The sequence below is a fragment of the Lynx canadensis genome, chromosome D1, assembly GCF_007474595.2.
Source record: "Lynx canadensis isolate LIC74 chromosome D1, mLynCan4.pri.v2, whole genome shotgun sequence".
NCBI lineage: Eukaryota > Metazoa > Chordata > Mammalia > Carnivora > Felidae > Lynx > Lynx canadensis.
In genome coordinates, this window is record NC_044312.2 from 55,651,667 (window position 1) to 55,793,703 (window position 142,037).

The following is a 142,037-nucleotide window of genomic DNA, read 5'->3' on the forward strand; positions in this document are numbered from 1 at the left end:
GTGATGAGGCGGCTGTGACCCAGTGTGCAGTGACTTGTCCACGGATTCCCCTTGAGGAGGTGGCGTTCAGGCTCTGGTCTGCTCATTCCAGGCCTAGGGCTTCCCAGCCCGCTCAGGATGGCTGCTGAGACTCAGGAAGTCCCCTGGGGATCTTACAAAGTCATAAAAGTCATGTTCAGAAAAGCCTGCGGCTTCATAGAGGGGGCTGATGCCATAATGCTAGGTATCGTAAGGATAAATTGCATGTCTAGGAAAATTATAACTATGCATTAAAAACAACAACCACCACCCAGATCCTAATTTTGGAAAGTCTAGAAGAAAATCTATCCATACAACAGTAGTTTCTCTTTAGATGGTAGAACTGTTGAGTGACTTAAGCATGGCTTAATCTCCTTTTCTACCCCTATTTCCTCTCTTACGGTAAAAAATGCATGCAACGCACTGGCAAACATACTAACAAAGCCTCCTGAAAGAGTGCCCCGTGGCCATCTCTGCTTTCTCTGATCTTGTGTAGCTACTATCTCTGAGCCTCAGTCTCCTCATCTGTAAAATGGAGATATTAATAGCCACCTCCCGGGACTATCATGGGGACGAAATGAAACGATGGCAGGGTGGCACCTGGCAGCCTTCCTAGCACATGGGGAGAATGCAGTGTGGGCTCCCCCGCCTTCCTCCACAGACAGGGAGCAGGTGCGTGGGCACCAGCGGAGGGCGGGGGCTGCCCCATCTCTCTTCTTCCTTGCTTCGGCACACACGTATCAGACGTGTCCAAGCTCTTATCGGCACCCTCTGGAAGAGTGATTCTTTCCTGGGAGGCCTGAGTTTCTCAACAGCGCTGCTGGCTCTGGGAAGGGATGAGTAATGGGAGTTCCCCTTGACAAAAACCACCAGCCTCAGCGTCGTGGGCAGAGAAGGCCTTCACAGCCAGAAACCTTGGACACTAATTTGCAGGGTGAACCAGGCAAGTCATTTTACATCTTTGGACCAGTTCCTTAGACTATGAGTCTGGGATGGAAATGATGGTCCTTATCAGCCTCAGAGGGGACTGTGAAGGCGAAGTCGAACGTTCCTATAGAGAAATGGGGCCCCCGGGGGTGGAGGCCACATAATGGAAAGGTGGTGCCTTTTGATCTTACCTATAGCCCTATCCACTGCAGAGGTCACGAATCAATCACAGCACCGCTTCCTGGGGCCCTGCACAGGGCCTCCGAGCTATTCCTGACACGGTGCTCTAGGAGGCCTCTACCCACTGATCAGAGTTGGGGCTGAAGACAAAAACTGGCATTCTGGGATCAGTTCCCTGATTTGAAGGAGCTGCAACACTGGGAAGCAGTCACATGCCAAACTGGGCAACTCTGGGAAGCGACTCCCTCTCCCTGAGCCCGTTTTCTCACCGAAAATGGAGACAGCAAGCCCTTCCTCGAGGGGTTGCTGTGAGGATCAGAGACCACAGGGCCAGGACTTGACAGATGAACAGTGGATGCCTCTCCTAGGTTACACGGTAGAAGGGGCCCCCAGAGAGGGCCGCTGAGGCCCCTCCCCATCCCTCTCACCACTCTCTGGGGCTGAAGGGGAGGACAACTGTGCATGGTGACAAGACAGACCCTGGAGGACAGTCAGGGGCGCCCGCCTTAGTCCCTGCTCTGCCTGGCCTGTTCCCTCTGCGGACAGGTCCCGTCTCCTCTCTGGGCCTCAGCTTCTCTAGCTTCACAGTAAGAGGCTGAGTCTAGACAGTGCAGCTCTAGCATTTCAGGAGTCCAGAACTTATCAGGAGCATTTACTAAATCTCTACGAAGTGCAGGGTGTGCTGTGCAAGGCCATGTGAGGTATATGTTGGGTGGGGGTTGGGAGTACCAGGGCCCCTGTCCTCATGAGGCTTACAGACCAGCCGTGGGTACGGGAGACCAACTCAGAACAAGATCACTAACGCTTGTCTTGGACCCAGAAGACCAGGCCTCTAGTGCCAAGGTCTGCCACTCCCTGTGTGACCCTCATGGTTTTCATTATTTCTTTGAGCCTTGGTTTTCTCATCTGTGTAACAGTATGAACTCTGTCTCCCTCTTGGGACCTGTGATCTACCCTGGGGAGAAAGGGAGAGGCGGACAGGGGCCACCATTGAAGCTGAGGGAGGAAAGGGATCTTTGGCCCACGATGTATCACTTCTTTTCCAAACCCCGACCTGCGGATCAAAGACACTGGTCAGCCAGCTTACAGAACACGAGGGGTTAGAAACTACCCACTCTGGGGGCACCTGGGTGGCTCAGTCGGTTGAGCGGTTGAGCCGGCTCAGGTCATGATCTCCTGGCTTGTGAGTTTGAACCCCGCGTCGGGCTCTGTGCCGACGGCTCAGAGCCTGGAGCCTGCTCCTTGGTCTGGGTCTCCCTCTCTCTCTGCCCCTCCCCCGCTCATGCTGCCTCTCTCTGTCTCTCAAAAATAAATAAACATTAAAAAATTAAAAAAAAAAAAAAAAAGAAACTCCCCACTCTGGGTTCAGGGGACACAGCATAAGGTCCTCCGGGCAGGGGCCAGGAGTTACTCCTTGGTGCGCCCACTGTGACACTAGGAAAGTCTGCTGATGGCCCTGTGAGGTCAAAAGACTAAGCAGTGTGGCTATTTACTAACAGACACCAGGTAGGTCTCCCTGGTAGGAGACCCTCCAGAACAGCTTTGTCCACATCACTCCCCTTCCCAAAAACCTCCCAACTTCTACTTGTACCCGCAGAAATCCAGTTCTCCCTGGCACAGGGCATCTGTCAGCTGTCCCCACCGTCCTCCCTCCCCTAGCTGAGCCCCCATCTTGATCCGAACCCACGGTGGTGACCTCTGGACAACTCCCGGCCCTGTCACGCTTCCTCAAATTCAGAGAACTCAGGGCTGGGGAACTGGAGGGTCCCCCACGATAACGCACGGGTAACGGAGGCCCAGAGTGGGCAGTGACAACAAGGAAATGGCAGAGCAGGACCTGGGTCTCGATGCCTCACCGCTGCCAGCTGCACCCGCACCCACACCCACCTGGCCTGCCCTGGCCCCGCCAGTGGAACAAAGCCTGTTCTGTCCGCTGGGGCCCCCGGGCCACCTCTCCCTCCCCGGGCCTCTCACATCGTCCATCCGGCTGCACACTGACTATGTTCTCTACCGTTCTTCACCTGCCCATCTCCCGACTGGAAGTGCGGCCAGCTTGGGACCCTGACTCTGACATCGTCCCCTGTTTATCCCTTCCCCCCAGACCTCCGCCGGGGTCAGAGCCAGGCCTGGCAGGCATGGCAAATACTGTCGGGTGAGTGGACGGCCCAGCAATTCAGGATCAACTGCGGGATTCAGACCCAGGTGAAGGTCCAGCCCTGTACCTACTCGCCTGGTTGAGTCTCCGTGTCCCCAATAGGGAGAACAACACAGGGTTGGTAAAAGCATTAAGGGACGGCGTGTGAAACATTTGGCTCAATGTCTGCCTCATGCTAAGTGCCCCAGTGCATGGTAGACGGTGATGGTGATTATTTACTGAGATTCCAGAAGGCAATGACCATGTTATTCTCCTTTACGTTCCCCCCTACCCAAGTCCCCAGTGCAGCGCCAGGCACCTGGCACGTCTGTGACCGGTTGTACGAATGTTCTTGGGTCAGTGCGCTGGTATCGGCTGGCCAGGCCCCAAACCCTCTTCTCCTCCTCCCCTGAGACCTGTCTAGAGCTAGGGGTTCTAGCTTGGGCCGTCCTGGCCCCACGTGCCTGCCCCTGGTGCTGCACCACAGCTTTTCTGGCCCCAAGATTTGCCAGCTCCTCACCACACCTGCAAGAGGGAGCTCCTGGCACAGGGATGAGGTGGGGAGGAGGCTGAACCTTGGGTTGGACCAGGGCCCCAGCACCCACCTGAGGCAGACTTTTGCCTCCACCAGCTGCTCAATGTTGAGCTGCCTCCCACCGGGCTCCCTTTGCCATGAGCTCACTTGAGATGATGCCAACGAAATCCCCAGGTGGAAATTCCATTAGCATCCTGCCCACCCCTCCCCCACCCCCGCCACTTCGTCAGCTCTGGAAACGCAAGGCAAAAAGAATTTCAGGGCCAAACTCCCAGAGCCTTGAGGGCTGGCTCTCCCGACACGATCGCTAATGCCGCACATCTGTACAAACACGTCAGCTCACCACACACTTCTACGTCACCGTCTCACTTCTGCCTCATCACCGTCCTTGGCCGCAGGTAGGGATTACTGTCCCTATTTTGCAGACAAAGAGATGACACTGTTCCGCTGGGTAGTAGAAGAACCAGGTCTCGAATCCAGATGTCTGAGCTCTAAACCCTTCCTTAGGCCACAGTGACTCTACTTCCAAATGGGCCCGTGTGGCTGATGGCTAGAGCCGATCGTGCTGGACTCTAATTATGTTTACCTGTCTGTCTTCCTGGGAGTAGGGATGGGATCAGGTTGATTTTTATGTCCTTGGAGCTAAGGAAGCACTGGAGCTGGCACAGAGCCGGTATTATATGAAGATATACCAGGCACGTAGAATACTATTATTTCCCCAAACGGTACCTCTCAACCTTTCCAATGCCTCAACTATTAGCTGTTCAGGCACTCTGTAAGATCAGCAGGTTAGACAGCACTGTGTCTATCCTGCAGTTGCATAGAGACCCAGAGACGTTTGGTGATCTGTCCAGAGTCACACAGCCCGTGAAGACAGGGGCTGGACTCAGGATCCAGGAACTCTGACACCCAGTGCCTGGCCTCCTCGGTGAGATTATCCCTGGCGAAGGTAGGCCCTGGAGGCCCAGCAACCTTGCCTAAGGAGGATGATCTACAGAGAGATGGGCCAGGCTCCCCATACTATTTTCGCCAGGCAGCGTATCTTCTTCCTGAAGCTTGCCAAGTTCCCTTCGGTGTAACGCAGAATGTGGGGACACACGAGGAGGCAGTATGGGGCAGAGGAATGGGTTTTGCAGCCAGGTAGACTGGGCTCCAACCCCAGAGGGCCTCTCCTGCTAGGAGGCTTGCACGTGCCCTCACCTGAGTCTGAGCTTTCATCTGTAACATGCTTGAGAATTCTAGTATTGCTCCCAGCAGGTCACTGGGATGATTACACAAGGTAAAATGAAAACTCAGCCTCGGGCCTGGCACGCTTTGGTGCTCACTGTGTGTGGGTTCCTGCCCCCAGTGACACCTTGCAGGGGCCAGGAAAGAAAAAGGAGCTTCGACACCAGCTGATCTGAAAGCGAGGCAGTGGCAGGGTTTAGAGAAGAATCCAAAATGCATCCTCAAGCCTTGGATTCTCTTCTAGTGCACCATCCAGGGCCCTACCAGGGCCACTAGTGCTGAGCAGGATCTATCTGGGAATTGGGAAGGGGGTTTGGAAAGGTGGCAGGAGCCAAAGCAGGCTGAAACAGTTGTGGCGCACATGTGGCGGAATGAGGACAGAAGGAGAATCAGCGGCTATGCCTGGGTAGGTGGGTCACTATCTTCCCCTCTCTCATCCCCCCAAGCCAGGCAGTTACCTCCCCTTGCCCAGGTCGGGCTCAGCAGGCCTCATGACTTGGACTGCTACAGCAGCCTTGTTCCTGGCCCCCTGCCTCCAACTGTCAGCCCTGCTGGGCGTCGGAGTACAGTCCCAACAGAAGAATCGGCCCTCACCACCCCTCCCACTTAAAACCCCTCCCACTTATGGGGCACCTAGGTGGCTCAGTCGGTTAAGCATCTGACTTCAGCTCAGGTCACGGTCTCGCGGTCCCTGAGTTCAAGCCCCGCGTCGGGCTCTGGGCTGATGGCTCAGAGCCTGGAGCCTGCTTCGGATTCTGTGTCTCCCTCTCTCTCTGCCCCTCCCCCGTTCATGCTCTGTCTCTCTCTGTCTCAAAAATAAATAAAATGTTAAAAAAAAAAATTAAAAAAAAACCATAAAACCCCTCCCACTTAAAACCCCTCCCACAAAGAGAGCTTGCCACGCTAGAAGCCTATCTTGCTTCTAGGGCCCCACACCTTTGCACAGGTTGTCCTCTGTGATGAAGATGACAGAGATGTCCTTCTTTTCTTTGTCTACCACGCAAATGCACACATTCAAGTCAAAAGCCACCTTCTCTGTGAGGCCTAATCTGCCCCTCATCCAACAAAAGGTCGCGGTCCTCCTAAGCTCCTATGGCCCCTGGGCAGCTCCTGTCAAAGTATGACACACTTTGTGGTCTGTGGCCATCTTCGTATCTGTGTCCAGCTCGTCTCCCGTGTGCGGCCTGGCCAGGTGAAAGGGGATAGAGCAGACGAGAGAGAGCTTCCTCCTGCTTGGTGAGGGCAACAATTGGCTCAAGCTTCCAGGAGACTGAGGGCCCCGCCAAGTGGTGAAATCAGGTTTAGGACCACGGTCGATGCTGTCTCTGCCTTCTGTTGTCAGTGCAATCCAACAATGTAAGGCAGACTACAAACCTCGTGTCATTTTGTTAGCACACGTAATTCATTACGCCACTTGACACAACAGATCAGTGAGACGGGAATTACTACCATTCACATTTGAAGGATGAGGAGACTAAGAACCAGAGGTAAAGTCACCTGCCCGAGGCCACAGGGCTAGGAAGCAATGGAGTGGGGGTAAAATCTAGGTTCTTGACTAACTCTGCCTGCAGACTGGTCTCCCAGTCTCCAACACCACCCACAAACCAGAGGAAGTTTCCTTAGAATTACCAATCCCACTCTATTATGCCTGCTTAAACCCTCCGGCAGCTCTCTACCGCCTACAGGTTCAAATTCCAGCTCCTAAGCCTGGCATTCAAGGCCCTCATCTTTGGCCCCTGCCTTCCCTTCCTGCTGAAGTCCAATTCCCACCCCCCAAACACACACCTTGCATCTGATAGTCCACAATGCTGACCACCTCTGTCTGTGTTATCAGAAAACACAGAGCCATGCAGTGGTGTTCCTCAGTGGGAGACACTTCCTGCTTCCTGGACATATTCCCCGGCTTCCCCTGGCTGCCGAGTTCCAGCCTTCCCTTCCAGGGCTGCAGGGGCTCCAGGCCCCCCTCACTTCATCCCTCCCTAACTTCAAAGACACCTCTCCTCCCCCTCATTCAACACAGCAAATTAGTGCCTGGGAACTTCTCAAGTCAGAATGGAGGTGTGTGTTAAACATCAAAGTGTCCCCAGGTTCTGGGGTCTCAACCAGTCAGCAACAACAGCAAGGGAGGGGAGAAGTCAACACCTCCCTTTCCAGAAGGTAAACTGAAGCCCATTAGGGGAACGGATAGAGCCCATGGTAGCCTCCTTCCTATGTGAGTGGCTCGTGGACCTCCTTCACATCTGCAGCATCTGGTAAAATTCTAGGTTAAAGACTGGTGCAGGGTAGGGGGTGAGGGGGGCAGGGGAGTGAAAGTGTAAGGGCTACTATCTTCCCACTCAGGATCAAAGGCCCAGCAGAGTCCCACCCCTGAGCCCTCCCTCACTATCAGACCTAGGCTCCGCAAGTCTGGACTTCTCTGAAGGGTAGAGCAGGCAGGGAGGAAGGATGGGAGAAGAGTTCCTGAGTCACCTCCTCGCCCCGGCCAAGTGTGGGCGGCAGGCTCTCAGGCGGGTTCCCGCGGCACAGGTAATCCCCACCGCAAGCTCCTCGCCCCCACTCACAACAGGGTGACTGTGACTCCGAGAGGCTGAGCAACTCGCCCAGAGCCGGACTGTGGGCCCGTGGCCGTCCCATCGGAAACCAGTAGGTGCCCGGTTCCTGCTCTCTGCAGGCCAGCTGAGGGTACTGGAGCCGGCGCCGCGGACGCGCCCGGATCCCAGGAGCCCAGAAGCCGTCGCCTCCTCACCTACAGGATCGGAGGGCTGGTCCCCCCACCAGCCCCCGGGGGCGGGACGCCAGCGGAGAGCGGATCTCAAAGCGGAGCCGGGGGCTGGGGCCGGCCTCTCCGCCGAGCAGACACGTCTCCCTCGGTCACATACACTCGCACCGAGAAGATCAGGGCGGGCAAACCCAGCTGCCGGCTCCTTTCCTGTCTCCAGCCCCCCGCCGGGGCCCAGGACTGGCCGCTTCTCTCTCTCGTCCGAGCTGGTTCGGCTGGGGCGTCCGGCACGCTCCTCCCAGCCCCGGGCCAGTCCGCTAGCGCGGCTGACCAATCCCCCCCCCCCATCCTATCCCCTCGCGGCACTAAGGACCCCAGGAGGTGAAGGAGGGGAGGGCTGCCAGCGCCCCTGCCCGGGCTGCAGGGGGAGGAGGACCAGGGCTGTTGCCCGAGGAACCAGGAGAAAAGTTTGAAGTCAAGTCTGGGGCCCCGGTGGACAGCAGGGGAGCGAGGAGCTGGGGCGGTGTCTGGATCTAGGCGCGCATACACTCCACAGACACCCAACCCAGACACGTCGACAGGCACAGACCACGTACGCGGACACACAACGATGCGCCCACCCACACCCAAACGCTAGCCCACAGAACGTGGACACAGGCACCAAACAGCCACGCAAAGCCACAAATACACAAAGGCGCAAGCAGATGCACGTCCCCGGATCCAAATCCACAAAGACCCACAAACGCGTGATGCACGTGTCCGCACAAAGACCCCAGAGGCGCCGGCCCCCGGTCAGAGCCTTTGTCTCCTGGAAGCCCTCTCCCCTTAGTTCGGGCTCCCTACCCCGGCCGAGGCCGGGGCGTCCGGCAGCGGCTGCCGACGCCCTGGGTCCACGAAAAGTTGAGGGGCCCTGGGCCCGCCCCCAGAGTCCAGCGCCGCCCGCCTGCTCGCCGGATGGGGCGACGAGGTTGGGGTCGTGGGATCCGGACCTTCTCCCGCAGCGCAGACTCTCGCTCCACCCGGGACCCGCACCCACCTGGAAGCCTGCGCCGCAGCCGCCTCGGCGCGCTCACCCAGGCGGCCCGGCCGCGGGCCCTTCGGCCGGCGCTTTTCTCCGCGCGGCGCGGCCCGCCCCCCCGGCCCCCGCCAGCCGCTGGGAGCCCACTCCCCCCCACCCCCCCGCCCCGCGGCCCCGCCTGCCAGGCGCCCAGTGGCGGCTCGGGCCCGCAGCTTGGCGACCTAGGGAGTGTCGCCAAAGTGCCGGCTTTCCCGGCGCGCGCCCGCCCCGCCCCCCGCCCGCCTGCCGAGCCCGAGCCGAGCCCGGGTTCCACCCTAGGGAGCGTCTCAAAAGTGCGCACGCAGCTCCCGCCCACTCCAGTCGGCCTGGCTCCCAGCTTCCTGCAACCGGGATCCCTGCCCCCTCCCCCGGAGCGCCTGAGCAACCTCAGCAGATGGCCGCACGGTCGGGAACATCTGGAGGTCGCCAGAGAGAGAGAGAGAGAGAGAGAGAGAGAGAGAGTGTGTGTGTGTGTGTGTGTAAGACAGAGGGTGGGGGGGATGTTGGTAAGAAAGAGATTGGGTGGGTGAGGGTCCCCTCTTCTCGAGTTCAACCCCGTTTTGTTTTTTTTTAATGAGTGAAAAAGAGGTCCAGAGACTTTAGTGAGAAGTACATCAGGAATCTGAAACTGAAAGACTGGCTGAAAGACGAACCCACAGAGAGGAGACAGACAGGCTCAGGCAGAAAACCTGGGGAGAGAGAAGGAAAACAGCAGACTAATTTTTTCTGAAGGGGACCGTAGACTGCTGGTTGGATTTCTAAGAAGGGAAACTGTGTGTGTGAGTCGGCACCGGTTTATTCCTCCCTCTGCAGTCCATCCTCTCTTCACCCCTTTTTATGGTTGTAAGGGCAGGAAGACATAAAACAATCCCAAACTTTTAAAGGTGGGGGTCGGGGGAGAAATCCCTATGTGGGGTTGGCACACAGGGTGAGTTTGAGTCTCCCAGTCTACACGCTTAGACGGGGATGAGGGAGGTTGTTAGGCACCCCCCAGGTATCTGGCCCAGGGGTTGAGGGAGGTTTTGGTCTTGACCCTGGACCTCCCAGGAACTTTCTGTTGTGGAGAGGGCCCCTGGGTGCAGAGACTGGGCAATGTTCCCCCTGCAGTGGCCCAGACTCACACTCCCAGTCTTTTTGATCCTTATTTATTACTTTTTTTTTTTAATTACAAAAAGTTGCTGGGGCTTGTGTGTATATGTGTGCCTGTCTGCCTGGGGAAGGAGGGAGGCACGTAGAGAGATGGGGAAGGAGGAGAGGAGGCCTCAGGGCAGCAAAATTGAATCTGCTGCAAGGAGAACAAAGTACTCTTGCAAGTCCTCCCAGCACCCAGTCACTGTGTGGTCCTGAAGGCGCCACTCACCTGGGCTGAGACCCCCCAGAGTCCCTGCTGGTTAGGGAGGTGAAGGGAGAAGGCTGGGAGCCCCATCTTATCAGTGCAGCACAGGAAGAGCTCACCCCTCTCCTCTGCCCATTGTCCTCCCGGAGTTAGAAACCCAGCTGCCAGAGGTGAAGGCCAGAGGGACCAACCAGCCCTTCGCATCAGTCTTTGAAATTGTACCATAGGCTCCTTTGCATCCAGTCACCTCCTCACAGTGGAGCTTATAATAAATGGGCCACTAAGATTCAACTCTGCATCCCCTAATCATTCTCTGTGCATCCCGGAGCCCTCAGGAGGAGTCAGACCCTTCCCACAGCCCCCTCCCTGCCTGGGGGAGGAGACCCCCAAAAAGCATTTGGTGAGGGCCCTGAGGGTGGACTGGGTTTAGGCTCCAACCCAAGCTAGCCAGCAGGTAGCCTAATCTTAGGCAAGTTACCTAAACTCTCTGAGGTTCTGTAAAAGAGGCTGTTGTGAGAAGTAAACAAGGTAACTTAGTAAAACTTCAGTCTGCTTCACAGGAAGCGCCATCCTGTATTGTTAAATTGCCATTATTGTTATACCTAGAAGTCTCCCATCAGGGATGGTGTAGAGTCTGGAAAGCCCAGCAGGCTTGGGAGGAGAGGGGACAGGGGCATGGTCACCTGACTTTCTGGCCCCCCTCCCCGTGGGGGAGGGGGCTTTCTTTTGGTGAATCCCCCTTTGCCCTGGCCTGGAGACTCACATTCCTTGATGTGGAGTTACGGAGTGAGGCTCCTGCTGAGCATTTGAGCAATGGAGATTAATAATCAACTCCCAGGGAATGCAGGGGGTGGGGGAAGGGGGATGCTAACTCCCATTGCCCTTTGTATGCAGGGTCTACCCGCTGGGCTGGAGCCTCCAGGCTCCCCCAAAGGGCTTTTCACTTAACAGACACGTGATGAACAGCTCTTCACATCTTGGTTGGTGGCTGGAGGCAGCTTCCCCACGTTCATCATTTCCCTGATCTTTCCTAACTGGGGCTTTGGAGAGGGAATGTCCAGCAGCCTTGTCTGCTGTCTATACTGCAGCAGAAATAGCATTCCTAAACTGCAAATCCACAAAACTGATCATGACATTTTGTCTGCTTAGAACCTTTCCAAGGCAAAAGCCAAACTCCTTGGCTCGGCATTCAAGGCCCATGAGATATGCCCCCACCTTACCCCCACCTCTTCAGTCTCCTTTCTGACCACTCCCTCTTACACATTTAAAGCTCTAGTCCTCTAGTTACATGGAACTGGGGGAGGGAAGCCCCTGTACATTTTTCATCTCTGTTCAGATTCCCCTCCCCCAGAAGCCCTCTGCCAGGTAAAGTAGGTCCTTCATTATATTCTGTTGCCACTCTCTTTATACATATACACTCTCACTTCCGTTCTCTTCACCCTTCTGGGGTCATCCTGACCGTGATCACATACCAGGGACTGCGGCTAGATACTTTAAAGGTCATTGTATCATTCAATCCCTGTAACAACCACCCAGATTGATAGTGGTGGAGGGCCCGAGAAGGCAAGAGATCTGTCTGAGGTCACATAACCTGTTTTCTGCAGAAATGGAACAAACAGGGCTCTGGTGTTCCTTGTACTACCTTACAATCCACGCAAAAAGCAGAATGCGGTCTAGTAAGAGAGGCCTTGGAACTGAAGAGCCCCAGATTCTTATAGCAAACTGTTGCTATATTCGTGGCGACCTATGGACTTGGGGCTAGTCCCTTTCATCCCCTGAGCCCCAGTTTCTTACCTGTAAGATGGGAATAAACAAGAAGCCCTACCTCACAGGGATGTAGGGAGGATCAAATGAATCAACACAAAGGCGAAAATGTTGTAAGCTGTAGGGTGCTGTGTACCTGTAATTGACTAACTTGACTGGCCATACTATAACTGAGGGTGATTGGTTGAGGATTTCTTTTCTCTCAGAACTCTCCAGACTGGAGGTCAAAGGCACCAGTAGTCCCTTTGGTTGCCTTGCTCATATCCCATGTTTTGAGAAAGCTCTCTCTCTCATCATGGATATCAAGGCCTGACCAGAAAAAACCTCCAAATTCAATGCATTTCCATGAAACTCCCAGATCTCTAACTATTTTTCTTGCTGCATTTTCTTCTTTTCAGCTGTCGAAGCTGGCAGATGTAAAGTTAATAGAGCATCAGGACTATGCGAGGAAATAATAGAAAAGAGGAGCTGGAAGAAAAAGAATGCCTTTCCTAGCCCCCCCCCCCCTGATTTCGTAGAGCTGAGTTGGCTTGTGGTATGCTCTGTTTTTTAAATTTTTTTTTTTTTTTTTTTTTTTTCAACATTTATTTATTTTTGGGACAGAGAGAGAGACAGAGCATGAACGGGGGAGGGGCAGAGAGAGAGGGAGACACAGAATCAGAAACAGGCTCCAGGCTCTGAGCCATCAGCCCAGAGCCCGACGCGGGGCTCAAACTCACGGACCGCGAGATCGTGACCTGGCTGAAGTCGGACGCTTAACCGACTGCGCCACCCAGGCGCCCCTATGCTCTGTTTTTTAAAAGCTTGTGTGGTGGGGCGCCTGGGGGGGGGGCTCAGTCGGTTGGGCGTCCGACATCGGCTCAGGTCATGATCTCACAGTTTGTGGGCTCAAGCCCCGCGTCGGGCTCTGTGTTGACAGCTGGGAGCCTGGAGCCTGCTTCGGATTCTGTGTCTCCCTGTCTCTCTGATCCTCCCCCACTCATGCTGACTTTCTCTGTCTCTCAAAAAAAAAAAAAAAATTAAAAAAAATAAAAGCTTGTGTGGTGATTCTGATGTCCGTTCGGGGACTGGGGGTCATGGCAGAACTTCCTTAGAGTTTGCAGAGTCCTTCCACACACATTCTCATGTCTACACCTCTAAGCAAACTTCTTAGGTAGTCTCTCATCTCCATTTTACGGGTGTGGAAACGGAGACTCAGAAGTGACACGTCCAGGGGCACACAGAGTTTAAAACTGGCTCTGAAATGACTCCAGCCCTTCCTTTGCAGACTTCTGTGCACGGGCTTTGCTGGTGCCTCAGCAGTCACTGTGCGATGAACACCCTTCTCCTCCTGCTAAATCAAATGCTTCCCTAAATATTTCTCTCCCACTCTCCCACCTCCATGCTTTTTCCCCTGCCTGGAATGACTTTCTCGGCTCAGTCTGCCAGCTGCAGTCCTCGTGGTCTTCCAAGCCCTGCTGCCTCCTCCACAAAGACATTTTCATTCCCCACAGTTTCTCTTCCTTTGAGCCTGGAAGCACTTGGTTTGTGCTTCTTTGGGGGGGGGGGCTCTCCACCCTGCCCCCTGCTGCGACTTGATGCCCCGACCTCCCCCAGCTGTTGGGGATCCCTGCAGGTTCTGGCAGTGGCTCACTGCCTCCGTGTGTTTGTTCCTGCTGTCCCCCCCTACAGAAGTGGCCCTTAGCCCACCCCATCTCTTACTCAGAATTCAGCTGAAGTATCACCTCCAGGGAACCTCTCCTGACTTTCCCAATCCTTCACTTTATCCCTGGGGGTTCTTCCTCTGTCCTTCCATGACAGTGAAGATACCTCTGTCATGAACAAGGTGGTTCATTCATTCACTTACTCACTACAGCAAGGTGCAAACTTGGGGGCCAAACTGCTGAGGTGTGAATCTCAGCTCCACAGTAGGCAAGTTCTTAAACTTTTCTCTGTGCCTTACATTTCTTCTTCTTTTCTAAGAGTTTATTTTTAAGTAATCTCTATGCCCAAGATGGGGCTCAAATCTACAACCCCAAGACCAAGAGTAGCATGCTTCAGGGGCACCTGGGTTGCTCTGTCGGTTAAGCTTCTGACTTGGGCTCAGGTCACGATCTCGAGGTTCATGAGTTCGAGCTCCGCATCGGGCTCTGTGCTGACAGCTTGGAGCCTGGAGCCTGCTTTGGATTCCGTGTCTCACTCTCTCTCTCTCTCTCTGTCCCTCCACCACTGACGCCCTGTCTCTATCTCTCTCAAGAATAAATAAACATAAAAAAAAAAAAAGAGTAGCATGCTTCAGGGGCATCTGAGTGCTCAGTCAGTTAAGCAGTGGACTCTTGATTTCAGCTCAGGTCAGGTCATGATCTTGTGGTTCATGGGATCGAGCCCAACATCAGGATCTATGCTGACAGTGTGCAGGGTCTGCTTCTGATTCTCTCTCTCCCTCTTTCTCTCTGCCTCTCCTGCTCTCACGTTTGCTCTCTCTCAAAATAAATAAACTTAAAAAAAAAAAAAGTAGCATGCTTCACTGAATAGGCCAGCCAGGAGCCCCTGCCTTACATTTCTGATCTGTAAAGTGAGAAAAATAGTCCCTACCTCAAAGGTTATTGTAAGGATTAAAATGAATCCATGCAGAATGTGTAGAACAGTGTCTGGAATATAGTGAGCACTTGCTGAATGTTGGCTACTACTATTATGATTTATTTATTCATTCTATAGCATAGGACAAGAGTTTGTAAAAATCGACAGGGAAACTGAAGCAGGAGCCTGATTGGATGGCCCCGGAGAACACAGTGTGGGGTGTGGAAAGTTCGGTAGGCACGATATTTGTTTTCCAGATGCAGAGAAAAAAATGGAAGGAAGGTGGCTTTGGCCTAGGGAGTGGGGAGGGAGACACAGTAGAGAGGGAGGCTCCCTCTGTTGGCCCCCTGGATCTCTGGTTGGCCCTTTCAGCAGGAGACCCTGGCTTGCAAAGAGGCCCAAGATTGTATCCTACCACTACCCTCAGCAGGCAAAGAGCCCCTGTCTGGAGGTCAAGATGTGGGATTCCAGTCCTGGCTTTGTCACCAACTGACCTGGGCAAGAGCAGCTTATTAATAACAATATATTTGCAGGGCCATTACCAGCTGACAAAGTCAGTCCAGCCAGTGTCTCCTTGGCCCCGCACTACAGCGCCCTCTATAGAGAAGATGTCTCATTTACACCATCGTGCAGAAGACTTCCTGACTAGGTCCAGTCCTTGAGGACCAGTGAACTCGGGGGACCTTTGTTATCAGGCTTGGGTTACATGATTACATTATTGCGTGCAAAGGGCTGTGTGCTCAATTTATTACCTTCTGTCCCAGGACAAACAGACTACAGAATGCTACCCCCACACAAGTTGACTCTCAGAGAACATTGGAATCATTCCTATCCATAAGCAAACCAGTTCTATCAAGAGGTTTTCAGACTTAAAAAAATTTTTTTTCTAATGTTTATTTATTTTCGAGACAGAGACAGATCATGAGCAGGGGAGGGGCAGAGAGAGAGGAAGACACAGAATACAAAGCAGGTTCCAGGCTCTGAGCTGTCAGCACAGAGCCCGACGTGGGGCTGGAACTCACAGACCGCGAGATCGTGACCTGAGCCGAAGTCAGATGCTCAACCAACTGAGCCACTCAGGCACCCCTCAGACTTTTTTTTAAATGACAGCCTGTAGTAAGAAATGCATAGTATCACACAACCAGGGACACGGGTATAGAAACAAAAGTTTGACAGAACAATACTTACCCTTACCACAGGTAGTATGCTCTGATGTTTTCTATTCTATTCTATTCTATTCTATTCTATTCTATTCTATTCTATTTTTTTTTATTTGACATTTATTTATTTTTGAGACATAGAGAGACAGAGCATGAACGGGGGAGAGTCAGAGAGAGAGGGAGACACAGAATCTGAAACAGGCTCCAGGCTCTGAGCTCCGAGCTGTCAGCACAGAGCCCGATGCGGGGCTCGAACTCACGGAGTGTGAGATCATGACCTGAGCCGAAGTCGGTCGCCCAACCGACTGAGCCACCCAGGCGCCCCTATTCTATTCTATTCTATTCTATTCTATTCTATTCTATTCTATTCGCTATAGCAAAGGTGGACATAATCCTGTAAATTGATTTCTCATCCCACCAAGTTAAAATGGGAAGTTTGAGAACCTCTGTTTTAGTATCTCTGGTGTTTAAGTCAAACCAGCCAAGAAAACCAGAGAATGCCTCCCACAGCCATCTCTCTGACTGATGCATTCACTTAGAAATATTTGCTGAGCATTTACGGAAGATCCCAGCTTGCATCAGTTACGCTTCTTAAATGACAGTCTAGATTCATTGTTTCCACTTTCTCACTCCCATTCATCCCTGTAGAAAACCACAAACTGGTCCTTGCCACTGCTAAGCTGCTGACAGTGCCTCACCGACTCTCACCATGTGACATTTGTCATAGCGGACTCTGTCTTTCTCCTTGGTTTCCCCCCTCACGTTGTCTCCTACCACAGCTGCTCCTTCTTGCTCTCCTCTGCTGGCTCCCCCTTGGTTCCCAGCCCTATGGCTCCCCAGCTCTGCTCTGCATCCCCTATGCCTCTCACTCTGCAGGGTTTCCTGGGTGGCTCACCCCTTCCCTGCCCCATGCCTTCAGTTGCTACTGCCCGATGCTGAAGAATGTTCTGTCTCTGGTGGCGCTGCTCATGTCAGCCTCTGTCAGACCTCTCTGGCCAATCTGCCTGCTCACCCTCTTCACTAGTGAGTCCTATAGGCCTTACACTTCGTTTACTTCATTCAGAGCTTTGCTCCCACCCAAACCTGCCCCTCCTGAATCCTCATCTTACGGAAAGGTGCCCACCCAGCTGTATAAACCTGGAGCCTGGTACCCATCCCGGACTCCCTCCTCTTCCTTGTCCCCGGGGGTCGGGGCATCCCTAAGCTTCTCAATTCTGTCTGTCCCCTTCTCTCTGTTCACATCACCTGAGCCTAGCCAGTGTTCCAGTGAGAGAGGTGACAGCATTTCTTGCCTAGACCATGGAAATCACCTCCTTGAGGTGCCTGCATATCATCACCTTCAGACCAAGCTCTTTGGAACAGTGAGAGGGTTTCTTTTCAGATGCAATACTGATCTTGCCTCTACTTGGTTTGAAATCTACCCTGATGCTTTTAGGATGAAGCTTACCATGTTTACCATGACATAAAGAAGCCTGCGTTATCTGGCCCCAGCCTCTCTCTCTCCTGCCTCACCTTTCACCTGTACCTCTGAGTTCTGGATATGTGCAACCGTCTTCAGTTCCTTGGGTGAGGTCCCCCACCCCCACCCCCCGCCAGCCTTTGCCCCTGCTGTTCTCTCTCACTGGAACACTGGCTAAAGCCCACTGCTTCCTCCAGTTACAGCTTAGCTGACTGTTGTTCAGGAGGCTGTCTCTGGCCCACTACGTGTGGGTCCTGAGTTCGGCCCGGTGCTTTTGCAGCATCCTCGGCCTCTTCTGTCATGGCTTTTAACACACTTCGTCATAATGAGAGGGAGAGAGAGAATCCCAAGCAGCCTCTGTGCTGTCAGCATGGAGCCTGATGTGGGGCTCGAACCCGTGAACTGTGAGGTCACGATCTGAGCCAAAACCAAGAGTCAGCCAAGATGCTTAGCCCACTGAGCTACCCAGGCACCCCGAAAGAATGGGCGTTTAGACTTAATGAGTGTTGGAAGCAAAACAGAAACACCACGATTGCTCGGAAGGAACAGTAGCCGGATGTTTGGAACACAGGCTGCTAACGATCAGAGTCACAGGATGTTGGAATCATAGAGATGTAACGATTGGATGCACAGAAGGTAGATGCATGGGACCAGAGAATATTTCAGTCCTACCATGTGCCAGCTGTAATCTCAAGCAAGTTGATGAAGCCCTTGCTCTGACTTTCCATTTAATTTTTTATAAAGTGCTGATAAGAGGCCCTGCCTGCACAGTCTAGGGGTGCGAGCAGTGGGACCATGGAGTCCAACTGTGAGCATACACGTCCTCTTGCTCCTGCTGATACGTGGGTGAAGGTAGTGTTGTCTGACTTCAGTGAGTCTCTTTGTAACCAAACAACTATCCTGGGGTTCCGATGGGGAGACCTTGATCAGGTTATTTTACCCAACCTGACTGCTTTGGGCCTATTTTCCCGGGGGCCCAGAGGACAGAGCCTCTCTGTCCTAGCCTGGCATACATCAGTGCTCAGGATTAGGGCCTGGGGGAGAGGACAAGCACCCTTCAGGAGGAATTCTCTACAGTCAGGACAGGCTGAACTGCCTTAGAAGCCCGGATTTTACAGATGGGGAAACCAAGGCTCAGAGAAGGTAGGGGCTCGTCCAGGGTCACACAGCATGTTGGGGCAGAACCACAACTAGAATCCACTCCTTTGGGCTCTGATTCTTCAGGCTTCTTCTTAAATTCTCAACCTACCTAGGTCTAGACCATCTGAAGGCATTTGCTTTGGTCTAGAACAATAGGAACAATGCTTGTGGTTTCTGAAGGCAGCAATGTTCCAGGGCTTCAGATGGTGCCAGATGATTATATTCTGGGTTTACCAGATAAGCGGAAAGTTCTAGGTAATTCTTCCACACATGACCAGAGCAAGGTCACGTGCACAAAGTGGTTCTCATATCCCTGTGTGCGATGAAGAGAAGGAAAGAGGCATTTAGGTCAGAGCCTGAGCTGAGTGCACATATCCATGATTTCATATTATCTCTGTAATTTAGATGAAGAAACTGAGGCTCAGACAGTCAGAACAACTTGCCCCGAATCAGTCAGCTCACAAGTGGAAGAGCCTGGGTTTGAACCCGGGTCTCTGATTCTGAGGCTCATGCTGTTTCCGCTGCATGATATAGCCTGCCTTAGGCACTCACTGCCTCATGCCCTGGGAAATGGACAGAGCAGGGAGGCTGCTGGGAAAACGGACAGACCAAAAAATACTGTGGGAACAGCAAGAAAAAGTGAGGAAGGGCTCTGCTGTTAGGCCGCATGGACCTGGGGTTGAGTTTTGGCTCTGCTTCTCCTTTTAAGCCCCTTAAAGACTCCTTTTCTGTAAAACGAAGAAAATGACTACCTTGCAAGATGGTGGCAGGGATTCAATGGAATCGCTTATATAAAGTGGTTCACACAATTCTGACACATAGTAATTGCTCAGTAAGTGTTTATTACTATTAATAATAATCTCTCACAATAAAATTTTAATTTTTTTAATTGAAAATAATTTTTTTTAATTTTCAGTGGGCTCCACAACCAGTGTGGGGCCCAATGTGGGGCTTGAACTCACGACCCTGAAATCAAGACCCGAGCTGAGATAGAGTTGGACCCTCAACTGACTGAGCCAGCCAGGTGCCTCACAGTATATGTTTTAGAAGTAGGTGTTCAGTAAAGCCTTCTTGAATAATAGGGGTGACTCAGTTCAGACACCTGCCCTCAGAGCTGAGACCAGAGGGTAATGCAGTTGCGGGCAAGAAAAGGGGCTAATATTTACCGAGTTCTCTCCGGGCGCCAGGCACGGTGCTAAATGTCATAGATGCTGGTATCCCCTCTGTGAAAGCTCGCGACAAAGTGGATGCAATTATTAGTCTGATTTTATAGTTGGGGAAACTGAGGCTCAGAGAGGGGAAGTTGTTCTATGGCTTGGGAATGGCTAAATGGAGGTTGAAATCTTGGGCTGTAGGACCTGAGAAGCTGGGAGCACCTGACCATGCGCCTCTATGCTCACCCCTGCCAACAGCTTCTCACCTGGTTCAGCTTCAGCTCACCTGCTGAGCGGTCCCTCGTTCGTGCCCTGATCCATGTTCAGCGCCCCCAGACCCTCTGCGTGAGCTCCAATCCCAGGGCACATGACCATCGGGGCTTTGCCCCATTGCCTCTGCTACTCTGAACCTCTCCTTGTTCTGGAGGGATCATGAGGTGAGGTTCCACCTGCCCGTCCCGCTCAGATCCCACCACGCCTCTGCCAGTCCCATATATAGTTGCCAGTCACCTGCACTAGGCGACAAGCCCCCAGGCGCTTCAGTGCTTTCCATCATCTCCACTTTACTCTGGATGTTTCTGCTAGTCACAGTAACTGCTCCCCCATCACCAAAGAGTGACATCCAGAGCGTCTCTAATTAAAGGCCTAAGGAGGTGGAAGGTCAAGGTCTGTCCTCACAACCTGGGCCTGAGGAGGATGGTCTTAAGGATGCAGAAAGTAGAAAATAAGGGGTGAAGGAGAGGGGGCCAGGGGGAGGAGGGAGAGGAGAGGGTGAAAGACCAGGGCAGGACTAGTGTGCATGCACACATGGGTACAGGCTCAAGGCCAGTGCATGATGGAACTCAGGTGCCCTGCCAGGTAGGTGAGGAAAGTTCATCAGCCGTGGGCTTTGTGCTACCAGAACAGATACCCCGGGAATGTTGATACAAAGGAGGATTGCTTCAGCGCAGGGTGAGCTTGGTGAGTCAGTGTCAGTGACCTGCCTATGGCTGGGGCAGTGGTCTCCCTCACGCCCCAGCCAGATCGAAGTCCTACTATTTGGAGCTGCGGGGCAGGCCTTGACCCACGAAGGAAAAAAGGATACTTGTTTGTCAGCATGCTTTCATTTCAATTTTCTGGTGGTAGTCATAGGAATCAAACGTGTGTGTTTTTCAGGGTTCACGCTGTGGCCACCTTTGATGTTCACAATGACCCTGAGCGGGGCGGGGGGGGGGGGTGGCGCTGGCGCTCATGCCCTCATTTCACAGACTGAGGGTCAGAGACCAGAAGTGGTTGTCCAGGTTCACACAGTGAGAAAGTGGCAGAACTGGGACTTGAGGTTAGTTTTTGTGCTCTGGGCGCCTGTGAGAGTGGCTTCAGTTAACAACTTAGCCGAAGTTCGTAACGGGCAAGACACGGTTCTTGTTTTAACTCATCGAATCCTTGCATCTCCATGTGGAAGGCTCTGTTGCTGTCATCTCTATTTTATAGAAAGGGAAACAGGCATAGGGAAGTTAAAAAACTTGCTTCATGGAATTAGGACATGGAATAGACTGGACTCTAACCCTTCTGGTTTCAGAGTCTGTGCTTTTTTTTTTTTTTTAATGTTTATTTACTTTTGACAGAGAGAGGCAGAGTGGGAGTGGGGGAGGGCAGAGAGAGGGAGACACAGAATCCAAAGTAGGCTCTAGGCTCTGAGCTGTCAGCACAGAGCCTGATGGAGGGCTCGAACTCATGAACCATGAGATTATGACTGACCGAAGTTAGATGCTTAACAGACATAGCCAGCTAGGCGCCGCTGTGGTTTTTTTTCTTTTTTAAATATTTATTTATTTTTGAGAGAGAGAAGGAAAGAGAGAGCAGGGGAGGGGCAGAGGGAGAAGGAGACACAGAATCTGAAGCAGGCTCCAGGCTCTGAGCTGTCAGTACAGAGCCAGATGTGGGGCTCCAACGTAAGAACCGCAAGGTCATGACCTGAGCCGAAGTCGGAAGCTTAATTGACTGAGCCACCCAGATGCCCCCAGAGTCTGTACTCTTAACCTCTTCACTCACATGGGAGTTCAGGGTGGAGGGAGTTCCAATTATGCCACGAGGCCCCTTCCCCCCAGTTCATGGAAAGGGGCCCAACCAGACCCTGCAATGGACACCAAGGTCAGCTAGCCTGGCCCTGGACAGGCCAGTAGATGAGGCATCTTCAAGAGGGATGGCCCCCAGTCTCGTTCAGCCCAGCCCAGGCAGAGCAGGACAGGGAAGGGCAGGTTAGGCCCTCTAGGGACTTTGGTGCACTGTTCTGGGATTCTTATCTCTAGGGGCAACCAGCAGACCAAGCAGCCTTGAACTCACAGGAAGCCCTCCTGGGATGAGGCAACGGATGGATGGTCGTGGGGGGGCTGGTTCTGGTGAGGTCGGGGCATGGGCAGATGTAGTCTGGAGGCAGGATCCTGGAGTTCCAGGCCTGGCTCTGACCCAGCTTACTGCACAAACCTGGGTAAATCCTTGTCCCTGGGTATTGGTGTCTCTATCTGTATGGTAAGGGGCTTGGTGGGTATGATTTCTCAGGCCCCTTCCAGCCCTGCCCCCTCCGCTCTGAGTTACAACTCCTTAGACGTGGCTTGTCTTTTCAAAGGAAGGAAACTCCTTGTCCAGCACCTTCTAGGTCAGGAGGAGTTTTTCCACTTCCACCAGAAAATTCTGGTTTCTAGTGTTGACCTAACTCTCAAAGGAATGACTGATGGCGGAGAATAGGGCTGGTACGCGTCAGAAGTGCTTTACTGATTATAAAAGAATTTAATATTCTGCATTTCCCTTAACTTCCCTTGGTGTTCTCTATTCTGCCCAGGGTACCCTGACAGTTAAGTAGTTCATGCCTGACCAGCCCTCTGCCCCGGCCTGGAATGCCGTGCTCCATTTGGCCACACTGCCATACTGCTGTGTGGCCGAACCACCTTTGAGTAATGTGAATATTGCTTGGGAGGGAAAGCAGCATGGCAGGGTGGAGAGGGTCAAGCACGCGTGTTCTTGCCCTGCCTCGGCTACTCACTCCCCGTGTGCCATCAGAACACTTCTCTTGTCTCAGCCTCAGTTTCTTTAAGGTGCCCACCTCACAGGGTTGTTGTTTTCCATGAAGCAGTGGGGCAAAGCCCCTGATTTACAGTAGATGCCTACAGTATGTTAGTTCCCCTTTGTGGCTGGCCATTGGGAAATGTTTGGGTTCAGAGGAGAAGAAGAAGAAATGTTTGGGTATGATAGAAAGAGGGCAGATGTTTGAGGCAGGCAGACCCAAAGTCAAAGTCTGGCTTTGCCACTTAATCGTTGTTATAGGCTGAATTGACTGCCCTGCCAGCCACCCCCCCCCCCAGTTCTGTATGTTCAAGTCCTGTCCCCCAGTACCTCAGAATGTGCCTATATTTGAAGATATGGTCTTTACAGAAGTAATTAAATTAAAATGAGATCATTAGGGTGGACCCAATTCCAGTATGACCGTCGTCCTTATAAGAAGGGGACATTTGGACACGTATAGATGGAGAATGCCATGTGAATATAAAGATGGCCTCTTACAGGCCAAGGAGAGAGGTCTCAGAAGGAACCAACCCTGCTGACAGCTTGATCTCAGATTTCTAGCCTGAAGAACTGTGAGGAAAAAAAAAAAATTCTGTTTAAGGCATCCAGTCTGTAGTACTTGGTTATGGCAGCCTGAGCAAACTAATATACTCATTATGCGTTATCGAGCATAGACCTTAATCCTTCTGTGTCATTCGTAGACTAAATTAAGTAATGCCTGAAAAAGCACCAACACATAGTAGGTCCTTCGCGAATGCTGGTGTTGCCTCCCCTCTTAGCATGGGAACAGCAGCTGGCTCTCCCCTCCGGGGAGGGGAATAGGGATGTTACTGAGTCATCTTGCCTCAGCATGAACTTCCAGGACCCCTGACCCTTGACCTGGAACTCATCTTTCCCCAGATTGGCAATGCTGCTCTCAGCTCCACCCCTGGCCTTGACACTGGCTTTCTGTCTGCCGGGCTGTGAGGTCATCAGGGTTCACAGAGGCTTTTGCTTCTGCCTGAGCTCAGCAGTAAACCTGCTGTGAGTTGTTGGCCAGCTTGGTTTAGGCCCCAACAGCAGGGCAGGGTCAGAAGGATAAGGAGGGTGGACCGGGGGGGCCCTCGGGGTGGAGGAGCTGACTATTGTGTTGTGGTCGTATTTCCTAACATACTTGCACACTGAATCTCATCTCATGCTCATAGCAACACTGTCAGGTGAGCTGGGTTAATGGGCTCCTCTTGACACAAAGGGAAACTGAGGCCCAAAGGACTTCAGAGGCTCCTCTGAACTCAGCAACCCCATGCTGGGATGAGGACCTTGGAATCCAGACTTAGGTCCTGGCTCTTTCCATCAGTGGGACCACTTACTTGGGCGGCTGTGGGCTGTGGTGAGAAGTACATGGCCCCAGGAGTCACCAGACCTAGGTCCAAATCCAGCTAGGCCAGGGACTAGCTGCGTGACTCTGGACAAGTCCCCCACCTCACCAGGCTGTTGAGAGGCTCCATGAGAGAGGGAGGCCATCTCTGCCCCTGGAATCCTCCAGGCTCGCAATAAATGGCAGCTATTGTGACTGTTTCATAACTAACTGCTCAGTAACTGTTGCTGAATCGAATTCCTGGAGAGCCAGGAAGTGTGCCTGTGGGTGGGAGAGACGTCTGGCACTTCCAGGGGGCCCCCAAGGCTTCCTTCCCACATGCCTACTTCCCGCAGCGCCTGGCAGCTTGAGGGAATGCGACGAGAGGGCCCTACAGGTGAGTGGGTCTGGAATGTACCTCCCTCCAGCCTACTGTGCCTGTCTGAAACCCGCCTCCCTCTCTGCAGTTCCTGGTTCAAGAAACACTGTTTTACTTTCTTCATCGCGCCTGTCACCATCCAAGCGTATTTGGACTATTACATTTTCACTATCGTCTACCTCTCATTCCCTATCCCCCACAGAATGGTAATCATGCAGTGGGAATTTCGTCTGTTTTGTTCCTGCTCTGTCTCCTGCACATAGAACAGTTCCTGGCACATGGTCAATGTTTGGTCATTATTTGTGGAATGAATGAATGAATGAGTTAATCCTTTGTGGTCAACTCTTTGCCGCATCTGTGGATGTTGCCTAAATCACAGCCTAACCTTGTTTTCTAGAGGCTTCCATTCCAGTCTGTGGGGGAGGGCAGACGCAGACAGTTACCACGATGAGACCTGCCCTGTGACAGAGTGAAGGAGGCACCTGGGCTGGGGGAAGTTAGGACAGGTGGCATGTGACCTGCCTCAGGGAGCAGGGGAGGGCTGGATGGGAGCGCCTGGGTAGCCTCTCAGGAAAGCCTCAGCTGAAGGAGTAAAGGATGAGTAAAACTTAGGGGGACAAGGGAGGGAACAGCATTCCAGGCGAGGAACAGCATGTGGAAGACATGGAGGCATGAGAGGTCATGTCAAGTTAGGTTTTTTTTTTTTTTTTTTAATTATTATTTTATTTTTGACAGAGAGAGACACAGCATGAGTGGGGGAGGGGCAGAGAGAGGAGACACAGGATTGGAAGCAGACTCCAGGCTCCAAGCTGTCAGCACCAGAGCCTGACGCAGGGCTTGAACCCACGAACCGTGAGATCATGACCTGAGCCGAAGTTGGCGCTTAACCAACTGAGACACCCACGTACCTCAAGTTAAGGTTGTTTGGTGCTATAAAGACAGGGTAGGGCCAATGAGTGCGGCAACTTGGAGGATGAGTACTAGGGTAGGGAGGGGGTCCCTGGGAGGACAGCAGGGGGGCTGATGGGAGCACAGCTGAGGGATGTGTAAAACTGAGCTGTTTCTTCTCCCAGCTCTCGAAGGCCCCCCAACTAGTGAGAGGCAGGGCTGCCCAGAGTCTGTCACTTGCGCTGAGTGCTGGCACATGTTTCCTCCCTCCTGCCCCACTTTCCCAGGTTAGCAGAATCTCCCCTCTGCAATGGTGTCTGTCCCCGCCTTTCTCTTGAGAGAACGGGCTTGGGGTCGAGGCCCGCCTGGCCAGGCTGGGATGGCGGCAAGCTGCTGGAGCAGCCGCTCCCCTTTCCGAGCCCCTTTCCTCCTCAGACTCTCGGTAGCTGGGTAAGAAGTGCCTTGCAGGCCTCCCCTCCTGGAGTTTTGGTGTTTTGGCTGGTGGAGCTGGGTTGGGGCACACGTGGTGCCTTTTCCAGCCGAGAGGCACTGAAGGATGGCCCCAGGAAATGTGACTCGTTCCAGCCTCTCTAAGGGTGGGGATCAGTCCTCTGGCTCCTACTTCTCCAGCCAGAAACCTTTGAGCCTAGACAGCCATGGCGGAGCCCTGAAGCCGGGGAGATGGATGCCTGTCGATCGCCCACTCTATCGGTGACCTCAGCAAATTTCGGCCCCTTTCTGGGCCTCACTTTCTCCTTTTGTGAAATGGATGTTAATGGTACCTGCCCTCTCTCTGCAGAGCCAGGGGACCTGCTCCTCATCCTGGATCTGGCATTGGCTCACCCTAGGTACCCTGGGGCCTCGGTCTCCCCATTTGCATGTTAAGGAGGTTGAGCTCGAGGGCCTCTGGGTGGCTTTCCAACTCAGACATTCTTCCTAGGTGCATAGATTTTGCGATCCAGGTGTCCTTGGTGATTACGTGACTGCCAAATACCCACCCAGGTTCTGCTTGGAGGCATCCAAGAAACTCACCACATCTGCAGCTCCCTTCTGCCTTTGGAGAGTTCTAGCAGAAAGGCCGTCCTCACCCTGTATCTTTCTTCCTCCAACCCCCAACCACTGGGAGGCCTGCCTTCAGAAGCTAGAGAGCTCTGTGTAATTCAATAAACCCTCAGCATTGGGAACCCTGGCCAGGCCTTGTGCTGGATTCTGGGGACACAGGAGAGCCAGAAATGGTCGTGTTCCTTTAGGGGATCATTGCCAAGTTGGGGAGACAGACCAGAAGGCAAATTTTTGGTAAAAGCTTCTGTGACGACAGAGAGCCCTGGAACCGCTGGAAGAAGGCCTGAGTGAGAAGAGGTGAAAAGGCAGGGGAGTGTCCCAGGTGCCAGCCCAAGGAGTTTCTGTGTTGTCCAGCCAGGATAGGAGAGATGTGGACAAATCCACTGGCTCTGTGCAACCCCAGGTTCAGTTGCTTTTTTACATTTTTTTAATGTTTATTCATTTTTGAGAGAAAGAGAGACAGTGCAAGTGGGGGAGGGGCAGAGAGAGAGGGAGACACAGAAACTGACGCAGGTTCTAGGCTCCGAGCTGTCAGCACAGAGCCCGATGCAGGGCTTGAACTCACAAACCGTGAGATCATGACCTGAGCTGAAGTCGGACGCTTAACCGACTGAGTCACCCGGGTGCCCCTCCCCCCCCAACCCCAAATTCAGTTATATTCCAGCTGCCACCTACATCCCCTTCTGGGCACCGGGCCTGTTGCCTCATCAAACACCCTCAATGTCTATCTCGTCGAATCCTTACAACAACCTCGCCAGATAGCCACTCCATTTTGTAGTTGGCCAGTACACTTGGAGCCTGATTAAAACCAGTCTGGCTAAATCCTCTCACTGGGTTATGCTGCCTCTTGTTTGTTCATCTGGCCCTGTCATGACCACATTTGGGGTTTGCTCACTCCCAGAGCCTCCTCGGAGTCAGTCCCTGGCTGCTTGTGCATTTCCTGAGACGAGGGAGCTGGTCGGGTGGCTTCCAGCTGGGGTGGAGACTTTGGGCCTGAGTCAAAGGTCAGGAGGCTCATCACCCTGGAGGGACTCCTCACATCCCAGCAGCCTTGGGAGGTACACCTTTGGGCTGGTGAAGAGGGGCTTTTCCCTGAATCCCCAAATTTCCGTTAAAGGGGGCCTTTGTTGCTGCAGCCTGGCAGTGGGCAGGGCCCTGGTCTGGGAGCCCAGAGTCCAGGCTGTAACACAGTGTGACCCTGAATGGGGCTCCTTCCCTTCAGGGCTTCAGATTTCCTATTTTCAGACAAGCCTCTTCAAGCAGCACTCGTAGCTGTAGCTGAATCAAACGCCATCTTGGTCTGACCCGGAAGGGCAGATGCGATTCCGAATGTGCTCCCCCATCCTCTCCCAAGACCCCTTCCAGTTCTCTCGGGGCGGCAGCCGGGTCCACCCTACAACTTCTTGGCGGAATGTCCTTTCATTTACGAAAAAAGTTCCCACAGACGGTGATGGGACGGGAGGGGCAGGAAGGGATGAGGTCAGTGTGGCCCAGCTGCCTGCTGGTAAGTGAATAGTCCTTGGGCCAGACAGACCATTAACCAGCTGTTTGACCTTGGGCAGAGCTCTTAACCTTCCTGAACTTAATAATAACCCCTACTGTTGGGGGGCATTTATTAATAGTGAGGATAAAACAGGGTTAAATGGAGTGTCTGTAAAAACCTTGGCCCAGTGCCTGGTATATAGTAAGCACTCAACAGTGTGGCCTTGCTGACAGGATGATGATGGTGATGACGGCAGTGGGGGAGAAGGATGACAACGACAGTCACGTTGGGCAGCATGAGACACTGCGAGGCCCTCTCCCAGCGTGCCCGAACTTTCCAGCTTCCGGGCTCAGCATTTTACTGTTCCTTCTCCCTGGCTGCCATTCCCGACACTCTCCTACCACAGCTCCGCAATGCGTCCTGGGCTGCCGAGGGCCCTCGAGGCACCAGGCCCCAGGGATCGGAGCCTGGACGAAGATCTCATCGCCCTGGGTGTGGTGGGAGCAGCAGCACGTGCAGAGGAATCGGTGGAAGGTTTCCCCGGGGGAGGCAGAGCTTGGCCAGAATCTCGATGGAGGAGCAGGGGTGGGCTGCAAGGAGAGAGTAGGATTTCTTCTTCCATTTAAAGGCATCCCGGGCAGATGAAATAGCATGTGTGAAAGCAGGGAGGTGTGAAATGGCACGTGGGGCTTGGGAAACTGCGAGAAGCACAATATGGGAAGAGAGCGGAGAGCAAGTGGGGCGGGGTGAGAGATGAGAGCAGGATGGAGAGGACATTTGGGGGCAGATCACGCAGAACCTCATGTGCTGATTCAAAATGTATGTAGAAGGCAATGGAGGGTTCATCTGTTCATCACGCAACAAACATTCCTGAGGATCTACCCTACCCAAAGCACCTTTAGGGGGCACCGTATACACCACCCAGTTCCCCGTGCCTCCCCACTCAGACTGGGACATTCATCCCCCTGATGACTGACAGCTCACAAGCCGAGATGCTCTCCCTGCCGGTTGCCTTAGGCTGAAGAGACCCTTCTCACCTAATGTCAGTCCCCTTGCTGGGACCAGCCCACATCTAGTGACTGGTCCCTATGGGCGTATACTGCCTAGCCCCCATGCCTCAATTTGGTTCAACTTGTGAAAATTCATTCCAACTACAGAGCTCCCTGAGGGGTGGGCTGAACCCTTCGGGGGGTCTGCACCACAGCCCAACTTGTCCCTCTGCCCAGTCCTGCTTTGGTCCCCCCCCCCCCCCACCACCACCACACACAGGGATTGATCTCGAGATCAATCCTCAATAAGCCTCCTGTCAGCCAATATTCATCTCAGAATCTCCTTCCCCAGGAGCCCAGCCTGTTACAACCATCACCGAGGGATGTCAACGTGTGAGAATGGAATGGGGGGAGAGGCTGGAGTGCAGGGGCCAGTGAGGAGGTTGATCCGATCGACAGAGGAATGGTGAGGGCAGGAGATGAGTGGGGGCAGGAAGGAGGGACGGATCTAGAGGACTGAGGGGAACCAGAGTTGCCAGACAGGGACAGACGGTGCAGCCAGCTCCTGGGCTGGGTTTAACAGAACCCAGTTCAGCCTGGGAGCGGAGAGCATGCCGTGCCCATGAGGCATCCAGATAGGGTCCAGGAGACAGGGCAAAATATCCACAATCAGGAGACGGACCCGAGCTGGAGGTGTGGGTCTAGGGGTTAGCTAGCACCTGGCAGTTTCCAAAGCATTTACTCACACCCATTAATTTAATATGGGCACCAACACATCAGAAGGGTCAGCAGGGTCTTGGAGCTCCTCTACCGGGCAAGACGTTAACCCTTTCGTCGCCGAACCCTTTAGTTGGTGGCGGTGGTGACGTGTTGGATGGGAGGGCACTCAGGGGGCTCGGAGCAGCAGCCATTTTACCACGCAGTAAGTTAGAATCGTTGCATGCCAGCCGAATATCTGGTTCCCCATCTAATCCTCACAGGAATCTGCTGAGGCAGATACTATAATCCCTTCTTAAAAAGAGGAAACCGGAGCTCAGTGAGGTGAATGGCTTGCCAGAAAATCGGACCACGCCTGCCTCAGCGGTAGAGCTAGAGTTGAACCCAGTCCCGCGTCCTACGCGTGTAATTGCTGGAGGGGCCACCAGAACCTGGAGTCCTTGGCTCTTCGGGCAGGGTCCTCTCCCCATTGTTCAAATGGCCACTTCCTGTAGTGAATTCCAGCACTTCTGATCATAAGCCAGTATCTCCTTCCAAGAAATGGTGCTGAGAATATCCAGGCCTGTGGGGGAGGTGGGATGGAATAGGAAAGCCGAGTGCCAGGCTTGAGGGAATTTCCAGACCTGGGGATCCCCCAGCTCCTGGTTTGAAGCCCAGGCATGTGTGGGAAGGTTCGTGGTCTCTCCAGTGGGCAGAGCCAGCCCAGGGGCAGAAGGAGACCCGGGTGGCCAGCTGCACCTGCCTCGGCTTGGGCCCATCACTTCCAACCTGTTTCCTTCAGGGGCATGGGCTACCTGTGAAACAGTGAGCACCTTGTTCCTGAAAATGTTCCCATAGAGCCTGGCTGTTCATTCATTTAACACTGAACAACTGTTTACGGAGAACCTCCCACATGCCCTGTGCCAGCTGGGTCCTGCCTCACCTGGGTCCTGCCTCACCTGGGGTCTAGCCTTAACCTGTATCCAGACCGGTGGAGAAATTGGGGGCTCGACAAGTGACAGCAATCCAGTGAGACAGCCTGGGGAGTGGACAGGGACTGTTCTTGTTTGTCCCTGTGTCCCGCGTGCCAGCACAGAGATGCTGATAAGCCTCACTTATTGATTGATGGATAAAGGGGGGAAGGGCCGAGGCTGGACAAAAGGGAGGCTTCCTGACCGGCATGAGAGAAAACCCTGCAGGGGATTAAAGTCGGGGTGGCGTCTCCATCCTTGGAGGGTTCCAGCGTCTGCACTCAGGGTCCGACAGCCACGCATTCAGAGGCAGGAGGCTGGACTCAGAAAGGAGGGGCGTTCCCAGATCTGGAATCTTCAGTTCCGCTATGGCTCCAGGTGGCATCCAGCTGCCAAAAGGACATTCTGGCTGTTTGCTCAGTTATGACCCAGAATACACTGAACTGACTGTCTTGCTAAATCCCTCAGGAGGGAGGCGGTGAGGTGGGGGCGGGGGGGAGGAGTAGAAGAAGGAGTTTCTATCCACAGTGCTCTGGTCTCCTGTCCCTGAGACCTGAAGTCCCAGGCATGGCTTGACAGGGTTGCACCGTGTCAGGTTTTTGAAAACGTGACCTGGTATTTTTTTCCTGTTAGCCTTTTAAGTTGCCCTGAGACGATGACTTTCAGAGTCAGCTCCTTACTCTTCCCCCGTCTCTCGGTCACAATTTCATCCTCATCCTCTCAGGGCTGTGGTACTCGGAAAAGAGTGACCTCCCACAGTGACTGCATGAGGAGGGGGAGGAGCCGAGGAGACCAAGTTCTAGTGCGCGTCTACCATGTGCCGTGTCTTACGCAAGATGCTTTGCATGTACCATCTTCGTTTTGTTGGATGAGGAAACTGAGAGATAAAGTAACATGCACAAGAATGCACGGTTGATAATAATTACGCTAATACTGATAAAGATGATAATTAGGTGAAACCATTATTTGAAAAACTGACGATTGCTTTTTTTTTTAAAGGCTATTTATTTTGAGAGAGAGAGACAGAGAGAGCAAGGGAAGGGCAGAGAGAGAGGGAGAGAGAGAATCCCAAGCAGGCTCCAGGATGCCAGCGCGGAGCCTGATGCAGGGCTCGATCTCAAGAACCGTGAGATCATGACCTGAGCTGAAATCAAGAATCCGACGCTCAACTGACGGAGCCTCCCAGACACCCCCAAACTGACAATTTCTTAAGTTCCATCTAATACATGTTAGTCAGGCACAATGCAGGATGTTCTCTCTATATTCTTGCCGGGAATTCTCTGCAAAAAGGAGTTATTATTCTGATTTCAAAGCCAAGAAATTAAAGCCGAGAGAGCTCAGGTGACTTATTAACATCTCCCAGCAAGCCAGCAGTGGGGCCAGGCCTTGAGCTCAGGTCAGTTTCCAAGTCCCCTCAGTTCCATGGCCCCAAGCCATGACCCATTTTGTCTCCTTTCCTGAAACTCTTGCTGACTCAGGTGGCTGGAAAACCGGGTCCGGAACAGGCTCTTCCCCAAAGTGCTGGATGGCCTTGGGCGAGTCCCTCGGGTCCCTCCCCTCCTCGGGACTCACTGTCCACATCTGTAAAGTGGGTTTGGATTCATCCATTTCCCACCGTGACCACCTATGGATGTGTGCTGTGTGTGTGGAAGGCTTCCCAGTGCCTGGGGTGGCCCTTCACTCAGAGGGGACCTCAGTGAACTTTCGCCAACCATGGGGGCCAGGGAGAGAGCCTGTGTGGCTACCCTGGGGGTGGGAGGCTTGCGGGCACCATGTGAGGGGCAGGGAGTCCAGGGCTGTTCTTTGTGGGGTGGAAGGCTCCCTTCCTGGTGACAGGGCCGTGCCTCCCTAACAGGCCTCAGACAGGCCTCCGAAGAGGGAGATTCTGAGGATCCCTCTCAACCTCACCGCGGGGGGTGCTCATAGCCCGAGATGCCCCTCACCAGAAAGGCCTGCAGCTCTTGAACTTTATTGGCCTCCTGAAAGGTGGGGGTGGGAAGCTGGGGGAGGGGGGCAGGTGCCGTGTCCAGAGCTGAACTGCTACAGTCACTTATATCACCGAATATTCAGCCACGCTCCCTGCTCCCACCCTAGAGAAAGAGGAGCAAGACCATGGGAACACCTGGCAGGAGAGTTGTCTGTTTGCCCACCTCAGATAACCACCCACCCAGCTCAGGGGGAAGAGTGAGAACAACACCAGTGCTTTCCACAGCCAGGCTCGGGGGAGGGAGGGAAGTCTGGCAGCCCCCAGGGAAAGAATTCACAGATGTTTTACACCACAGCCCAAGTCGACCTCATTCCTGAGCTTCAGGTGGCTCAAGTTGACGGAGGCAGTGTGGGCCTCCATCTTACCATCCGACTGGCCAGCTGTAGTAGCCGTGGTGGCCATTTATTGAGCACTTACTGTGTGCCAAGCAAGATGCTTAACTCTTTGCATTTATTATCACATTCGACCCTCACAACTGCTCTATAAGTTGCTGTTTTTATTCCCATATTACAGCTGAGAAAACAAAATCTTGTAGACGTTATATAACTTGTTCAAGTTCAGACATCTAACACATAGAGCTAGTATACAAATGCAGGGTATAAGACTTGGGCCCTTAGCTATTACGTTATGCTAGTTCTATCCACCCACGGAGAGGGGGGCCTGAGGAATAAATACCCCAGCCTCTTCCTTTCCTCTCTCTTCCTTTCTGTATCTTGCTGGGATTCCCTTCAGCTGATCCAACCAGAAATCAAAGGTCACTGTGACTGGTTGATGCAGCCCCTTCAGGTCAGCCTCCAGGACACAGAGCAGCTGTGGAAAGGTGGAGAACAGAGGTGAAGGGGCCAAGGGAAGACATCCTGTACACCATCCATCCATCCACCCTACACATCTCTCCTGGCACCGGGCCATGTCACACGTGCTCTGTTATTGGTATGGGGATATTATTCCAGGCAACACGAACATGGTGCATTTGTCTGTTCATTCACTCATCCACTCATTCATCCACTCATTCATTCATTCGTTCATTCGTTGTCAAGTGCTCTTGAAGCCTCTATGAGATGTTCTCTTGTGGGTGCCGGGGGTCCAGGCAGGAGTGGGATCCAAATCCTGCCCCTTGAATTGCTCACAAACCACTGATAGATCATCCTGAGCTGTGCTCTGGGATGCCTGCTTCCATGTGTGGGTCTGAGGAGTTGGGGGGTGGGATGTAAGGTAACATGGAAGCAGTCCAACCATCAGAAAATCTGTTTGCTGAATTTGACCAATTATTCTTTTTTTTTCTTTTTAGAGAGAGAGAGAAGAGAGAGCATGAAGTGGGGAGAGGGGCAGAAGGAGAGAGAATCCCAAGCAGACTCCATGCTCAGCGTGGAGCTTGATGCAGGGCTCCATCCCATGACCCTGGGATCATGACCTGAGCTAAAATCAAAAGAGTCAGATGCTTAACTGACTGAGCCACGCAGGTTCCCCCAATTATTCTGAAGATTATGTTTGCCTTGGGGCCCCTGGGTGGCTCAGTCGGTTGAGCGTCCACCTCTTGATTTCGGCTCAGGTCATGATGTCATGGCTTGTGGAATTGAACCCTCCCCCCCCCCCCCCCCCGTCAGGCTCTGCACTGACAATGCGGAGGCTGCTTGGGATTCTCTCTCTCCCCATCTCTCTCTGCCCCTCCCCTACTCGTACTCTCTCTCTTTCTCAAAATAAACTTAAAAAAAAAAAAAGATTATGCTTGTCTTTTGGGGATAGGAACTGTAGACAAGGGATGAGAGCCCAGCCTAGGGACAAGGCTCAGTGCCTTGGTCTCATTAACATCATTATGTCACAATGATGACTCCACTCATGAGGGAGCAGGTCTGGAACATCCACAGCTCCTGCAGTGTTTGGGGAGGTAGGAAGAGCCCTTATATCAAAAGACCTGGCTTCTACTCCAGCACAGCGCTATGCCTTTGAAGGAGTCCCTGCTTCCCCCCGGGCCTGTCCCCTCCGCTGTACAGAGGCAGCCGGGACCTGTAGACCTGTAGCTCTGAGGTTCGGCAAGTCTGGGGGAGCCCATGGCTGTGGCTTCCCAAATGTCATCCCCAGAGTTTTGACCAGGTCCCAGGTGAGTGTCTCGGGGCTTCTGTTGCCCTTCAGGAACTTTCCGGTTGCTGCCTCACTTCCTTGCCTCACCCGTCCTCCTGGCCATGATTGAATTAGCATGCCAAAGCCCTTTGCAGGGGTGCTCAGACTAGCTGTGAGGTTAAGGTGTCAGCCGTGCTGATCCGTGCTTGGCTTGTCCGGTGAGGCTGGGGGTAGCCAAGAGCCCACCTGGGTATGTGAGGGGTGAGAGGTCTGCCTCTCCAATGCCCTTTTGCCTCCTAACACCTCAGTGTGTCTGACACAGAGATGCTTGGTGCTTACACAATGATGTATTCTCAGCCCTGGGGCCTCTGGCCTAGCAGGGATAAAGCACTTGGTCTCTGACTTCCATCTCTGGTCTTTTTTGCTCAATCGGTTAGTGGGTTTCTAAAATAACTTCTTACAAGATTATATATATACATATATATATATATATATGTGTGTATATATATATATACATATATATACATATATACACACATATATATATATATATATATATATATATATATATAACTGTATTTCAGTCTTTGTGATATGCATGACCCTCTAGAATGCAAGGACCAGGCAGGGGTCCTTTTGCCCAGATCTAAGATGGGTCTGATCAGATGGGAATGTGTGCCCTTCAACAGATGCCAGTGGGGACAGATGCTGGTGACCAGGGCCACCAGTGGAAATGAGGGGACACCAGGGGTTGCTGTCATGCATATGGGACAGGTGAACTTTGAATGAAGGTGACCAAGGACAGGTGGCCTTTGCCATTGCCTTGGCATTCTGAACTCCACCCACCTCCAGAACTCTAGCACCCCAGATCCCTGAATTGTCTGAGAGAACCTTCACCTGCTCAGAGTTACGACCAGCAGCAGCAGAAGTTAAGCATGGAGGTCACACTCCTGCACCCATGAGCGTAGCTAAGGCAGCCCATCCCTGTCTCCAACCTGGGCCTGTGTCACAGCTCTCTGAGGTGAGTGCTCCCATGTACTGTATTGGGGGGAGCTTCAAAGCCCCTCCCACCTGAAAGCATCATTCCCTTTCTGGAGTTTGAGGGCTGACATAGAACCCCATTTGTTCAGGACCATGACATCTCCCATGTCACAGAGTCCTGTATCTTGCTTGCTGGCTGCTGACAGCACTCCCACTCAATTGGCAGTCGGTGATTCCTTGGAGCATATACTCTTGGCTATGAGTGTGTGTGTGTGTGTGTGTGTGTGTGTGTGTGTGTGCACGTGTGTGTGCACGACTGCGGGCTTGACTGTGACCATAAGTGTGAGTGAAGCTTGCCTGTGAGATCATGCGCCCACACGAGGAACCTCATTGAACTTAAAAAATTCAGAGAACACTGAGCGAAGACCCATCGAGTGCTACTGGCCTTTGACTCAAGGTGTGCGTTTCAGATGAGGTCCCCAGCAGTTAGCCTGCTAGGTAGGCTCGTTCAGCAGCTCTGAGCCAAGACCCCAGCCCTACTTTTTTTTTTTTGTAAGATCTGTCAGTGTCTTGGGGCAAGGGGTCCCTCAGGCTGAAAGGTTGGAGGATGCTAATGTCAGGGTCCAAGGAGATATTCTGGGCTCCCAAGGCAAACACGAGCCCTTGTCTGGATCTCACATCAAAGAAAGAGCTTTAGAGCCATCCATGCAAAGGACCAGGCCTCTGACAGGAAAGGGAGAGGGGAGGTCCAAACATGGAAACCAGAGGAAGGCCCTCTTAGTGTCTTCAGTGCTCTAGACCTGTCCTCCTTCAGACACTCCCCCCTTGGTACCTGTGGTTCATTCCCCTCCCCTGACTGGTTCTTTCCTCTTCCTCAGGCTATGCCTTCTCAGTAGCCTCTGAAGGCTCCTCTGTCTCCATGGCTCCCTCACCATGGCTGTGGCCAGGGCCTGTCCCCACTCCCAGTCCTCCCCCATGCCACGTGCTCTCTGTCCTCCCTGCTCTGACCACTCCCTGATCTCCCTCTCCAGCCGAGGTGGCAACCTCCCCCCAGCTCCATACCGACCATCCACCAGCCTCAGGGCAGCTCCGCTGGGATGTCCCTGCACCCCTCATTACTCTGCCTTTTCAGAGAGGGGTTGCCTCCTCCTGCCTCTTTTTTGCTTAAGACTTTTCACCTACGAACACTCTGGAATACTATTCGGCACCACATATTAAAGCTGAACATGTGTGTACTCTCTATCCAGAAACTCCTCTTTTTGAAATAGTCCCCCAAGTGTGTAGATATGAGCACCAAAAGATATGCACAGCAACGTCCACAGCACTAGGCCAGAGAGCCCAGACGCGGGACTGCCCACAAGCCCATCAGCAGCGGAATGAACACACACAGTAGAGAGCTCCCTCCAGCTCCTGCTACTGCTCCCATATCAGTGGCCCTCACAGACATACTGCTGAATGAAAAAACACACCACAGAGTTTATACTGTATGATTCTACTTTCATAACATTCAAAATAGGTGAGATGAAACTATGGTGTCGGAAGACAGGACAGTGGCTAACCTGGGGGTGGGGAACGTGAAGACCGGAAGAGGCCTGAGGGGGGACCTCTGGGTACTGGGGATGTTCCATATTCTGATCAGGATGCTGCTTACATGGGTGTCCTTGTAAAAATCCATCATGTGTACTTATGTGAACTTTCCTGTGTGTCAATAAAAATTAAAAATAAATAAAATTGCAAGTGGGATAAAACCCACGAGCTCCTTTCTAGCCCGGTAAAGGCAAAGCCCTTCATGACCTGGCCCCTGTCTTCGTGCCTCCCCCACATCACCTTTGCACCCTGTCCTCCGGCCCTAACAGCACTGGGGGCTTTGCCATTCCCCAGAAGCAAGATGCTCTCCCTGGCCTCTGGGCTTTTGCCCAGCTGTTCTGTCTGCCTGAATGCCTTGGACAGTCTATTCCATGTGGCTACATCCAGAGGTCCTTCAGGGCCTTCCCGTCCTCATCGGGCAGTTAGTTACCCATTCTGGCTGGCTCCAAAGTGGTTGGGTCAAACCTCTGTTCCAGGATTTATCTTCTGCAGGATATAGTTGGTGCCCACCTGTCCTCCCCTGTGGCCGTGGGCTTCATCTTGTATCAATGTAAAGTGTCTTTGTCCTGTGGTCCCAGTACTAGCTCAGAGGCCGGGACAGGGGTTAAGTGTGAATAACTTACCAAAATTAAGCCATATGTGGTCACACACTTAATAGATCATTTTGTTGAAAAGAACAGAATGACATAAAGGGAGTACAGATTCTGGTTATACAGATATCAATTAATATAATATTTTAGTGTTTAGAATCAGGATGTTCCTGGAAAATCTGGGCTGTCTGGTTATTGTCTTGTCACAAGGGGATCCAATGACAATCTAATTCATACTAAAGCATTAAGAGCAGAACATGATTGCATTTAAAGAAAGCCCCCTAAAAAGGCATTTTACACCATGGAATGAAGTATACATATGGTGACATTTCAGGCACAGTGGTTGATGGGTGCTACTCTGAATGTCTCTAGGCACCTTAGTCGTCACCCTAGAGTTCAGATGAGCAGCGGGCTCAGAAGGACTGTCCTGTAAGGAACTAAGTTATATTGTCTTTTTTTTTTGGGGGGGGGGGAGAGTGCAAGTGGGAGAGGAGGGGCAGAGAGAGGAGGACAGAGGATCTGATGCAGAATCTGTGCTGACAGCAGACAGCCCTGATATGGGGTTTGAACTCATGAACCATGAGATCATGACTTGAGCCAAAATCAGACGCTCAACTGACTGAGCCACCCAGGTGATCCCTAAATGTGGCCTTTTTGAGAAAGTTGCTGCAGGGGAAGCCCTTGGGTGTCCTACGAGAATGAGGGGTCCTCACGGGGAGGGGACAGTGGATCAGCATTTTCGAGAAGGCAGATACTGGAAACAGCCTGGATCCCTGGCTCTGGGGTTGCCTGGGAATGAGAGGGGAGAACAGGGACTCTGAAAAGCTGCCACATCATGGGTTCAGGCTGTCAGGGTGTGAGGGGCTACGAGGGAGTGAGGCAGATGCTCGAACATGCACCTTCTGCCCAGCTCTGGGGAGCACAGCCATCCCTGGGTGGGGCCAACAGTGTGGTCAGGGAGGGGAAGTGTATGTAATTAGAGTGTAATTAGAGTGTTTTGTGGGCTTAAAAGTAAAAACTGCCAGATCCCAGAGGAGAAAAAGGGACTGAAGTCTTATCCACAGGAGGATGGAGGGTGAGCCCCGCCCCACCAGGACTGCCCATGGCCGTGGGCCAAATAGGAAGACCTTCCAGGCAAGGAGCCCAGGTGCTGAGCACCCTTATCTGAGCTTGGAGTGGAGAAGGTGGGGTGGCCCCTTGGAGGAACATGTGGCCTGGCAAAGGGCCCTGCTTCAACTGTCAGATCCGTGTGGGTCCAGATGATGCCGGGGGGGCAGACAGGAGTGATGGTGGCACAGGTGCTCTCTCACTGGCTGGGAAATTGGGACTAAATCCCTTGTGGTTCACTGAGTCCCTTGTGTAGGAGGCCATTCAGGAGACCTGAGCAAATTTTAACTTTAATTTAGAAAAAATGAAATAGAAAGTAAGACAATAGCTCTAACGGCTAAGTTTGCTACATTCAATGTCATAACAGTTAGGAACTTCTTTGTAAAAGGAGACAGCACAATGTCAAAACTCAAATGACAAATCAAGAGAAATATTTGCCACATACATAAGAAGAGATCAATACCTGGAAAATAGAACTTACATAAATCAACAAGAAAAGATAGGCAACCTGCTAGAAAACTGGGCAAAGTGTTTGAACAGGAAAGTCACAAGAGAAAATGGATCTACGCTTGCAAAGATGCCTGCCTTGCGGCTCCTCAGGGAAGTGGAAGTTTAAAGGGAACGTTGCGTGGGAAATTAGTTTGACAAAGAAGACATTTTGAAAAACTTCCAAAATTTGACAAATGGTGAAAAGTATCGATGATATCCAATGTTGTTGAGTAGTTGGCAATGTACGTGGGTGTAGCCTTTTGGGGACCAACTGACAGACTCAATTCAGAATTTAGAATACTCCTACCGTGGTGTATTTGACCCGTGATTCACCACCTCTTGGTATCTGCCTCAGAGAAGCATTTACATACGTGCACGAAGAGAAAGGTTCAAAGATGTGTATTACAGGATCATTCATACTAATGAAAATTGGAGGTAAATGTATAAGAAAAGAGGATGATGCATTCACTGTAGCAGGATCATGCAGCCTTACATTGTGGTCTAGGAGAGGGAGTCCTGAGCACCTGCGTTCCTGGGCTATCCTGCATTCCAAGTAACCTTGGAGGTTGAACTGAGAACAAGTGAGCGAATAGGCCCAGGACGGTAAAGGACCTGGGCAGCGGAGGTTGAGGGGAGACTACTGGGCAGAGAGTCAGCTGGGGAACAAACAAGAGACTGTGGGTTTGTAAGCACCACCAGTCAAGGTGTAGCCAAAACAGCCAGGGCCACCACGGGGTCTGGCCTGGAGACCTCCTACGAGGACTCTATCATCACCCTGGAGAGGCAGATGGCAGGGACTGCACCTGCTCTTTAGGGCAACCCTGTATCTGCCCGGTTACTCACATTAGGGCCCCCTCCACACCAGACACACACACACACACACACACACACACACACACACACACCTGGGGAGGCAGGTGGAGGTGGAAGCCATCTGAGGGAGGGAACAGTTGTAAATAAGACAGACTGAAAATTACATAAAGAAATCATTGAAATCAGATCAGACCCAGCTTTAAACCGTATTAGATGACATTATGTAATATTTTCCTGCTACCCAAGGCAGGAGTGGTTTGGGAGGAGCGTCGGATTAATAACAACCAAAATAACTGAGTTTCCTTGTGCACTGGGATGCACCGGGAGCTGAATGTTGTGGCCCTGACGCAATGCACTCTGTTCATTCTGTCTCCTCCGCCGGGCTCACCCCCACCCCGCCTTCCTGGTTGGCTCCTCACCACCTCTCAATTTAGCCCTGTTATTCCTCCTCGGGGATGTACCCTCAAATCCCCATACTGGCTTCCACACCCCTTCATCACAACATTTAGCATACTGTGTCATCATGCTTGCCTCCCCCTTCTGACTGTGAACTCTGGGGAGGGGAGGACCATCTACTCCTCACCAATGTCCTCTTAGTACCGAGCACAGCACTTAGCACGGGGCAGTTGCTCAGCCAGTGCTCGTGGAGTAACTGGGTGAATAAATGAATGGATGAATGTCAGGGGCTGCATTTATAGAAAACCTGAAACCCGTGTGACCTTGGGCCAGACGTTTTCCCTCCTTGGGCCTCTGTTTTCATTCCGCAAAGACGCGGTGGTGAGAGAGGCAGGCTTCTCTCTGACAACCCCGCCCACCCAGTCCTTCTGCTATGGAGCCCAAGACCGCCGGGCGCTCTGTCCCCTCTGCCCTTGGAGCGACATCGGGCCAGGGAAGCCAGTCTGTGTAACATCCCCGCCCTGTGCCAGTTCAGGCCTTTGCAAGATTCTGCTGCCTTCTCTTTTCAGATGTGGCTCATGTCTGGCTTCCTCCCCACACCCTCCTCTTTGAGGGACCCTGACTGCTTCCAGATGGGTGCGGTCCCTGCCTCTTGCCTGGAGTCCAGCAGGCTGTGGCCGAACCCAGCTGAGGCCTCACCCTGTCCGGGAGGTTGGGGGGGGGCGGGTAGTCCCGCCGCTCTTCTCTCAGACTCTCCCTCTCCTTCTGTCTGTCTGTCTGTCTCCTGGCCTCTGTGCTCTGGCTTTGTCTTTTTCCTCTCTCTGCTTTTTTTCTCTCGATTTCTTCTTTGCATCTGTGTTGCCTTCTCCATTCCTTTCTCCTTGCCTTGGTTTTTCTGGATTCTTCTCTCCAGATCCCTTTCCCACCCTAGTGGCCCCCATAGGTCCCCCAGCCCAGCGGAGGGGTGGTTTTAGTTTCTCCCAAAGCCCCTTCCTGGCTCTTGACTCAGGCCAGCCTGGGCCTGGCAAGCCTGAATGCCCACCCCACCCCTCTGCCAGGCAGATGCTGCAGGACAGCGAAGGGCACCAGCACAGCCAGGGGGAGCCTGCTGGACGCACCACATCCTAGCACTGCCTCCCTGGGGGGAAGGAGGGAGTGGCTGTGACCCCCCGGCCCCCAGGTGGTCTGGAGACACACTGTCCCCACCCTGTGCAGAGCAGCCTGGCCCGGATAGCTCCCGTGTCCTGGCCAGGGAGCGGTTCCCCAAACAATGGCTGCACTCATGGGCCCCCTAAGAGGGCTGCTTCCCTCTTCCCCCCTCCTCCCCCACAGCCTGCTGGCAGCTGGGCTATTAGATATCGGGGCTGCTTCCGTTGAGAGGAATAAGACCCCCAGGACCCAGCCGGAGTGGCATAAGGCAACCCAAGAGCATATGTGAAACTGGAATCTGAAACCCGAGGTGGGGATTAAACACAAGAGGTCTGTTGGGTCCCAGGCTCTGTCCCCTACAAGCAGGATAGTCATAGGCCAGCCACTTCTTAGCCTCTGTTTTCCTTCCTGTAAAATGAGACAGCAGATTCCCTCCCGGTGCACTGTTGCACCCTGAAGGCTCCCAATAAATGACGCCTGAGATGGAGTCCGAATGCCTGACAGAGGAATGAGCGCAGAGTCAGGGGATCTGCGTTCAGATCCCATGTGTCTCCTCTCAGGCCTGCACGGGGCTGGGCAGGGGAGGATGCTCAGAAAACGGCAACGTATAAATAAAGGAAGGCAGGAGAGGATGGGCGCCCGAATCTCAGTCACTGACCAGGGGTGGCCTCGTGTGAACCACAGGTCCTCAGTAAAACGGAGAGGTTGTCTTGACCTTGCAAGGTTGTTATAAGAATGAAACTCAGTAAGGAATGTACAAGTACATAGCGTTCAATTGAACGTTCAATTGAAGATTAATTAATCTTAATACTGAAAAGTCATAACAATCATGACATAAGACTTACAAGAAAGAATTTAGTGTATAAGGATGAATCTTTACTCTTCTATATGGGACCACTTGCCCTATTTAAGCCCACACTGCTAAGGAGTATGGGTAAAGGGTCTGGCTTGCTTTTTAGTGTCCTTCGAGCTCACAGCAGACTGCGTGAAGGTGCCTGGGAGTTGTGTTACTAGACTGTTGACCAAGTGGCCAGGATGACTGCTGAGGAGCTAGAGCTCTAAACCCAAGGAAGCTGCAGCCTGGAACAGACCCAAGTAGGCCAGGGTCAGGGGGCCGGTCCTGCCAGTGAACGTGGCGGCCAGGGGTGAGGCCGTTTCTCTGACTGTAAGCTTCACCCCATCTTGGTAGTGACCTGGGCACATCCTATCCCCAGGCTGCCACAGCTGGCGGGGGCCACAGATCTGCCCTTACCTGATTCTGGCTGCCCTTGAACGCATCCCCGCGTAACCACCCCTGTGCCTTGGCTCTCCTTGTCCCTGCCACCCGGGATGCGTGGTCCAGCCTCCGCTACTGCGTCTTCTCCGCTGCCAGCCCTACCGCAATCATGCCGAGATCTCCCTGAGTGAGAACCATTCACTCTCTGACTTGACCTTGGGCACTTTACCTGACTCCGCGAGCTCCAGTTTACTTGCTTGTAAGATGGGACTGTTCACGCCTACCTGTGGGTCTCCTGAGCATTTAGTGACAACACACATATGAGAGTGGGAAATCCTTGCGGACAGGATTTTCCCATCCCTGGTGCCTGACCCAGGACCTGACCCAATACAGCACAAGCAGAGGGAAGTGCCCCTGACCCTGACAGCCTCCGACTCGGACGGAGTACTAACTCTGAGCCAGGCAAGGTGGGGAGCGTCCTCTGAGCATCATTCAACCACCTCACAAATACTTGGTGAACTCCTACTATATGTCAGGTCCCGTCAGTGGCACTCAGGTAACGTGGGTGGGGCCCTCGGGGCACAAATCCTGTCCTCAGGGAACTTGCCTTTTAGAAGAGGGAGCAGATGCCAGAAGGCAAACATGAGTGTTAGAAAGTGACAAGTGCTGTGAATAAAAATAGAGCAGTGCAGGGGGGTGAGGGGGGTAAAGGGACTGGGTTACAATCTTAAATGGGGCGGTTGGTATATGGCTCCTTAGAAGAGGAACTTTGAACTGAAGCTTGCAGGAGGTAGGGACTTGGCCGTATAGTTATATCGGTGGGGGGTAGGGGTGGGGAGCGGTTCTTGGCCAAGGAACAGCCAGGGCAAAGGCCCCAAGGTGGAGTTGATATGGTTTGTTGGGGTGGAGAAGGGGGACGGGAGAACATTAGGGAATGAGGCCAGGGTGGTTACTGGGCTAGTTCACCAGGCCTAACAGGCCACCGGAAGGACTTTGATTTTTTTCCCTGAACGAATTAAGGAGCCGTGGGAGGTTGTGAGCATGGGAATGACATGAGTTGATTTATTTAATACTTATTTATTTTTATGGAGATATAATCAGCACATAACATTGTATTCGTGTTAGGTATTCAACCTAATAATTTGATAGATGCCAAATGATTATCGCAATAAATTTAATGAGCATCAACACCACACATAGTTACTAAAAAATTGTTTTTCCTTGTGATGAGACCTTTTAAGATCTATTCTCTTAGTGACTTTCAAATATACAACACAGTATTTTTAACCATAGTTAGTCACCATGCTGCGCGTTACATCCCCAGAATTCGTTGATCTTATAACTAGAAGCTCGTGCCTTTGGACCACCTTTACCCCTGACTTATGTTTCAAAAGGATCACTCTGCACGGCTGTTCTGCAGGTTCAAATCTCAGCTCTGCCTCTTCGTAGCTGCGACACTGGGCAAGACATTTTGCCACTCAGCTTCATTTTTCTCCTCTCTGTAAAAAAGCAGATTAAGAATATGTGTCTAACAGATCCTTGGCAGAAATTCCTGTCTGCTTTCAGGCCTAAGAATAGCAGTCCTTCTGAGCAGTTGGTCCGTTTCAATCTCCTGAACTGTGGCTGTGTTTCTCACGCTTACTGGCTGCTGAGAAGCAGAAGACAAAGCACGTGCCCTTTCGGAGCAAATGCATTGATCTTTAGGTCATTACAGATTTATTTTTGTGCTTGTTGCTTTCTTACTTACTGTACAGTTGTTTTTGGACGTTATGCCTCTTAAATAATTTCTTTGTGATAACAATTTTTTCCTCAATTACAAAAATAATGCATGTTCATGTTAGATATTTTGGGAAACGGACATGTAGAATACCACGGGGAAAATATGTGTGACTCAAAGATAACCACTTCTCGTCTTTTGTTGGGTAGAATTTCCATTTGTTTATATATACAGACATATACACCCCAATTGTACATATATAACATGTATATTACATATATATGTATTACACATGCATGTGTATATGCGTATTACATATATAAACATGCACACATAACACATACATGCAATATATAACATGCATATTACACATACATAACATACATGTGTAATACATATGTAACATTGAGCTACTACATGTTGATTTTCCTTCTCCCACAGTTCCTTCAACCCCTTGCCCTTCTCCTCACGTGGGCTCCTGGGGATGGCACCTTCATGCCACGGTGGGCTACAGATAATAAAGGAAGCCAACATTTGGCTGTTGAGGTTTGAGGATAAGCAACACATTTGGAAGAACTGAAGAAGAGTCCAGCAAGCCAGATTCCAGACCAGACAGGAATGCTCTAGTGGAGCCGAGGGACATGGGTTGGAGGGAAGGTGAGGAAATGTGGGTGCTGAAAAGAGGCCCTGTCTGTCCCCCACCGGCAGTGGGGGCACGGGGACCAGCCCCAGCATGGCAGAAGGGTGCTGTAGAACACCATGAGCAGATGATGGACCTGAGCCCTCCCTCTCAGCACATCCGAGGAGGCCAGGACACTTGACTTTCTGCCAGCCCGCTGAGGTGCTGGGCTGCAGAGCAGAGATGACTGGGAAGTCCAAGCGGGTGAGCCAAGTAAGCCCCACAGAATGCCCCTCTGCCCTGGAGAGGCCAGGGGAGAGAGAGGGAGATCCTGGGTCCCGGGGGAGGGGGCACCCCCCGGTGCTCTCCTTGGCCCACACCCAAGTGGGACCATCACAGTGCCCTGATGTGGGGCTGTACCATTTTCTGGGGCTGCTTGCTGTAACAGATTACCACACACTCGCTGGCTTGAAACAATAGAAATTTATTCGCTCACAGTTCTGGAGGCCAGAAGTCCAAAATCAGATTCACGGGACTGAAATCAAAGTGCTGGCAGGACCACTCTCTCTCGGGAGGCTCTAGGGGAGAATCTTCTTGACTCTTCCAGCCTCTGGTAGCTGTTGGCATTCGTTAGCTTGTGGCTACACATCTGTCCTGTCTTCATGTCTGTCTAATCTCCCTCTGCCTCTCACTTACAAGGATACACGTGATTGCTGTTAAAATCCATCTGGATAATCCAAGATAAGCTCCTTCTTTTAAGATCCTTATCTTAAACTGAAGAAAAAATAAACAAGTGGGACTACTTCAAGCTAAAAACCTTCCACACAGCAAAAGAAACCATCAACAACATGAGAAGGCAGCCTACTGAATGGGAGAAAATATTTGAAAATCATATACGATAAGGGGTTAATATCCAAAATAGGTTACGCATACACCAACAAAACACATTTAACTCCTACAACTCAGTAACAAAATGAAATAAAACAAAAAACAATCTGATGAAACAATGTGCAGAGGGTCTGGACCCACATCTTTCCAAAGAAAATATGCAGGTGGGGCCAACAGACATTGAAAAGATATTCTAGGGGTGCCTGGGTGGCTCAGTGGTTAAGAGTCCAACCTTGATGTCAGCTCAGGTCTTGATCTCCGGGTCGTGAGCTCAAGCCCTGCACTGGGCTCTGTGCTGGGCATGACGCCTACTTAAAATGAAGAAATAGGGGCACCTGGGTGGCGCAGTCGGTTAAGCGTCCGACTTCAGCCAGGTCACGATCTCGCGGTCCGTGAGTTCGAGCCCCGCGTCAGGCTCTGGGCTGATGGCTCAGAGCCTGGAGCCTGTTTCCGATTCTGTGTCTCCCTCTCTCTCTGCCCCTCCCCCGTTCATGCTCTGTCTCTCTCTGTCCCAAGAATAAATAAACGTTGAAAAAAAAATTGAAAAAAGAAATAAAATGAAGAAATAATAAAAGACGTTCTACATCACCGATCGTCAAGGACACGAAAATCAAAACCACAATGAAATGTTGCCTCACACCTGTTAGAATGGCTATTACCAAAACGACAAAAAATAACAAGTGTTGGTGAGGATGTGGGGAAAGGGGAGGCTTTGTATCCTGTTGGTAGGAATGCAAACTGGTGCAGCCGCTACGGAAAACTGTATGGAGGCTCCTCAAAAAATTAAAAATAGAACCACCCATGAGCCAGCAATTCCACTTCCGAGTAGTTATCAGATGAAGACGAAAACACTGACTCAGAAAGCTGTCTCCAACCCCATGTTCATTGCAGCAGTATTTACAGTAACCAAGATATGGAAGCAACCTGAGTGCGTTGACGGTTGGATGGATAAAGAAGATGTGGCGGATATATAAAAAAGGGCATATAATTTGGCCATAAAAAAGAAGGAAATCTTGCCATTTGTGACAACATGGATAGACTCTGAGGGCATTATGCTAAGTAAAGTAAGTCAGACAAAGAAAGACAAGTACTGCGTGATCTCATTTATATGTGGGATCTAAAAAAACAACCTCCCAAATTGAACTAGTACAGACAACAGACTGATGGCTGCCAGTGGTGGGGTGGAGGTGGGGGTAGGAGGTGGGTGAAATAGGTGAAGGTGATCAAAAGGTACAAGATTCCAGTTATAAAATAAGTAAGTCCTGGAAAAGTAACGTACAGCATAGTGACTATAGTAAATAACCCTGTATTACAAGTTGCAATACGACACTATTTGAAAGTTGCTAGGAGAGTAGATCTTAATTGTCCTCATCATAAGAAAAAAAATTTTGCAGCTATGTATAGGGAAGGATGTTAACTAGACTTATGATCATTGTACAATATATACAAACAACATTATGTTGTACATCTGAAACTAATATGTTAAGTGCCAATCCGAGCTCAATAAAAAACTTGCCTTATAAATAAGAAAATCATTAAACAAAATTTAATTTTTTAATTTATTTTTATTTTTAAAATGTGTACTTTTATTGGTCCCCCCCCCCTTTTAAAATTTAAATTTCAGTTAGTTAATATACAGTGCAATATTGGTTTCAGGAGTAGAACTCAGTGATTCATCACTTACATACAACACCCAGGGCTCATCACAAGTGTCCTCCTTAATCCCCATCACCATCTAGCCCATCTCCCTCCCACCTTCCTCCATCAACCCATAGTTTGTTATCTATCATTCAGAGTCTCTTGTGGTTTGTTCTCTCTCTTCTCTTCCCTGGTCTTCCCATATGTTCATCTGTTTTGTTTCTTCAATTCCACATATGAGTGAAATCGTGTTGTATTTGTCTTTCTCTGATCAACTTATTTCACTTAGCATAATACGTTCTAGCTCCATCCACATCATTACAAATGGCAAGATTTCATTCTTTTTGATGGCTGAGTAATATTCCATTGTAAAAAATATATATATATATATAGATAGATATATATATATACACACCATATATTCTTTATCCCTTCATCATGATGATGGGATGCCCAATGATGGGCATTTGGGCTCTCTCCATAGTTTTGCTATCGTTGATAATGTTGCTATAAACATTGAAGCGCATGTACCCTTTCAAATCTGTGTTTTTGTATCCTTTGGGTAAATACCTAATACTGAAATTGCTGGATCATAGGGTAGCTCTATTTTTGGTTTCTTGAAGAATCTCCACACTGTTCTGCAGAGTGGCTGTACCAGTGTGCATTCCCACCAAAAGTGCAAGAGGGTTCTTTTTTCTCCACACCCTTGCCAACACCTGTTGTTTCTTGTGTTGTTAATTTTATCCATTTTAATAGGGGTGAGGTGGTATCTCATCTTGGTTTTGATTTGTATTTCCCTGATGATGAGTGATGTTGAGAACCTTTTCGTTTGTCTGTTAGCCATATTTTTTTAAGTTTATTTATTTATTTTGAGAGAGACAGAGACGGCGGGGAAAGGGGCAGATGGAGACCAAGAAAATCCCAAGCAGGCTCCATGCTGCCAGCACAGAGCTTGATGGGGGGCTCCAACTCACAACCCATGAGATCACGACCTGAGTCGAAACTAAGTGTCCAACGCTCAGCTGACTGAGCCACCCAGGTGCCCCATGTCTGTTAGCCATCTTGATGTCTTCTTTGGAAAAGTGCCTATTCATATCTTTTGCCCATTTCTTTACTGGGTTATTGTTTTTTGGATGTTGAGTTTGATAAGTTCTTTTACAGATTTTGGATACTAACCCTTATCAGATATGTCATTTGCAAATATCTTCTCCCATTCTGTAGGCTGCCTTTTGGTTTTGTTGATTGTTTCCCTCGCTGTGCAGAAGCTTTTTATTTCGATAAAGTCCAATAGCTCACGTTTGCTTTTGTTGCCCTTGCCTTTGGCGACATGTCTAGTAGGAAGTTGCTGCGGCCGAGGTCAGAGAGGTTGCTGCCTGTGTTCTCTTCTAGGATTTTGATGGTGTCCTGTCTCACATTTAGGTGTTTCATCCATTTTGCATTTATTTTTGTTACTACAATTTTAAAAATAAGTAAAATTAAAACTATAAACCAATAGAAAATAATAATTCAAAATAGGCAAATCATTAAAAATTGTGAATAAGTAATGATTTAAATACACCCATAATTTTATTTCCTAGGTGAAAATAGAATAAAGATATCAGTCTTGGGTCCCTCATTTGTCTCTATCCATGTGCGCATACATGTGCATTATCCTTACATGTCTGCCTCTCGTACAGGAACCAAAGCAGAGCTGAATGAGGTGGACTCAAGTCCCTGCTGTTCTTTCGGTTTGTCTCTGCCTGAGTTAAGGCACCCAACTGAATGTATGAACTATGCCCAGGTAAGGCACCCAACTGAATGTATGAACTATGTCCGGAATAAAGGACTGAGAACGTTTTATTCGCCTCCGATGGGTTGCAGGTGCATATGTAGAGTTTTGAGAGAAAAGAGACTGACTCGACAAAGGTGAGGAAGATTCCTTCTGGTCACTGGAAACTAAGCTCAGCGATGGTCGGGGTCCAGGAGCCCCAGCACTTAGCGGAACATGTAGTAGATAGGTTCTTAGTAAATGCTGAAGTTATGAATGAATTCAGTTTGCTTACTGATAGCACATTATCAGGCCCCATTATGTTTTATTCTTTTTTCTTTTCCGTTGTGTTTTATTCTGATGTGAAAAAGAGAAGGGGGAAAGTCAAGAGCCTCTAGGGGTGATTTGGGTAGGGGAAATCATTTCTTTGGACTTCAGTTTCCTCTTTGAAATCATGGGATGGGAGTTTTTAAACTTTAAAAAAAGATATTTATCTTAATCACATATTTTCCCATATAAGGCAATGTTCCTCTTTTGCAAACATAAACTAATATTCACAGGTTCTGGGATTAGGAAGTGACTATCTCTTGGAGGGTGGGGGGAGTTTTTCTCCGCCTACCACAGGGGCCCAGAAACCTGCCTCGACTGAAGGGTCTGGTGGATGGGAACAGGCTTTGACCCGGCAGCGCCCCGTGAGGGCTGACAACCGGGACTCAGCCAGGCTGATGGGGTTCTCAGGGGACGCCACTGTGGGTAGATGGCACTTGAGGACCTACCTGTAGGAACAGGGAAAAGGAGGTGGAGTTGGTTGTGTACGTGGGAACCCAGAAGGGACTGAGGGTAAGTTTCCAGCTCACAGAATGGGGGTTTGTAAAACATTGGAAATTTGGTTAGAAAAAAAGCATTTACTGCTTTTTTGTGTACATCTGAGTCATTTGCATTTAGAACCCATTGCATGTACTCATGTATATACATACCTCCGCAATTGGGGCTCATCTGTTTTCTTGTAGGCTAATTTTCTTAACTTTATAAAACGCCCTAAACCGTTCTCCATGTCATTAAATATTCTTCTACATCATCATTTTCACAACTGCCTTTAACACTCCATTGACTGATACACAACCCTATATATACACCATCTCGTACTTTTATAAAATCTTATAAAGCCACTTTAAATCCCTTTTTTCTTTTCGACATTATGGGAAATCAATATACTCATGAATATCTTACAAGATTGTTATGAGGGATTAACTCTACTGTATGTAAAATTTGAAATTGTGATCCATTCAAAGCTGGTCATAGTTTTTTGTTTTGTTTTGTTTTGTTTTTGCCAAATTTACTTTACCGTTTCTTATGGCAGTAAAGGTGTCACTCGAATTAGAAACCTGAGTGTCACTCGTGCCTCCCACTTTCTGACCGTGCCCGCATATCCAGCCAGCTGTTCTGCCTTTGAAACTCCTCTGGGATCTGCGGGCTCTCTGGCTCCTCACCACCCTCCTCGGGGTCAGGCCCTATCACCTGTCCCTGCACTGTTACATCAATCTCCTTGGCAGTCTTTGCTTGGGTTCCCCCCAAAGCAGCCTCTGAGACAAGGACTTGGGTGCACATAGTTTATTTTGGGGGTGACCCTAGAAGTAAATCAAGCAGCACAGAAAGCGAGGAGAACAAACACAGAGAGTAGAGGGAGGAAGGTGCTTGGGGCCAGAAGCTATCAGCATGGCTGGAACTGTTTCCTGAGGCTGCCTGCGAACTCCAGGTGGTTTAAGGTGACCCAGGGCAGGACATCCTAGCATCTGTGACTCTGGTCTCCACTCTGCATCCACGGTGGGGGGGTCTTTCAGAGACGTGGTGCTCCAGGCTGAACTGTATGAAAATGAGGAAGCAGGTGGAGGGGCGATAGGGCAGATTGGCAACCAGAGTGGGGCTCCCTGAGGGACCGCCCTTTGTGCGAGTTCAGGCCAAGCTGAGCTAGGCTGGGCTGTTCTAGACAGGAGGAGGCCATGGTGTGCGAGCAAGCCTCAAGACACCCGATTTTATTTGGTTCAGGTCAAATTGGAAAGGTCGAGTCTTCAGCATCAGGTGAGAGGAAGAGGTGACCCAGGAGGAGGCCCAGGGAAGCCACCAGGGTGTCCGCATTGGCCACGGACGGTCCACATGCAGATAATGGAGAGCTTACCCTGTGCCTTTTGACTACGGCATGAAAGGTATAAAAATGTATTTAAATCAGCACTAATGACACTATATATTATTTAATTATTTAATTATTAATTATTTAATTATTTAATCAGCACTAATGACTATATATAATGACAGCAATAATGACTATATATATATGTGTATATTACATATATATACACACATATATATACTGGTATATATTATATACATATACACACACACACATATATATTATATATTATATCTGTAGATCTTACCAGAAAAAAAGTATGCCATTCTTGGAATATTGCCACTATTGGAAAATAAATGAATAAATGAGAGACTCATGTGTGTCATGAGATCAGCTGAGAAAGCCGCTGTCTGGAAGCCGGTGACTTTCCCCAACAGCCCCGTGACTGGCCTCGCTGATGGGAATGCTCAAAGAAGCCTGGGGACTCGTTCCCCCGTCTGGCTATTGTGTGGCCTTCAGCCAGAGTGGCCATCAGCCAAAGCAGACCCTTCTGGGTCCTCTTAAAGGAACAGGTTTCTTTATGTGCTAATTAAATAGTTAGCAGCCATTTCCTGGGCCGGGTCCTGGGACACAGAGGGGGTTCAGATAGGATTTCTGCTCTCAGAGGGCTCCAGTTAGGAGTGGCTAAGATGGGAGACAGAGCTGAGTACTGTGATGGGGGAAGCATGGAGACCCCCCAGGTGGCTTGCTGGATCAAGGGGAACTTACGGCAGGGTATGATATACGAGAGGGCCTTGACGAATGAGTAGAAGTTTACTGGGTAGGAATGATGTGGGGGCAGGGCAAGAGAGTATTCCTTCAACTCCATTCATGGAGCTCCTGCTCCATATTATCAGACCCCCTGCTAGGTATTAAATGGATGAAAATGATGAACACAAGAACCCCGGTGTTAAGGAAGCCGAGACTCAGAGAGGCAAAGTGACATCCCGCGAGTTACACAGCATATGAGGGGCAAAGCAAGGACTCGGAATTCTCCAAGTCCCAACCTTTTCCCACCCTTACTGGGCACGACTCTGGTGGACAGCAATAGGCAGCTGGTGGGGACATAGGTCCCCATTCTAAGTGTACCCCAGCATGCTCACTCCAGGTCACTCCTCTCTCCCCAACACCTCACACAAATGGATGTTGGATATGCCTTTGATTTCCATGCCTTTCTCCACCTCTCAGGTTGGAGACTGCGAAAATATTTGTCCCAAGTAAGGCCGAGGCAGGTCCCCAGGCCAGATGGTCCTGTGGGAGGGTCTTGCAGAGATAGCTGGAGAGGCCAAACCCAAGCAAACATTAGCATTAACAGCTGTGATGAAGTCAGGGTCTGAGCCAGAAAACAGCTCTGTGTCACCTACAAAGTGTAAGGGGAAGGGAGAGAAGGCCAGAAGCGGGAGATAGAGGTTAATGTGTATGGCAATTTTTTGTTTAATGTTTAGTTATTTTTGAGAGCACACAAGCAGGGGAGGGGCAGAGAGAGGGGGACAGAGGATCTGAAGTGGGCTCTTCGCTGATAGCAGCAAGCCTGGTGTGGGGCTTGAACTCACGAACCTCGAGATCATGGCCTGAGCCGGAGTTGGATGCTCAACCGACTGAGCCACCCAGGTGCCCCACGAGTCTGGCATTTTCACGACCTAACCCCAGAAGTCACATGGCATCACTCTGGCTGTACCTTTTTAGTCAAGGCAGTTATGAGCACCCGTCTGGTCCAAAGGGAGAGGGTCTAAACTCTACTTTTTTTTTTTTTTCAACGTTTTTTATTTATTTTGGGACAGAGAGAGACAGAGCATGAACGGGCGAGGGGCAGAGAGAGAGGGAGACACAGAATCGGAAACAGGCTCCAGGCTCCGAGCCATCAGCCCAGAGCCTGACGCGGGGCTCGAACTCACGGACCGCGAGATCGTGACCTGGCTGAAGTCGCACGCTTAACCGACTGCGCCACCCAGGCGCCCCTACTTTTTTTTTTTTTTAATGTTTATTTATTTACAGAAAGAGAGAATGAGCAGGGGAGGGGCAGACAGAGGGGGAGAGAGAGAATGAAAGAATCCCAAGCAGGCTTTGCAATGTCAGTGCAGAGTGCGACGCAGGGCTCAATCTCAAGATTGGTGAGATCATGACCTGAGCTGAAACCTAGAGCCGGCTGCTTAACCGACTGAGGTGTAGGCACGCCTAAACTCTACTTCCTGAGGGGGAGTGGCGAGATTCCGCAAGAGCAGGTGAGATGGGAGATACTGTAGCTGCAATCTTTGGAAAATAAAACGTGCCACACCCACTTTTGCAGCTCGTGTTGTGACCTCAGGGTATCTTTCGGCGAACAGAAGTTCTGAGGTCCAGAGCGGTCCAACTTACTGCCCCTTTCCCTTTCGGTTGGCGTTTTTGCATTTTTAAGTATCTTATTCCATAAAGCAAGTTCGTAAGGGAGCGTTCCTACGCGTTCTCCAAAAATTAACAACAGAAAAGTTGGCTCTTGCATTTGAACTCTTAACCCATCTGGAATCGATTTTTGTGTTTGGTGTGAGGTGCAGGTCGCATTTCGTGTTTTGCTGAAGGATAACCAGAAGCGTCAACGCCAATCGGTCAATAGTCCTTTGTTCATCTGCAATGCTGCTGTCAGCTGTCATATCTCCACACGCGCACGGGCCCATTTCTAGGGTCTTTGCTGTGTCCCATTGCTTTAGTTGTTTATTGCTTGTGCCAACACCCACACTTTCTTAATTTCTGGGGTTTAATAAGCCTCAACAGCTGGTCAGGCAGGCCGCTCACCTTATTTTCTTTTTCGGGAGTATCTTGGCCTTTTTGCTTGTCAATTAAAAAAAAAGAAAGTTAAGGGCACCTGGGTGGCTCAGTTGGTTGAGCGTCCAACATCGACTCAGGTCATGATCTCACGGTTCGTGAGTTCGAGCCCCGCGTCGGGCTCTGTGCTGACAGCTCAGAGCCTAGAGCCCGTTTCAGATTCTGTGTCTCCCTCTCTCTGCCCCTTCCCTGCTCATGCTCTGTCTTCTCTCTGTCTCAAAAATGAATAAACGTTAAAAAAATTTTTTTTTTAAGAAGTTAAAATCAATTTGCAAAATTCTCCAAAAGTTGTTGGAATTTTTATTGGGATGATATGGAATCTACAAATTGATTTGGAGAACATCGACATGGATAATTGATCTTTTTTTTTTTTTTTCATGCATCTTAAATATTTGAGGTATAGACCCCTCTTGTGCTGTCTTTTTAAGTTGATTTCAAGGTACAGTTTAATTTTTGTTGCTATTATAAGGGCATCTTTTTAAAAATTACATTTTTGAACTTTATGTTGCCAGTATAAAAAAATGCAGCTTTTTATGTATTTATCATATACTACTCATCTTGCTAAACTCTACTATTTAAATTATTTGTTGAGGGCTGTTTGTGGATTCTTTGTAGACAATAGTATCTGCAAACAATGAGAGTTTTGTTTGGCTTTTTCCTTTCCTAGCTTTATACTTCCCATTTCTTCTTGTTTTATTGTGCTGGCTAAGGACGCCAGAACAGAGTTTCACAGAAGCTATGCAGCAGGAACACTTATCTTGTTCCTGATTTTAAAGAGGATTTTTAAAAAACACTCACTATTGAATCTATTTGCTGGTGGAGGTTTTATAGGTATTCTTTGTGAGGTTTAGGAAGCTTCTCTCTCTTCCGAGTCTAGGAGATTTTGTTTGTTTCATCATGAATGAACATTGAATTGTGTTGAATCCTTTCTTTCCCCATCTATGAGATGAAAATGCGGCTTTTCTCCTTTAAACTGTTAGTGCTGACTATTAGGTAAGATAAAATTTGGCCAAGATAATACTAGCTTAAACATAAGAGGGGTCTATGCCTTTCGCAGACAAGTCTGGAGTAGGCATTCAGGGGTAGGCATTCAGAGGTCAACCAGGCTGGACCTCATGACCCAAGGCGGCGCCCCAGCCACACAGGCTCCTGCGCGGGAGCAAGGGGCCGGCCCCCGGTTCTCGGGAAAGGCTCCTGGAGTGTGATGCCCTAGACTTTGCTTGTGTTTTCTTTGGGGTTTTCACAAACGCGTTCACAGGTCCTGTAGGCCTCCAACTTTCCCTTACCACACTGACTTTGATTTTGCTATGGAGATGTTTTATGAATCCAGGTTCTTAGTTCCTTGAAGGTTTGGTGTTGTACATGTGAAAAATTCTTCATCTTGAGAGTCTTAATGAAAAATTTTAAAACGATTTCACATTTATAGCAAAGTTGCAACTAGAGTACACATAATTTATTTTTTCCCGAATGAGTATTTTAGTGTTTCCTACAAACAAGGGCATCTTCCTACGTAACCACAATAGGACCATCAAAATCAGGAAATGAACATGTGTACATTACCATAATCTAGCCCTCAGGCCCCATTCAACTTTCTCCAGTTGTCCCAATAACGGCCTTTGTGGCCGAACGATCCAGTTCAAAATCTCCTGTTATGTTGTGTTTCTTAGTGTCCTTCACACTGAAACAGTTTCTCAGTCCTTCCTTGACTTTCAGGATCTTGGTATTTTGAAGATTATAGGCCAGTTATTCTTGCCTTGCCCTCGTAGAATGCCCTTCAGTTTTGGTTGTCTGATGTTCTCTCACGATTAGATTCAGGTTTGAATCTTCAGCAGGAATATCACAGAAGTGACGCTGTGTTCTCAGTGCATCTATCAGGCTGCACGTGATTTCAATTTGTCTCATTACTGGTGCTGTTTGATCACCTTCATTGTGTTTGCCAAGCTTCTGCACAGGCAGATTACCGCAGAAAATTATTCCTTTTCCATTTGTAATGAAAACGTATTTTTGGGTATTTTGAAATGATATAAATATCCTGTTCCCCATCAAATTCTCCCTCCCTCCTCCTCTCCTTCCTTCCTCCCTGACAATTTGGACGCACGGTTTCTTATTTTATTCAGTGAATTATAACGTTACTATCATTATTTATTTTCATGTACAAAGTGTTCCAGATTAGACAGTGACTTCTGTCTCTTTGATAATCCCCATCCTTAAGTACTTCCTCACTTTCCAGAACAGAAGGCTCATCTTGTTCTTTCCTGCCCCAGGAATAAGCCATTTCTAAAAGGAGCCCTGGATCTTTTTAGAAGCCAAGATCTAGATACTAGGGGTGCTCATCGCTATTGGGGTTTAATTCTCCCAGGTCTTCTCAGTGGAGAGAGCTAAAAGCATATCCATCTGGGGGTGCCTGGATGGCTCAGTCAGTTAAGCATCCGACTTGATTTTTGCTCGGGTCATGATCTTACTAACCATGAGACTGAGCCCCGCATCAGACTCGGAGTTAACAGCGGAGCCTGTTAGCTTGGGATTCTCTCCTGTCTCTCTGCCCCTCCCCCACTTGCATCCACACATGCACTCTCTCTCTCAAAATAAACATTTTTTAAAAAGCCTATCTATCTGGAAAACTGTGAGTTCACTCCACTCCCTCCAGTTCCACTCCAACACCACACTAATTCTATATTTTTCTTTCCATATTATGACCCTCTCCTCCAACAGCGAGAAACATGGCTTCCATGATACTGAGTATGTTTATTATTTGAGATATAGAACCGATCTCTATAGCCACTGCGCCTTCCTTTGTGTGGACACCCTTCTCACCCTTTCTGTGTTCTGCTACCCCATCCAGGGCTAGTCCCTCATATGGGTCCAGGGGCCTGGCAATGGGAAGTAAAGGTTAACATTTGTTGAATTGATTCACGCAATGCTCGGTCTTTCTTTAGTAACCCTCACCAAGAAATTCAAGGTTTATTCTACCAAAATCTCCTTTAATTTGAATTGTCAATGAAAAAGAGACCATTTGTTTTCATACCTGGGAAGATAATTTTTCTTTTTGCTTTTTCTTTTATTCCAGTATAGTTAATGTGCAGTGTTATATTAGTTCAGGTATACAATTTAGTGATTCAACAGTGCTATATATTACGCGTGCTCATCACAATAAGTGTATTCTTTTTTAAAAAACATTTCTTTTTAATGTTTATTTATTTTGAGAGAGAGAGAGAGAGCGAGCGCATGAGTGGGGGAGGGGCAAAGCGAGAAAGGGAGAGAGACACAGAAACTGAAGCAGCCTCCAGGCTCTGAACCGTCAGCACAGAACCTGATGCGGGCGCAAATGCACAAACCATGAGGTCATGACCTGAACCGAAGTCAGACGCTCCACCGCTGAGCCACCAGGCGCCCCGATAAGTGTATTCTTGATCAACCGGGAGGAGAATTTAAAAATAATATCAAACGGGGAAAACACACAGTTAAAACTCCCCTTAGAAATCTCATACCCTCAGAAACATTGCTGGACTCCTGATTTGAGACCCTTTTCCTCAGCTGCATGCTATTCTTCCACATCTTTGTGAGCAGCGTGCACTACGGTGGGTTACCCGTTCTTGATAACTACGAATTGTGGCGAAGCACACTCACCGTTACAATTCTTTTTTTTTTTTTTTTAGAGGGAGAGCATGTGAACAGGGTAGAGGGGCAGAGGGAGAGAGAGAGAGAATCATAAGCAGGCTCCACATTCAGCACAGAGCCCGATGTGGGGCTCAATCCCACAACCCTGGGATTATGACCGGAGCTGACATCAAGAGTCAGATGCTCAACTGTCTGAGCCACCCAGGCACCCCCCACTCTCCAGTTCTGATGCTCCTACTCCATATGGTCCCCGATCTAGATACGTTGACCTCTGGTATCTCTTGTTCACAATTAGACCATGTCCTACTTTGCTGTCAGCTGATATTTCTTACACCTGCTAGTGTCCTCCCTTCTGATTTCAGGTCCTTCCCTTCATGTCCTCCCTTCTGATTTACTCTTTGTTAATCTGAAGAGGTCTGAGGAACCAAATCACTGAACCCAGCAAGAATGCGAAAATAGATATCATTGCATTCAGACTTATTCAGCCCAAACCACGGCCCCGGTTTCTCTGGCTGGACCTGGGACCTAGGACCTGGGACCTGAGTCAGGCGGGAGGCCCTTGGCTCTGTGGGCCACTGTTAGACCCCCAAATGAGGAAGAGGCCAGGAGTCCAATGCTCTGAGTGCCCGGGTCTCCCTGCCACAGAGGCCTGGTCTGCGGCCAGACCCAGGCCTACCACCCCCTCTCTTCTTGCCCTCCTCCCTTTGGGGTTTCTGTTAGCCTCTCATCTTTCTGCAGGTTTCTTTCTCTTTTCACCATCTTTGTCCCCTGTATATTAAGCTTGATTCTGCCACTGGCTTGCTGGGCCTCGATTTCCTCCTCAGGAAAATAGAGGGAGGGTCGAATGTAGATTTTAAGGCCCTCCTGGCTTTGCCTTCTCCTACCTCCCATCTCTGCCGTCTCTATTTCCCTGTCTACCTAGCATATACTCTTTCCCTTCTGCCTCTGATTCTCTTAGAATTTCTCCTTTCTCTTTCTGTGACTTTAGTCTTGCTGTGACTCTGAATATCTACCTCCTATCTTAATTTTTCTTCCTTGAATCTATTCTTTTTTTTAATGTTTTAAAATTTATTTATTTTTGAGAGAGACAGAGACAGCATGAGTGGGGAGGGGCAGAGAGAGGGAGGGAGAGGGAGCTCCCAGCAGGCTCCACACTGTCAGCACAGAGCCCAACGTGGGACTCGAATCCGTGAAACTGTGAGATCACAACCTGAGCTGAAACCGAGTCAGATGCTCAACTGACTCAGCCACCCAGGCACCCCTCTTGAACCCATTTCTTTCTCCTTCTTCCTTTCTTTGTTTCTAGTGCTTCCAACTCTACAGTTAGAAGTATAGACTCTGTCCCTCTCTGCCCTGCTCTCTGGCTTTCTACCTCTTCCTTGTCTGTGACAACTTTGTTCTGAATTCTGTTTCTCTTTCTGATCACTGATCCCAGTTCCCTGCCCCGCTTTGTTTTCTCAGCCTATTTCTGAACCAGTGTTTCTGGGTTCCCCCCCCTTCCTTGTCCCTGCCCAGAGTCCCTTTCCCATCCATGCCCTGGCCTGGGGCTGGGAGCTAGGTGCCACTGCCACGCGGTCCCTACCAGAGCCAGGCTCCTCCCTGTAATGGAAACAGCAGCTGTGAGGCTGGCCCCAGCGGGCATGTTGGGCCCTGTTGGCTGCCTTTGTCTCAAAGAAGGCTCATAAAGTCTCACACAGCACTCAGAGAGGACGTCCAATCCTGTCACAGCCCAGACCCAGATAGTGGGCATCGACTGCACAAGCAATCCCAAACTATATGCATGCACGCACACACACACATACACACACACACACAAGCACGGCTGGGGCATGAGCACTGGCAGTCATTTCTCATCAGGAACTGCTGCTGGCACTCAGGTTCTTGTAAACAGTGTTTCCTCTCTTTGAAGTCTACTCTGGCCTTAATTGCAAGTTTCCAGTCCTTGGAATGTTCTCCTTGTAGACATGGATCAAGACTCAGTAGGGAGAGAGGATTCTGACTTACCCGAGGGTTAGGATCTGGCTTGATTACCATCAAACCCGCAGGGATTTCACCTTGCAGTCCGGACCTATGCTTTCCAGAATCCAGACCTCACAGACATTTACTGAGCATCTCCTACCCGTGCCAGGGGCACCTGTCACCCCACACAAGCCTCGAGGCAGTCTTGAGAGGCAGGTGCAAATGTCCTCCGTTTCACAGGTGAGGAGGCTTAGGCTCCCAAGGTCACAGGCCCATCAGGAAGAGTTTTCAACCCCGTACAAGTCTAGCCTGCTCACTCTGTCCTCCACCCACTGTGACAACCCGAGGATGAGAATGTGGCAATGGGAAGAGAAGCCAAGAGACCCTTTGAAGCAGACCTGGATGGATGGTTCTAGTCCTGGAGAAGACACAACAGAAATAAAGTGAGATCTGCTATCCAGAAGCTGCCATAGTATTATTGGATTTCTGACCCCAAAGGTTGGAGATCTGCATTTTAGGGGGGAAGGAGTGTGACCGTCAGGATTGGGGACAGGCCACATCACATGTAGTGTGTCCTTAAAGGAAGAAAAAGTGCCCAAGAGGTGGGTGGGCTGAGATGTCAAGGTGGGAAGCAGCAGGCTGCCTGCTTGGAGGCAGCTGCTGGTGGTCTTCTAGCACAGGGAAGAGTGGCCTCCTTCCCGACTCGCTGCCCAGGACCCCTTGATATGTAGCCACAGGGGGCTCCTTAGGCCTCCATGGCCTAGTGTCTGCTTTGTGCATTCAGTTCTGTTCCCAGCTCATGGTTAATTCTACAGACACCGTGCCAGACCTGCCCTGTCTAGGGTCCTGAGCCCATGGAGAATAATTTGATAGCAATTCGGGCTGCAAAATCTCAGCCTCACGCCCTCCAGGGCACTGGCAGGGATCCATGTGACAAGCGTGGCTCACTTTCATCACATTGTGGGTTTTGGTCTTCGGTTCTCCCGTCTACTCCTCACCATTCGCTGCTGGCTCTTTGTCCACAGGCGGGTCTCCACCAAGCTGCCCTCTGTTGCTTCGGCGCCGCTCAGTTTGCTGGAGATCGGGGTGAAACGGTGGCCCGCGGGCTCGATGTCCGGCACGCGCGTGAGGAGGGAGGGGCCGAGGTTGCCCAGGCCACAGGGTCCACTCCAAAGCGTTGTTCCCACCTCCTCAGGGGCTTCCGCCCTCCACTAGGCTGCAATCCTCCACCTTCCCCACGAGCTTAGAACAGGGGCCCTGGCTTAGTGGTCCCGTCTCCTAGTATCAAAGATGGGGCTGGCGCCGAGTGGGACATCAGAAAGTGTTGATGTCACAGGCGAATGAAGACGCGAGTCTCAACAAGCTGGATTCGCGAATAGGATGTGCCCAGAGGAGCTTTATCAGAAATGAATGCAAAGATCCCGCTCGCCCGGGACGGGGTTCTGCCACCCGGGAAGACGCAGACCCTCCAGGTGGCGGAGGCTGGCGGCTCCCCTGACGAGCAGCACTGGGGGCTACTGAAACCCGAGTCGGTCCTGGGCCGGGTGTGGTCCCACCCAGCTCTACCCTGGCCCGCAGCACCTTGGCGGCTTCTAGATGCTGCCTTACGAGAAGAAGAAGGGCAAAACAAAGCATCCCTGCTCTGCCTTGGGGTCCTGTCCCCAAAAGGGAGGCCTGTCCTGCGCAAGCCGCTTTCAGAAATAGCAGCACCGCAAGTGTGGAGCACCTTCTTGCTCAAGACCAAGGCCACGGCCCAGGCTAGGGCACCGGCTTACCACTGGGAGCCCCCTTGCTGTTGTGGTCTGGCTGGACACTTCCTCAGCCTGGCCAGGCCGCTGGCTCCAGGGAAACATGGCATTGGTTTGCTGTTTATGTCTTTGAAGCCGTATGGAACCGGGCTTGGCTTTCTGCAGGGGACGGCCTGTTGACACAAGCCCAGTCTGAGGCAGGGTGAGCCAGGCCTGGTCCCTGCGATAAATCCCTGGCAGGGAGCAGGAGTGACCACAATACATAAAATAAATGCCAGAGGAAAAACTCTGAAGTACCCGCCGAGATGGCAAATGCACACCAGCTGTCAGAAGACGGGCAAGTCAAGTTCCACATGAAAGTCTTAATTTCCCAGGGCACCTGGGTGGCTCAGTCAGTTGAGCCTCTGACTTTGGCGCAGGTCATTATCTTGTGTCTCGTGGGTTCGAGACCCACGTCCGGCTGGGCTTGCCGCCGTCCGCATGGAGCCCACTTCAGATCCCTTGTCCTCCTCTCTCTGCTCCTCCCCCACTTGCACTCTCCCCCCAAAAACATTTAAAACAAAATCTCAATTTCCCACATTAATGAGGTGCACCTGGAGCTCCTAGCCTGGCTGTGAGGGGGGATCAGGTATCTACTCATCATGACAGGGTGGGCTTCCTTACCTCAGTGTCTCCAAGAATCTCCCTAGCCTCAGAGCAGCTTCCCGCCCCCAAGTCTTCCACACTCACCTAGAACTGTCTCTATTCCCCAGAACGGCTTTCATCCTAATACAACTCTCTATTTTCATAGAAATCTCCTTAGGATCCTTAGAGACAACCTCGTACTTGCTGGGTGGCCTCAGGGAGGGCAGACAAATCTCTCTGAGGTTTGCGCACCCCCTAGAGTGCATCTCATTTAATCCTCAGGGCCAGCCTAGAAGGTACACGTATTTTGGGTATCATGTTACAAAAGGGAACCGCTCCGGGGTGTGAGGTACCCCCCAAGGTCCCCCTTACGGGAGGTGGACTCCTGAGTCTGACTCTAGCCTGTGCTCTTTGCTCCTCGCCCTGCACCCCTATGGACTCTGATGTCTTTCCCTCCATCGCCACCCTGCCAGGGCTGCGGACAATATGCGGGCCAGGCCCTCTGTGGGCTACAGTGCCCTCCTGCAGGGCCAAGAAAGGCTCCTCTGCCAATTGTTGGAGCCTTGGTGCCCTCTGCTGGATAAAGACTGAAATACCAGCCTGAGTCCACACCGGTACATGGTCTTTCGAAAGAACCCTTATTTCTTCATCCATCCATCTGCGTCCATCCTTCCATTCACCCGCCCACCCCAGTTTTTCTGACGTCCTGCAGCATCACCCTCACTCCCAGGGGCCCCCCTGAAGCACCCCCAGCTCGGGCTTTACACCTGGCTTTGCGTGGGCCTCAGTGACGGAAGAGCAGGAGACGAGGAAGCCCCACACCGTGTGCCTCTTTCTTGCTTGTCACATCCACTGTATACTTCGTCCTCATGACAACCCTAAGGATTCTGAGGATACAATACAATACAACCTACAACAATACGACACACACATATTATCTAGCTGATAAGTGCCAGGCAGGGTCTTGGGGACCCAGGAATGAACAAGACAGGGGAGGTCTGTCCTATCTCACAGGAGTGTAATGGCTAAATAGGTTATCACACGCCAAGCACCTAGAGCAGTTCTAAACATAACGTGCACTGGGTGTTGGCTATTGTCATTATCCTGACTGTTGGCTATTTATTGGTACTTTCCGTTTGGTGATGCTTCCTGACTCTCCGGGGCTGATGAAGACGATGGGGGGCAGGATTGTTCTGTGGGCAGAGTGGAGAACAGGGACGCAGGTGTTGAGGCCGGAGGGAGGCTGGACAGAAGCCTTAACAGCCAAGCAGCCCCACATCAGGGCAGCTGGCCCAGTGAGTGGTTCACCAGTGGACATGTGCAAGCAGGGGTAGATACTACAGGGCGTTCCTTCCCTGTGTGAGAGGCACAGAGACCACTTCCAGCTTCTTCCTCAGCTGAAGGCTTCCATTCTCCAGGGGGAAAGATGGAGTGGATCCTAACGCTCCTGTAGAGAGCACCCCTTCCCGATGAAGAAGCACCAGGCCACCTCCTGGTATCAACCCTGATGCCAGGCGACAAGCCCTCTGCTTGTGACTCAGTCTCCACCAGACCCTGGGAGACCAGTGGAGACCTTGCCAGCCTTCCCGGGAACTGCCTCCTGGTCCTAGACATGCCGCCACCCTTATAACTTGCTTCAGGCAAGCTGCCTGGCCGATGCTGCGTGCCACAGACACAAACCCTCCCTGCCGGCCTCTGCCCGAATTGCAGATTCACGAGCAACATAAGTGGCTGTTGTCATGCTAAGACTTTAAGTGTGAGGGTGTTTCCCAGCAGTAGATAATTAGAGCGTCACACGGCACTGTGCTGGTCTCCCCAAGAATTCAGAGATCAAATGCTTATAGCATGTATGGATGCGTCTTGCATAAGCCAGGTCACTTTGTACAAGTTACATACCTTTCCCGAATCCTGTAAAATGGGCACAACGATAGTAACATCTTGAAAGTGCAAACGTACTTTCAACGGTAAGGTCTTGAAAATGTATTCCGTGTGCCTCCCCCACCCCCATACCAGCCCCTTGTCTTCAGGGCAAAATTTAAACTACTGAACCTGGTATTTGAGACCCTTTTTCATTCTGTCCCTCCAGCCTCATCCCCTGCCGTGTCCCCAGCCACAGAAAGTCTGCTGCTCTCACGCTCCCACATCTCCAGACACTTGTTTATGCTGGTCCACTGTTTCCAATGCCTTCCTCTCCTACCCCCTGGAGGACTGCTATGGACACCCAAGACCTGGCCGGTGACACCTCCTCCTGGAGCCCTCCTTGCCTCTGCCCAGGCAGTTGGTCCCCTCTTCTAAGCTCCGTGTGCACCTTGCACTTTCTTCTATCAGGGCTGTTATTGCCACGGGACTTTCTCTCTGGAAGCGGACAGCAGACCACGGCCCCATCAGGCACGGAGGCCATTTCTGATCGCAGGGCTGGGCACTAAGGACAAACTAGTTAAAGACAGAGTTGGTCAGATGAGCCCTGGTGACGGCAGGGCCGGAAGGCTGTGGATCCTGGCAGACAGCGGGGTAGAATGTGTGGGGCCCTCACTGTGTGGGCCACAGTGAGCAGTGTTTCCTGAGGTCTCTGGATGCCCAGTGCGCGAGGTCCCAAGCCAGAAAGATGGACAGACTCCAGAAATAGCGTCTTCCAGATGGAGATTTGGGCCCAGGCCAGCTCATGAGCGGTGTGTGTTGACCCTGACCTCCTTTCTAGGCACGCAGCCAACATCTGGATGTACCTGCCGCACTCTGGTCTCTGCACATCTGCTTGTGTCGCTCCTTTCTCCCGAGGTGCCCCCTGTGATCTGCTCCTGGGCAAACCTCTCCTTCTTCAAGGCCTGGAAGGACTAAAGCTGTCTGCTCCTGACTCCCGTTGGGGAAAAGTGGCTGCACCGGTGTCTTTCATCTGCCCACCCAGGTCAAGTCTTTACCCCCATCCACCTCTTTGGGCTGCAGGGGGCTGGCCTGTATGCACAACGTCAGCAGGGTCTCTTACCCTCTAGATTCCTCCCTGTAGGATGCTGCAGTCTGGCCGTGCCCTTTCACCTTTCGAGGCAGCTAGCTGTCTTCTGGGCTCCAGAAAACTCTCTCCTCCCACTTCTTTGGGCCTGGGGAGGCAACAGTTCTACCATTAGCCTCGAGTTACTGCAACACTCTTTATGGCACCCCTGTCATCAGCTTTACAGTAGGGATAATCTCCTTGCTGAGGCAAATGGGATGAGTTCACGGCCTCTGGTAGTGTCACTGTGGCTCAGATGAACATTAGTGGTAGCACGGGTTGCAGTGCAGGTTGGAAGACCAGTCGGCACGTCAAGTGTCCTTGGCACTTGGCCCATGGCAACAATACTAGTCATAAAGACGGGGGAGACACCCGGTTTCTTCCTACAGCCCAAGAGAAATACATGGGAAATAAATGAAAACTTACAATCACTAATTGAGAAAGATGCAGCCACGGGAGGCTTCCATGAGAGCTTGAAGGAACGAGCCTCTTAGGTCCTGTGACTACCAGAGAGATAGAGCAGGACCAAACCCAAGTTCTGGTGGTAAAGGCTGCAGAGTGACAGCATCCCCAGCCCAGGGTCTTACATTGCACGTGGGGCACTAACAAGGAAGGAATGGCCACTGGGGAGACATGGTTGGGGCTGAGAACTTTTGACCTGCAAATTTCCCCAAACCTCCTTTGCCAGCCCCTCCCTCCATGTCAGAATGCACCCACTTCTCTGCACAAAAGCCTTTCGGAGGTCGAACCAGGAGGAGTCCTTCTGGAAGCTGATCCTTACGCTCCTGAGAACACACCCTCATTGTTCTCATGGCCCATAACTGGGGCTTAATCCCAGCATGGCATGGAGGAGAAACAAAGCCTGTACCACAAGAAGATTGTCTATACAGTGAAATTCTTAGAAGACTTTGTCAAGGAGTGCCTGGGTGGCTCAGTCGGTTAAGCGTCCAACTTTGCTCAGGTCATGATCTCATGGTTCGTCAGTTTGAGCTCCACATTGGGCTCTGCACTGACAGCTCAGAGCCTAGAGCCTGCTTCAGATTCTCTGTCTCTCTCTCTCTGCCCTCCCCTGCTGTCTCTGTCTCTCTCTCTCTCTCTCTCAAAAATAGATAAATAAACATATAAAAAGAAGACTTTGTCAATCTATATTGGCAGGAACCTGTGGGAGTGGATTACAAGGACGTTAGACCCAGGGGAAGAATTATAAGGCCTGACGGGACCAAATTCACTGACAATGCCCTAGTCTGGGATTTGGGGGTTCATTTTTTCATTTGATCACCTAGGAGTGGTTTAATTGTCTCTAGTTTTGCCTAACTGAATTTGAACACGATGATGATCTCACTGGATGGAGGTGGAAATGCCAGAACTTCCTTAGAATTCTGTGTAGGAAAGAGTCTAAAGTCTCATGAAAGTAAACATGTTGAAACAGATCTATTATACACAAGCTGCTCACACCCCTAGGAGAAGCTGGAGCACGTTCCCTTCACTAAAGAAAGTATGAGGAACTCACTCATGGCAGCAGGTGGTGGTGGCAGAGTGAACTCATATTCTTTTCTGTGAACAACTTCTATCCATTTAAGAAGCAGTTAATGACTTGCTCCTGGCCCTGGTAGAGATGGAAACAGACACATTACAGACACTCAGTGACTGTGCTACCAGAATTGACAAGTGAACTGGGTGTTATCTGACGCACTGAACCGTAATATTGACATGCACAGAACCATTCCTTAATAAAATGGAGGTGGCAGATATGACCAAGCAGGTGGCTGAGGCTCCCATGGTACCTGCTCCTGTTTCTGCCACTTCTCCCTCAACCCACACCCATGACCTTATTGGGAATTCCTTATTACCAGTTAGTGGAGGAGGAAATATCCATCCATCGTTCAAGGATGGATATCATGATACTCTGGCATTGGCCAGGAGTGGATGGAAGCTACATTACAATCCCCAACCGAAGCTGGCTTTGAAATACAAGTGGTGAAGGGAAATCTCCCCAGTGGGCAGAACTTCAAAGGATCCCTCCGGTTGTCCATTTTGTGCAGAAGGAGAGATGGCCTGAGGTCTTAGTTCACTTTGACTCATGGGTAGTTGATAATGGGTCATCTGGATGGCCAAGGTCTTAGGCCATCCTAAGGATAGGAAAATTGGTGTCAATGAGGTATGTGGCTGCATCTCTCTGAATAGGCACGGGGTGTGAATGCCCCACCAGAGGGGTATCTATGACAGAGGAAGTCTTCAATACTTAGGTGAACAAGATGAGCTGTGGCTATCAGTCAGCTGCTTTCCAGCCACCCCAAATGCTTGTTCAATGGGCCCACATCCAGAATGGCCACAAGAACCAGAATGGAGGCTGCGTGTGGGTTCCATAACATGGACTTCCATGGTTCATCTGACTATTGCCACAGCTCAGTGCCCAGCCTGCCAACAGCAGAGGCCACACCAAATGCACAGACTGGCACCATTTCCTTGGGGGGAGGGATCAGCCAGCTACCTGTTATATCAGATCTCTCCCCTCACAGAGGAGGCAACCCTTTTTTCTACTCGCAGAGATAGGAATAGAACTATGCGTAGATTCGCTTTCCTTGCCCAGTGCTTTTGCCAGAACTGTTATTCCTGGGTTTGCAGGAGTGCCCTATATTACCATAGGTGTTCTACAACAATGATCTGACTAGGGGCGCATCTGACTGCAGAGGAGCTGCAGCAGGTGGCTCACTGGTTTGGCTTCATCTCCCATCATCCAGAAGCATTTGGCTTGATGGACCTGTGGACTGGTCTGCTGAAGGTTCAGTTATAGAATGAGCTGGGAGACACTAGCTTGTACTCACAGGATGCAATATACGCTTTATACTAATGGCCAAGTGTGTGGTCTTCCTGTAGACAGAATGAGCAGGTTGGGAACCAAAAAAATGAAGAGGAGTGGCCTCTCGCTGGAAGAGTGTTTGCTGCCACCTGTGCCCGATCTTGAACTTGGCAGTTTGGAGCTCCCTGTGTCTAGGAGAGGAACAGCTCCACCAGAGAATGCAGTAATTCATCTTAGGAATTGGAAGTTGAAACTGCCCCTTGACCATTTCGAGATCTTCATGACCCTGAATCAATAGGCAGAGAAGGAAGTCACACTATAGAAGCCAAAGCGATGGGTCCCCATTGCTATGAGGAAATGTCATTGTTGCCTCACAATGGAGAAGGGAGGACTGTGACTGGCACCCAGGACATTAAAGGAGGAGCCTGTCAGTCCTCCCTTGCCCAGAAGTCCCGGTCAATAATCAACGGAGCAACCCAGTAAAGAGCAGACCACTGAGGACTCAAGATTTTTTAGGAATGAGGGTTTGGATCCCTATACCAGGTGGAGAAGCCCCACGTGAGGTGCTGCAAGAGGATGAGGGGGACATAGTATAATGGCAAATGGAGGCAGCTCTGATTAGCACTGTATTTTTGTGTTTTATTTTATTATTTTTTTAGAGAGAAGGAGAGAGAGCATGCGTGCTCCTACATGTGAGTGGGAGAGGGGCAGAGAGAAAGAGAAAGAGAGAATCTCAAGCAGGCTGCGCACCCAGCACGAGCCTGACGTGGGGCTCAATTTCACAACACTGAGATCGTGACCTGAGCTGAAATCAAGAGTCAGACGCTAAACAGATTGAGCCACCCAGGTGCCCCTGATTAAGCACTTTAGATGACCAATCAGCTATGGAGATGGGGACTGTAGCAGCCACGCGTTATGTAAATTGCTTCTTTTGTACCCACTTTCTTATATAAAGAACACTAGTAGTGACTAATGTTGTTTTTAAATGTTTATTTATTTATTTTTAAGAGAGGAGAGAGAGAGCGAGCGAGCATGAGCAGGGGAGGGGCAGAGAGAGAGGGGAAGACAGAGAATCCCAAGCGGGCCCTGCACAATCATCACGGAGCCTAATGTGGGGCTCAAACTCATGCACCGTGAGATCATGACCTGAGCTGAAGTCAAGTGTTGGATGCTCAAAAACTGAGCCCCCCAGGAGCCCCATGACTAATGTGTTAGTCTCAAGTGGTTGCAAGGTGAATTGACAGTACCTTGTTAATATGGTAGCCAATGAGACTTTGCATGTCTATCTTAGGGACAAGACTTCACTGGATGAAAGACAGGAATGAATGCTGAGAGGCAAAGGGGTGGACTGTGCCACATACCTTCTCCTTGCCTGCCAGGTGATCTCTTCCCCTCGCCTACTCTGACCTGGAGGCTGGCTTGCGCGGGAAACACCATCAAACCTCTATGCCTGCCGGCTTCTGCTTGGGTTTGACCAAGGAGAGACCTGGAGGATCAAGAAGAGTGAGATCAAGGTATTTGTTTCCATTTCGCTTCCATGCAGGATTGTCTTGGGTTGGCTGTATCCCTCAACCAAAAGTCATTGCCCCCATCAAGGCAGCCTTCTCTCATAACTTTACCCTTCCCAGGTCTGGTAACTGTGCCCTCCCTTCCCTTTGGGGCCAAGAACGGTAGCAGCTCTGCTGCTGCTAACCCCAGTTTATAGCACAAGCTCTACATCCTTCTGTTAATAATTCTTTGGTAAATAAATCCTCCCGGGATTATCCTAATTTGCATGTGCCTCTGCTTCTAGCTGAGATCCTGACTGCCATAATCTTCTTTCTTTAAACATCCCCCTTTCCTGTTTCAAGGGCACTGAACACTTTCTGTTTTGAATCATGTGATCTGTATCTGCATCTAGTCAGTGCTCGGTAATGGTGATGATAGTGATTATTATTAGTAATGTTCATCATTTACCGAATGCTTTAACACTCACTCATAGCTTCCTAGTGAGGTAGATATTATAATAGTATCACTGTTTATTGATAAGGAAATTGAAGCTCAGAGAAGCTAAGTGACTTGCTTAGGGTCACTCAGAGAGTATTATGGTTGAGGATTTTAACTGAAGTCTGTGGAGCTCAGAGTTCCCTCCTGGTTACTGTTGCCAGGACGGGTTTATCCACTCTGAGATAGGAACTGTTTGTTCCTTCCATCCAAATACTGTCCCCAGTGATTGTTTATGTCCCCACGTGTCTAAAAGTAAACCTTCGTTCTCTTGGAGCAAATCATCTTGTTGTCTTTGTTACATAGCAGATACCCCGCGTTGGAAAATCCTAGCAAGTCTGTATCTACCATCAGTCCTTTAGTATGAGAATGACCTTCATGTGACCTTCCTAAGAGATTTTAGACTACAGAACAAGGTCCTGCCTGGAGTATGGCAGGGAGTAAGAGGGAGATGATAGAAATTAGGGATGGAGTGTGGAGGGAAGGAAAGAAGATGGTTCTGGCTCTCCCCTTAGCAAAGTCATAAAGCAGATGATTACAATTTTCATAGGGAAGCTTGGGTTCTGGTTCTAGCCCTGACCCAGCTTGCTGCAGAATGAACTCTCCAAGGCTGTCAGTTTCTTTCACTATTATATGCCTAAGATATAGTTCTAAGGTAGCCTTCACAGCTCCTACCTCCCAGTATTTGTGCCCTTGTATAACGTCTCCCTGTGAATGTGACTGGACCCGCGACTTCCTTTGAACCAATAGAATATAGTAAAGAATACGGTATGGTGTTACTCTGCTGATTAGGTTGTATTAGATTATGTTATGTTTTCTAAGACTCTTGCTAGCAGACTCGTTACTGGCTTTGAAGCGGCAAGCTCTCATGAATCCGACAGCCAACGATCTGAATGATTTTGGAAGCAGATCCTTCCCTAGTTGAGCCTCTAGATGAAAACTCAGCCTTGACCAATGTCCTGATTGTGGCCTGTGAGACCCTAACCTGGAGTCCTGCTAAGCTGCACCCACACCTATGACCCTCAGAAACTGAGATAATACACATGTGTTGTTTTAAGTCACTAAGTTTGTGGTAATTTATCATACAACATAGAAAACTAACACAATGCATGATTTTTCAAAACGCTGGTTATATTTTTAAAAATTATTATACTGAATGCTAAAAATGATTTGGTGAAAGTTGTATACCTACATTGTTAATTGGTATGAACACTATTTTCTCTTTTATGAAAGTTCTTAAACACAAGCAAAAGTAGGAAGAAAAGTTACAATGAACCCAAATACAACCATAGCCTAGATTCAAAAATTAAGATCTTTTCATATTTCATTCATCACTCACCTTTTGTATAATAATTTCAAAATAGATCCCAGACATCATGTCATTTCCCTCTACATAATTCAAGTATGCAGAGTTGAAAACAAATGACAAATTTCTTTACATAACCACCTTGCCATTATTTCACCTAAAAATCTTAAGAATAACCATGTATCAGCTAATGCTCAGGCAATATGCAAATGTCTCCAATTATCTAAAGAATATCTTGGCATTAATACATTACAATATGAAGCAATATGTAACGTACCTTAAAGGTGTTGTTATTCTTTGATCTAGTATGGCTATTCCTGAGAGTTTATCATAAAGAAAAAATTTTAAAGATGATAAAAGCGTGATATCTATTAAAGAATTATTCATAATGGTGGGAAATTGCAAGCAACTCAGATATATAGTATATAGATCAGGATACACCCTGGAAAACAGAGTCCTCATCAGTACTTTCAGTAGTGGGAAGTTGGAGTGGGAGAGTGATTACAAAGGTGTTGGGATATGAAGCAGTTCAGAGATTGGCAACAGCAGGAAGTCTCTTCCACCCCTGGTCGGGGAGGGACAAAAAGAAGGAGGTGGTAGTACTTAAGCCCAGACATTGGAGCCACATCAGGAGGGGTGTTTGACGACGCTAGGACCAGAGAGGAGACACAGCTATCATTGGGACACCTTCCACATGTGGGCGGTGGAGGGGGGGAGTTGTCTCCTGGCTTCTATTTTTCTCCTTGCCTCCAGTCTCCTGTCAGGGTCTCCTATTGGCTAAATCCATCCATAAAACAGTGGCAAGCGATGCTGGGAATGAAGTTTTCAGGATCAGCCCTCCTTGGGACAGAGGTCCCTCCCTAGTCTCCCAATTAGGAGCCCAGTCAGGTTTGGGAAGGTCAGGGAATGGAGCTGAGGGAGCAAACAGGCATAAGTCTGGCACAAAAACAAAGGCCCTAAAATCTGTCCAGGACAAGATTAAGGCTAAAAGTATCCCAAAAAAAGGGGCACCTGGGTAGCTCAATCGGTTAAACGTCTGACTTCAGCTCAGGTCATGATCTGGCAGTTCATGAGCTTGAGCCCTGCGTCGGGCTCTGTCCTGACAGTTCAGAGCCTGGAGCCTGTTTCAGATTCTGTGTCCCCCTCTCTCTCTCTGCCCCTCCCTTGCCCATGCTCTGCCTCTCTCTCTCAAAAATAAATAAACATAAAACAAAACAAAACAAAATAAAAATATCCAAAAAAAGATAATTACTAACTTGTGACACATCCACCCGGTGTGTTCCTTGACCATTGAAATTATAAACATGAAGATTGTGCAGCAGTATAGAAAATACTTATACTGAATTATAATACATTATTACCCCCCTTTACCTTTCTTTTTTTATATCACCTATCACTTTCTAAAATAAAAAATAAACCTAATTATTTATTATGTTTCTTTTTGGTTGAATCTCTACCCATGCTAGAAAGTTCGCTCTTGAAGGGGAAAGCAATTTTGCTTTTTTGGTTTGTTGATGTGTCTTAAGTGGGCAGTGCCTTTATTCATGTTAGCATGAATAAAGTGATGTGAAGAAAGCAAAATACAACACGCACTTTGCAAGGTTGTTGCAAGGGTTAAATTAGTTGAGATATATAGTTACTAGCACATAGTAAATACTTACTGTACTTAGTAACGGTTAATTTCACCCAGGTTGGAGAAAGCAGACGGAGAAGGAAGAGCTGAATATCCAGGGGACTGTGGTATCTATCTCCACAAAAGGCTTCATCCCAAAAAGGAAGATAGAAAAACCACCATTAGAATCCCAAAGAATCAATGTGGCGCGATGAGCAGAAATAGTTGGCCCTGCCACTTACTAGCTCTGTGCCCTTGGTCAGATTACCCAACCTCTCTGGGTAGTGTACTTTCCTTATCGATAAAATTGGAATAACATTAATACTGGATTTTCAGCAATGCTGGTTTCTTTAGTGTTTGCCCATCCTTCCTTCCTCCAGGGAGAACAAGCCTGGCCTGGAGCTGTCCGGAGTGCTGAAGACATCCTCCCTCCCTCAGCTCCTTTCTCCTTCCTTCTCTCCTTCCTTTCCCTGCTTGGCTCCCCAGAGCCCTACCATCTGAACAGATCGAATTTTCCAAGTGAACAGATCGAATTTTCCAAGTGGCTTCTTCACGCCCCTGTTGGGGACAGGAAGGGAATGAGCCATATATGAAGCACTCCCTGGGCAGGAGTCCCAGGAAGCTGACAGGCAGCAGGAGTGTTAACTGTAGGGGCTGTGGTGGGAATGAGGAATCTCCAGGCTAGAGTCTTCTTGGAGGGCTTGGCATCTGAGGACACTGGTGCAGCAACCTTAGGACCTGCAAAGAGGCAGTGAGTCAGCCCCAATGAGACAGCATGGCAGGTGGGTCATCGGGGAGCTTGTCCTGAACGAAGGCAAGAAATCGGGTTGGGAGGTCAGCAGGATGACCTTTGGCTACAGGAGCTGAAGAGGTCCCAGCTCTAACAGAAATCCTCCACTCTCCTTCCTTGGGTTCCTATTACCATTTTTATTTTGCTCGTTTGTCTGTTAACATAACCACAGGCATCTTCATCTTTTTGGGTTAGGATACTATGAGTTGACTAATTCCATGAGCCTGGCTCTATGAGCCAAGCCACCCTATGCCTAATCATCGCATCCATCTCTAGAGCCTAAAAATACAAACGGTTTCCCCCAGGATGGGGTTGAATTAACCCACAGTGCCGGCACTGTTCACACGCTCCTGGGGGAAGGGCTGGGAGAGGGGACGTGGCCAGCTTCAGAGACAAACACCACCCATTTCCTGATTTTTACTGACAGAACATCAGAGCTGACGGATCTTTGGAGACCTGAACAGCTAAATTAAGCCTTCCCTGTACAGATGGGAAAAGAAGAGCAGAGAAAGGGGTGTGGACCCTGTTCCACAAGTCAGCAGGAGAGCTGGAGCTAAAAGCAGCTCTGCCTGAGTCTTCCTTAAGTCCCTGTATGCCATCAGGGACACTGAGTGTGGCCAGCAGGACTGCAGGGTCTGGGGACCCTGCTGCTGCTTTGTGGGACTGAAGGAAGTCCATATGCCTTTCTGTACCTCAGTTTCCCCATCTGTACACAGGGGAGTTGGTTTAGATGTTCCATCTTCAAGGATCCTTCAGCTGTGGTGGTCTAGGTGTTTGATAAAGGGTGATTTTTGTCTTGGCTGGGATGTAGGAAGCCAAGCTCCAGTCCCAACTCAGCCTGAACTTTTGGTGAGAACTCAGACACGTGCTGTTTCCTCCCGGAGTCCAGTGTGCTTCTCTGAAAAAGAGGGTAAAAGTTCTCTTCTTGGGGCCTCTGGGAAGACAAGGCAAAGCAGTGGATCACAGGTGATTTGGAAAGCACAAATGAGGGGGAGAGGTGCACGTACGCTTATGTTTCCAACCAGAAATGATCAGCTCTCTGTGAGCCCAGAACAAGCCCAGCTGTTCAGAGGGGTTCATCCTGAACCCCGAGGAAGCAAAGAGACCACTTGGCGCATCATGGCAGAAGCGGAGGGAGGGCACAGAGCGCTCCTCAGAGGCTGGCAGGAGAGGGCCCTCCCCGAGTCGCCGAGCCCTGAGCTGGGAGAACCGTAGCATCACAGGCCTGAAGGGCTCAGCTTGGCCCGCCCTGCAAAAACTGGCTACTGTTACAGATAGGGAGACTGAGGCCTCAAGGGCAGCGGGGGCTGAAACTCAGGCCTCCACCTCCCTGTCTAGCGCTTTCTACACCACAGTACACCTGCCGCTCTTCCAAGATCCCAAGATGGTGATGATGGTGACTGCGATGGCGCTGGGGATGATAACTATTCCACATAGTAAGTACTGTACCTACCTACTTCCGCTTGGCCAGTACCGCTTACTACTTCCTTACCTGCTTGCCACAGTGATATCCTCACCGTAGAGACTTTATGCATTTAGCCCTTGCCACAACTCTGCCAGATAGCTATCATCATCTCCATTTTACAGACAAGAAAACAGAGGCTCAGAGAAGTAAACGTCTCACCCAGAGTCAGGGACAATGAGGGATAAAAATCAGGGTTTATTCTTCTGTGTAATTCCAAGGACCTTATTATTCCTCTGAACTGAAACATAATTTCTAATGTGCTTCCCTGCACAGACCACGGCTGTTGGCATTGAGAGGGCACCCCCTTACTCTCCTGACATAGACTTCCTTTTTGAAAAAAATTTTTAAGTGTTTTCTTCATTTTTGAGAGAGAGAGAGAGAGAGAGTGAGAGAGAGAGAGTGAGAGAGAGAGAGAGATAAAGTGAGAGCAGGGGAGGGCAGAGAAAGAGAGACAAAGAATCCAAAGCAGGTCCCTGGCTCCAGGCTTTGAGCAGTCAGCACAGATCTGGACGTAGGGCTCAAACTCACGAACAGTGAGATCATGACCTGAGCCGAAGGTCAGGACACTTAACTGACTGAGCCACCCAGGCAAGAACTCTCCTGACAAGCACTTCCAAGTGTAGGCTGCTTCCAGCCTGCCTCCTCTGGGAAGCCCTCCATGAGCTCACAGTACCTCCCTATTGGTTCTGCCTACTGCCTGCACTTGTGGTCAACTCTTCTCTTGGCTGGAACCTACCTTCTTACCAGCCTGCATTTCTTATTTTTCTTCTTTCTTTTTTAATTTTTTTTTTTTGAGAGAGAGAGAGAGGCAGAAAGAGAGAGAGAGAGAGAGAGAAACAGAGGATCCAAAGTGGGCTCCACACTAATAGGGTGATAGCAGAGAGCCCGATGCCGGGCTTGAACCCACAAACCATGAGATCATAACATGAGCCTAAGTTGGATGCTCAACCGACTGAGCCACCCAGGCACCGCCCAGCCTGGCATTTTCTTAAGGGTAAGATGAGATCTTATGCCTTCCTGTGGCCCCCAGAGTGCAAGGCTGCCGGCTGCATGAAGGAGGTGGGAGGACTTGGCTGGGTGCCCCGGATGGGGAACGGACCATGTCAAGGCTGTGGGCAGAGACTGAGCCGGGGTGGCAGGACTGCAGGGTGGACGTCAAAGTCCTGGGACAGAAGGGCGGAGTGGGGGGTCCTCTAGTCCAAATGTCCTGGTCAAGGAGGTCCTGTGTGGGGTGGAGGATGAGTTGGAGAGACTTGTCCTCATCCTGTCTCTCTGCCAACCCCATTCGCAGTCTCCCTTAGTTTCCTCATCTGAACAGTGGAGAGAGAACAGGCCTGAGGGGATCCGAGATGGGACTGTGCCTGCACTCACCGTACCAGGCCTTGCTTGCGCCATAGGGCCCTGGAGTCCAGTGGAGTCAAGTGCCAGGGGATGGGGCTGGGCTTGAGGATAAGGGTCAGGGGAGGCTCACAATGGCCCTGAGCACCGGTCCACCTAGGATGATGAGTGCAGGAAACAACAGTAATAGTAGGTTGAAAGAAGCAGGATTTATTGAACACCTAAGGAAGGACCAGGGACTGCGCTGAGTGCTGCACGTTATGGCACACAACCATCATGGCCACTCCATAAGTAGGCTTTGTTTTCCGCATCCTCACAGAAGAGGGAAATGGGGCTCAGAAGCCTCAGAGACTGGGCTAGGCCCACGAGGATGGAAAGCAGGGGGCCAGGTCTCGCCAGCTCGGACTCTGGAGCCCACGCCGAATGACTGGGCTTCTGCCCAGGCTGTGAGTCAGTCTTGGGGAGGATGTTAGACCCCAAAGCTGGGAGTCTTCGGACATGATGGGTCCCAATCCCTCGTTTTATCAATGAGGAGGCTGAGGTTCTGGGGGAAGGTACTGTGTGCCTCAAAGTCATACAGAAAGTAGTGGTAGAAAATGCTAGAAAGCAAACTTTGTTTTTGTCCCCTTTTCCCAGGACTATGGGAGGGATTGTCCCCTGAAGGTTGGTATCGGATGCTGCCACATGGGAAGACGTGCCTGTCCTGCCAGGGCCCGTGGGGGGTCCACTCTCAGTCATCCAAGGACAGCCTTTTTCCCACCTCTTCTGTCTGTGGTGCTTTGGGGTGCCATCGGGGCTGGCTTCCTCCCCGATCCGGCCCTCGGGTCAGGGACCTTCACCTTGGGGGTGCTGGGTCCTTGGGACTGTGACCCCATCTTTGCCAGGGCCCTCCCCAGTGTAGCAGCCCAGCTGGCTGTGGACCGAGCCAACCAGGACTCCTCACTGGTGCTGGGCTCGAGGCTGGCTTCCGTGGTCCTTGCCACGGGCTGTGACACCCCTCATGCTCTGGCCACGTTCCTGGCCCACAAGAATACCGTGGCTGCCTTTGTGGGCCCTGTCAATCCCGGTTACTGTCAAGCGGCAGCCCTGCTGGCCCAAGGCTGGGGCAAGACCCTCTTCTCCTGGGCTTGCGGAGCTCCAGAAGGAGGAGGTGAGCCGGTGGCCACCTTGCCTTCGGCTGCCCACGTGCTGCTGTCCATCATGAGACACTTCGGCTGGGCTCGCGTGGCCATCGTGTCCTCCCACCAGGACATCTGGGTGGCCACAGCCCGGCAGGTGGCCGTGACCCTGAGGACGCATGGGCTGCCTGTGGGGCTGGTGACCTCTCTAGGACCTGGGGAGCAGGGGGCCACGGAGGTCCTGGAGCAGCTCTGCCGCGTGGACGGCCTGAAAAGTAAGTGTCCACGGGTGCCTTCCTCGTGTGGGCAGCATGGGCTTCGTATGGCTGCTGGTGGGGAGTTTCCTCAGCATCAGACAGTGGGCTGAGCTCTGGACAACGGCCCTGCATTTCATCTCACAGCAGCCCCCCGAGCCAGTCCCATTGAGGTCTGTGCTTCACAGCTCAGTGAAGGTAGGTAACTTGCCCAAGTCACACAGCTGGCAGGCAGGGCAGTCGGGTTTTGAGCTCTGATTCAAGTGATGGTTGCGGAGTGGGAATCAAAGGGCTTTCTTGCCTCATGTCTGGTGTATTGAAGGAAACGAGAGCGTAGGGGTACTTGAGCCCAGGAAGGGAGTTAGAGTCAGAATCACTTTTTTTTTTTTCCCAATTAATCGCTTCTTGCATTTATGGAGCCCTACTGTGCTGAGTGCTGGGACACACAGGTGAACCGGACAGATCAGGTGGTGGGTCTCCAGGGGCTGACTAGGTACGGAGAGACAGCTATATAAGTAATAAGAGACAGGTGGTTACGACAGAGAGCTCAAGGCCATCAGAGGGAACAGAGGCCTGGAGAATGAGAGGAAGTACAAGGCTGGGGCCCTGGGGATCAGAGGAGGCTTCTTGGAGGAGGTGACATTTGCCTGTCTTGAAGGAAGTAGTTAGCTAAGGTGAGGCATGGTGGGTAGACTGTAGAGGAGAGGTAGCACCTGGAAAACAGAAGGGATTTTTTTTCTTTTTAAGAGAGCACAAGCTTGGGAGAAGAGCAGAGAGAGAGAGAGAGAGAGAGAGAGAGAGAATCTTAAGCAGGCTCCACACTCAGCACGGGCTCGATCCCACAACCCTGGGATCATGACCTGAGCTGAAATCAAGAGTTGGACACTCAACCCACAGAGCCGCTCAGGCGTCCCCGGAGGGACCTTAAAGTTAATCTAGACTGGGATGATTTCAAACTATGGGTTGTGATCAACAAACCAGTTTAGTGAATCAAGACTAACATTACAAAAGAAGGAAAGAAAGAAAGAAAGAAAGAAAGAAAGAAAGAAAGAAAGAAAGAAAACAGGAGAGAAAGAGAAGAATGAAACAGAATAGATAAAATAGAATGGAATAAAAGTGGTGAATGTGAGAATGCATTGCAGGTAGCAGGGAAAAGTGTTGTTCTGTGAAACTCGCAACCACCATGTTTCTCATTTGAGGGAACCGAAGCCAGTGCCCCCCTGGGGGAGGGCGGGGTGGGCGGACCCCCAAGCTGATGTGGCTGCTGGTTAGTGAGTCAGCCCCAAGTAGGGAGTGAGACCCGGCCCAGGTTAACCTGCTGCCCATTAGGACCAGTAGCCTACTTCCTGAGCCCCAGTTCTCCAGCAGGTGAAATGGGGATAGTTGAAACCCACCTCACAGGGTCACAAGGAGCAGATATTTGTGGCTGAGTGCTTTGTAAACACTTCCTTCAGCCAAGAGTCACTGGGCACTGCTCTGTGCCTGACCCTGGCTGGGCTCTGGGGAGGGGGTGGGGAGGAAGCACCCAGGTCCCGGCAGTGAGGAGCTCCGGTCTGGTAGGAGCTGCTTTGCTTAGGGGTGGGGAGGGCTTCATGGAGGAGGTGATACCAGGGCAGGGCCTGAGCTTGAGAAGGTGATTGCAGGCGGCGATGAGGAGGAAGGGGTTCCAGGCAGAGGAACCAGCTAGGGCAGAGGAATGGAGGTAACATGTTAATGGGATTAGAAGGATCGGCTCAGTTCTACATGACTGGAGCATGGTGGCAGTGGGTGGGGGACACGTCATCAGACTCCTCCAACCCTTTTGCTGGATACTGAGTTCCAACCACATTGGTGGCTTTCAGGAGCCAGGGGGGCAGAGCGGTTCAGGGCATATTCTCTGGAGTCAGATTGCCAGAGTCTCACTCCTGACCCCACCTCCTGCCAGCTGTGTGCCCTCAGGCAATTCACTAAACCTCTCTGTGCTAGAGTTTCCTCATCGGTGACATGAGGCTAATGACCCCCCCTCCATCACAGGGTTGTGAGGACGAGGACTACTGCAGATAAGGGTCGTAGAACAGTGCCCAGCACACAGCGAGCACGGCTTGCCGTCAGTGTGGGTTTTTCCCAGTCCACGGCTTCCTCCCAGGCTGTGGGGATCGGCTTTCCCTTGTGCAGGGAAAGCAGGGAAAATGCAGAATGGCACCCCCCACTTACAAAACAAATGGGTCTTTTGGTTAGCGTCCAGAATAACCCCCGGGTGGAAGAGATGGGAAAAAGGAAGCTCGGGTCCTATTTACCCCCAGTTGTAGTGAGTGAGTCTCCGAGCCACCCCCCCCCCCCAATTATACTGGGGCAGGGAGCAGCTGGCTTATGGCCCGTGGCCCATACGGCATGGCCCTCCAGGCTCAGCAGAGATCAGGGCTCCAGGCTCTGACTTCCACATGACCGGGGTCCTCGGGCCCCAGCAAGGGGACTCTCAGCTTTCCCTGGTGGCTCTGTTTTCCCTCATTTCCTAGAGAAAGGGATTGCAGTAGGGAACCTAGACCACAGCCAGAGTAAGTGGTAGCCCTTTGTTGACTGAGGCGGTCCCCCTGGTCAGGGACCCAAGTGGAGAAGAGAGGAAGGACCCTTATCTTGGGCAAGGGCTCTCTTCCGTCCTGGGTGCCTGGGGATGGAATTGGCTGCTTATCGCCAGGGGCCTATTTCTTTCGTTAAGGCAAAGAGGAATCTATTCATGGTAGGGGCGTGGACCTGAGAGTTGCGAGCAGCTCTCCAGGGCCACAGACTCTGGGCTTCAGGGGAGGCCTGCAAAGGTAAGCACGCCTCTCGTACCCCCAGTGGTGGTGCTCTGCATGCATTCGGCGCTCCTGGGGGGCCTGGAGCAGACGGCCCTGCTGAGCCGAGCGTGGGCCCAGGGCCTGGCAGATGGGAGGCTGGTCTTCCTGCCCTACGATACCCTGCTCTTTGCCTTGCCCTACCGCAACCGCTCCTACGCGGCCCTTGGCGACCGCGGGCCCCTGCAGGAGGTCTATGACGCAGTGCTCACCGTCAGCCTGGAGTCCGGCCCTGTGGACGAGGCCTTGGAAGCTGCCAGGGCCATTGGAGAGGTGGCCGCCCACCTGGAGCCAGAGCAGGTAGGTCGATACAGGCCCGCGCAGGGCCCGGAGCCCTGGGTCGTGGGCAGGTGTGCGTGCATTCTAGGCCTTCCCGGCCCCGGGCCCGCTACCCACCTGGCCGACCAGTCCCGCCTCCTGGTGGGCACGTGACCTGTCCCTTATTTGACAGTGTCTCTGCCTCTCCCTCGGTACACTGTCTCCATCTCTCTCTCTCTCTCTCTCTCTCTCTCTCTCTCTCTCGTGTGTGTTACTCTTGGCCTGCTTTGTCAATTCACCTTCTCCTGTGACTTTTTGCCTCCTATTTTTCTATCTCCAGCTTAGTGCCTGTGATTCTCATCTCTGGCCCAGCTCTTCTTCCTCGGGCAGACTGTCTCCCTCCCCTTCCTCTGCGTCTGTCTAACAAAGTGTGCAGATCAGTAGAAGAGATGCCGGGGCGTGGGGGAATGGGAAGGTTTTCTGGAGTCACTGCTGTGAATCTGAGGAGTGTTAGTGGTGGGGGTGTGGCTGCCAGCTCAGTTTGGGTGGAGAGGACTCGGCTGCTCGGGTCCCTGTTGGGACGTCTGTTTCTTGGTGACAAGAAGACAACAGTGTCTGCATGCGATGACAGGAATGCAGATGCGGATGAAGGGCCTTGCAACCGGTCATTCGTCTGACAAATGTGACTTGAGTCCCTCTCACGTGCCATGGGGCCAGGCGTCAGGGACACAGTGATGGGTAAGACAGACCTGGCCTTCAGGGAGCTTCCATTATGTTAGGGCAAGACAGGTAACACCCAAGCAACCATATGGCCAAATCCAAATCGTGGCGATGTCGCCAAGAAAACTAAACAGGATAAAGTGACAGAGAGCAGCTGGGATACAGTAGTGGGTGACAGGAGCTAAGATAGGCAGGGAAGCCCACTGTGGGGAGATGGCACATGAGCTGCATCCGGAACAGGAAGGAGGCAGCCAGGTGCAGGTCTGGGTGAAGAGTGACCAGGTAGAGGAAAGGTCAGGGGCAAGGGGCGAGAGGCAGAGTGAACTTCGGAGGCTAGAGGAACAGGCAGAGGGCGTGGAGAGGCTGGACTGTCATGACAGGTGGGGACACGGGTCCAAGATAAGCTTGGGGCCAGACCATGTGAGGCATTTTATGCCAGGACGAAAGGAGTCTCAGCTCATGATCATAAGTGAAATGGGAAACTATCAGCAGGTTTTAAGTAAGAAATAATTTGATTCATCTTCTTACAAAACATCGTTTGGGCTACCTGAAGGGCCTGAAGAGACCCGGGTGAAGCAAGGAGACCTTTAGGGGGCTCCTCTGCAGGCCAGGTGAGCAGTGAGGGGCTCAGATCCAGATGGCAGGAGTAGAGGGGTGAGGGGTCAATTGAGTTGGGAATAGATTCTGAAACAAAACCAAAAAGATTCAACGACGAACTGGAAGACAGAAAGAGAGGCGTCAGGAATCAAACCTAGATTCGAGAAGCCGGGCAGGTGGTAGCTCCATTTCCTAAGGTTCAGGAGGAGTGGAGTTAATGTAGGAGAACCAGACGGAACCTTGAAGAACCAGGAGTTCTGTTTTGGACACGTCAGGCAGGTTTGACATGCCTGTGAGACGTCAGAGTTGGCGGTGGCCACGGAGACTGATTCCACTGAGTGGGGACTGAGGTCATGGTGGGACCACAGAGAGGGCTGTGTTGGGGGCGGGGTGGGGGTGATAATCCATACAACTGCTACTGGCAGGGCTCAGAGATGTCTGGGAGCCTGTGCCACGGGGTTATGGGGTTGAGGGACCTTCTCTTCCACAGGTGTCCCCGCTCTTTGGGACCATCTATGATGCTGTTGTCCTGCTGGCCCATGCCCTGAACCGCTCTGAGAGCCATGGGGCAGGACTCTCGGGGGCCCACTTGGGAGACCATACAGGGGCTCTGAATGTGGCTGGCTTTAGCCAGAGGATCCGGACGGATGAGAAGGGCAGGAGATTGGCTCAGTACGTCATCTTGGACACAGATGGTCAGGGAAGCCAGCTGGTCCCCACCCACATTCTGGACACAGGCACGTGGCAAGTGCAGCCCCTGGACAGGGCCATACACTTTCCAGGAGGGGCCCCTCCAGCACGTGACTCCAGCTGCTGGTTTGACCCCAATATGCTATGCATGAGAGGTAATTCATCATCCCTCCATCCATTCATCTCTCCATCCATCCAATCACCCAATGCGTTTTCCTCTTCCTGGAGAGCTCCCCACCTTGCCTGGTTAAATCTTACCTGTCTTACCAATCAGGGCTGCCCCTCCACCCCGGCCACCATGATCCCCACAGCCCCCGAGTGAATTGCTTCATGTTCATAAGGGTGTGTGTCCCGTGCTGGGAAGAATCAGTGCCATCTGTTCCCCAGACTAGAAGGTAGCTCATGAGAAGAAGCCTTCACCCAATTGTTTCTCTGCCCCTTTTCCCACAAATATTGCTGGAGGACCTCCCACGTGTCAGGCACTACGCTCAGCCCCAGGGATATAGGAGTGAATGAAATGATGTCCCTGCCCTCATTGAGCTGATGTACTCGAAGACCAACCCCAGGGCCTGCTTTCCAGGGGCTTCTGCCTGGTGACAGAGACAGGGACAGCTGAAAACAATACAAGACAGTGTGTTCAGAGCCATGAAGGGGGCAGCCAGGGGCTGATGGAGCTCAGAGGAGATCCTTCTCCGTCAGCCCTGGCTCACAGATTTTACCATCTAACAGGTTTTTAATTAATTCATTCAACAAATCAATCAGCAAACATTTATTGAGCATCCACTGTGTCCCATGCTCAGTGCTGAGAGCTGGGGATACAATGGCAGATAAGACTCGTGGTCACTGCCGGCACGTGGGATGGAGCTCCCTGGGTAAAGGGGGACGGGGTAAGGGCTCTGAGAGGGGACACTAGGGGGTTGTGGGAGCCTGAGCAGCGGCCTCAGGATGTATCTTCTCTCGGGGATCTAAAAGTGACAGTTCACACTCTGGCCTGTGTTGTCATGATTATCACCGATACAACTGATCACCACCGTGGATTGAGAGACCAGACAGCGGGGGCTTTGGGGCAAATGTACTTAGGGCTGCAGTTCAGTGCTGCCCCTGACTAGGTGCGTGACCTTGGGCAAGTTGCATACCCTCTCTGGGTCTCCATTTCTCATGTAGAAATAGGAACAAAGACCTGACACCTTCAACTGCTTGTCCTTGCGTGAGGTGGGGGTGGGGCAGACCTCAGGAGCAGGGCTTGTACTTCCAAGGAGATGGGAAGGGGCTACGCGGTCACGTGCTCTCAGTGAGAAGCACCCCTCAAGTGGCACCTAGGAGCGCTGGGACCGGCTGGAGTTGTCCTGTCCAGGGCTGGCTTCTCTCCTCTGTGGGCCTCAGGGTCTTGTCAGCAAGAGAATGTGCCGTGTTCTTTGTTTCCTCTGATTGCTTTCGTCTTGGAATGTCAGCCTTAGAGAGCCATTCATTCACATCTCCTTTCAGCCTAAGCTTTATTCCTTGACTCCCTTTGGCAGCAAGATCCGTCGAAAGGGTGTGGGTGCTGACTGGATTAAATGTCCCTTCCCCTCTTCTCTGGAGTCCTCCTCGCTGACCCTCTCCACTACTCTCTTAACACGAGCAGTCCTATCAAGGCCCCCAGTAGCCTCCATGTGCTGAGGCCCAGAGCCAGCTGCTAGTCTTGGCCTTGCTCAGCCAAGGGAGCCGAACTCCCATCCTCCCTGCTGCTCCATCCCTCTCCAGGGCCCCCTCACTCGTCACCTTCTCAGTCACCTTTTCTGTTCTATAGAGTTCTAACCTATTAACACCGCTCCTGTGGGCTTGGTGCTTTGAGCCGTTTTCTCTCAGCACTTACTCCCACAGTGTCTTATCCATTCTCGTGGCCCCCAGATGGACACTGTTGTCTCCTAAACTCCATATCTGCCCAACCTCCTACTTGACACGTCCAATAAGATGCTACTGACACCTAGATATCTAGTCGGCATCTGAAACTTGATGTTGTCTGAAGCTCAACTCCTGATCTGTCCCCCAATCTGCCTCCCATGATGTTCTCCGTTGCAGGTCATGGAACCCCCAACCTCCCACAGGCACAGGAACGCTCTGTCTCCTCACACCCCCCATCCAGTTGGTCAGCACACCCTGGGGGCGCCATCTTTAGAATTTGCCCGGAAGCAGAGCTGTTCACCAGTCACTGCCTCCATCCTGGGCCAGGCCCTCGTCATCTCTCACTGGGTCACTGCCTTGCCTCCCCCTCGTCCTCATGCAACCTGGCCGGTTGGAGGATCCTTTGGAAACATAATCACTCCCCCACCAGGACCTGTAGAGGCTTGGCCTCACCCGGAGCCAAGCCAGAGTCCTGGCCTCTGACTTCACAGCACCCTGTCCCGCTCAACATCTTGGTCTGTCTTCCTCCTGCTCTGCTCTGTCCTTCCCTGGATCGCAGGCCGCTCCTGCTTCAGAACCTTGGCACTCGCTGCCCCCTAGGCCTGGGGCACACTGTGCTTTCTGTCGCACCCTGTGCGTTTGCACCCTTGTCTCCTCCAGATTAAGACTCAAAGGCCCTTTCGGAGCCTGGGCGAGAGGCAGGATGATGCAGTGGTTAGGAGCCCAGATGCCAGAGCGAAAGTGCCAGGGTTTGAACCCAGGCTCTGCCACTCACAGACAGTTACTTCTCTCTGTTTCCTCCTCTACAAAATTGTGACCATGACCATACCTACTTCCAGGGGTCATTGTGCAGAATAAGGTGAATTGAAATACAATAACATCGTCAGAATAGGTGCTTAATGCAATACAATGTGCAATAGTATAATAGGGATTGCAAGGTATTTGCTGCTATTATTATGACGGACTCAGACTGGAGGGCTTCAGCAGGGGGCAGACAGCAGAGCTCATCCTCCAGCGGAAGGAAGAAGGGAGAGGAGGCATGGAAGGCAGAAGGGATGGCCCCATTTCTGTGGCAGCAGAGGTCAATGTCCTCTCTCCAGATTGGGGCTGGGCATTCAGCATCCTTGCCAGCCTAAGCTGATGCTAGGGTTGCCCAAGCAAAGTAGGGGTGCCCTCCCAACCTTGCCAGTGAACTTTAATAGCCTCTTTACATCCAACTCCTGACATGAGGCCTGGAGGTTTGGATTTGGTGTCAGGAAGGCTCTCTTAATGGTCAGAGTGAAGGACAATGAAACTGGCTGTCCAAACAGATAGCGAGGGGCCCATCAGAGGGGATACGCAAGAAGCAGGACAATAATCGACAGGGATACAAAATTTTTATTCAGCACCTGCTGTGTCCAGGCTCTGTGTTAGGTGCCAGGGACAGTGAGATGAATAAGACACAGGCCCTGCTATCCAGCCACTCTGTCTATTGGGAAGGGACTTGATATGCCATCAGACAAAAGACCATAGTCTGACCAGGACGGTAATGAGATCTGAGCAGGGACCATGGGGATCCGGGGACAGGGAGCCCAAGAACCCAGGCTGAAACACTGGGACTCAATACCTGTGTGTGATGACCAGTCCACAGATAGGACTTTCCTATGTGAGTGTCATTCTGAGCCTCATCCCTGGGGTCGGTCTGGATTGGGGTTTGTGTTTCCATTTCCCAGAGGAAGGCCTAGGAGGGGGTGCAGGAGCTGGGTGAAGGGGGCTGCCCTCCTTGTGTGGTTGTTACTGTTAGGACTCACGTCCATCCTGCTCCGCCCGCAGATGCACAGCTCCCGGGGAGCTTCCTCGCTTTTGTCCTGGCATGTGTCCTGTTGCTGGCTGGCGGGACCCTCACTTGCCTCATCAGGTGAGACTCTGTCTGCACCCGAGCCTCCTTCTGCCCCTCTGTGCCCCCCACCCACAGGGCCTCTCTTGTGTGTGCACAGTCCTGGCAATCTGCAGGAGGCTTTCCCATCCCAGGACCTCAGGACAGTCCAGCACTCCTGTCCACCTTAGAGCCTCAGTCAGGGCCCTGCTGAGGCTGGGGGGCCTTGAGAAAAGGTCCACTTGAAAGTTGGGGAAGAAGCCTGGGACCTTACGTAAGACTGTCCATCCCTGAGCTTCAGGCTATGAACATGCACAATGATGGCTTGACCAGGACAACTCCCAGGGCCCTTCAGTTTTGAAAGCAATTCTTCCTGGGTCTGAAATCCTCTGTGTTCCCTGAGCCTGCCCCCGGCCCTCACCTCAGGAAGCCTCCGGGCAGTTTGGGAACTCCCAGGCTAGGGACCAGTAGGCTTATCAGGCCTGAGCCGGGCCAAGGGCCTGGGTAGGGGGCAGTGCTCAGCAGTGACCCCTCGGTGCTGGGACTGCTGGGGAGAAGGGAGAGAAAGAGGGAGAGGGCTCTGGGTCAGCGCAGGCCCAATAGGCCAGATCGAGGTGGGAGTGATACGTGTGCCCTCCCTCTGCCCTGCACTTTCTCTTGCCTCCAGATTGGGCATCCAACAGCTACAGCTGGTGCGGGGCCCCCACCGGATCCTGCTGACAGCCCAGGAGCTCACCTTCATCCATCGGCCGCCAAGCAGACGGGTAGGGGGACAGGCACTGGGCTGGGTGGGCAAGCCGCTGACTGAGGCCTGGTCCAGGCTCTTGACCGCACCTGCCCCCTCCAGAGGCTGCACGTGGACAACGTGAGTGAATCAAGAAGTGTGGCAGATGGCGGGAGCCTGAGGTCGGTGGCCCAGGGGTCAGCAAGGAGCCTGCAGGCCCCCCAGGAGCCCACCAATGTGGCCCTGTACCAGGTGAGGGCCTCTGCCACCACAGGTTTGGGCCTGAGAAGCTGCAGTGAGTTTGGGAGAAGCTGAGGGAGCCCACAGCCTCTTGGGCTTCTGTATGCCCTACTCCTGTTACAGAATGGGAAACCGAGGCTTGAAGAGGGCCAGTGACTTTCCTCGGTCCCACAGCAAATCAGTGGCATGGTAGGAGTGGAGAAGGACTCTCAATTCCCAGCTCAGCATGGTTTGTGATCTGACCTTGGGACAGCAAGTTGCTGGCTACTTGGGCCTGGGCTCTCCCAGCGTGGGTCCACCCAGGGTTTCTCTCAGCACGGGGGCCAGTCTAGGTCACCCTCCTGCCTGTTTCGGCAAGGGACAGTGAGATCCCAGGTCCCTGAGGCCCAGAGGTGAGGGAAGCACACAGCCCCAGACCGTCAGCCGATAGGGAGGCCACAAAGTCAGAGATTAGACCGGCAGGATTCTAAAGTTGTTGAGGACACTGTGGCTTTTCAGGTGCTGTGTTCTCCAACTCGACAATTCACTGAGGTTCCGATTCTCAAATTCTGTGACTCACAGCTGATGAGCCAGGCTAATTGTACAGGAAGCGACATGAGGCTTATGATCCTTCTTTTCCACTTCCTCCCCAGGGGAATCCCATCTTTTCTTCTTTTATGCTGAAAGGAGGCTTTAATGCTGTACAAAGCATGTTCTGTCTGCTTCTCTAAGTTTGCTGACAGGCTGTGGGTGAGGCTGACAAGGCAAAAATCCATCCGTGACAGGGGAGAGAGGGCTAAGATTGCAGCTAGCTCTGGGCCAGGCCGGGGCGAGGACCGAGCCCCAGCCCGAGGCTTCCTTCTCTCCCGCCGTCCCCTCTCCTACAGTCTCTGGGTCACAGAGCCCCCGTCACTTCACAGGCTTTGGGGTGTTGTGGGTGCCTGAGGCCTGCAGAGTAAAGTTGACCTTGACACTGGGAGCATGTTGACATGCTTTATATGCAACAAGTGTTAGCTCTTGCAGGGCGAGTGGGGGTATCATCTTCCCTTTACAGAACTGGAACAAGAGGCTGAGAGAACCAAAGTCACTTGTTCAAGCTCACAGACGGAGCTAGACAGTGGCGGGGTTAGGACTGAACTCGGGTCTGTCAGCCAAAGCCCCTGGCTTTGCCCCACCAAAGTGAAAGTCTAACTTCGGTTTCTGCCGGCCAGGCCCTGCCTGGCTTGCAGCACACAGAAAAGATACATTTATGGGGCCGGGGCTGAGAGGCACAGAGGGATTAACCCAAGGTCGCACAGCAGGAGACCAGCAGCGGCAAACTTTCTCGTTCTTCCTCCAACAGGGGGAGTGGGTGTGGCTGAAGAGGTTTGAAGCAGGCACAGCCCCTGAGCTTCGGCCCAGCTGCCTCAGCCTCCTGAGAAAGGTAGGGCCAAGGAGGGGAGGGGACCCCTACTGGTATGGAGTGGTCCCCGCTCAACGTGGAAGCTTCTAGCCTCAGAAGGACTCCTTTCTATCATCACAATTGCTGCCCCATGGCCGACACCTCAGCCACAGTTACACACTCATCTTCACTCACGAGCATTCCTCCAGTCACGTCACCACCTCAACGTGACCATCACCACGACCCCCAGGGGCACAGTCCCTTCCATCAGTATCAGCAACACCCTCGAAGGACCTCATCCTGTACCCACCATCCCTCCACCCATCCACCCATTTAGTCACTGTGTTTTGAGCACCACCTATGAGCCAGGCCATGTTCTGGGTTTGGGGGTACAGCTGTGGAGAAGAGGGACAGGGTTCCTTCCCTCAAGGAGCTTCCGGTCACTTGTCATCACTAACCACATAAGCTCCTTCACCCCCGAGGTTGTCAGTATCCTGAGAAGCACTGTGGCTGGAGCACGGAGCACAGGATTGGAATCAGGAAGGTCCCAGGTAGAATTCTGCCTCCATGAAACGCTTAGCTTTCCTGTAAAATGGAGCTAATGAAATCTATCCTCTGGGGAATTAGGAAGATTGGGGAGAACATATGAAATAACCTAGAATTGTCTCTGGCCAGAAGTGTGCCTTTGATAAATGCTAGCATCACTGCTTGGGTTCAAGCTCTCTGACCTGCTGGGCAGCCATGACAGAGGCTATTTTCTGGTTAAGCCTGGTCCCTTCTGCTCTTCTTCCTCTCCTTATCAGTCTCTGAGTCTTAGGGGAGAAACTTCACAGTTTTCAGGTCCATGGTTCCACTTAGGTTGGGAAACAGGCCTAGATCCCTACACTGTGGAGTTCGCTACAGCTTATTCATTTATTCTCCCATGACACTTCCATTCACTTGTTCACCCACTCATCCATCCATTCATCCATCCATCATCCATCCATCCACCCAACATTTCTGGTGCCTCTCTGTGCTCTTCCCTGTACTGGGTGCTAAATACTGGAGACCCAGATGTGGATTGTACCTGGTTCAGCCTTCGATGTGCCCCTGGGGGCTGCTAAGATGCCTATTGCCCCAACAGATGCGGGAGATGCGGCATGAGAACGTTGCTGCCTGCCTGGGCTTCTTTGTGGCCCCTGGGGTCAGTGCTCTAGTGCTGGAGCACTGTTCCCGGGGCAGCCTGGAGGATCTGCTGCGGAATGAAGCTCTGCGGCTGGACTGGACTTTCAAGGCCTCTCTGCTGCTGGATTTGATCCGTGTGAGAACCCTCCCTGGGCCTAGAGCTATGGGGGCCATGGGGAGGGCAGGGAGAAAAGAGACGCTCAGATTTCCAAGACCTGGTCTCCTACTTTGTCTAAGAAAAATCTGAACAGTATGGGAGAAGGTGAGAGGAGGCAGGAAGTGTTTCTGGGGTCTGTGAGATGCTGAGAGGACTAGGGGCCCCTTTGATTCATCACATAATGGGCTACCATTACGTCCTTTCCAGGGCATGCGGTATCTGCACCATCGACATTTCCCTCACGGACGCCTCAAGTCCCGAAACTGTGTGGTGGATGGGCGCTTTGTTCTCAAGGTCACTGACCATGGTTATGCAGAGCTCCTGGACGTTCAGCGGGCTCCCCGCCCCCGGCCAGCCCCAGAAGGTCAGCTCAGGGATGGGCAGGCGCTGCCAGTGGGTTTTGAGGCCTCTATTTAAATTGGATGCTTGTGAGGCAGGGGGACAGGGGAGATGTCCAATCTTTTAGCACTTCCTGTGGTATGACCTTGAGCTGCCTCAGGCCCCCTACCTATGAATGGGGGAGAACAGAAGCACCTATGTCCTCCTGGGGGCTGTAGGTAGAGGGCGATGACACCACATATGTGAAGTGCCTGCCCATCTTGGCCCAGTTTGGTGGTCAGTGGGTGAGGACAGTGTGGCCTTGCCTTGTGACTGCAGAGCTGTTGTGGACGGCTCCAGAGCTGTTGCGGGGGCCCGGGGCGCCGGGACGGGGCACCCTCAAAGCAGACATCTTCAGCATCGGCATTATCCTGCAGGAGGTGCTGACTCGAGGCCCACCCTACTGCTCCTCAGGGCTCTCCGCAGAAGGTACAGTGCCCTTGTCCTCCTTCCTTGGCCGTTCGCTGGCTGGAGTCCCCGTGTAGTTGGGGAGCTCTGTGGCCACCAGGAAATCCTGGCGGAAATAACCTTACAGACACACTTGCCTGGTTTGACCACGAGAATTAAGTTTCTTTGGCTCAAGCCAGGCGGCCTTCAGCAGCTCCACCAAAATGGCAGCTGATCAGCTCCAGGGCTAAAGATATTGATTTCTGGGTGAAAACCTCAACCCCCTCTGCCCCTTCTAAGGTCACTGCCATGTCTGTGGATGCTCACGCCCTAACCACCCCGCCTTGATCTGCATAGACTTCGTGTCCATATAGACCCCAGTTTTCCCCAGCGGTATCGCTTAACTTACTACATGACCTTACACAAATCGCTTACCCTCTCTGAGCCTTAGTTTTCTCATCTTTAGAATGGGGATGAAATAAAAATGGGCCAGACATCTGGCCCTCGTCTGATGTGGCCAGGCTGCTCAGTATTTAGGGGCTTGCTTCTCTGCCCAGACAGGATTCCTTCAAGAACATCTCTGTCCTTATACTTTAGGTGTGCGGGATGGTCACTCACACCTTCCCCATCATCACTCAGTCTTAGATGTTTTCTTTTCTGACCCCAGTGCGGAGGACCAACTTCAGAAACCTTTCCTCCCTTTCTGTGTTTCTCATCAGGGTTTCCCAGACCCTGGGCTGTTCTTCTAGCTGTCCCCCTCCTGTCTGTGTCCAGTCCCAGGGACCTGTCCTCACAGACACCCCGGCCTCTCAGCCCACAGTCCAGGGCAGTGATGGAGCTGAACCCACTGCTCCGTCCCACCCCCAAAGGAAAATCATTAACTCATGGGAGGCCTGGCTTGCTTCCTTTCTCCACTAAAGCACTGCTCAGTGAGTAACGGGCATTCCAAGCTCCAAATTTATGAGGTGGAGGAGTGGGAAGGAGGGGGATCTTTGTCAGGCCATTTGTTCAACATCCTCAGTGGCCCGACCCCCCACATCTGCCCGCTGGGTGAGGGAAGACCAGCCAGATGGGGTCCACAAGTGTATGGCCCTCAGGCCTGGGCTCCATCAGGCTTTAGGTGCAGGGATCAGGCCTGGAACCTGATGGCCGCCATTGGATCAGGCTGTCAGTCCAGGGCCTGCTCCGTCCCCGGGCACGCTGTCCCTGGTCTCGGGGAGTAAAACACTAAGAGCCCAGGTACTGGGAGACGCCAACCTAAGCCCAGCTCCAGGCCAATTCACTTCATAACTTTGAGGAAATCCCTTTCAGGCTCTGAGCCTCAGTTTCCTTGTCTGTAAAATGGGGACTATGTTGCCTGCCTCCTAGAGTGGTTGTGAGGAGTCAGTGAACTTCTTTAGACCAAGTGCCTGACACATGGTGGGCACCCAATAAATATTTGCCTGGGCGGTTTTAGGGAGGTGCTAATGGGGGAGCCCACATTCTCTCCTGAATTCCCAACTTGGACGCAAACGCTCCTTGATCTTAGAAGTAACATCTTTTCAAGATCCTGTGTGTGTGTGTGTGTGTGTGTGTGTGCAGTGGGGGTGGGGGGTGGAATTGCAGCTTCCAGAGCTCTCTCTGTCATATGCTTTATTCCACTGGACAACCCTGGGAGGTGGTAGGTGCACTCGTTAGAGATAGCTGAGTGAGGCCCGGAGAGGGGAAGGGGCTTCTCGGTGGGGAAGCAATGGGTCTGGGACTTGGACAAGCTCAGTGTCCTTGCCCTAAAATCTCCTGGAGTCATCCATGGAGCATACTCCCATAGAGCTGGGTGTGTGTGTGGCCTCCTCCCTCAACCGCTGACATGGCCGGTCCGTCACCGTGATGCGTTGGGTGTGGACAGCGGGCCGGGCAGGGGGAGGGAACGTGAGACCGTGGCTGGCCTGGCCTGGGACAGCCGTTTTCAGCACATTCACATACGAGGACTCCGTTTTAATGTCAAAAACGTTTGGAGCCTCACATGCTATGTGATTTTTAATATCCGCTGACTGAGAAAATCCCCAAAGACAGAATCGGCTCTGAAGTCAGCAGCGCTTTGAAATGGATTTGTATTTTATTCATCACAACCCCATCTGAATACTTTTGAAAAAGAGTCATACGTGTGTGTGTGTGTGTGTGTGTGTGATGTGTTATTGATTCCATCTGCACACCCTCCTTTGTAAGCACACACAGCTTTCCAGGCCCTTTACTCAGAGGCCCTCAGGGTCTGATGCCTGCAGGCTGGAAGCCTCTGGGCAGAGAAAATCATGTAGGCCTGGAGGAGATCGGGCTCAGTTCTACAGTTTGCTTTTTACCAACCCTGCAGCTGTGGGTGAACTCCTTCACTCCCAGGAGCCTCAGTTTCCCTATATATAAAATTAGACAGGGACTCATGCACTACCCCCCAACAAGGGGGCCAACAAAGAATGTGGAGGGAACTGAAATCCAGAAGGAAACTTCTCCTCGGTGGCACCAAGGGCCCCCGCCTCCTCGGTCAAGAGAGGAGGATCCCAGCCCTCCTGAGGGAGTAACCTGTAGCCCTAGGAGGTCTGTACTATTTATAACTGTACTTGTTATATGGGAGGAAACTGAGGCTCAGAGAGGTGATATGACTTAGAATGTAAGAGGGTGATATAGAAGTCCCCTCCTGATCCGCTGAAAATCTGAGCTTGGTACTCAGCCCCACTTCCTCCCAATGCCCTTGTGAGTCTCTCAGCTCCCCCAGTGCCCCCAACAGCTTCCTGAGGGGGAGCTTTTCCCGGCCAGTTGTCCGATGAGGAGGCTGAGGCACAGAGTGATGGCAAATAGCAAGAGCCAGAACTAGAACGCCGATCTATCGGACCTCGACTTAGTCGGATGGTCTTTATCACAGGGAGTGGGGACAGGAAGATCATGGCAGGGGCTGTCTTGGGAAAATAATGATAATGATGATGATAATGAAAGCATACAATCTTGTTTCACACATGGGGAGTTGGCACCAGAAAGTCTCCAGGTGGCAGGACTGGAGGCAAGAGCCACAGCGTCAAGGTTTCAAGCACATCGGTGGGGCATCGCTGGCAAGCGGCAGCGACTGGGTTTGTGGGTTGGCGGGGGGGCGGGGGTGCTAGTTAGGGGCCAGGTGCCTAACATCTATCATCTCTTCCCTCTGCACTCCTCTCAAGAAGGCAGTTTATTAAGTTCATTTCACAGGTGGGAAGACTGAGGCTCAGAAAGGTCACTGTCTTGCCACCATCTCCTAGAGAGGTTCGGGGTCGGGGGGCAGATCCAGAAGTCAAAACCCACTTTTCAGCTCCTAGCGTGAGACCCCTTCCCAAGCCACACCCTGGGCAATCCTGGGTCCACTGGCCACCATGCCCAGAAGAGGTGAGAAATACCCTCAGGACCTGATCCCTACACCCCCATGGGCCTACCCTGCCCTCCTTCTCAGGACCCCAGGCCAACCCCTTGCCACGAGTCCTCCTGGGCCCGTCCGACCTATCGTCCACATGGTGTTTATTGCAGAAATCATCAGGAAGGTGGCGTCGCCCCCTCCCCTGTGCCGGCCCCTGGTGTCCCCTGACCATGGGCCACCCGAGTGTATCCAGCTGATGGAGCAGTGCTGGGAGGAGGCTCCAGAGGACAGACCCAGTCTAGACCAGATCTACACCCAGGTCAGTGCACCCCAGGCCAGTGCTCCCAAGAACTAGCAGATCGGTTCACTTCACTTTGCCCAGTGACAGCCAGATACTACCTATGGGGCCTAGAAACCTTATGTAGCAAAGGGGCAACAGGCCAGCACCATCACTCCTGCGGGGGAGAAGGGGGGATGGCCGAGGTCCACCCTCTGAGGAAAACTTTCTCAGATCCCTGGGTTCCGGGGATGTGTGTTGAGTGCTTTCCTAAGTGCCGAGGCCCATGCTATGTTGTGCTTACTTCATTTAATCCTTAGGCTAGCCCTCCAAAAAAGCACTGTTATTATCTTGGCTTTACGGGAGAGAAACTGAGGCACAGATTGGTGAGGGACTCGCCCAAGGTAACTGAGGGAGTGAAAGGTGGGGCTGGAATCCAAACTCAGGTTTGTCTGTCTGCAGAGCTGGTGCTGGAAATCTCGGCCTCCTGGCCCCAGAGCAAAGAGGTCGTTTGTGGCTGTGGAGACAATCAATGCTGATTCCCCTTGTCCGTGAGTGGAATTAGTGAGGAGCTCGGGTGCACCCCCACCCCCAGGCCTGCCTTGGGATCTATAACAGGAGGGGTGAGGCAAGTCTGTACAAGTTTGCAGGGCGGTGGTGGAGAGTGTGGGCCTGACTGAGCTGGCTAATGGCTCCCACAAGACTAACCCATCAAGCCTGAGGTGACATCTTTGTGCCTCCCTTTCTGCCCTCTACTCCCCACCTGCAGCAAACGTTGCCAAGGAGAGGCTCAGCGAGCAAGAGGGGCGTCCAGACAGGTGATGAGGGAGCGGGAGCGAGGAAGACACACAAAAGGAGCACACAGGTGTCCCCTGAGAATCCTTCCCACATCCCCTGACTTCCCACCTCCTTTCCTCACCTCAGCTCAGGTATCAGGCGTGGCGTCGTCATTGCACAGATGAGAAATCTGGATCTCAGAGTAAATGAGCTCTCAGTGGCCACCGTGGGGGTGGGTTGCAGAGCTAGGACCAGCAATTCTTAAAACACGAGCCTGGAATCTATCCAGGGATCAGAGATTGCCGTGGCCAGCGATGGGTGACTGTGGAGAAAGATCCTGCCCAAGGCTCTGGGGTGGAGAAGGCAGAGATGGGCATGTGATGCATTCGGCGCAAAGGCAGGGACTGGACCACGCCGTGGGGAGGCTAAAGGCCAGAACGCCTTCGTTCACATGTACATTGCAGTTTACCTCCTTGACCTTGGGCACGTTGATTGCTCTGCTGAGCTTCAACCTCCTTAAAAGTTGCCTGGCAAGACTAACTGTGGTCTGACTCCCCACACTTGAGTGACCATCGGGTGAGATAACTAAGTTAAGAAAAAAGGTGGTTCTCTGAGAAAGAGAGAGTGAGTGAGGCATTAGAGAAAGAACATGGACCTGGAAATCAAAAGGCTTGGGTTTACGTTCATTTAACATTGTTCTGGGAGTATCGGCTAATGCAATTAGACAGGAAAATGAATACTGGAAAGGAAGAAGAAGTTAATTGCTATTTGCAGATCCTATGATTGCGTTCCTGGGCAACCGGGGGAAACAATGGAAAGCGCATTCCAGTTTTTAAACTAATTCAGTGGGTTGGCCAATGATAAAATTAATACGTGAAAGATCTCAGTTTGAAACTCAGTTCCACCATTATGAAGTCCTTGGCAAGGTATCTCACCTCTCAGATCCTTTGTTTTCTCATTTGTATAACGAGGGCCTTCCTTGCAGAGGTGAACTTCTGGTCAGTATCAGGTCCTTGGTGCCTCAGGGTCAGCAGCTGCCATGCCCACCCCGACTGCCCTTTAAGCTTGCGCCTCTGTTTTAATGGGCGGTATAAAATAGGTGCACGTGAGGGGCTGCAGCCACTCCCCACCTTACAGATGTTGGGTTGAGCTAAGTGGTATTCATGGAGGTTGGATATGTGCACCTACACACGCGCACCTGCCCACACACTAAGCTTCTGGGTTTAGACAGGGTTGGACTCCTTCACTTTGACCATCATTAATTTGCTTCTCCCACTGACTGCACTTTGGGAAGGTACAAACCAGACTGGGGAAGGTTCTGGTAAATCTCCTTAGGGAACGCACTGCCGTATTTCCTGTAAGTTTCTCATTGAAGATGTGATTTATGACCACATATGAATGTCCTCATACGAAGACCTAAGACAGGCATTTCTCTCTGCTCAGCAGCCAGCGGTAGTTTGTTTCTTTGGAGCAACCAATTTAATGCTCCGCTGTCTCATGGACTCTGTGGATCATATAATCTATATTTCCCTCTTTGCTTTGTTGCTAGGAAGCTTATATTCAAAATTGTGACCAAATTCTAACATACATTTTGCTAGACCAAAATAGCAGGCATTTTCCCTCCTTTGGTCCCAGTGGTCTTACGTATTTATTATCTTATTTTGTAAAACATTTTTTTGAACAAGGAGAGAAATAGAGGTAGAAATGATTATATACATAACTAATCTACATGTATCTTTTCTATCTACCTGTCTTTTCACCCACCCATTCATCCTTCTATCCATCATATCCACCCATCTGTCTGTCTGTCTATCATCCATCCATCCATCCATCCATCTATTGTCTATCATCTATGTATCCATCTATCCATTCATCCATCCATCTATCCATCCATCCATCTGTCCATCTGTCCATCCATCCATCCACCTTTGAGAAGAACAACAAATGTCCACTCCACAGTGTTGTTGTAAGAACCAGAGCAGTAGGGTTAGTGTTTGTTAATGGTAATGCTATGCTGGCCATGGGCTGGCTCTTTTGCAAAGTCCTCTCCCTGCCGGCCCGCCTCATATAGAACTAACTCACTTTTCCTTCCAGCTGTCTGTGCTTCCCCTGTGCTTCCCTCCAGCTGCCGTCCCTTGTCTATTACATATCTGCTCCTCACCAGTGGAGCTCCTCCAGGCAGGGACTATGTCTGCTTCATTCTCGTGGCCCAGATTGCCAACCCAAGAGCAAGTGTGCTGACCTTCATGGATGAATTGGGACTTTTGTTCCATTTTCAGTTCAAAAGCCTCAATCAAGGCAAGAAGACCAGTGTTGCTGACTCTATGCTGTGGATGCTGGAGAAGTATTCCCAGAACCTGGAGGACCTGATCCAGGAGCGGACTGAGGAACTGGAGCTGGAGAGGCAGAAGACAGAGAGGCTACTCTCTCAGATGCTCCCTCCGTGAGTGGCCCCTTAGGACTTGATTATGTCTCTAGCCTCAGTGGCTCTGAGCATGGGACCTGGGACATAGTAGGTGCTTAGTAAGCCTGGATTCCATGAATTCATTTAACTTAGTCATTGTTTATTTATCTAACATATTTTCACAGAACCCCTATCTGTGTTAGGCACTATGTTGGGCTTTTGAGTATTAACTCTGCTACCTCACTTCCTCGGGGGCAAGGAGAGGGCACAGTGTCCCCCATCTGACTTCAGAGGAAGTGATGTCCAGAGAGGGACAGGTATGTGCTAGAGGGCAGCCAGGATACAAGCAGGCCTGATCCAGATTCCCCAGTGCTTAACCCAAGAATTTCCCCCCCAAAATCCCTCCCTCCAAACTATGGGAAGGGGGTCCTCCTACCTTGTGACTCTGGTCCTTCCCATTCTTCAGGTCTGTGGCTGGAGCTCTGAAAATGGGGGCAACTGTGGAGCCAGAGTACTTTGACCAGGTTACCATATACTTCAGTGACATTGTGGGTTTCACCATCATCTCAGCCCTGAGCGAGCCCATTGAGGTGGTAGGCTTGCTCAACGACCTCTACACACTGTTTGATGCTGTTCTGGGCAGCCATGATGTGTATAAGGTGAGAACACCAGAAGGCTGGCATTCCAGCTCTCCTTCCTGCACTGCTGTGTTTGTGTCATACATTCACTTCTAGTCATTTACCTGTGTGGCTTTATCAGTTAGCTATTGCCGTGTAACAGATAACACCAAAACTCAGTAATGTAAAATGATAAACATTTATTATTGCTCACAAACCTATAGGGAAGTTGGAAAGTTCTCTGGACTCAGCTGGACCACTCATGCATCTGTGGTCAGTTGCAAGGGAGCTAGGAAGTTCTGCCGATCTTGGCTGGGCTGTCTCATGTGTCTGGAACCTTGACTGGGACAGCTCTGGCCCACATGGTCTGTTAACCCCAAGTAGGTTGGCTGGTATCATTCACATGGTATGGCAGGGTTCTGGGAAAGAAGACAGAAGCCTCTTGAGGTCTAAGCTGGGATTGGGCACATGGCTATTTCTGACATATTCTATTGGTCAAAGCAAGTCAAAAAGCCAACCCATGGGTGCCTGGCTGGCTCAGTCGGAAGAGCATGCAACTCTTGTTCTTGGGCTCTTGAGTTTGAGCCCCACGTTGGGCATTAAAGTTTACTTAGAAAGGGCCAACCCAGATTCAAGAGGTGGGGAAATTAACTCCACCCGTGCTGGGCAAGGGCCAACAGATGAGTCATCTCCTGTGCCTGTCCTCAGGGAGAGCTCACTGCTACAGATAAAAGATGAAGACAGCCCACAGTAAAAGCGATGGTCAGGGCAGGCAAAGGAGGCTGAGAGGGCCCCCAATCCAGCTAGGGTTAGACGTGTGGAGTAAAAAGCAAGAAAGTCTTCCTGGAGGAGGTGCTATCTTCCTAGCGCTGTCCAGTCTGGGTGTGGTTCCTCCAGGCAAGCCATGGAGGAGTAATGTGCCAAAGCCTGAGCCTTGAGGGGATGGGCCTGGTGAGTATGAAGAGTGCTGAACGGGTTGTAATGGCTGGACGTGAAATGGGCTGGTGGTGGAGTGGGTGGCGGCTGAGGGACACTGGAGAGGGGAGCAGGGGCAGAGCTGTCAAGACCTTCCACGATCTAGTCCCTGTGCATCTCTCGACCTTGGGTTTCAGTCCCAGCTTGGCCACCAGCTTCTGTGTAGCTTTGGGCAAATGGTTTCCCTCTCTGGACTTCTGTTTCCTTATGTATAAAACATGAGGAATGGTGACCTCAACCTTGGGGGTTGGCAGATGATGGGTAGTTCCTAACCCCCTTGAAAAAGTGCTGTGTAAGCAAATTGTACCTCTGTACCTGCTGTGGGGACCCCACCCCAGTCCTGCCCCTCATTCTGGTCCAGTTGCTAGAGGTCTTGGGTCACTTCCGACACAGTGGAGGAGGTGGGGGGGCGGAGCTCCCCAGAAACTGCCACACTCAGACTCCACTGGCCTTAACCTTCTTTTGTGACCCACCAGTCCCCTTCCAGCCATAGCCCTCCAGGGAGGCAGGGACAGGGGAAGGCCAGGCCCTGTGGCAGAAGCCAGAGTGGACAGGATGCCTGGACAGAGGCACCTCTTTGAGGTGCCAGGCAGTCTGCTGATAGCATTATGTACAGTATCCCAACAACAATAATTGCCAGTACTTATTGAGTGCTTACTGTATACTGGACAGTAGTCTAAGTGCTTTATATGTACTAATTCACTTAATCATCATTGCAGTCTGTAAGGTAGGTAATGGTACCCCTACTGTATATATGAGGAAACAGGTGATTAATGGGCTCATCTAATTACATATTTCCAGTGGCATGTGAAGCTGAGATTTGAACTTGGGCATTCTGATCCCAAGACCTCCCTTCTCTGGGGCTCACCATCCCTAAGAGATGAACATCCTCAGGATAAACCAAAGGTTCATAGTGGCCCACAAGACCCTCCAGGAGCTGGCCCCACCTACCTCTTTACCTGTGTCTCTGGCCGCGGCATCTCTGCAGACCCCGTATTCCTCACACATGCTTTGCTGACAGGGCTACTAGGCCTTTGCACATGCAGTTGCCTCCTCTTGGGACACTGGTCTCCCTCCACGTCACCTGGCCCCCTCCTAACTCATCCTTCTGGCCTCAAGTTAGCCTCCTTCCCCTCCCAGACATGGTTAGGAGCTCCTGTGTGGAGCTCTCATAACTCCCCCTGGAAAGCACAGCCACACCGTATGGTTCTAACCTAACCCCCTCTGTCCCCAGGGCCTGGCAAATCCAACACATGGTAGGTTTTCCGGAAATACATATTGACTGAGTGAAGAGCTCGCTGAGGCCCAGAGGGGAAAGTGACTTGCCCAAGGTCACCCAGCCCGTAGGTGGCAGAGCCAGGACTAGAACCCGCAATGTCTCCCGCCACGGCCTGGCTCTGTCCACTATACCACCCTGCCGCACACTGAGCCTCAGAGACCTGAGCCACCGACATGCCAAGGACACAGCTTCCCTCCTGCTCCCCATTCTGGAGCCTGTACTCCTGCCTCAGCTCCTGGTTCTGAGATGTTGTCTCTCATGCTGGCTGAGTTTCCCTCTTGCTTCCAGAGCCGCCCTGGCCCTGTGGGCCCCAGGAAAAGATTCCTCATCTCATCTTGCTGAACCCCGCAGCTTTGATGTGCCCTGAGTCACCCCTGGCCTTGCCTCTTCCTCTCCTGTTAATCTTTTCTCACACATGTGCCCCTCCCCGCTCTGAATCATACTTTCTGATCTGCTCTGAACTCTGGCCAAGAGGTCTGCATCTTTCTGGCAGGATGAAATGGAATAAAACAAGGCCCGCACACCCCTCCAGATGTGGGGAAACAGGCGGCCTGTTCCTGACGATGTGTGAGCGCGTCTCTCATCACTCACGCCATCCGCCTCGGTTTCCCCTTCGTCCCCAGCAGGATCTGGTTACTGCTCTTTAATCCAGTCTGGGTTGGGAGGCAGCCAGGCAATCATTTCCTGGTTCTGCAGGGGTTTGTGATTCCCTCCCAGCATGCACTGAATGAGCACTTTATGCACATAGCTCCAGCAGAGCCCGTGTGGGCTACAGGGGTGGAGGGGACTTACCCTAGCCCCTCAGCCCCAGCGGGAGAGACCGGCCTTAGCCATACTGCCAAGTGACCCTGGGCAAATCACTTTACCTCTCCGAGTTCCAAGCACCCATTTGTAAAAAGAGGTGAAATTGCCTATTATGGCTTAGGATCGTTTTACAGAGCGAGCAGCGTGAGAGGAAGGGCTACGGATCATTCGTTCACCAACACCATGACGACCACCACCACGAGCAGGTGCCGAGGCCTCTCCCTGAAAGCACAGATGGGGCAGAGGTCTGGGGTGGGCCCCAGCGTTAGTGAGGCATCTACAGAGGACTCGCCCAGCCAAGGGACTATCACAGGGTATTTCGTTCAACCCTCGCAATGGCCCTCAGAGGAACGGACCATTATCCCTTCAGATGCAACACAGGTTCAGAGGGGTAAGTGACTAGCCCAAGGTCACACGGCAAGTCAGTGGTGGAGTTGGAGTTCACATCTGTGTTTTGCCAGTATGGAAACCTTTGCCCTCGCTTCTCTGGCTGTGTTCTCCCATCCACAGAAGGGCCATGCCTGCGTATACCCTTGCGCGCTGCTGAGTGCCGACTATGATAGGAGTCTCTGAGTGATCATCTTCATGGGTCTGAGCTCCTAGAGAGTGGGGCCTGTGCCTGATCGTCTTGCTGTCACTGGAGTTGTAGGGGTGATTATTAATGACACTACAGGCAGGTGGAGGGCAGTCTAACAGCTTAGAGACACCACCATGTGCTTCTCCTCCCCAGTCCGGACCTGGGGTCGCCCGACTGAGGCAACGCTGGGTCTCCAAAGCAGATGTACCGTCCCTGAATTTCAGCTGTACGCTCGGCCGCTGACTCAAAGTCAGGCCAGCGAGCTGTAGTTCTCCGGGGCTGCCTCTGGGAGGCCAAACTGACCTACGCACAGGTGCTGACCACGTGCAGGGCAGTCGCTGAGGAAAACCCCACACAGCAGGCACTGTCCCCAAAAGAGAGAGAGAAGGGGCGCAAGCCATGCGTATCAAGAGGCAGCACAGCCTACGGGCTCTGGGGCTGGACTGATCAAGGTCACATCTGCACTGTGTGACATGGGCAAGTGGCTCAATCCCCCAGCCCGATGTCCACCTGCAGAATGGCAACAGTAATGATGCCTACCTCACAGAATTCTTGTGAAGGTCTAACGAATTGATGTTTGTAAAGGACTTGGAACGACATCTGGCATGTGATAACTGCTATACCAGTATGTAAGCGCTTCGTCCTTTCAATCTTGCCAATCAGATAATGGGTTCTTCCTCCTGTGGGAAGAGGTGGGTGGGCAGAGGGAAAGCCAGGGCTCGCTCATATTTTTCCCTCCTGGCGCATGGGGTGGGAGGTCTTTCTCCTTTGTGAAAATGTACACAGTGGGGCGTAGCCATGTGCCTGACCCGTGCCACGTTCACCGCCAGCCCCCAAGTGCAGGGTGGACAACCGCAGGTGATGGGGAGGCAGACGGGGCTCACGGCCCAGAGGAGGGAAACATCTGGTGACCAGGAAGATTTTAGGGACTCCACGAAGTGTGAGCTGGGCTGATGGAGGGCTTGGATCTCGACAAACAGGGACTGAGAGAGAGCATTTCGGGCAGGGGGACCAGGCCATTGAGCAAGCCCTGAGTGTCTCTGCGGACAGCAGAAAGGTTCCCATTGGTGGAAGCATGAGGAACGAGGAGTGACCGTTAGCATTTCGTCAGGAAATTCTGCAGATCACAGGAGTCCCTGACTGCCAGGCCACAGGGAGCAAATTTAAGTATCTAAACAGAATGTGGCATGATTAGGGCAGATCACTTCCTGGCGGTGGGGTAGAGGTCGCCTGGGAGGGTGAGGGGGAGGTTTGGGGAACATGGGTAGTAAGGCACAGTCTACAGCAAATGTTGTGTAAGAGATTTATTGAGTTGCAGTGCCCCCTATGGTCAGGGGAAGTATTGATTATGATTATGATTATGATTATTTGCACACCAGGTGCCAAGGGAGAGCAGATGTTGAGAGCTTGCCAGGACCTGCTCCCCAGGTCTGGGAGGTGCCAGCATTTGCTGGCTTTGGGAGAGGCAGTGCAGGAGCTGGGCTCTTCATCCTGGAGAGGGGAAGACTTGGAGGGTAGAGTCACCATCTTCACCTTGGCTGGCCTGGCCTGTGGCAGGGAGGAGGGCCACGGTGCACATCTGTATCCCCAGTAGCTGGAACAGGGCCTTCGGAAGAAAGAAGGTGCCTGGGAACGCTTTGTGGCTAGAGTTCAGGAGCTAGAACTGAGAGCAGCGGGTGGAAGGCAGGTTTCTATTCCACTCAACTTTTGAAAGTCAGAGTTGCCTAGAGGGAAAAGCAGCCACCTCTAGAAGGGGGGGCTTTCGCATCAAGAGGTGTAAGCAGGCCAGGCCAGCCACTGAAGAGGCAGGCGGGTGGCCTTCAAAGCCCTTCTGAGACTGTGGGATTCTTTCATCCCCACAACCATCAGCCAAGGAAAGGATGCTGATGATGGTGATGGTGATGGAAGTCTCCATCCACTGAGCATCTATGATGAGCCTAGTTCTTTTAAAAAATTTTTTTTGGGTAACATACAGTGTAATATCAGTTCCGGGTGTAGAAGTTAGTGATTCGGCACTTCCATACATCACCCGGTGCTCATCACAAGTGCCCTCCTTCACCCCCATCACCTGTTTCACCCACCCCCCTGCCCACCTCCCCTCTGGTACCCAGAGCCTAGTTCTTTCAACACTTTATCTTTCATATGCATTCCACCTAAGAGGAAACAGGCTCGCACAAGTGAAGTGGTCTGCCCAAGGTAAATGGCAGAGCCAGGGATTGAACCCGCATCTGTAGGATTCCAACACCTACATTTTTTTCCTAGTACACCCTGGAAGGCATACTAGGTATACTTATTTTCCAACCCCCTGGGGTGTATATGCATCCAATATACATGTATTCCTCTCCAGATGAAGTCCTGATCTGCTGCTGTGGCCTTGTGCAGACGGGGCGCCAGGTCCGATGCCAACGGGCTCATGGCCCGGGGCCAGAGAAGCCCAGATAGCCACGGTCAACTGCAGTTCAGACCAAGGCAATGTGAAGCGTGCAGATCTAAGTGCTGCTAGAGCACCTGGGACGGGAGGCCTGGTAGAGACGACGCTGTGGGCCAGAGACTTGAGGGGTGGGTCAGGGCTCCCCAGAAGGGCCTTGTGTGAGCTGGGACGGTCCAAGGAGGGCGTGTTCTTGCACTGGAGCGTGAAGGCTGTGACTTCTAGGTGGAGACCATCGGGGATGCCTACATGGTGGCCTCAGGGCTGCCCCGGCGCAACGGGAGCCGGCATGCAGCTGAGATCGCCAACATGGCCCTGGACATCCTCAGCTCTGTGAGAGGCTTCCGGATGAGGCACGCGCCCGATGTACCCATTTACATCCGGGCTGGTCTGCACTCAGGTACAAACCGGGGACTGTGGGGGCGACGGGCCACGTCAACCTCCCAATCATTCCAGGGGCATTGGCTGGGGCAACCCCAATGGTGTGCTTCTAGAATTCTGAGATCCTAAAACTCTAGGATAGAAAATTTTACATTCCTTTTGTTCTTCTATTATTTGAAGGTTCTAAGATGTTATAAGTTAAAGAATCTGTGACGCTGGGTTTCATACACACACACACACACACACACACACACACATTTTGTCTCAGCATCTGTCAAAGCTATTTTGAGTTCATATTGAGGAGCTGATAGTCTGATAGGAGAGGCAGGACAGAGACCTTCTGTGGTTCTGCAAACAAATAATGTTTGCTGGGATGGGTCTAGGAGAGACCTTGGGGCATCCTTCTCAGGTCCCCACCCCTTCCTACCTCCATGGTTTCACCTGCAGGATAAAGTCCAAATTCCTGTCCCCGCACCCCCCTCCCCACCCCGCCCCATCCTCCCAGGCCCTTGTTATGCCCTCCGACATCATCTCTCACCACATCCTACTTGCCGTCCTATCCAGACTCAGCTGCTTGCCGCTTCCCTCAGACCTGTGGGCTCTCTGCCTCTGTGCCTTGGCATCTGCCATGCCCTGCCCACTCATTCTCTCATCCTTCAAGACATAGCTCATGCACTGCCTCCTCCAGGAAGTCCTCTGGGCTGGGTCAGACTCCCTTCTGGGGCCAGCACAGCTCTGGTGCCTCCATTTGACAACATCGATCACAGTTTACATGTCTCCCCCACCAGGCTGGGAGTTCCCCAAGAGCAAACGCTGGCTCTGATTTATCTGTGTGCCCACCCCCACCCCTGGCACAGAGACTGGCACCAATATCCTCTCTTCTCTGGGTATCACTGGAGACTCCATATAGCTTCATCTTCACCCCCCAGCTGGAGCCCAGGATGTGTTGACAGCAGAGGGGGTGGGCAAGGGCAAACTGTCATGGGAACTTCCCTTGGGTCCAGGACCTCCTGGCGCTCACCGGACACATTTGAGTTTCAGGGCCCTGTGTGGCAGGGGTCGTTGGTCTCACCATGCCTCGGTACTGCCTCTTTGGTGATACTGTGAACACCGCATCCCGGATGGAGTCCACAGGACTGCGTGAGTGTTATATTTCTATCTTGCCTGGGTAAGGACTCTCAGTGACCCCTGCAGCCTGGCTGTTTGAAAGAGTGCTTAGTAACCAAATCACCACCTGGTGGCAGTGTACCTTAGTTGTCAATGAAACAACTGTAAGGAGATCACGTAGGTCTAGGTCGCTGGTTCTTGTAACTTTCCATGGGGCTTTTGGGATGATCTCGTGAGAGAATTAGCCGAGAGGAAACAATGACTTGGGAGGCAGGAAACCTGGGTCCTAGCCCCTTCTGCCACCGGCTTGTCCTTGAAAATACTCTTCTCTAGGCCTGGGTTTCCACACCTTTACAATGAGGAGACCCCTCTCGATTTTTCAATGTCATTTTAGGCCCTTGCTGGCATCAGAGGCCACACTGATGGCTTGGTTAGAGCAGCTGTCAAATCTGAAGTCCTGGGACATGTGCTTCTTCTAGCTGCATGAGTTGTCTGCTCCCTAACGTCGTTTCGACACGTCCTTCGTGACTAGATGCAGTGGCCCTACCGGGGAGTCCTGCTCTTGAAAGAAAATAACTGCTTATCCCTCTGACTCCGTCTTCATTGACTTCCCTATCACTAAAAATTACATTCCTAGACATTCTGACTTCATCGCGAGTCCCTCTTAACACTCAATCTATGGAATCCGCTTTTCCTTGAGGCCCCTAGTGAGGCCTCTGGTCTACCAGAGGGACAGGAAGGGTAGGTGAAGGGTGCCGTATGAATCAGAACTGGGTGTATTACTGGCTGGAACTGGGGGCTCAGGGTCTTGATACTACGAAACACTAGGTATGCTGCCACCTGGTGGTGACTAGATTACTACCTCTCTGGCTAGCATACAGGATTCATGTCAACAGAAGCACGGTCCAGACGCTGCTCAGCCTGGATGAAGGCTACACAGTTGACATCAGAGGCCAGACTGAGCTAAAGGTGAGGGGACTCTCTTTCCTGGCATTGATGGAAAATCCAGTGTTTTGGGGCAGCGGGACAGATTCTCACTCATCTGATAGAGAAGGAAATGCCTGCCTGGAGTCAAGGATAGAGCCGATCGCCTTTACGTGTCTTAATCACTCCCCAAATTCTAAAAAAAATATATTTCTTCCCGGGAGCCACTCCCTCTTTGACTCCTCATGAGAAGAAGGGCCGGGATGGAGAAGTCGCTTCTCCAGAGTTGTCTGGATCTGCGCCCTTTCCTCCGGCCTCACTCCCTGCCCGAGGCATGCTCAGTCCCCTTTCCTCTCTCCTCCAGGGGAAGGGCAAAGAGGAGACCTACTGGCTGGTGGGGAAGGCAGGCTTCCCCAGGCCCCTCCCCACACCGCTGAACATCAAACCTGGGTGAGTAAGAGAAATTGCCCGCAGAGCTCAGCGTCTTTTGTTTGAAATTTGATATTTGTTATTTTTCTGATCATAAGAGTATTATTACCTGCCCGATGCAGAAAACTTGGAAAATACAGAATTCTTTCACGATGAAATAGTTACCTCTTTCCAGTCCCGAGAGACCGCTGCTGCTAGCCTGTTGCTGATGCGTTTGTTGTGGATGAGGTCATGGTGCCTGGATAATTTCTCATTCTGGTCTGTGCTGTCCGTAGGGTTCAGAGCCCTTTATAAACACACATTCGCAGTGACGGCATCGGGATCGCAACATGAGGGCGTGCGATGGTTAGGTCGGCCTTTCCCTCGGTGCTGGGCGCGTGACCGTCTCCCCATTTGGAGCCTTGGTAAAGACTTACTGGGCGTTTGATGTCAATTCGGACTGTTTCTGCAGATGAGGAATCTATAGATGAAAGGACACTCACACTTTAGGGGCCAAGTGAGTAAGATCCTCAGAGAGCTTGTGCCTGCCTGGCAGTTTGGCCCTTCCCTTTGTCCCCTGTCCTCCACGACCCTGCGTCCTTCCCAGAGGGCAATGGGGGTGGGGTGGCGAGGAAAGCAATAGGGCTCCACTGCAATGTGCTCTTCTCCCTTCCATTCAAGCAGTAGAAGGGTCCACAGGGGGGCGAGGGCAGGGCGCACGGGTGTTACCGGTGGCTGAAAATGACGGTTTCCTAGGACTGGAATGGTCCTGGGGACCACAGGTGTGGAAGCTGAGCCCCACTAAGCAGCACCAGCATGTTGGAGCTTCCCACCCAGGGTTTTCCATCACCAGAACTTCCAACTGGCTCCTCTCACCTCCTCCGGGATGGCCCTCCACCCAAGGCTGCCCCCCTTCCATCTCTCAAAGACAAGAAATGCGCGGGACACACACAGAGCGGGGTCCAGCATTGTAGGACAGGGGAGGGGGTGGGTAGGCACACACTGGGGTACTGGCCAGCGTACAGGACACACAGGTGCACCCTTTTTCCAAGGACACCCCAGCTCCTGGGTGCAGAACCAGCTTATGCTCACATAAACGTCTCCATGCAGCCCAGTTTCTGTGCAGACAGTGTGCTGGGGCAGCAGTGTGGGGACAGGAACAGGGTATGGCCTGGGGCCTTCCCATGTGCCATAGCTCCCTGGCTCACCCATCCCCAGGAGGACAGCCGTGGCCCTTTGTGGCCTTTTCTCGTCCATGAGGGTCCCCTGCTCCAGCCCACCTCTCTTGCCCCTCAAAGAGCAAGCCTCCTCTGCCTCACAGCCTTCCAGGTGCCCCCCACTCCCGCTCCCGTGGGGAGCGGTACTTCTCAGAAGGCCCGTCTGCTGACGCTGACTTCACTTCCTCACCCACCACTCCCTGCCCAGCCCCCGCAGTCTGACTTCCACTCCCACGCGCCCAGAAGACTCTGTGGTCACCAGTGACCTCCATCCATGTCACTAGATCCGTGGGCAGTTTTAGTTCTCAACTTGACGGCTCGACAGCATTTCCCCTTTGCCAGAAATATTTCCCTCTTCCCGGAAATATGCCCCAGGCCTCCCTGGCTCCCCAGCTGTGCTCCTTCCTCTCCAACTGACCCTTCGCAGGCTCCCCGCCAGCTGGCCAGCCCCGGACTCTGAAATGCAGGGGTTCCCTTCCCATCCAGATGCTGATGACATCCATCATGGGCCTTGGCCCCGCCTCCCCTCCGAGCTCTGGGTTGTACAACTCTTGCTGTCCCTCAGCAAGATCCTTCTGGAGCTTCACCTGGCAGCCTGGCCCTCCTCCAGGGCTCTCTCGTGGTGGGTGGCCTCGCCATCCTCAGTCAGAAAGGTGGAGGACGCTTCCCAGCAGCCCTGCCTCCATCACAGCTCCACCTGGGGGCTTGGCTTTGGCACCTCTCTCCTGGCCCGGGCAGGGGCCGCCCCCCATCCGCTGTGCCCCTCCGCCCCCCACCTGGCAGCCAGAGGGAGCTCTTAAGACGAACACCAACATGATCAATAGGAAAGCCCCCTGTTTACTGGACAGACCCTCTAGGTCTTTCTACTGCTCTGAGGCTCAGGCCGGAACTCTTTCATGCTACCCTGGAGGCCCACTCCTTTGGGCCTGCCCCTGCCCCTGGCCTTGGCTCCCTGGCCACCTTCCACGGCACACCACCTGCTCCTCAGGGCCTCCTTGCCATTGCCGCAAAACACACTGAGCTGCTCTCTAACCTCAGGGCCTTTGCTCTTGCTATTCCCTGTAACGAAATGCCCTGGCGTGGTCCCTTCCCATCCTGCAGGCCTCAGCTCTGATGCCGCTCCTTCACGAGGCGGCTCTGATCACACATGCTGAAGAAAGCCCTGCTGTCACCTCCTACCCATCTCCCGGCACTGCCTCCCCATAGCACTTGCTGCTTCCTGACTCTTGTTTTTTCGATTCATTTATGGAACGTTCCCCTGCTCACACAAGCCCCAAGAGATCTGGCCGTCTGATGCACCCACGGGTCTCCCAGTGCCGGGACCCCGGGAAGGTGAGCTCTCAAGCTCCCGCCGGCTTCCATCTGACCCCTGGCCCACCCCATCCTGGGAGTGGAATGGCAGGTCTGGCGAACATTTGTCATCCTGAGCTCGCTCAGCTGATGACTTTCCCACTCCCTGATGGAAACTTTAGAAAGCGCCAGAAACGTTTTCATCTTCTTGGCTCAGGGAGGGAAGAGAGCTGAGATTAGTCCCCGTGAACTCCACCTGACTTGGGAGCCTCCGAGGCCTTCGGGCAGGCAGGGGAGAATCGCCACCCACCTAGGCCCCCCGAATCAGACCCAGCATGCGGACACATGGGGCCCACGCACATAAGTGGGCACACACCTGTCGTGGGCCTCCGGTACATGCACACGTGGAAATGCCACCACGTGCCCCTCTGCGTGGCTGGAGATGAGATCACAGACAGACCAACAGATATACAGACACGGGATTCTCTCCTTCTCTCTGTCTCTCTAAAAATAAATACATAAATAACTTTAAAAAAGGGGGAAAAGGCAGTTTCCAAATTCTTACTTCAGCAATATACTGTAACTTGATTTTTTTTTTTTAAAGCCAAGTTTTCTAAAGATGCTTTTATCCTTACTCTCCGTATTTGCCGTATCTACAGAAGCCATTTACCTTCGTGTGTTTGGGGGTGTTTGGGATACCTTTTACCTTGGTGTATTTGGGAGCCAGTGAAGATGAGGGGAGGGGGACAAAGCCCCCTTCCATGTGTTGGTATGGCCACAGCAGCAGTGCCCACAGAAGTGCCTCCTGTCACGTGTCACAGAGACGCTCCACAGAATGGTCGCTTCTCTTCCCTCTACGTCTGCCAACCAGGCTCAAAAGTGTCCCCTGCCAGGTTGATGTGAGGCCCTGGCTGTCACTGAGAGCCTTGTTCTCTTCTCCGTGCAAAGGTCATAACCCTAACCTACCGTTCTCCAGGCACGTATGGGAAGCAAATGAGAAAACGAAAGAGTGTGCATGGTGGGGGCCCAGCGTCCCTAACCCAGTTTGCCTCGTACCTCAAGATCCACAGAGCCCCTCGGCCCAGGGCATTCTGGCTTCCCAAGCTCACATCTGGAGCAGGGGACAGACCTGGGGCTGGCTCCCCGTCTCCTGGGAGGCTGGACACGGAGCCCCACATGCAAATGAGTCTCTGCAACTCTTCACCTCCCTGAGCCTGGTCCGGGGTACGCCCGTGGCGGGGCTGCTGCCGGGATCAGGGGACGGCGCAGAAGCAGAAGCGGCTCCCCGTAAGCAGCTGGGGGCTCTCAACGCCCACCACTGTTGTTCTGGATGGCAGTTTTATTCTTCTTGTTTCTTCTTTCCCCCTAGGGATCCCTGGCAGGACCTCATAAACCAAGAAATCAAGGTGGCCTTTGCCAAAGCGCGCCAGGGTATGGCCAGGCCCAGGAGCTCGGGTCAGGCCTTCGCCGGGCCCTGAGGAGGAAAACAGTGGGGCAGAGGCCTGTCCCAGCCCAGAAACTCTTGTGCCTACGTACCCCCAAACCCTCCTTCTACTCCAATCCCCGCAGAGAATGCTCTTGCCCGGCAACCTGAAAGCCAACAGAGTGCTCGTTAAGAAGTGCCCTAGAGCGATATTAACTGATGCATTCCAGTATGAATCCTACGGGCAAACTTGCCTCTTGACACAAAAACAATAAAAATAGAATTATTCCCTCCCTTTCACGCCGTGCTTTGTTCTTGACAAATCGTTGGGACTCTGAGATCTTGTTATCATAGGGCTTATTATTCCTCACATGGAGAACACTGTTCCCACTGTATAGCCCAAGTGCCTGGGCCCAGCGGGAGGAGGTCATGTGTCCCAAGTGGCACAGCTGCCACAGGGAAAGACGGGGACCAGGAGCTGGAGCCAGGCAGAGGAGGGCCCCAGACTCAGCCGGGCGGTCTGTCGTCTCCGAGGACGGAGACTTTTGTCATCCCTAAAATGGGTGTCGACGAGGCCCGCGTGAGACTTGTTCCCAAGACAGGGCTCGACCACAGCAAACACTGTAAGTATGCCGCCCCCTTCCCTTCCTCTCCTGCCCTAGCCTGCCTAACCCTTTGGGTATCTGAGAGCACTGCGTTGGGAGTCTAGGTCTTGGGCTCCCAGAATCTCAGGGGAAAGAAGGGGAGCGGAGTGATAATTCCTTAGTTCTTAGGAAAATGAGACTTCTGTCTTACAGGAAAAAAAGCAAACAAACCCAAACCAACTCATTAAAGCGGCTTCTAACATCAAAGAGTTGCTCACCAAACCCCTGAGGCTGATTTCAGAGCAGGCGGACTGGCGCAGGTGGAATTCATTTCCCTGACTGAGGGGAGAGGGCCAGGGGCCAGGGAGCAGGTTCAGCCCTAAACAAACTTGTCCTTCTTCAAAAGACCCCTCGGGAGGCAGAGCTGGCACTACACGGAACTGGGGGTCATTGGAAAAATACTCTGGTGGGGCTGTGCTCACAGAGGCTGCCTGTGTGTGTGTGTGTGCTCGCACACGCGCGCGCACTCACGTGCACACACAGGAGCAAGAGAGGAGATGTGAGAGGCCCATGGATGAGGTGCGAATGGGGCCATTAGCTGCTGTGTGGAAAGTGCTAGACTCAGCTTTGGGAGATGCCACTCCTGAACTCCCGACCTACATGGCTTTGAGCCTAACCTTTTTACACCTCAGCTTCCTGAAATGCAGAACCCGGCCAGTCACCCTGAGCTCCTGGGGACAGTGCAAACGAGGAGCCAAACGAGGCTGCAGCGGGGTGTAGGAAGGAGGACCTGCACGCACCAGCTGTGGGACAAGCCCAGGGCTTTGTGCACGACCGCGTCTGCACCTGCACGCAGCCGTGTTGGTGGCGGGACAGAAGCTCGGCCCTGGGTCCCCTGCTGAACTCTGTGGCTCACGTTCAGCCTATGAATTTTCTCCCATCTTTAGGTGACCGCGAGGTCCCTCCGGGTCTGAGGCTTTGCGAACACAGTTTCCATGAGCACACGTGTGGGTCCGTGGAGGCCCAGTGTGCAGGGCAGACCCAGGAGACCAGAATTCAAACCAAGATTCTGGTTTCCTACCATGACCCGGGCAGGGGGGGTCTCTCTGTACCCTTAGCTGCTCACTGCACAGCGGAGACCAGGCCCCTGCCGTGCCTGCCTTATAGAGATGCTGTTGCGTCAGAGGGGACAACAGCTGTGAAAGCGTGCACATGTGTGTGAACAGCCCCGCATGGCTTCATGTGCATTATGTGGATGTTGGAGTTAAAAGGGCTCTGGGCAGGCGACTGACCCCGTTCCTGTGCGTGCGTCTGCGTCCGCATGTGTGTGCTTGTCTATGGATGTCCCTGTGCATGTTGTCAGTGCGCATGTATACGCACGTATGGGTCTGTGTGTGTGCATCTGTGTCTACGTGGGCCTTGGTGTGTCTGCACGTACCCTGCTTTAGCTGTGTATGTTATGTGTCCGAGTGTGTGTGGCTGGTCACCAAAGTCTGGGAGCAGCGGCAGATCTCCACATATTTGTGTCTGTGCACACGACGTGCGCCCGCATTTGGGGGGTGTGTCCAAGTGCATGCCTTGTACATGTGTGGGGTATATGTCAGACTGTGCCTGGATCCGGCCCTGGGTCTCCTTGCTCTTGGGCCCCCCAGAATGGTGATGAGGGGAGAGTAGCCCTTGTCCCGCTGCCCACCCTTGAGCTGCCCATGCTGAGAAGGGCTGAGGCAGCTCTGGTCCCCGAGGCCCCTGCTCAGACCCTGCGAGGCAGGACTGGGGCCCCAGGAGGGAACACTGTCTCCAAAGCTGACACACTGCAGATGAATAGCGGCCCCCCACACTGTGGTCCTCACCTCTCCCCACCCTTCCCTCAGCAGCTGGGGACAAGGTCACCGAGGCAGAAGGCCAGTGCCCGCCTGGCTCCTACATCGTGCCTGTGCCCGGGCCTGGGCCAGTTTCTTCGGTGCTGGGAGATGTTAGTGCTGATTTATTCCACACTCACTGCTTCCTGCTGTGGGCCAGGCCCTGTGCCCAGAGCTTCCATGTACGTTGTCTCAGCCACAACACTCACCAAGACAGGAGTTATGTGCCCACTTTCTAGATGAGGAAACAGAGGCTCAGAGGGGTGAAGCGACTTGTCCACGCCAGCCTCTATGTGTCTTCTGATCTGAGGCGATTACACAGTGCTACAAAAGCCCAGGGAAATAGCGATCGTCCCTGAAAAGCTCCCAGAGGGGGCTCCAGAGGGCATGGCTTTTCTGTGAGTGGGGGGTGAGGACAAAACCTTCCTGATGAGGCTCAGGGGGCTTTCAGGAGCTCACCCTCGTCTTATGACGAGCCAGTGCCGGCTGGTCCCCATGAAGTCCTCCACTTTCGCCATCAGCCTGGGGCCATGTTCCTGTCCCTTGGTCGGTTTCCAGCAACAGAACGCTCCTGGTTCCTCTAGGGAGAGGAGTTCTCGTGGTGGCAGGCACCACCACGGGGCTCCAGAAGGTCTTTGCAGGCTCCGGTGGTCTGGAACTGCTGGGTGCAGTGTTCTTCGGGCAGGCACGATTTAGGACAGAGTCTTTGGAAAAGCCAAATGCTTTAGCCTGGTGTTCGTCTACTCGTGCTGGCTTCACCTCCCCTGCCCCTCCCACTCAACTCTCTGGTCATGACAGACTGCTTACCCTTCCCCAAACCCAGAGCGATGCCACATCCTGCTCTTGCTGTTTCCTCCACCTACATGACCCTATCCTTTTTTCAACATCTGGCAGACTCCCAAACATCCTTCAAAGCCCACCTAAAAGCCACCTCCTCCTGAAACCCTTTCCCAAGGCACCCTCGATAGGCAACGATTAGTTGCCATGCCCGACCCTCACTTGACGGCAGGAACCGTATCAAGTTCATTCCTTTAGCCCAAAGCCCAGATGGAGGTGTGCAGCGGGATGGTGAACCGATGAACTAACAAACTAAAGAACTAGTTAGCCCACAGGCTGTCAGCGAGCAATCTCCCCTCCTGCAATGCTAGCTCCTGAGCTCTCCTGTCCGCACCCCGCCCCCCCAGCTCTCCTCCTCGGATGTTCTCTGCACAGGGCTCGTGTAGTCTACTGCTGAGTTAGGATCCTGCGTGCCATGTGTGGGCAGTGTGTCAGTCCGTGGCTCTCCTGTCTGCCCTGTCTCTCCTCACCACCACCCCTCCTACTGCTACAGATGCTCTTACCTCCACCCCTACACTAGCCTGAATGATCTTCCCTAGTCCCTCTGCTTCCTACTCCTTCTGGCCAGCTCCTCCTCACCCTCCACACCTCTGTTCCCTTGCTGCCTCCTCCAGGAAGCCTTCCTGGAAACCATCCCTTCACCCCTGCATACTGCAGGAGGGGCACCTCCTCTGCCCCTCGGCCCCCCTAGCCACCTTGTCCAGCTCTGTCCCTGCAGACTGGGGGCAGGACTGGGTCTAAACCCTCTTTCTGTGACCCCAGAAGGAGAACAAATATAACAGGGCAGGGGAGGTAGAGGAGGCCACTGTGGTGGCAGGTGAACCCCACTTTAAGGAAATCTACCTGCACGAAGATCGAGGTTTGATTTACTCAAAAGCTGTTAGAGCTGAGCCTACACTCTTACAGGGGGAGGAGAAGTAACGTAGAGCAGGAGGAAGGAGCCACATATTCCTGAGCATGTTGTGTGTGTGTTGTCTCAGACAGCCGTCCTTGTAGCCCTAGGCGGGGGCGGGCGGTGGGAAGGGAGGCGTCATCACCCCCACTGCTGCTGAGCTCCCCTGAGGCTGTGGGACGCCAAAGCCTGGGGTTCTTTCCCAAGTGCCAGCCGTGCCACCTCTTGTCCCAGCTCCGTCCCTGGACTTGCACTAGCCATCCCTGCTGGGAGGTTCGGTCTCCCCATCAGGACGTGGACAGGGTGGACTGAATCTTCAAGGCCCCTTTCCAGTTTCCGTGAGTACCTGAGACTCTTCAGAAGTCCACTAGGGGGCAGGCAAGCTGTTCCAGAGAGAACCGGGAGCCCTCTGGCAACCCCAAGATTCCGGGGCCTTCCCCAGCCAGCAGGCTCCAGGGGCTGCTGCCGGAAGGGAGGATGGGGCCACACAGAGCCATAGGTGGGGGTCCACCCCACAGAGGAATCTTGCTGGGGGACTCCCTCTGATGAGTGAAGGACAGCAGAGGACAGCAGATCCGGGTCCCGTCCCCATCCGAGAGGCCTGGCCCAAGTTGGCTTCTGTCAGAGTTCTGTCCAGTCTCAGCCATTGAAACTCCTATTAAATAACACCTGGGTGATGCTCGCCTGGCCTTCCAGACCCTCTCCTGAGCGGCAGGTGTAGTGGTCCCCACGCACGGACAGGAGAATGAGGCACTTGCTGGCCTTCTCCTCCGTTGCTGACTTACACCTCCTCCTGGGCTCCAGGCCCAGCATCTGGCTGCCTGCTGGGCATCTCCCCAGTGAGCCACAGACCATCGTGACTGTGCTCTGCCCAGTCACCTGGTCAGAACCAGGAATGATCACCCTCTCTTCCCCGTCCTTCCCGTGACCCTCTCCCCAAGCCTGTCCCACCCACCACACTGGGCTCTGCCTTTACCCAAGCCCCACCGTCGGCATACTCAGGGATGGCATCAACCTCCGGGCCACTCTCCTGCCTCCATTCCCCATTGGCCCGTGACATCCTCAGCCTACCTGCAGCACGGGGCTCGCCATGCCACCTTCCTACATAGCGTGCTCCCCACTGCTGAAGGTCAGGGCTCTTCACCAGGGGGCTTCTGCCAGTGGACCCTCCCCACCATCTCCTCTGATGCCTAGCACCTTCCCACCCCTGTGCCCAGCCCCACCTTGTCCTCTCAAAGTGCTCGGACCCTCCAGTTTCAAACTAGAGGATGTTTATTGTGAGGCATTCCTATTAGTGCTTTTAATAACCCAAGACCTGGACTCAGTGGCCTGGAGACTGTGCGACCGTTGTGCCCAAGTCCCAAATCCTTGCTTGAGGAAGATCATAATATCCACTTGGCCCACTTCCGGGATTGTCACTGAGTGCATGGCCTGGGGAAAGCTAGGCTGGGAGCGGGGGGGGGGGGGCAGTCTTTGTTCTCCCTGCGTGTCCACCTTGAGCCTGCACTAATATGATATAGCCCTAAAACCAGTGCAACTTCCCCATGCATCATAAGAAATGGGGAGTTTGCTGGAGAATTCCCGGGAGTCAAGAAGAAAGCACATCACTGCACATCATACAGCAGGGCTTCGTGAACCCGCCACACCAGCCTCTTGGTTCTCCTGCCAGTCTGCTCCCTGACAGACACTTCCGCCTTGCTTCCAGAACCCACTGTCGTCCCGAGCCAACCAGCACCCGGTCTCTGCTTCCTGCTTCATTGGTAGCTACCCAAAGAGCAATTTATAAGATTGATCAAAGCCCCAGGAGCCTTTAAAAGGGCTGAATCAGGCCTTCCCGGGCACTGGGCAGTATGTACATACGGCTCACCTGTGGGCAGCCCATAGGAGGGTCTTTATTCCACTGAAAAGAAGGAACTGATATGGGTAGGATACCTGCCCTTTAACCCTCACTATGATCATGCAAGGTAGATGTTACTCTCCCCATATCTTTCGATGAAGCTACTGAGACTCCTAGACCTTGACTCCAAAGCCCCCCACCACGTGTGCCATCCTGCCTGCCTTGTCCCCCCAGAGCTACATACTACACAGAAAGAGCTGACGTGGATACGGTGACGGCCTCAGTCCCCAGCTGCAGGGTGGGAGCAGCCAAAGGAAATGGGGTGAGTTCTGGGGCGAGGTCCAGAGGAACAGGCAGGTGAGGCTGGGCCCCGGGTGAGGCCAAGGCCAACAGCCATGTGTCCGGACGGCGGATGGAGGAGCTGAATGGGCAGACATCAGAGTGTGCTATAGACAGGGGTCAAGGTCTGTGTCTGCAGTGTAAGTGGGGCAGTGGGAGAACGAAATAGCAAGGATGCCCCTGAACTGTGGCCATCCAGAAGCCTTCGAAGAACCTTCCAGACACTGGGAAGGATGTCTTCAAGGCAGGCAGCCCAAGGGAGGGTGGTCGTCTGGCAACTCTAAATGGAGAGAGGGACAGAGACAGAGGGAAGAGATGGGGGTGGGGAAGAGTGGGAGAGAGCGGGGGCAGGGAGAGCGGGAGTATGGCAGAGATAACTGAGCACAGTTGGGAGAGAGCAGGAAAGGAGCTGGTGGAGGATGTGTGTCGGTGCATGATATGGAATCTGGTCCCTGTGAGCAGTGAAAGAGACAGGAAAATGGGAAATGTGACTTGTGGTTGGACCCCCCCCAGGGCCATCAAAGGGTTTTAAGCAGGGAGTGACCTGGTCAAATCTGTGTTTTGGAGAGACTCCATCTGGCCGCCACGTGGAAGATGAATGGCTGGATGGATGAACAGGAAAGGGGGACCCTGGGGCAGGAAGGTCTCCTGGAGGGAGGGCAAGGAGAGAAACAAGCCAGGGAGACCCGGGAGCTTCCACATTTAAAGATCAGGTAGAGAAGGAGGAAGACGAGGAGGGGCCAGAGAAGGATCCAGGAGGAGATACTGGAGAGGCGGCAGGAGAGCCAGGAGAGGGCGTCACAAGGTGCTAAGGGAAGAGGGCGATTCAGGAAGGAGGGAGTGGGCAGCCAAGTGACCACGCGACCGAGGGAGCTGGGGACGGAAGAGTTTCTGTCTGTAGCAGTTCTAGATGTGGAAGCTGGGGATGAGCTGTTTGGAACGATGAGGCCAGAGACAAGTGGAGGGAGAAGGGAGGCATGTGGCGGAGGTGGGAAATGGACACAGCATGGGTAGGCAGCAGCCCTGGCAGGTCCGGCTAGGAGACAAGAGGACGGGGCAGTAGCTGGAGGGGACATGGGTTGGCCTGGAAGGAGTCTGTTAAATAGGAGAGTGTTCACGCTGACGGCAGAGCCTGCAGGGAGAGGGGCTGCGTTGTTCTCCTGAAAGATGGCCTCTGCCAGCAGGAAGCACAGCCCGGCCCCCGGGAGGCCAGGCGGGCCCTGATGCAGGCCGAGGTAAGGTTGGCTTCAGGGGTCTGGATCAGGCCTCAAACCCAGGTGTGCTGCCCCCAGCACACAGAAGAGAGGGAAGGCAAGCAGGCAGAAGTCACAGCCCAGAAGAAGCCAGAGAACAGCAGTCTGGAAGGCTGAATACCCATTCCCCAGCTTCCAGACCTAGAGAGAGGGGCTGGCTTTGGGGTCAGGGCCAGCATCCACTCCTTAGGAGATAGGATCCAGCCCTCTGCATCCTGCAGCCCCAGCCCAGCCTCGAAGCTCCCGGCGTCCTGAGCTTACAGTACCCCATCGGCATGAATCACAGGCTCCCTGGGAGGCCACAGGAGTCTGTCAAACTGTCCTTTCCCTTCTTCCCTTTGACACCCCAGCAAATCAGCCACTCGACTCCTGTATGATCTGCTTTGGAGAACATCGGAGTTACAAGCAATGTGAGACCACAGCCCATTGCCTACAAGCATGTGCCCATGTGTCTGGGTATGTGCCCTGGGCCTGGGAGCCCGGCTATTTTTAAGTCTTTGCTGTGTATAGGGGATACAAAGTGTGTTTGTGGACAATGTGTGTGTTGTGTCTGTGACTGGCACTTGCATGGGATATATATCACGTGCACATCACGTATGCTTCACGTGTATGCTTGTGATGGATGCTGCGTGTGTAGTGTTAACAGGAGAGTTGAATGTGTGTGTCTGTGAGTTGTGATTATGCAACTTGCGAGGGCGTCTCTGTGGAACGTTTGCAATGTTTGTAGCCAGTGTGTACCTGGGCGACACGTTTGTGTAAGGTTGATGCTTGTGTTCATGAGTCGTGGCCCTGTGTGTCCTGTACGGTCTTTGAGGGGATATATGAAGGGAGTGTGTGTGTGTGTGTGTGTGTGTGTGTGTGTGTGTTAAAGGGGCCTGGGGTGTGCTTTTGCAGGTGCACTGTGTCTGTGGGGGGAGAGCGTGTGTGTGTGAAGGGATGTCATGGGGGGAAGTGAGACAGCCCGACATCACATGTCCTGACTCTGTGACGTGAGCTAATACTGTCCCCCTCGAGCCTCAGATTTCCCCCAAAGACCAGTACTTAAAGTGTTCTAGGAAGGCCCTCTGGTCATGAGGAAGACAGCGGGAGTAGGACAAGAAGGGGTCACAGTGGCCTGTGCCAAAAATGGTTACAATAGGAGCTGGGTGTGCCCAGGCCTCTGCCCCCGAGCCCTTCCCTGGAGGGCCCACCTGTCCCTCTGCAGAATGGGAAGGCTGTTCACTCTCATTGTCCCTGGGGCAGCCACAGCTACCTTTTAGACAGGTCTCCTCCCCACGTTTTCTAAGCACAGCCAGGGGAAGCTTCACAGACCTCTCCATTCCTTCCCCAAATGGGAAGATAGAGGTGCTATCCAAAAAAAAAAAAAAGCAAACAATAACCAGCCAGAAATTACAAGCAGTACCACTGAATGGATGAATGCCACAGGCAGGCAGGCAGGCACTGACACAAAGGAGCTCTTCAAACAGCCCTAGCCTTCCATCACTGCTCTACTTTACAGAGACAGAATGGGTTCAGAGAGGTGAGGCCACCGGCCCAAAGTCACACAGCAATGGGTAGCACAGTGAGGATGGGAACCCAGGTGGGTCCCTCTCTGAAATCTAGGCTGCTTCTCTCCCTCAGCTTTGCCCTCCTCAGGCCACTCCTCATCCCACCCAAGAGGGGAGAAAATACAATGCCACGCACAAGGGGCATCATGTAAATTTAAAGTTTTAGATCGTTTACTCTTTTGGCTAATTAACGTTCCATCAAGTGACAATATGGGCGCTGGAACCCTGCTGTCTGGACTGATGTGTACTGGCTGTGCAAGTTTGAGTTAATCACTTAAACCTCTCTGAGTTTCCTCGTATGTCATCTGTATAAAGTGGAGATAATAATAGCAATAATAATAATAATAAAATATTTATCTCATTGGGTGTTATAGCAGTGAATGGGTCACAACATGAAAGCTGCATTAGAAACCGCCTGGGGGGCACCTGGGGGGCTCAGTCAGTTGAGAGTCTGACTCTTAATTTTGGCTCAGGTCATGATCCCAGGGTCAGGTTCTGCGCTGAGTGTGGAACCTGCTTAAGATTTTCTCTCTTTCTCTCTCTCTCTCTCTCCTTCTGCCCTTCCCCCACCCCATGCTCGCTCTCTCTCTCTCTCTCTCTCTCTCTCTCTCTTTCTCTCTCTCCCTCTTGCCCTCTGCCCCTCCCCACCCTAAATTAAAAAAAGGAAAAAGAGGGGCGCCTGGGTGGCTCAGTTAAGTTGGTTAAGCGGCCAACTTCGGCTCAGGTCATGATCTCGCAGTCCGTGAGTTCGAACCCCACGTCGGGCTCTGTGCTGACCGCTCAGAGCCTGGAGCCTGTTGCAGATTCTGTGTCTCCCTCTCTCTCTGACCCTCCCCCGTTCATGCTCTGTCTCTGTCTCAAAAATAAATAAATGTTAAAAAAAAAAATTTTTTTTTTTTAAAGAAAAAAAAGAAAGAAAGCAAGCTCCTGGGCCAGCCCGTCCCCTTCCCAACTCTAAGTACACAGAGGCCTCACACTGGTCTCGGAATTTTACTCATGGTAAGAAAGACTCATACTCCTGTTAACCAGAGCTTCCCATTTCACGCCCTCATTTGGGCAGCTCGTGAGGAGGGGCTGTGGTCACCTCCATCTCACGGAGGATGAAGGCTGCCCCTCACCCTCACAGGCATGGCGCTTCTCCAAGGGTGGTCTGTAGCCGGGCAGCACCGGCGCCACTGGGGGTTTGCATGAGATGCAGCTTCTGGGCCCCACCTCGGACCTCCCGAACCAGAGTCTCCGGGGTAGGGCCTGGCAGTCTGTTTTAACGAGCCCTCAGGGATTCTGATAGTCTCCACAGTTTGAGAGGAGCTGGGTGAGGCCTCTGTGGTGTGAACCCAGGAGTACCTCACGTGGGGCAGGTCAAAAAAAGTAGGGGGGGAGGGAAGCCACCCCCTCAGCACGCTCTCGGGGCCTAGAATCTGCTGTCTTTCTTGGAGCGGAAGTAGGGGAGGCAAGCAGCATTCTCTGAAACTTCAGGGGGTGGCCTTTGTCTGTGGGGATCACCTGGGTACTCGTGAGCCGGTTTACAGAAGCTCTGCCAGACCTTGGGGCTTTGACCCACCCACCCTCACCGCCCTCACCCAGGAGGAAGACAGGAGCCAAGAGCCCGCCGGGAGCTCAGCACCGCGGGGAACCTCAACTTGGGGAGCCCCTGGACGCAGGGTACACCCAGCATGGGTTGCCCTACCTGGGCCACGGCCCTTCCCCTCACAGGCACCGCGCCTTGCCTGAGGAGTCTGGCCCTCCGCCCTGGGTCCACTGAGCCTACAGCGCCGGGACCCTCCCAGTCACTGTCAGCCCCTCCCAGTCGCTGTCTCCTATCACTACTCGCTCCACCTGCCAACAAACAGGTCCCTTCCTGTTCAGGTCAACCACAGAGTCACAGCCTTTCACATGAGGAAGACAATATCAGTAATCATACCGATCCAACCCCTGCTCCACTCAGCTTTTCACAGTGTCATCTCAACGCCGCCTTGAAGCTGGCGGAATGAGTCCCCAGCACACAGATGAGAAACTGAGACTACCAGGGGGAAAAGACTTGGCCCAGGTTGTCCAGCTCTCCGCGACGGGCTGTCCCCAAGGCAGCCTGGACTCTACTTTACTCCCGTGCTTGGGAGTAAAGTAAAGCCCCTCCCCTGGCTCGTCTAAAGCCCGTACTGATAACCCTGGATCCTCAGGGACAGTGACATTGGGTTGAACCTTCAAATGGTTAAAATGGGGGAAAAAGTTGTGTGGCTGGAAGGGACAAACCCTCAGTTCCCAGCAGCCCGGGTACTGCAGAGAGCTGTGGTTTCATGGTCCGTGGCACAGCACAGTCAAGCTGTGGAGCCGCCTCTGATCCTGCCTGCCTGCCTGGCCCCGTCTCGAATTTTCTCATCTACCATCCCCCTCTCCCTTGGGGCCTCCCGGAGCCTCCAAACTCCCCACAGCCAGTTCTTGAGGACCAGACTCTGGGTGGTGGCCGAGGGGAAAACAGGGCCTCACCCTCCCCTGCCTCGGTCACTCCCAGTGCTCGTGTCCCTACAGAGAGCAGAGAATTAGCCAGGTGAGTCTCTGGCCATGCGTGAGGGCCTTGGAGTCTGAGGGCTCAGATGGAAATGGTTGCTGTGCCCCGTCCCGTCATCCTCCTGAACTTCGGTCTCTCTTTTGCGAAAGGGGGGCAACAATATTCCCCGCCTCATCAGATGGCCGTGAGGAGGAGATAATTTGAATACAGTGCCTGGCACTGGGCCTGGCCTTGCAAGCCTTCATTATTTCCATTTAACACATCAGAGCAAGGGACATACCACTTGTCCTTTATGTGTTTATTTCCCAAGCACCCAACACTGGCTTTTACTCACAAACTCCTTACAGCTGATACCCAGCAACATTTGCTTTCCTTTCCTACTGTCCCTCCAAGAGGTGGCCCTAGCTGGTATGGTCTGGGCCCAGTTTCCCTAGGGAGCAAAAGAGGGTGGGCCGTAAAAGAGCTGGGGAACCCAGGGTTCTGCCCCAGAAGGCAGGGCCCCAGTAGGGACTGATAAGGGACTTCCTGACTCCCAGGGGCCCACAGGGGTGCAAGGCAAGGGGCAGGGGCAAACCATATCTTTGCACTGAGACCTGGCCTGGGAGGACAGAGACCTGGGTTCAATTTCTGACTCCAAAGCTGTGTGACTTGGGCCAGTTGCTTAACCCCTCTGCACCTGTTTTCCTAGTCAGTAATTGAAAATAAAGACACCTAAATGAAAGCCTTCTCTGTGGCTTTATCCTGATTTGGCACATGAGATGAAAGACTGGTCCACAGTGGATATTTAGCAAAGAACAGTGGAAACCAAATTGAGGGCCCAAGGTGCCATGGTCCTTTCCACTCCAGTTTTACAGTTAGATGAGGACAGCCAGGCCCAGAGGTTTAGCGACTTGCCCAAGGTCACACAGGATGTGCACCTCATTGCCTTCCTGGGCCACTCGCTCCTACTTGAGACCCTGAGTGTCATCTTGGCCTGAGGTGGAGCCCTCCCAGGGACACTTGAGCCTGACTGGGTGCCTGAAAGGGTTTTCTCATCTCAGAATGGTGGTCCTGAGGACACAGGAAAACATGCGTCTCCTATTTTCACTGATAGACGCATGAGGCAATGGAGGCATTTTCACAAAAATACCAACACCGTCAAGACTGAGCTGCCCACTGATGGACTGACCAGGACAACTCCCTATTCCCGGAGGTGTGCGGGCTGGAACTAGCCAACACTGGATGGAGAGCCGGCCTTGGTGGCCTTTTAAAGACAGCTACCCTCCACATGGCTGCTAGGCAACTCTGACCCTGCTCAGTTCCAACCTCTCCCCCTCCTTCAGATCAAGCTCAGACTCCTGGACTTGGCCTTCGAGGCCTCTGGACTCATTCATCCTCTGTCCTCATCTGCCTCGCATCTGGTGATGCGAGAGTGGAGCTTGGACATTTTTATTCATCAGCTTTCTGGGGCCCGCCAGGGAAGGGAGGTCATATTTATTGAGAAAGTACCATGGGCCGCAGGCCTCTGACCAGGTACTTTACATACATTGTTGCATTTGACTCTTTACAGCAAGCCAGGAGGTCAGGTGATATTATCAGTCTCACTTGCAGATCCACAGACCGAGGTCAGAAAGATCAAGCAACCTGCCGAAAGTCACACAGCACCACGACTGCTGCAGAAGTGAAGAGATGAAGGGAGGGGCACTGAGCACGTAGGGTTCTTGGCTTTAGCCCCTGGTCCCAAGAGGCACCTGCAGCAGGTGGTCACACTTGGTTGCCCATCTGTCTCCGACTCTCGGGGAGCCCCATCCGGGCACTGGGTGAGGTGGAACCCCATGAACTAACTAACCACAACCACAGCCTTTGGGGGTGTGTGGGAGGCAGGCCGCTGTCCCCAGCCCATCATAGCTCCGGCCCCGCCCTAACCCAACCCCGGCCAAAGCTCTGTGCCAGCCCAGTGGTTTCTGCTTGGCAGCAGCCCAGGGAAAGACGAGCTGGCGCTCAGCCGGCCTGGGCCTGGGTGTGGCAGGAGCAGGTCACGTGGGGAAACCCGGGAAATGCCTGAATCCTGCCTGGCCATGCTCTGCCCATGCTGCAAGGATGCTGCGAAGCAGTTTCTGGACATTCGGCCCCTTGGACAAGGATCTGGAAAAGGAAGCCCTCAGGGTACAGCAAAGGTATCACCAATAAAGCCAGCAAGGAGTTACCCTAACACCCACTGGGGCCAGGCCCCAGGCGGGGTTCGCTAAGCTTCGTTCTGGCACTAACCCCAAGAAGTGGCTACTATCTGCCTCACTTTACGGACAGGGAAACTGAGGTTCTGTTTGACCAGAAGAGCATTAGAATCAAGAGAGAGGGTTGGGATGACCAGCTGGGACCTCCAAGAGCATAGATGGGAGGCCTCCAGCGGCTGACAGGGAAGGGGGAGGCTTCGACACCCTTCCCTGCTCCTGCACCCTTTCCTACCCATGCCTTCACTCCAGCTCAGGCCCCTCCTTAGGGAAGACTTCCCTGATCTCCTCCCAGATTAGGTTAGGCCCTGGGCCACCTGCTATCACAGTTTGTCCTCTCTCTGGACCATCCCCATCTGCCCACACCTGTCCCCACAGTAAGCCAGATGGGAAGAAGTAAAGATGGCAGCCATCTAGGGCTTCAGGGAACCCAGTTTCTAAGCCCAGCTTTGCCCTGATTTAACACAAGGCTTTGGGTGGTCGCTTACCATCTGTAAAATGGAGCAGACCATGTCACTTTCAGGGCTGGGAAGAGAAACATTCTATCCTTGGGACTGAGGCCCAGGAGACAGCCATGACCCTTCTCCCCCATCTTTGGGTCCACACCCTGCAGGACAGAGTACCCATGATTAGGTAGGGCCGAGGCATCTAGGAGAGGGGTTGGCTTTGGGGAAGGTGTGCCTCAACCTGTAATGTAAAAGACGAGGATTCCACCATGCTCCTTGTGCGCACAGCACTTTAAACCAACCTGAGCAAGATTGTGCCTGGAAAAGGGGACCCAGAACCACCTGGACTTAGCTTTATGGACAGATTGCGTTCCAATCCCTGCTCTGTTAGGCTATGTGACTTTGGATGTGCCATTTAACCTCCACGAGACTCAGTTTCCCCAAATATAAATGGGGACCTTACCAGTCCCAGACAACTGCTTTCTATTTATATATTCGCTGTCCCATCCCTAGCCTCGCTTTCTCCATCTGAAAACTGGAGGCTCGGATGGTACCATTTCACAGGACGGCTTAAGGGTCCGGGAGATGATGGAGGAAGGCGAGTCTGGATACGAGAGCACAATCAGAGAGGGGAAGTGACCTGCCTGGACTCGTCAGAGGGGATGGCCGCGGTGTGGGGAACCCCCTCTGCGGCCGCCCCAGGGCCAGTGAAGGGTCATTTCCTTCCGCGTTCAGCCCCGCCGTCACCTCTCCTGTTTGTCCCCCCTAAGTGCGGCGGCGCCGGCAGCGGGGAAATCGGGGCCAGGCCGGATTTCCTCTGCGGACCTGCGGCTCCTAGAGGGCCCCCTCCCGCCCCTCCGGACCCCGCGGGGCCACGAGCTGCACGTGCGGCGGTCCGGGGCGGCCTCGCCCGCCCAGCGCTTCCTTAGCGACCCTCCTTCCCCCCCCGCCACCCCCCCCCCCGCCGGCCCTTTCATCCCGCCCCCTGCCACCCCGCCCCTTCCCAGCCCGGGTTCCAGCGGAAAGATGCTTCACTCTCTCGCGCGTTCCGGAGAAACCGAGTCACGCGGGGGCGCGCCGGCCGGGCGCTAGGACCCCGCAGCTTGGCCGAGGGGGGGCGTGGTGGGGCGGGTCGGCAGGAGAGGTATTTAAATTGGAGCCCGAGCCGCCCCCTCGCGGGTCGGGTTCCCGTGGGGCAGTGGAGCAGCCGTGGGCCTCCGCGGGCCGTGACCCCGGGGTCTGGCGCGGGGTGGGGCCGTGGGGGGCAGATTTGCGCAAAATGTGCCGGGGCTGCGCGGGAGAGGAGCGGCGGCCGCGCTGAGCCAGGTAGGAGCCGCCCCGCGGGCGAGGCTGCCGGCCCCTCGGGGAGCCCGCGGTCCCGCGCCCCTGGCGAGCGCGGGGTGCGGCAAGTCCGTCGGGACGCCTCCCGCGCCCCCCAGTAGTCCTCTCCCGCCGCCGCCCACTTCGCGCGTGGAGCCAAGCTTGACCCTCCCTCGGCCCCACGGCTCCTGTCTCAGCTGATCTTTCCCGCGAAGGGAGAGCCCCGCGTTCCTATTTGACAGATGGGAAAACAGGGGCGGAAAGGCCGGCACTTACTTGCCCGGGAACTCACAGCTAGGCTAGGGCAGATCGGGATTTGAATCCAAGTCTCCCACCACCCTCTGACTCAGGCCGCCCCGGGGCTTCCCATCCCACCGCACCAAAGAGCTTCCTTGCCCATCTCTGGGTGGGGATTGGTAGGGGCGGGGGGTGGGGGGGGCACCTCTCCCAGGGGGCTCTGAAGCCGGCCTTCTTCATGAGTGGTAAGATGTGAGGGACCCCCACCCCCACCCCGGGCTGCCTGAAATTCCACCATCACAGCTACATTCCTTTGGGTTAAGGTCTAATTCCCCCGTGGGATGCACATGTCTCCAGAATGGGGCTTGCCCTTAGTGATTCACTGCTTGCTATGAACGTCCACAGCAGCTCTCCCAGGACCCCACTCTGCTGGAGACTGGGGCTGAGAGGAGGGAGAGGAGCACCCCAGAGCCCAGTCCTGTGAGCCTGTTTGTGTGTGTGTGGTAGGGGTGGGGGTGGGGGTCGTCGGAAGGGGTTAGGGAGGGAGCACTTGGCCTGGTGTAGTGGAAACATTTGCTCTGAAGGCAGACAGACCAGATTCTGAATCAGTCTCTGCTATTTACTGTGTGACTTTGGGTAAGTCACCTCTTTGAGCCTCATTTTCCTCCTGGGCAAAGTGAGGACGAGCAGGCAGCTCAACATCTGGAGAAAACACAGCATTTGGGTCATGGAGACCTGGGCTAACCCCCAAAATGCTAATAAGCTGAGTAACTGTGGGCTAAGTCGCTTCACCTTTCTGAGCCTCAGTTTTCTCATCTGTAAAGTGGAAATTATGGTAACCGCCTTATTGGGTTGTGATTTCAAAGAGATAATATACGTCAAATGCTCAGAAGAGTGTCTAACGTCCTGAAATAGTAGAGATGGGCTTATTATAATAGCAGACATTGCCCCCGCTATTTCTCTCTCTCTTTCTCTCTCTGTCTGTCTGTCTCTATCACACACACACACACACACACACACACACACACACACACACACGGTTATCCTCTGGCATTTCTCCTCCCAGTCAGAGTTCTAAAATGTCTCCTGCCTTCTCTTGCCTAGGCTACTGGTCTGCAGGCCAGAGGCCTCCCTCCTCAACATGCCTCACCTGGGCCGATCAGCCTTGTGGGTCTTTGCCCCAGCTGGGAAAGATGTGTCCAGGATATTTTGACAGCCATTCCCAGCTTGATCATCACTGTGCTTGGGGGAAGCCAGTGGCAGAACAGGAACCAGGCTGCTTGCTGGACTGATGGGACGCTTAGGCACTGAAAGGTTAAGGGACTTGCCCAGGGAGCAGGGTCGGTAAGCAGTAGAGTCTGGAAGTAAGCCTGGGTCTGAGTGACTGCAGTGCTCCCTCGAGGGTGAATAGCCCTCCAATGCCACACATCGAGTCCTGGGCACTGCGGAAGGATGCACAGATGCCCGCCTCAGGGGTAGGGTGAAATTTGGCAGGCAGAGGAGGGGTGGTGAGGGCCCCTTTGGGCAACAATGCCTTCAGGTTCAGGACCCAGAGGTCCTGACCTTGTCCTGACCTCGGAGGCCCCTGCAGTAGAGCCTCTACCCCTCGCTTTGCCATTCGTTCAATAGATCTTTGGTGAGCACCACTTAAGAGACCCCTGTTCTCACAGAATCAGAAATAAAGGAACAGAAAATGATCAACGCAAGGAAACAATAAAATGTGTGAGAATCTGGGGACTAGGATTCCAGGTGGAGGGAGCAGCAAGGGCAAAGGCCCTGAGGCAGGAATGCACTTGCTATGTTTGAGGAATGGTGGAATTTGGTAAGGGCAGGGCGAATGGGAGATGCGGGCAGAGAAGAGCTTGTGTAAAGCCTGGATGTTATTGGAGGTTCTCAAGCTGTGAGATTCATGATCTCATATATGATTTGGAGACCTCACTCTGGCTGTGCGTGGAGGGCAGCCTGAAAGGGGTCAGGGTGGAAGTATGGTGTTGCTTCAAGGCCCAGGGTTGTGGTGGTGCCTCACTGTGGGGCAGTGATGGAGGAGGGAGGCAGCAGACCGCCCCAGGGTCTGTTTTTCAGGCAGAACAGACAGCACCTGCTGATGGGGGGGAAGGTACGGCAGGGAGATGAAGGGAGAGTCTAGGAGAACGCTGCTCTCGCCAGCGTCACCTTGTGTCAATTCTCAGTGCCTCCCTGGCCTGCCTGCTAGTGTGAAATGGATCCCAGGGGAGAGTGAGTCCTCTGTGCCCTGGGGCACTGACCATGGGAAAGGGGTTGGAGGCACAAGCCACGGAGAGCTCAGTGCTGTGCTCACTGGAAGCTCAGGGTCTGTGGGAACCTGGAGGAGGGGCTATACATTGCCCAGACTTGGGGAATCAGAGAAGGCTTCCTGGAGGAAGTGGTATCGAAGCTGAGATCCAAAGGATAAGGAGACATTCAGCACAAGAGAGGGGAGGAAGTGAAGATTTGGGGCAGTGAAAAGGCACTCAGAGAACTGAAGGCAATAGGAGGCTTCCAGAACCCAGAGTGGGAAAGGGGACAGTGCTAGATGAAGCTGGAGGGAAGAACTAACCGTGCAGGCACACTCCCCAAGGGCCTTGAAGGCCCCCCTGAGAGGTTTCCACTCAATTCTGACTATACTAGCTTTCAAAGGGGGGGGGGGGTGATGTTCTGCTTTTTAGACAGCAGAACCAAATTTCCTGTGAAAGCAGGTGAGAGGAGAGCAGCTGTGGGGGGGCGGGGGGCATGGCCCTGAGGGGAACCCAGGCAATGGCGTTTAAAAGATGCCCCTGAATGTTTGGGCAAGAAGGGGCCTCAGAACTAGCCATCTTAATCTAAACTTTATCACAAGGACATTGGTGGATTCCAACAAAGACCCAGCCCTCAAAGGTCCCATAGATGCCTCCTCTTCTAAAGCACCCTTCAGAGTGGCGATTCAGTGCTCGTTTATTAAGCACCTGTGGGTGACCTTCTAGTGTAGACGTTTAGGGCACAGATTGCCTGTGCCAGCCACTGGTTAGCTGTGTGACCTTGGGCATGTTACTTAACCTCTCCGAGCCTCAGTTTCCCCACCTGCAAAATGGGAATGGTAATCATAGAACCAAGTGCGTGAACTGCTGTGAGGATTAAGTGAGTTAATACACGTAAAGTATTGAGAAGAGTGTCTGGTTTATGACAAAGGGCTCTGTAAGGGCACTTTCATAGAATGCATCTCATTTGATCGTTAACAAAACTTGGCAAAGTTGGCATTAACCTCAAAAGAGGAAACTGAGGGGCGTCTGGGTGGCTCAGTCAGTTGAGTGTCCGACTTCGGCTCAGGTCATGATCTCATGGCTCATGAGTCCGAGGTCTCTGTTGGGCTTACTCTGGTCAGCACGGAGCCTGCTTTGGATCTCCTGCCCCCTCTCTCTCTGCCCCTCCCCAGTTTGTGCATGTGCATGCATTCTCTCTCTCTCTCTCTCAAAAAAAAAAAACAAAAAAAACACAAACATTAAAAAAAAAAAAGAGGAAACTGAGGCTCAGAGAGGTGAAGTGACTTGTGCAAGGTCACACAAGAGGCAAGTGGAGGGGAAAGAGAAAGCAGTCAGTTACGGGTGACTGAGTCCAGTGCTCTTGGAGGGCTTTACGTGCCCTTCCTTGTTAACACTCTGTATGCATTATGACCACTTCTGTGCATTTATATGTGGCCTCAGTTCCCAGCACAGAGCCAGACTTGAGGAGGCATTCAGTTTAGGTGTGAATGAATGAATGAATGAATGAATGAATGAATGAAATCAGTGGCTTGATCTGTGTACTTCTAGCACTTGGCCCAGCTCCTCAGCAAGTGAGCTGCTAGCGGCAATGGGATGCAACCCTGCTCAGGGCCTCTGTGGCCCCCCTCAATGCCACCTCAGCTCTACACGGAGAGGACACCAGCAGGCCTAAGAGTCCCCCTGCACTGGCAGTAGGCAGTAGCTTCAGTGAAAGTAAAGGGCCTGGAGACCGCTCCTGGGGAAGTCCACAGCGACAGTGCTGGGGGCAGGGCAGAGGCCTCCTGGCGGGGTTTCCTGTCAGGGCTCCAGGCCCAGCCTTCAAACAATGGCAGCGACTCCAGAATCAGAAAATCAAAAGAAAAAGGGCAAAATAAAAGTCCGGGGGTGGGGGGAATTGAGGAATTCCGTTTGGGGTCTAAGGAACTAGGATGGGGGACCTGCTTATGACCTGGGTGGAAATGCAGTCAGAGGCCTAGCTCCCCACCTCACCTCACCCCAGCCCTGAGCTTGGCCCAGGGCAGCCCTTAGAGTCCCTCTGTCTCCTGCTTACCTCCTCCAGGCAGTCTTCTAGCAAGTAGGGTCTTTTGAAACCCAAATCTGACCAAGTCACTCACTCCTTAAAAACTCTTGCTGCCTGGGGCAATGGCCTGGCACTAGGGGTCCTTTGTGGTAGCCTTTGGACCCAGTTCTCACCCACCTGCACTGTGATCTGGGGTTCCCTGAAGGCAGGCACAGACAGGATGGGGGCAGTGGAAAGGAGCCAGTGATCTTACAGTGTTCCCCTTTCCTTCCCACCCTACACAGAGCCATGAGCCACCAGATCCTGCTGCTCCTGGCCGTGCTGACCCTGGGCCTGGCTACCTCCCAACACCGAGACAAGGTGCCCTGTAAGATGGTAAGAAGCCCCACCTGGGCAGGGTAGGGCCCCTAGGGTGTCCTGCCGTCCCAGCCCCACAAGCCAGAAGTCAGAGGAGTTAGAAGAGGAAAGGGAATGCATTTATTTTTTAAATTTTTTTATAAAGTTTATTCATTTATTATTTCAGAGAGAGAGAGAGAGGGAGAGAACAAGTGGGGGAGGGATAGAGAGAGAAGGAGACACAGAATCCGAAGCAGGCTCCAGGCTCTGAGCTGTCAGCACAGAGCCCCAGGCAGGGCTTGAACTCAGGGAGATCTCAGGGAGATCGTGACCTGAGCCAAAGTCGGATGCTTAGCCGACTAAGCCAGCCAGGTGCCCCAGGGAATGCATTTAATGCATTTAAATCTTATATTTAATAAGTACCTACTAGAATGTTTAAATACCTTCTGCACTATTAATCCTGTTGGGTAAGTACCATTATTCCCATTGTATAGAATTGGAAACAGCTGTTTAGAGAGGTTAGGTTACTTGTCTAAGGTCATTCAACTAGGACCAGGGGGCTGATATTGGACTCTATTCCCCAAGCTGCCTCTGCAGGGCAGTGGACCCATCTGGGTGATGCAGAGTATGTGTATGTGTGGGGAATTGGGGGTGAGCCAGCTGGGTCCCTCATGCAGAAAATCTCCTTTCCTAACTGGGGTCCTTGACTTGGGCCTGTCTGCTGCTTCCCTGATGGGATGCCTCTCACTCAGTACTGCCAAGGCCAAATGCTACCTCCTCCAGAAAGTCTCCCCTGACCACTCCCAGGCTGCTCTGGTTCTGTTTGCTTCCTCTTTCTGGACCCTCCTACTGAGCACGTGGGGTAGTGGGTGAGTGGGTCCAAGCCTGGTTCCCATGCCAGACCAAGAATTTCTTGAGGGCAGAGGTAAGGTTTGATTCACTCTGGGTCCTTTTTCTTGCCCCGAGCCAGGCAGACTAGCCCTGAAGTCACTGGGACCCCGCAGGATACAGGGAAAAGGGACCACCTAGGTCCACTTATAAGTCACCGAGGTGAAGGCCAGAGTCAGGCTGGAGAAGGCACAGGCCCTCCAGCAGCCCCACCTGGACCTGGGGCCGGAAGCTCATGATACAGGTGGGGCAGCTGCCTCGGGGGCTGGAAGGGCCGGCAGCCCTTCCCTGGGTTGGCGGGGTCCTAGTGAAGGGGCTGGACCACCCAACAGGCAGAGGGAAGCTGAGTGAGCTTTGCATTCTGGGTAAAAGTGCATTCAGAAAGCACTTTCTGAACTACCATAGAAGATCAATATAGGAGTGACGATGACTTTCAAAATAGTGAAAAGAAGTTGCCACATACTAAGGGCTCGCGAGGTGCCTGCACCATGCTGAGGGCTTTCTCTCATTTTATCCTACAAAGAACTCTTTTCAGCTGAGTACACCGAGGCTGAGAGAAGAGATGTGACCCACCAGGGTCATACAGACAGGAAGCAACAGAGCTAGGACTTGAACCCAGGTCTCCCGAGCTGGTGCTGTCCCCTGCCGGGTGCCTCTTTCTACCTCATTTCCCTTCTATGCGCAAGTGGCAAAATGGAGTTGGGTGGAAAGTCCTCTTCCCTCCTAAAAAAAAAAAAAAAAAAGCAGGGCAGTGGCATGCTGGCATCCCAGAGACAGCGGGTAGCAGATTGTCAAGCACAGCTCTGAACTTGGCCATGTCAGCCATGCTGGAGGCTCAGAGCCAAAGGCGCAGCGGACACCCTTAGAAACAGAGTTCTGAGAGCCACCCTGGCCTTCACGCTCCCTCCTGGACTGGCAGCCCAGAGCCGCCCTGCCAGCCTTCGTGGGCACCAGGGTGGAAAGCAAGTCTTAGGCCCTGGGCTTGGCCAGCTTTGTGTCCTGGCTCGGCTCTCAGGGGCTGTGTCTTGGGAGCCTTTGAGTATCCAGAGGCGAGATGGGGTGTGGGATAACATGGGTCCCAGTACAGTGCCCCCCATACAGCAGATGCTCGGCAAATGGTACCATTTACTGGGCTGCAGTAGTCAATGTGGGTGCTGGGCCAGCTGAGGGCCCAGTGATCAGAACTCAGCCGGCACCGACAGGAAAAGGAACTCACACTGCTACCCTGGAGGCTCTGACCGTCAGAGCTGGGGGAAGCTCACCCCCCTGCCCTGAGCCTCAGTTTCCTTAGGGGGTACAGCAGGGTAAATAAATGAGGCAAGGGGTCTGCGCACTCCGCCACGGGGCCTGCCACAGAGCTGGCGCTCCGTGACAGCCGCGGTCATTGTGTTCCTTTTGCTGTTTCTTCCTTAAGTCAGGATGGTCCAGGGAGCTGAGGATGGAGGTGAGGCCGTGCCTAGTGGCCCGAGCTGGCAGAGAGGGTGTGAGGGAGGAAGGGGCAAGAGACGGGAAGGGCTGGCAAGGTGACAGGGCTGGGTTTCTGGTTCGTGGGGGCGCCCAACCGCGGGTGTATCTGTGGGTCTCTGAGGCCTCCAGGAAGCTGCTTTGCTGGAGGTGGTAGGAGTGGTCACTGGGCTGCCTGGAACGGGGAAGAGTCACACAGATGCCTGATGAGGACCCCCCCACCACCACCACCACCACACTCACCTTGGGGTTCTGGGGAGGAAGCTGAGAGCTGGGCCAGGCAGGGGGCTCCCAGGCTGCTGTTCCTGCTGTGGGGGCTCAGCCACTAACTCACTGTGACCTTGCATAGGTCACTGCCATCTTCAGGTTCCGTCTCCCCATCTGAGAAGTGGGTGGGCCAGAGTCTTTTTACTCTCATGGGCTTTGAGTCCAGTTTGAATACATCGACTCTCTTTTTTCTTTCCTTGCAGAAAGGTGATTGATTCAATCCCTCAGACCTTTACTAAGCCAGAGATGTCCGTGACTCATTCATTAAAAAAAACTGATTGAGCTCCTTTTGTGGGCCAGGTCCAAGGCATCCCCATCAATCACACCAGTCCCTGTTAGCTCTGAGCTCCCTGCGCAGCAGGTCCCACACAGACAGTCACAATCTGGGGCCAAAGCTCTGAGAGAGGGAGCACCAGGGGCTCTCTGGGCCGGGGAGAGCCCAGAGGAGACCCAACCTGCCCAGCTCAGTATGTTGGGCTCACTCTGCAGATCTGGGTGGGGGTGGGCCTAACCAGTGCAGGGAACAGCAAGGAGAAGGCCCAGAGGTAGGTGTGGGAGGGTATGAAGGGCACTGCTCAGATGTTGTCACTGCATGTGGGCTGGGCAGGAGTGGGTTGGGGGTAGAGGGGACAGGTTGGCAAGGGCTACAAACAGTTTTGAACCCCACTGAGGGTCCTGGACTTTGCCCTGGAGGGGATTAGGCAGAGGGTGGCACAGAGTTTGTTTGTTTGTTTGTTTGTTTAGCAGTTGCCAGGCATTTGACTGGTGGAGGGGTCAGAAGGGGTCAATGGATACAGAGAACCCCGGGGCGGGAATAGGCCTGAACTGGGTGGTTGTGGAAGTCAGACCGTTTCCTGGGAAAGGCTGCATTCCTGGGGTCCTTGAAGGGATGAGAAGGGGAGACTGTATCTGCACAGAAAGCATTCAGGCTCCAGAAGGCACATGCACTAGAAGGACGAAAGTTGGGCCTTTGATCGTGAGGAGACCCGGGCTCCAATCCCAGCCCTGCTCCTCATCGGCTGAGCGATCCTGGAGCCTCTCTACCCTCTCTGAGCTTGGGCTTCTGTAAATAGGGGTGATCATATCTGACGGGCTTGCTGCTGCGAGGCTCCAGTGAGACGAGGGGCCTGAATGTGCTAAATAAAATGTAAAATGCTGAGTTGGTGCTGAGGAAGGCTGTTAACTTTCTAGATAAGAAACCAGAGCGATGATGTGATTTGGTAAGGCTCACACAGCAAAATCATATTCTTGTCACCAAAGAATGTGGGTTGGGACCCCAGCCATCTTTCCCCCTGCTTCCTACCCCTATTCCCATCTCCAGAGGCCAGTCTGGATCGGGCCTTGGGAAGCAAGGCCACGGATGGAGGTGGGGCAGGTAGCAGCAGCAGAAAGGAGGTCTCCTCTGGGGATAGGCAGCGAGGAAGGCAGGCACTAGGACCCGGAGCTCTGCCCCCTGGAATGAGGTCTGAGGGTAGGAGGCCAAAATGAGAACTAGTGAGAGGAGTACAAATTGCATTTTGGAAACATTTCTCCCCACATGGTTTCTAGTCTAATAGCAGCCGGGTAAATTTAACTCTCTGGGCCCAAAGAAGGAACCCAAGATATGAACCAGGAGTCCCGGCTATCAGCTTGGCCCTGTTGTCCACTGGCTTGGGATCACTCTAGGTGAAATATGGTTTAGTTTCCTGTAAAATGGGATAATAATCAATGTAGGGTGTTTTGTTAGTTCATTTGTCCTCCTATCTGTCTGTTATTTCTGTGTGCATCCATCAAACTTCCTTAAGTCCCTCCCTGATGCCCAGCACAGGACTGAGTGCCAGAAATGGGAGCAGGGGGCAAGATGGAGATCATCCAGACATGGGAGGATTAGGCTGGGGTGGAGGAATGTGGAGCCCTCGCTGGGTCTGGCTGGGGTGGGGGTGGGTAGGAGAGGGGGTTGAGTCATCCTTTCCAGATGCTGTGTCCGGTTCCACCCCCCACTGCACCCACTAATGCCCACTGCTCTCCCTGCCCTCCCCGACCCACCCCAGGTAGACAAGGAGGTCTTGTGCCAGGGTCTTGGCCTGTTCCAGGTCCCCTCAATGCTCCCACTGGACATCGAGGCCCTCGACCTATCTGGAAACCAGCTGCAGAGAATCCTGGCCTCGCCCCTGGGCTTCTACACAGAGCTTCGGCACCTGGACCTGAGCACCAATGAGATCAGCTTCCTCCAGACAGGTGTCTTCCAGGCCCTGCCCCACCTGGAGCACCTCAACCTGGCCCATAACCGCCTGGCAGTGGGCACCGTGCTGAGCGCCCCTGGCCTGGGCCCCCTGCCGCATGTGACATCTCTGGACCTGTCTGGGAACAGTCTGTACAGTGGCCTGGTGGAGCGGCTGCTGGGGGAGGCACCTGCCCTGCGCACCCTCTCGCTGGCAGAGAACAGCCTGACCCGCCTGGCCCGCCATACCTTCTGGGGCACACCCGTGCTTGAGCGGCTGGACCTCCACAGCAACGTGCTCATGGACATTGAGGACGGCGCTTTCGAGGCCCTGCCGCACCTGGCCCACCTCAATCTCTCCAGGAATTCTCTCACCTGCATCTCTGACTTCAGCCTCCAGCAGCTGAGGGTGCTTGACCTGAGCTGCAACAGTATCGAGGCCTTCCAGACGGCCCCAGAGCCCCAGGCTGAGTATCAGCTCGCCTGGCTTGACCTGCGGGAGAACAGACTGCTCCACTTCCCCGACCTGGCCGCGCTCCCGAGACTCATCTACCTGAACGTGTCCAACAACCTCATCCGGCTCCCCGCAGAGCCACCCCAGGGCGGTGAGGGCATCCATGCACCTTCCGAGGGTTGGTCAGCCTTGCCCTTCTCGAACCCCAGCCGGAACTCCAGCACCCACCCCCTCTCCCAGCTCTTGAATCTGGATTTGAGCTACAATGAGATTGAGCTGGTCCCTGAGGGCTTTCTTGAGCCCCTGACCTCCCTGCGCTTCCTAAATCTCAGCCGAAACTGCTTGCGAGCCTTTCAGGTGCGGCGTGCGGGCTTCCTGCCTTGCCTCGTGCACCTGGACGTCAGCCACAATGCGCTGGAGGCGCTGGAGCTGGGCCCCAGGGCCCTGGGGTCTCTGCGGACACTGCTCCTACAGGACAATGCCCTGCAGGACCTGCCCCCCTACACTTTTGCCAGCCTGGCCAGCCTGCAGAAGCTTAACCTGCAGGGGAACCAGATCAGGCCTTGCGGGGGGCCAGGTGAGCCTGGCCCCTCGGGCTGTGTGGCCTTCTCTGACATCTCTTCCCTCCGCATCCTGAACCTGGCGGACAATGAGATGGAGGTGCTCCGGCCGGGTGCCTTCCTCCACACGCCGCTTACTGAGCTGGACCTCTCTGCGAACCCAGGGCTGGATGTGGCCACGGGGGCCTTGGCGGGCCTGGAGGCCTCCTTGGAGGTCCTGGCCCTGCAGGGCAACGGGCTGGCCATCCTGCAAGTAGACCTGCCCTGCTTCAGCTGCCTGAAGCGACTCAATCTTGCCGAGAACCGCCTGAGCCGCCTGCCTGCCTGGACGCAGGCTGTGTCACTGGAGGTACTGGACCTGAGGAACAACAGCTTCAGCCTCTTGCCGGGCAGTGCCATGGGCGGCCTCGAGACCAGCCTCCGGCGCCTCTACCTGCAGGGGAATCCACTGAGCTGCTGCGGCAACGGCTGGCTGGCAGCCCAGCTGCACCAGGGCCGTGTGGACGTGGATGCCACCCAGGACCTGACCTGCCGCTTCGGCTCCCGGGAGGAGGTATCCCTGAGCCACGTGCGTCCTGAGGACTGTGAGAAGGGGGGGCTCAAGAATGTCAACCTCATCATCATCCTGACCTTCGCACTGGTCTCTGCCGTCCTCCTCACCACACTGGCCACCTGTTGCTGTGTCCGCCGGCAGAAGTTCAACCAGCAGTACAAAGCCTAGAGAGGCCAGAGACTGTAGAACGGCCTGGCCGGGAGCCCCGCCGGGTCAGCTGGGGAGCCAGAGGCACGGACAAGGGCGGGGACTGACCCAAGGTCACACAGGGTCTGAGAACTCTGCTCTCTAAATCCCAGCCCAGGGCTCCTTTCCCTGTATCCCGCTGTACTGGCAGGTGACCCACTTCCCAGGCCACACATGTGGTCCAGCTGTGGAAGCCGGAAGTCAAGCAGTTTCAGGAGCGACAGAAAATAAGGTCGACCTATCCAGTCAACGAATCTTCGCCCGGCATCTGTTTTGCACCACATCCTGCTCTGGGGACTGGGGACGCCCGGTGACTGAGACACATCCCTGCCCTCAGGCATCTCCCGGCCCTGGTGGGGAGGTGGTCGCCAAGCCAGGCAGTGACCACACGGAGTGTGGAGATCCAGGGCCCCAAAGCTCTCCAGCCCCAGCTGGCTGAGTCCTGGGGCTCCGTGGCGAGCCCTGCCTCAGCAGGGCCAGAGCAAAGGAGGGGCGAGACCCAGAAGACTTGTCTGAGCCGGTTCCAAGCAGACTGTTTGTCACATCTTCTGATAATGACTTTCAGCCTCTCTGGAACACGAAGAGCTTGTGACCGGAAGAGAAGTGGAGCCACATGGATCCGGCTACTAGGCGGGCTGCAGCGGCTCCTGGTTAAGAGGCGGTTGCCCTGGGTTCCGGCCGGGTGGTAGACCATCCCATTTCCCACTCCAAACAGGCTCTTTCCCCACCTGGCACCCTCGTGGTGCCCACACTAGCCCAAACACCGCTCCAGCCCCCCAGCTCCTCTGCAGGCATATGCAGGCATGCCGTTCAGTCCCAGCCCTACGCCGGCTGGTGAGCCAGGAGTTAGAAGCTTAGGTATCTGGTTCTGTTTTGCACCAGGCTCGGCAGCGGTGACACGTCTGCCTCTTTACGACAACCCTCTGAGGTTGGTCTTTTATCCCACTTCACCAAAACTCCAAAACTCTCCCTTCAGGGTCCTCCAGCTAAGAAACGACATAGCTGAGATTCAGACTCAAATCCTCCTGTCTCCAGGGCCTGACCTTTGCCACTGTGGGGGCTGTAGGCCGTTAGGTGGACAGGAAATGGACCCACATCGAGGGAACAGGCCCTGGGGGCATCCTGTGCCACATATACCCACCCACTCCTCTCCCGCCTCTCTCCTAGGCAGGTAGACACAGGCCCTCCCCTCCTCCTCTGCCTCAGTTTCCCTTACTCCCTCCTTTGCAGACTGGTGTGTATTCACCTTTTTCTGTTTTGCTCTTGTGTTCCCTCTTCCTCCACTGAGCGAAGTCCTGAGTTTGAGACTATTGAGTCCAACCTCCCCGTTGCACAGATAGGGAAACTGAGGCTGGGGAAGAGAATGGAATTTGCTGAGAGCTTCACAAGTCGGTGGCAAAGCCTGTGAGAAAAAGTGGATTCAGACCTCCCTGGGGGTGTGAGGGGGGTTTAAGGCTTGGCCCTGAGTGATTCCCTTCTCTCTCAGCTGTCATATCACAAGATAATGCTGGCTCCAAACTCTTTCGGGTCCCCATCAGGCAGGGACTTTTTCCTCTTAGACAAATGAGTAGAAATACTCATCTGGGTGTAACTCCCTATTCTTCACACCCATGGAATCACGGGCTTTCCAGGGAGCCCTGGGGTCAGCCCAAGACCCTGTGTTACTGTCCCCACCATCTTACCCATGCTTGGCCCGTGGTCTGGCTCACGATGGTGCTTGAGTGAGACAATGAAAACACCCTTCTCTCGGCCCCATTTTATAGGCAAGAAAACTGAGGCCCAGAGAGGGTCAAGGACTCAGGGAGTCAGTGGCAGAGCCGGGGCTAGAAGCTGGTATCCTGGCCCCAGCCTGGGGCCCTGGTGGTATGTGGGACAGCCGGGTGGACCCAGCCCTGGTTGGGATCACAACCACAAGTGGTCACTGCACATAAACACTCTTCCTCAGGCCTGGAGGGCGGGGCGTGGGCCCCTTCGTGCCTGATCTTCGAAAACACTACGCAATGCTGCTCTCACCTCCCAGGAGCCGGGCCACAGCCCTGGCCTCGGGACCAGCTCTTTGTATAACCCACATGAATGTATTAAAAAATAATTTGGGAGAAACAGCGTGGCCTGCCAGCCTCCTCCTCACTGCGGGTGATTGGCCTCATGGCATCCGCTTGAGCCCTGCCCCCTCTGCTTCCACTGCGGGCTTTGGATCCTCATGGCTAACCCATGGAGAGATGGGCTGAGGGCTGTTGAGGGGAGACTGAGGCTCTGGGTCCTCACCGCCCGGGACCTTGGGGCCTCAGCCCTCATTCCCCTGCCACACCTCTGACCCTTGCACTCAACGAGCCCTGACCCGGCCTGACGCTTCCTCCTTCGGCAGCTCCTGTTCTTACCCTCTCTCTGTGCTCACGGCCCTGCCTCATCGCAGAGCCCTGCTGTCTCTCCCGCCCACCCTCCGGGCCCTTTCACGGGCCCTTCATTTTCCTCCCTGTGCAGCCTCTCCTCTGTCTTCGCACATTCCTCTCACACCTTGGCTGTGTTCAAGTCTGGCTTATCTGAAAGATAGTAAAAGACCCTTAAACTGCTTTCCCTTTCCTTCTCCTACCTCATAGGTAACTGCTTGGTGAAGTAGCCCCCCTCTCCCCTCCCTTCTCACCCACCCCAGGTGCCGTTGCCCCTCTGCCCCCGCACTGCCTTGAACTGAGGTCATCTAGGGTATCCTTTGCCAGACTCCGTGCACTTTCCAGGCTGTACCTCCTCGACCCCTCAGCTGCGGGGGTCCCTCACCCCAGAGTCCCCGTCCCTCACGCCCGGCACTCAGCACACTCGCCTTGGTATCTAGGCCCCCCCGCACCTGGTGTCTGCCTTCCTTTGAGACCGCTCCTTTTCAGACTCTGCTATGTGCTCATCTCCATCCAGCTTTCTGAGTGGTGATTGCCAGGACCCTGTTCCAGGCCCTCTTCCCTCAGGAATGCCATCACCCTCATGATTGTAGCCACTCCGTTGCTCTGATGCCCACATCTCTAGCTCCAGCCCCAGTCAGCCCTGAGCATCCGGTCCTGATACCCAGAGGCCTCCCCAGCTGGAGAGCTAATGTTCTCCTGGGGGCCAGAGAATTGAATCGATGGTCAGTTGAATAGATGGCTGCAGTTCAAGACCGAGCTTAAAAGAAGACCATGGGAAGGGGGGCAAGGAGGAGAGCATTCCTGGTCCCTGGAAGGGAGCTGGAGGGTGTGGGCTGTGAGGTCTGGGGGAGGGGACAAGAGCCACCTCACCTGGGGTGGAGGTGGGGGACAGGTGAGGGGCTCTGAGGTGGAGTCCGGAGGGCAGGCAGTTACCCCACCCTCCACTTTCCAGACCCCTGTGCCTGTCCTCATGTGGACCCATCAGCCCTTCTCAGCTGCCTGACACCCAGACACTATCCCCTTTAGAAGTGCCTTCTCTTCCCTTCTTCCTCTCCCACAAATTCCCGCTTAGTGACGCTCCACTTCCTCTGTCCTCCAAGCACCCTGGAGATTTCTCCACGGTAGCTCCTCTGGGCTGTGACCTCTCACCTCAGAGCTCCTACTCCAAAGGAAAAAAAAAATTTTTAAGTTTATTTATCTATTTTGAGAGAATGAGACACAGAGTATGCGAGCAGGGGAGGGGCAGAGAGAGAGGAGAAAGAGAATCCCAAGCAGTGTGGAGCCCAATGTGGGGCTCGAACTCCCAAACCGCAAGATCATGACTTTAGCCGAAACCAAGAGTAGGACGCTTTAACCCACTGAGCCACCCAGG

The 142,037-nt window shown here is 52.7% G+C and overlaps 2 protein-coding genes across 2 annotated transcripts; both read left to right on the forward strand.

Moving 5' to 3' along the window:
- Nucleotides 1-8,694: 8,694 nt before the first annotated feature.
- LOC115526241 (guanylate cyclase D-like) lies at nt 8,695-111,525 on the forward strand. Its single transcript, XM_032595070.1, is given in 21 exon segments — nt 8,695-9,202; nt 74,939-75,019; nt 77,050-77,111; nt 77,113-77,779; nt 80,576-80,871; nt 82,637-82,991; nt 86,533-86,617; nt 87,243-87,339; nt 87,423-87,551; nt 88,861-88,941; nt 90,023-90,199; nt 90,428-90,584; nt 90,878-91,027; nt 94,508-94,656; nt 97,671-97,834; nt 98,262-98,454; nt 104,701-104,875; nt 105,898-105,996; nt 106,838-106,932; nt 107,252-107,337; nt 111,172-111,525. Coding segments are annotated over 21 exon segments (3,915 nt in total). The 3' UTR covers nt 111,281-111,525.
- Nucleotides 111,526-126,799: 15,274 nt separating this feature from the next.
- On the forward strand, nt 126,800-140,375 carry LRRC32 (leucine rich repeat containing 32). Its single transcript, XM_030333288.2, has 3 exons — nt 126,800-126,861; nt 131,652-131,742; nt 136,353-140,375. The coding sequence occupies exons 2-3, from the start codon at nt 131,656-131,658 to the stop codon at nt 138,255-138,257; spliced, it is 1,992 nt and encodes a 663-aa protein (XP_030189148.1). The 5' UTR covers nt 126,800-126,861; nt 131,652-131,655; the 3' UTR covers nt 138,258-140,375.
- Nucleotides 140,376-142,037: the final 1,662 nt, after the last annotated feature.

What these genes read in the sequence shown, in the direction of transcription:
- LRRC32 (XM_030333288.2), top strand. Translation starts at nt 131,656, where the DNA reads ATGAGCCACCAGATCCTGCTGCTCCTGGCCGTGCTGACCCTGGGCCTG. An exon ending in ACAAGGTGCCCTGTAAGATG is followed by an intron (nt 131,743 to 136,352) that starts GTAAGAAGCCCC and finishes GACCCACCCCAG; the next exon opens with GTAGACAAGGAGGTCTTGTG.